Below are 135,275 nucleotides of genomic sequence, written 5' to 3'. Positions count from 1 at the left end.
CTTTTTATTAATACTTTTTCTTGATCCCTTTATGTTTTCCCTTCGAATGAAATTTTGGGTTCTATCAGTGATGGACTAATTAATGGTTTGTAATTTCATTCGCCAAAAGATAAGTTGAAAAAATTTATTTACAATTTCGAATGAATAACTCTGACATTAATTTAAAGTGATTATATATCTTTGATTAGGAATTAAAAATCGACCCAATTTAGTCACCCATAAAATACGATTCTTCGGAAATGATCTACCTTGACTACCAGAAGTAGTCCATTTCTATTAACGTATTTTTGAAACACTTTTTCATATTTCCTCACTCTTTGATTTGGGTCAAGTCCGCGAGGGAGTTTTGACCGCAGGTGGCCGCAATCAAACACTCGAACATTCGACGCTGGAACCCTGCAACGGGGTGGGAAGCAGCCCTGTTTCGTTACGCGTGTGACTCTTCCTCCCCCCTCTCTTTAATTTTTTCTCCGATTTCCTAAATAAAGAAAAAAACAATTGTTTCCATCGACGTATATTGGGAGGGCTTTGTGCTAAGAGGCAGGTCGGAGTCGAAAGCGATCTCGTCGAAGGTTCTACTTTAAAAAAAGTGTAATCGGGCTCCAGAATTGAATTCGATAGCAGCTGACCATCCGGAACGACGATCAGATTGCTCCGGATTTATCAATCGTTTTTGCAGGCACGAGTACCCTCCAACGAAATTTCGAGCCCCCCTATCAATTGTTTGTAATACTTTTCGGATTTTTCCACCAGCCACATCCTCTTTCTCCCTCATACGAATTGTTTCTCGAGACACTACACTAAAACAGGATTTAAATTCTCTGTAGCAGCTTACCATACATACATTTATATTACCGCTCGAGTTTCGTGAGCCGACGAAGACTCAACGTAACCGGGTGATTGCCTACTAAAACTATTGGCACAAACACGCTTCCATGGTAATGATTGCCCGATGCGGGAACGCAGGTAAGTGCGATGCCACGGACCCGCGGAACGTCTATGAAGGGACAGGCAAAAGGATCAAGGGGAGGAAGAAACAGAAGAAGAACGGGGGAGGGTGGAATGGATTTGGTTGAAATAGAAGAGGGGAAATGGATGCGTGCTGCACGCAAGAGAGATTTTGCGCCTCGCCATATGTTATCTTCACTCTACCTTTGCGTTTATCGCAGCTTTTATGTCATAGCATATATTGACTAAAAGTGACAGAGAAAGAGAGAGAGAGAGGGGAGGAGGGAAGTGGGGAGGTTTCGGGAGTGATCGTTCTTTCAGTGCACAAGGCTTGACATCCCTTCGGATTGATCATTATTACTTTATATCTGGATCATGACATCACACGTGCGGTCATACTGACCTGAAATAGAACACACGCACCCACACTCGTGCATGCTAATACAGGTGTGCGAGCTCATATTCTGAGAATATCAGTGGTCGGTCAGCTGTTGGTTATCGTAGCGACAAAATTGCATCGACGTTTCTCGCTCGTAATATTAATATAATATCGTATCCTATATTATGTCGAGAATGATTATCATTAAACTATTATCGTCATTAGTGTATTTTTAGAAAAGAGAAGAATGTACTGGCCGAGGAGATTCATCAATGTTATATTGTTCATTGGGTTATACGTGTTCCCATAATGACTGTCAACGAGGATAAAAATCGCGGTTTCAAAATAGATTTTAATTGGGATTGAAATTCAAAAAATGTTCTCTTCCGTGAATTCGTGAAAAATAGAACAATTGAACATTTCTTTTTTACTCTAATTTTGCTACTGCTGCTGCTGCTGCTGCTGCTGACTCAAGCATCTTTTTCAACACAAGACATGCTGCTCTCATAATTATGAGTTATAATGACGATTTCGCTCTCTCAATACTATTCACAGTTGACTCTCTCGACCATATTCGCGTCGGAATTTTCTACTGACATATTTCACACGAGTGCGTGCCCAGTTGAACACACCGGGATGAATGCTCTCGTCGTCGAGGGCTCACGTCAACAAGCCATTAGCATCTATTGAATGTCACATGTTTTTGAATATTACTCTCCGTTATAGCTTAACGCGATGAAAGCGACGAATGGCTTGCCGTTAAATTCAAGGTTTTTTTTGACGTACTCGCTGATGACGAATCAATAATATCCTCCAACGTTATCGACGCTTTAGTTTTAATTGAAAACGTCTTTGCACGTGATGGAACGTCATTTTTCCATTATTTCTATTTTATTTTATCTCAATAGATATTTATCCCATTTCATTCTTCGTTATAAACCAAGATTTATTTATACGAAGTGTTTTTAAAATAATGTTTTTAAATTGTTCGGAAAGAATCGAAGGACTGCACGGAGAAAACGAGACCGAAAATTCTAGAGGAAATTGCAGCATTAATTCGAAGAACAGTATTAAGAATTGTTTTATCCATCATAGTAAAAAGACCATACCTTTTATTCAAAAGACTCAAGAGTCTTTTTTTCTATAAGCATAGTAAAAAATGTCCGTGTATTTATCATAGAATTTACTATGCTGTCAGTGAAAATTTGTGATTTACAATACATTTCCACTTATCAGTAAGTGCTAGTCTGACGTGAAGAATGACACTCGAAAACAAAACGAAATTCTCACGTGCAATACTTTTTGCTATCCACATGAAGCTGTTTAGAATTGAAGGGACGAAAAATTGGAAAATTCAAAAAATACTATGTTGCTTGTACTAACCGGTGCCTAAATATTTTTAAAATTCTTGAAAAATAATATATTCCTCACTATACAAAGAAGCTTCGTTGGTTGATGTACTAGTTCAAAGAATTTTTTCAGCGTTTAGTGTGATTTTTAATATCTTGTATTTTTTAAATATTTTTATATTGGTTGAATCGCCCTTGGGTTGTGGTCGGTTGTGACAATTTCCCTTCTTTTTCTAACTCGCTCATAACCATTTTATATTTAGGGACATAATTGTATTTTTTATAAGTATCAATGTACAAATTACATCCAATAAAACTTTTCGTTAAGCTTACTAGCATTTTGACAGAACTATGGACAATCAAACTAACATCGTCATAACCGTATCCAGTCTCCCCTATTGATATCAGATCGAGTTTTATTATCTTCGAATTTGCTGCAACATAAGACTGGTCTGACTGATTGAACTTCCTGATATTCCACCCTACTCAGTTACGTCATCAGCCCATAATTTGTCGAATTTGAATAATCAATATAGAGTCTGGATGAGATCGGATGAAAAAAACAAAAACAACAGTGTAGAATGTTTCAACTTGGAATTCGATTCACAATTCGATTTTATAGTTTTGACAGTCTCTGCTCTAGACACTCCTATATATAGAGATATATTGGAAAACATTCTCGAGACTCATTACTCGGACGCCATTCATTACGTTCCCCAACAGTAATTGCTGTTGCGTTGTATTTCTAGCTTTATCTTACTCATGTTTTTACGCTCTTAAGGATATGGGCACGGCGTAAATCTTCGTTGATAAAGTCCATAAGACTATCGTTGATGGAGCACGATAAAGAGTTTTTCTTGGATAGAAACGCGACAAAATGTTTTTGTTGGAATGCGAAAAATTCATTTGCAATTAAATGTTTTCGCAATATATAATCTGTCATTGAAAATAACTAGCAACAAAAATGTCTGCTTTGATAAACCTGCCCGCTAATCTCTCATACCAACATTTCTGTTTGTCATTCATTATAGCATCGGTAAATAACTACTTTGCTCGTGGACTTTACTGCGTCTTAGTCTTTGAATTTCATGTACTTCTCTGCTGCCACTTGTGATATTTAGAAACTACTGCGCTTTAAATATTTCACAAAATCCTGGGGATTGGAGTTCATGGGGATACAATCGTGCATATAGGAACGGATGGGCAGAAAAGAAATATAAGAAAAGGAAGGAAGGAAGTATAAAGAACAGAAGCAAGAATGTGGAATGATCATTTTACCATTGTTTGAAGAAAGTGAACGTAGTTGCCAAATTTAGATTGGCAATATTGGAAAAAACAAAAGAAAATTGGAATAAGTTTTTTTTTAGTAAGTTTTTCGTTCTTGCTGATTATGTGTGTGCTTTGTTATCCTCGAAGTTTCTAAGTTATAATTGATTAAATTTTATCAAGATCAGTAATTGGTCATTAGGATCGATTGTATCCAGGTAAGCCTGTCCACAGGATTACATATTTATATAGCTACAGATATGAACACATTTTGGCATGATGATTGTATGTCGAGTCTTAAGGAAGTTGAAGCGATATATATAGGACATCATACGAAAAATACATTAGATTTTATTATTCCAAAATAATTAATTGAAATTTTACGTTTATCTTCTTGAATAGCGCTTAATTATGTGTGAAAAATTTGAAGAGGTTTCACCGCCTAGTAATCGAGATATTCATTGTCGAAAATGACAAGGTTAAACATGGGCTCTTGTGGAAGTTTTCAAAAAATTGCAAACTTCAACAATAAATATCTCAATTTCACGACGGTGAACCATCGGCATATCACGCCAGAAGTTTAATACTGTCTTAAGCTTTCTGTTTAAAAAATTTTAATGTGCAAAATTGGAAAATAGTTTTAACATAAGATACGCTTCAACCTCCTTAAGGAGAGTCTGTTTCGCTCATCAGACCTATCATTGAAATTCAACTGAGTCAACTGAATCTTTTCGTTCAAAGGCTTACGTGAGGATTTGTTCGCTAATGGATTGACTAATTCCGAGTTCTGTTGCATCTGAGACTAGTGCATTTCTTTCGTTACTCAAGTAGTCTGGGTAATTTGTGCTCATAAATTTCTATTGAGACTTTTTTCATTTGTGAGCCAACTACTCGAATTGACAAAAACTGAGTTGAAAATTCGATCCGAATTAATGGGAAAATTGCTTTACACAAGCCTCTTAAGAGGTTATATTCGCTTGTGTAAACACTTGATAATTCAACACTTCCAATGAATCTTTTATTAATTTCTTATTCTACTCGTGATTAAGATTTTTGTTAATTCTGTTTGTTTTACCAAACCAGGTGAAAGAGAACTCTCTAACAACCATGAAGCTCATAAAACTTTTAATACTTGGCGTTCTTATTTGCTGATACTGATTGTAATACTGATTGTAAATCAATATGAAAAGTTATTTTTTCGTTGGATTTCCATGGCAATGAAGAAACAAGTCATGGCTACGAATGCAAGTTTCAAGTTCGGATACATTGAAATATCTGAAAAAGCTCGAATGTCGAATTACGTTACTGACGACCCTCGTATTTTAACGCAATCCACTCCTGACCAGATTCACTTAATTTTTCATGCTGGGAAAAGATAATCCATTTATTTTAGAAGAAAAAATAATGACCGGAGCCCATATTCTTGTGAGCTCAAAGGACCAGAGGAAGAAAAAACCAGTGCGTTTAGGAGAGACCAAGGGTTCCAATTACTCGGAGATTAAGTGGAAAATAGCGGCGAAGGTAATACGAAGGAGAAAACAACGAATCGACGAACCATTGAGTTTGCGGTAATGAGGTATTGTTGGTTGTGGCGTTTGGGTATTCCGAGTTTGTAACTCGTATGCGGGTATTAAGGAGTGAAAGGCTGGAAGGGCAGACGAAAGGGATTGCGGTGACCAGGATAACTGAAACATGTGGGAAATGCGTGCATGGGTTTGTGTGGCTGTGCATCCACGTATATGACGAAGGGAGTTTGTTTGTCGGGTCTGTTTGCTTTTGGGAAGGAACAGTGCTCTTTAACGCCAGGATGCGGTTCCCTTTGTCGAAAGGCGCTGGAGGGTCGTGAGGTATCGAGTGGTGGCAGTTGTAACGGCGCGTTCATCGTCGATTGCACGTCCAATCGTGCGGAGCGTGAGTCTTTATTGTTCTCAGCTGATGAACACACTGTCTGGAGCACTTGCACACCGATCAGTCAGTTTTGTTCGTAAGAGCTTTTGAATTTGTTGCTTTCACCAATGCGCTTTTACGACGTTGACAACATGAACCGGAAAGCCTGCCAGAGCAAGAGGAGGGGGAAAGTATGAAAAAAGGAGGTTAAGGTAGACCGGTCTTGTATCGATCGACGAAATCTTTCCAAGTCTTTGTTCCTTTTATTTTTTCCTTTTACTCCGTTACTTCCAATGTATATACATATTTAAATGGGAAAACCTGTTTCGGACGTCGCTCTTTTTGCTCTGTTGCTCTCGCTTCTGGTCTCCTAGAATTCAATGTTTGCACAGAGGGTAAGTGAATTCGGGGTCGTACATCAGGCTCTCGTCGTGAATGGGGGAGGAGCGCTGGGCTACGGAACGCTCGAGTTTCATGACTATCATTTCCACATTACTCGATAATTTCCATATTCATATTCCTCTGACTCCTCCCTTTTCCTCTCCTCTCTTTCTCTCCCCTCCTCCTCCATTTCGCTTGCTCTCTCGCTGCTCTCACGAATAGCCAAGCCAGCAGCGTCAGGCTCGTTTAACTTATACATTATATTCATCGTAAATTATTTCGAACAGCGATTCATGCGAATTATTTCGTCACGCATATTTATCGATTATTCCACATTATTTGGTTAAATCTGCTGATTTCAATCGGTAAGTACCATCGTTAAAGTTAAGGTCTCATATTGTGACACAATTATGTCAACGCATCAAGGCATTTAAGGCGGTGTACGTGCGCGTCGGACTCGTCAGTTGACAGTCTTCCCATATTTCTTTGAAAAAGTTACCTCGGTCATTCGTATAATAGCAGAATATCAGTGAAATATCGTTATCTTAATTTTTCAATCGTGAATTATATTAAAGTTGAGTTCATTCCAGAACATATTTCATTCAAAGTCTTTCACATGATTCGATAGTACATTGCGAAAAGGCAACGTTTGACAACGTCGAACGTAGTCATAGTTGGCAGATTATATCAGAGATCACCATTAGATTAGATTCTGCGCGATTCAATTCGTATAAATGATAGTTTTAATTTTTGACATTTCGTTTAGAAATATATAGAATTTTGAGTTGAAGATGGTTGAAGGAGCCAGTAAGCCATTGCGCTGGCCATAAGCGACATGTTAATTTCTGTACTTCTCGACTGTTAATATTTCAACCAAACAGTCGATAAGGGGTCTTGAAATTTCACAGGCATAGAAAAGAAATCTTGGATTGTAAGACATTAAAAAATTAGAGTGCTATCTAAAAACAGCCCGCGTGCTTGTACATCCTTGACGTCTCAACAGATTCGTACGTGGCTCTCGAGTCTCACTTCATCCGATGAAAGTTTGCCCAATTTCTTTAATTAAATAAATCTTTTTTTCTCAAATTCATGGTTAAATAGCTTTGGCAAATACAATTATTCGATTAAACAATCAGCAGGGTACTCTCATCGCAATAGTTTACGTTATTCCATGCAATAATATCTTTCAACCAATAGCTATCAGAAAAATATTTTGATATGCTGAGCACTATTCGCTCGATGCTTCACTCTTCTCTTGTTCTAAGTTCTCAGCCCTCGGTAACTCACCCAAAGACCACGGTAGATTCAATCGTGTACATCGAATTCAAAACAGCATGATCAGTTTCCAGGGAGCAGCAAATTCCGGTCAAGTTACAACGGATTCAATACAGCAGCCTTTCAGGCAATTCCAACTAAACGCTCTCTCATTGCATATTAAATTTTGTACATAAGACTTGTATCTTCACCAACAATGGCTGCAGCAACATTTGAACATGATTCTCGCTTCCTATTCGAAGAAAATTAACTCACGTGTACGAAGAGGAGTCCATTATGTAATTTGATGATTTTTAATGCTTTGTTATTAATAATTGTATTAAATTCCCAAAACGCTACGAGGGTGATTTCGTGGAACGAAATAATGAAGTGTTCCACACACAGCCGAGGGCTCATTACCGAGGTTCGATTGTTTCATTCCGAGCCGTATGGCAGGACATTCGAGAAAGGTATTTGCAGTATTTTCAGTATTTCAAATAAGTTATTCACGTTGGTATTTAAAATTTATTCGAAATGTGAAAAAATGCGAGAGTTATTTTGCTTGAAGATATGAGTCTGAGTCAGTGAAAAAAGAGATTAAAGACTTTGGAGAGAGTGCTCCTTAAGTGGGAGCCGCGTCCGTCGAGTCTGAAAGCTCGTTTTGCGGAGTATGGAATAGTGCATATAAGAAAACTCAGATATGGAAATCGACGAAAGGCATAGGAAGCAGGGTGGAAGAATATATGAAAAGGGATGAAGATATGGACGGAATGGAAAGGGGGAAGGAGCGGGTGGGGAGGGAGAGCAGGAAAGAGAATGGGACTGGGGACTGCTTGCACGTTTTGCTAAATTCGAATTCCTATATTCCGGCCTCCACACCCCCGGCGCAGTTGTCCTTATGTACGATACTCACTTTTAGACTGTTCTCCGTATCCGTGTGTGGCGCGCGTTCACTCGGTGAAGAGCACTTTGGCTCGCTGTGTGTCCAATAAAATGGAAATGTCCTGCGCTGTGACAGGCCTTCCACCCTGCCTTCCTTTATTGTCCTATAAGAGTAAACAGCTTGCGAGTACGATCCTGGACCGTTGACTGAGTTGGCTCAACTTATACGTAGCTAACCACGCATAAAACACTCCCCACCGCATATCGCTCTTGTATACAGTGCTGGATAACAAGTCGAACGGACTTGAAATAAAACACGAAACGCTTCAAAAACACTTGTAACACTCTTCGCGTCCTTTGGAAGCGACCAATTTCTCAATCGGATCTTCAATCACGAATGTTCCTTCGTCCAGAAAAATAGCCACCTTCCGCGCTCAACGAATCTATCAAACAACGGTTAATAAGTTTACTGTACGCGCGATCGATAAACAGAAAAAATTAACGCCGTTGTGACCGTTGAAGTACAACCAGCTGGTGATGTCACTTTTTGCGATAATCGAGTCATGTTTTAAGCAAGGTCGATGGAATTTAATGCGGTGCGAGTACCCGCCGAACTGGCACTCGATAAGGAGTCTACGATTAAATATACACGGATGATTAAACACATTCGTGACTACTCTGTCGATCAGACCTAGCGAGAGGATACACCTGATTCATGCAGATAGCTCGATGCACAGACGGACGCAGGGTGGATGACTGGATGGTGGATCACATTGTTTAGCAGAGAGGAGAGATAGGTTATCAGGATGATGTGCTGGTGGCGCTGGCCGATATGATGCAGCGGAGAATATCGCTGGAGCTTGAAATGTAACTAGTTGAAGTAGAAGGAGCCATTTGATGTCGATGAGGAGACCTCATCGTGACTGAATTCTCTTCGTGTATTCCGGTATATTCTCAGCTTCGATATATCGAAATGTGCGAAGCCTCCAGTCGTTGCCATGGTTTTGTTTATTCGTTATCGCATGGCTCGTTACCAAGCATCGTTATTAGTTAGTTTTTTGGCGCTAAAAACTAAATAGTTAAAGTACAATTGGAGTTTATTTGATGAAATATGATCAAGAGTGCGCTCGCCCAGGGAGTTAATAAACTTCCATTTTCCTCGAACGTTAAGGAGCACTTGTTGTTTCGAGTATGGCTATAGAATCACAAAAATTCGAAGAATTTTCATCTATGGGAGTATAATTTCGAGGGAGCGGCTTTATTCCAAGAATTCGTTCATTTCATAATTAAATCTATGAAGCATTTTGCTACGGAGTGGTGATTCAATGTCAGAGATCCTTTGACAGGTTTCGAGTTTCCAATATCTGCTGTACCGGCCTGAATTAAATTTCAAGTGCGTTTTACAATTGTAGGCTTTCATGCAGGTTTATTGGAGAACTCGCATAGACGAACATGAGCAGAACGTGGATCACGAAATTGACCTTTTTCACTCTTCATCCTTTCCCACGAGGCTGCGCGAGCCGCTTTTTCTCGCTTGTCTTCCGCTACTCCACTACCGTGTACACTCAACCACTCCCGCCCAGTTAAACTGAGAATACACCGGAACCCACAAAAACTTTCGCAACTGGGTTTCATCCACATGTTGTTGGAGCAAGGAACTATTATGAAACTCAATGTAACAGAGGAAACCCCGTGTTTCAAGACTCCGCATACTCTTACCCAACGTTTTACTTCAACGCTGCACACGGTTCACTGCTAGCGACTGTCAGTTAAAAATCTACTTTTTAAGGGGGGCCTTGCTTTAAAAAGTCAAAAAATCTACTTTTTAAGGGGGGCCTTGCTTTAAAAAGTCAAAAAAATCGATTGTTTTCGGGAATGTTTTTAGGATAAACGTTGAAGGGATGTTTTCCTTCTTTAGAAGCGTTTTTGTTTCAACCTCGCTGAAGATACAGACCTTCGCAATTTTTTCGGATTTTTATAGGTTCATGTGGAAGGAAAATACATGAAAATGGAAAAAAATTTGGAATTTTTGTTGCAGACAATAATTACGATCTCCAGATTGTACGCAGCTGAGAACCTTTGACAATCAGATTTAGCGCATGTACAAATTCGTACTTCTCACATTAAAACAATGTTTTTGTACTCTTGAAATATCCTAAAAACATTCCCGAAAACAATCGATTTTTTATTTCTAAAGCAGGACCCCCCTTGACGTAAAATTCCATTAAGAAACCAAGTTTTCGTTGATGAAAAGCAATCGTTCGAATCCAAACAAGAATCGAACAGACCGATAGAAATATCATCAGAGAGGAATGCCGCAAAAGGTGGAATTCAAATTGTATATAACACAACGAGAATACCGAACTGGAATAGTTCACGAATGCTCTGGAAGTTGTCTGACGAAAACAAACAACAAAGAAGCTTAACAAAGCATGTTAAACATGTAGGATTCATATCACTCAAATTCTCCTCCATTCATCCAGGTTCACAGATTTCTCAGAAATTCCGAGATCTGTGTAGATTAGCTGCTGCAAAGAGTGAAGGAGTGGGCTGAGGAAACGTTTTGCTAAAAGCTCTGTTAATTTTTTTTACTGCCCATTACGTGGCAGCAGTTCTAATATAAACGTTGCATAATTGTCTTTTGTTTTTACAGAATCTTCGATTCGATCGAACGTTTGTTTCTTGTGGTCAATAAAGAAATATCAAGCGGGCATCGGGATTGATTGGAGAGTCATTAAGATTCGAACCATTGCTCGTTCGCAGTCAGTCTTCACTCCTGAGACGATTGCAATAGCAAAATAGCAACTGCAAGTAAACTGACAACTGAAACAACGAGTGAGCACAATTTGATGAAAAAAAAAAAACAAACTATCCCTTTGGCCGAATTCCAATTTTTACTTTGTACGTGGCGGGCATGTTTACTAGTGTTGTGGGAATGAAATAAACGTGTAATTGATGACGACGAGAATATCAAACGAGTTGCTCGGTATTCTGTGGATCTTAAAAACCTACGGTTTGTACATTTTTATGATTCTACAATTAAATGCACAGGTACAGGGAAAAGGGAAAAGGACCAGCAGCAGTAAAATCGATTACGTCGAAGTAGTACGAATGTGTGTATAAGAGACGACCGAGAGAGACGAGGTTGCTGGATGGCAAGTGTACAAACTCGATGAGGATGGGAGAAGCTTCGTAACGTGCCAAGCTCCTAATTTGTTCACTGAAAACTACCTCCTCCCTTTTCAACCTCTATTTCATACGTAGTCTCGCATAAATATAAATATATATATAAGCTAGGAAGATGCAAACGCTATCCGTGTCTTTATCGCGTCTAAGGTACGTGCCTCTTGTATCGAGATGTTCGAAACTAAGGTTATATATGTGTAGTGAAGTGAGAAGGAAAATGATGTGGAATAGAAGACGAGAGAGCACCAATGTCTTCGCTAAAACGCCAGAGGGTGATCCGAGAGCTGCGCCGAGGTGAGGCAAATTCTATGCAGCCAGAATTCTCTCTTTCTCTCTCTCTAGCTAGTATACCAATTGAGATAACGAAATGTAAATCAGTCGTTGTAGATAGCAGACGTTTCGACTGATTCTTCTCTGAGCTGAGAAACGCATCGAGGTAGATGAGGAGCTTTAACGCTGAAAACATTGGGATACTGAAGTAGGAAGTTATTGCACACGTTGCAACTCTGAGTTATCATTTAATGCTACGTGTTTACGAATTCAAATAACTTTGTGATTTAAACATGAAATGATAGATTTCATGTTTGAATTTAGTCGGCGTTGAAATCACAGCAACTTCGTTCCAATTAAGGACTATGAACTTTTCAAGTGGAAGAGGACTCTAATGTAAATGGAATAGCAGGCTGAAGTTTCGCGAATAAATAAATCAAATTTATTGCCCTCCTAACAGATCCCTACGGCACATTTATCTAAAGGACTTTCGAACGACACTTTCTCAAAGGTTGGCCTTCGATCGTGCGCTCGCCATTCGAGAAATTGAACCGGCGTCACAGTCCGCGACGACTCGTATTTAGAGAATTTATCGTCATGATATTTTTCCTCGAATGTACAACGCGTCGTCGCATCTTCTTTGAACGATGAAAAGAAAAGCTAGCAAGCGTATGTAATAAATATGCCGTCGCCTCTTTTTTCATTTTAAGAGCCAACCGGCATTATCCGATCCCACAAGTATACTCTGCCGCGCACTCACCACACTTGCCACGTATGTACGCGCGCGGGCGGACTGAAAGGAAAAAATTTTGGGGCTCTCTCGCCCGCGTGGCGTGTGTCGTCGCGGCGTGTACATGCGCTCCATGTAACTGGGTAGCACAGCGAAGTAGAGCAGAGACTGGAGACGAAGGAAATGGAATTTCCACACCTGCACACCCATCTTCCCACTTTTCTACCGACGATGTTTTCATTCCCGTGTCGTGTTCCTCCTCTCACCCACTCCCTCAAAATCCAACCTATGTAGGCTCCCATATCAGCACACTCGCGACGTGTATATCTAAAAGGCCTAGTCACGTTCTCGCCTCGACCATCGATCAGTTGCGTTCAAATTCTTCTCCGTGAATTCTTGCCATCTCACGTTTTTCCGTCGCGAGGACGTATCGACTTTTCTCGCCTTTTTCCGTCAGATATCACGAAAACCTATTTATCGTTTTCACCACTCCCATTATTATCATGATTTCTCGTAACTTGTCAAGGATCCATGCTGCTTGAATTTCTCTCTCGAATTCTTGCCTTTCGCCTTGTCAAAATGTTTTTACGCTCAAGAGAATTATGAGCTTCTGATATTTTAGCTTCGGTTGGCGAAAAAAATATTAATAAAAGAACGGTGTACGACGCAGCTTATCCGTCCCAATGTAAAATGAATTTCCCTATCTCTCTCTTCTCTGTCCTTTTTCATGAAGAATTTTATCGTCCTAGGAGAGTCTGCCGGTACAAATCCCTTATCCCGAGGGCCTGTCACGTTCATGATTTGTCGTCGTTCTGCAATTGTGTTTTGCTTATACGAGAAAACGTATATCTAGCCTCCGTTTTATACAGCATGGAGCATTTTACTGCAGACACAATATGCTCGCAGGAGTGAAACTGCTTCGAGATGTGTTTTCGGTCTGTCACATTTCCTTTGCGTTTTTCCAATGTTTAACTGTAACCTTTAACAGTGCAAATGTGTCTTTCGGTATTTCGCGAAAAATCCATTCTCTCATCTCAAATCTCATAACTTTGAAGATTATCCAGCGCACCTCTAGAAATTTCACTGAAACCCGAGTTTTCACAATTGGGAAATTGGGAATTTTTAGGAATTCAATTTAGTTTTTATAATTCAACTGTTTTTCAAAACTACCTGCGAGTCGAGCTTCTCAACAATTTGCAAAGATACTCGTGGTCCTCGGATATCATAGCTCCCTTTCCGGAGGTGAAGCCCGCAACGGGAGATCGCTGTATAACGATGAGCTTGCACTCAACGAATTAGCATTGCAAACCACAGTGAAACGTCGTCACACGACACAGTAGCGCGGTATGCTTCGTTGTTTCGTGTATATATGTACGCATAAAGGATTGATCCAAATGGGATTCCATTGGCCTCGCCCTTTCGGCCTAATGGTTATATAATTGATGTTTCTCTTTCATTTCGTCGTGCCACCACAACGGATTTGCACTCATTCATAAATCATGCCATTTATATGTCCATATAGTATTATAACGCGAGAACCAATCGTCGGACGAATGTCACGTCGTGTATTTAATCGCCGATCGTATCGTTCGCTCCCATTAATCTTTAATATAAATGGAACTACCAAATACAAGTATATTGCCAATACGACGATTTGGATGGTGCCTGAACAATGATCACTAATCGTTAAGTTGATCTGTAGAAACATATTCGAAATCGATGCTCAATAAGTTTTTTTTTGTGTTGTCATTTTTAATCGCAGCAGTAGATTTTTCATTAGTGCGTGAATTTAGTTCGATTGGAAACTGAGTCTGATTTGATTGTTGATGCATTATTTTAGTATCGATTGCAGTGTAATTGTTACTGTCAGGTTGTCAATGGGCAAGCAGTCAACTCGAGCTACGAGAGTTCGAAATCAACTGATGCTGAAAAAGTAAATGAGAAAATTCATGCAGAAATTTAGCCGAAAACTGCGTGACTTTTTTTTTAATTTTGCGGAGATTCTTCTAGATACAAAAAACACCGAGATATTTTGATGGATATCTCATCGAAGCTGTTCAAGATTTTTGTCAAATTTTTTTTGGGAGTGTCGCAAAGACACTTTTCAGAGTTTTTTACAACTACTTTGGGCAGTCACGTCCAGGCGTTTTAAGATTCCTTGAAATTTTATTTCAGCATCTCGATGAAGAACAATTTTCACAATATTGCAAGGCCTTTTTCTTTATTTCTGGAATCCAATATGAGATTCTTATCTCGAGCGCGTGGACGAGTTGAAATTAAATTACGCATTGGATTAATGTGGAAGCGTAAAATCGACTGAATGTTTCTGAAGAATGGATATATTCGTATTTTATTCAATTTCTTATTTAAAATTGCTCGAAATTTATTTAAAAACGAAGAATTGTCTTCGTTCCTGAATAAGTAACAGTGAAGTTATTTCACGAGAGCTCTTATCATCACAGGATCGAAAAGCTTCTTGATAAAAAAAATTACAGACGGTGCCCGAAATAGAAATGTTTTTATAAAATATCAAGAAATCACCACGAAACTTCTGAGATTGACGTATATATCCAGACAGCTTATCTTATGTCGGCTTCATTAATTGTCTTGGTTATAGCGACAGCAGCAGGTGCAAATCGCGTGACAGCGTTGTTACTTCTAAATTAAAAGGATTAACGAGGATGCTGCAAATCCGACGTTGCCCCTCCATTTGTTCCCATTCTTGTGGAGCCCAACACAAACCATCTGGATCCTTTTTTGAATCAGAGAAAATTCCCATGTACATATATAAAGTATTTTCTCCAATAATAGGTCTCAGGAGCTCAATAAACGTCTGGAAAGGGTCGTTTTCATGTTGGTCAACGAGCGTACTATAAATATATATTTATTCATGCTCTCGACTGTTTTTCTTCTGCCAGAGTTGGAAATACTGCTCTAGGACTTTGTCTGGGACATTATCGATTGGATAGTAAATGTGGTCAAAGGGACTTTAGATTTTTCTAATTATACGTTACACGAGTGTCTGCTGCAACACACACTGTGGAGTGGTAAATTCTTCTGAAAACATTATTTTATGGTGAATATCTATTTTCAGCCCAATTACGTAGATTTCAAAATAGTTTTTTATTTCATTTTTATTTATTCATTTATTCAATCATTTGTTTATTTATTTATTTAAAAAATATTTTTTATTTGGACTTTCAAATCGCATACATTGGCGCACAATTAAAATTGTGGAGAAACTTTATAAAGAATCACCTTCTTTCAAATGAATTTTTATTTCGCCAATTAAACATCGATAGTCAATTTTACTTACCACCGTGTGATTGGGCAGGAGATTTTACCCCGAAATCATGTGCTTGTGTCTCTACTTTGACTTACACTTTCACCTGGAAAAGGTTTGTTGATGTTACGAAATTCCAATTCGCCTCTGTGCACCGTTTGAAGGTGCTCGTACGAGTTTAAGGGTTTAATAAAGTTTACATTTCTATCGTTCGACGACACGGTGACGAGTATTTTTTTTGTCATAATAATTGAATGTAGAGCTCGGATGATCGATAGGAAAATGAATTTGGGCTGTTTACCTCGCACACTGAGCCAATTATCCTGCAATCCACTTCACAGCTTTTTCAATATTTTCTCTTGTTGAACCATCATTCACTTTGAGAAATTAATTGTGGCAGGACGATTTCAATAGTTTGGTTGCACGTGCTTCGAGCGACGAGGAGCTGACTCGACCGAATATACTATCGATGGCGTTCGACTGCTTTGGCATGCCTTCGAGCGCGATTCGTTGGTGTTTTCGATCGTTTTCATCACGAGTTAATACTCACATCTATATCAACGATTTCCGTTATCGGAAAACGCTCGAAATATATTTCAAATAAAAATGATATGATGTCGTACGCTTTAGCTCTATCTGTTCCCCTGCTTCTCAGTCGTTCGGTAGATGGTTGGATAAATTCTGCAAGTTCAAATGTAAAGGATTGTGAAGTAGGAATGAGGAAAAATCTATGTCGGAGTCGATAGCACCTGCGCTTTCTTCTCCAACGATAACAGTAAAATTCTGTAAAGCCCAGAACTCATGTGAAAGAGTTTATTATCTCAAAATTGTTCATCGGCTTGCCAGAGGGAATGTTTGTCAACGTTTTTATTCCTCGCTGATGGATGAATATTCTTTCATGGAAGACAAACCTCCGAGCCCAGTGCTCCGGCATTATATTTGAAAACGTAACGCGTAAAGTGTGAAAGTGCATTATCAATTTTCATCGTGTTTCCGATAAGAAAACAAATTTGGTATGCAAATGAAGACTCGAAATTCCGGATCGGGGAGTTTAGGCTAATCGCGAGGTGTTGGAATATGCTTGGCAATCGTGAGGGAGCGGTGTTTTGATAGGCGTTTAAACAAGCGAATGCATATAAGGGCGCTACCGAAGCGGAAGCGTTCTTAGGATTCGATGCTATCAAAGGGCTCTCACAAGAGAATGTTAGTTCTCACAGTTTTGTGATTCTTCACAAAGCCTCGTACCTACGATGCGCGTACGCCTACGAGCCTGTGTGAGTAAGCCACACAGTCGCACACACACGGTTTCTCGAACCAAGGAAGCCTGCGGAGCAATTCGCAAGGGTGATGCTTCCGCGGCGAAGACGAAGAGTGTGCAATCTACTGCTCTTCGTTGACTTACCTCTACGGCATAATCCTTCATCCTCCTTGACGGGCCTTAGGGCCGCAACCTTCCGGATCGTTATTGGCATCATCGATGTATTATTCTCCCTTTCTTTCTCTCTCTCTCTCTCTCTCTTCAGCGGATATATTCTATGAGATAGGAAACCCTCGGAATGGTAAGAGGAAGGGAAAGGTGGTTAGCTCCATAATCCTCGTTGCCTTGGAAAATCCGGGAAGCCCAGATCAAATGTTTCATATAGGATTAATATGAAGCCTTGGTGATGACGAAAACGAGGATGTAGGAGCCCGAGACGCGGCCAGTGTGCCGCGGGCTCCTTCTTCCTTCCTCCTCACGGCTGAGGATTACAGAGAGAATATGGGGAGGTTAGTTCCGTTTGGTTTATATGCAGTATCCATATTTCTGATCGCGTCTGTATATCTGCAAGACATTCCGAGCCAGTTGAACACATCATGGAATTTCTATCTCTTGCGAACATTTTTCCGATACTTTATTATAATCAAGGGATGGTCCAGGGATGGGGAAGGAAAGAATAAGAAAGATTTAAATGCATGATTAAACGAGCCGTAGAAAATCTGGTGTAAGCTTGGCGAGCGAGGGTGGCGCCAAATATTTTCTACTGCAGAGACCGCCAGCGGAGGCCAAACGAGGAAGCGGCTGCGGCCCTGTCGAAGCTGCGCTATTGAACGGCATTGATGGATGGAGCTTCGGAGCATTGGCTCGTTGAGCCATTTTCGATCGGCCGAATTTTCTCCAAAAAAGTCTTTTTTTGCTCATGAAAAAGCGAGGGAACGAGCAGCTCGAAATTTTTCGTCTCCGAAACTACGGTCGGTTTCATTATTCCTATTTTTTCTGGCATCCGACAAAAACAAGAACAAACCGATCCCAGATTATTCGGATTCTTGGAGCTGCGCGCGGAGCAGCATTTTTTTCTGCAAAGCCAGCAGCTCGTGGGCTGTGAAACGCATGAAAACCGTTCGATCTTTGTTATATTTCTCATAATCTTTTACTTTTTTGGCCACTCTGCGTAAGCTAGCCGGATGAACGCAAACGGTTCTTCGGATCCTTGGGCGTCGGCGATTTTTCGAAAATGTCGATCCAACACTTACCTTTGGATTATCAGGCCGTCGAATAAGGATTAAAAAGGATTTTGCGTAAGGAAGTCGTGAACGACGAGCAGTACATTTAGTCGAGCGACAACCCAAAGCGCTGAGTATTTATTGAAAACGGATTTTCCACTATGTACAAACGTATTAAATAGATTGTGAACATTTATACAGGGTGTGAGTTATTTAATAATAAATATAATCGTAGTACATCGTATATATTTCATACATGATGATACGCCATTGATAACAATATTATAACTCCCTAATACTATATAGAACTGCGCGACGAGTCGATCAGTGCAGTGCCCTCGTACATTAGGATATATCTATTTACAATTTCGATATATAATTTGCCTTAAAACGAGTTTTTCTCTCGTCAGAATGATCGCATTATGACGTCTAAAATAATCGCACGCTCGATTATTCGTAACGGATATTTGAATGATTAACGTGGCATTATCGGCGATGAATTTTCCCCACTTTTACCATGACAGGATAGGCGTGTATCAATGAAACAACGAGGTCCCAAGAGCATTTAAATTTTCATGTCTTTAAATCCTTCCTTTTTACAAGCTATCCATTTGCCTCTCTCACTCTTTATTTTCTCCAATTTTAAAATGTATAACGAGGATAGAGCATGTGACGTCCTTCAACGACTAAAAATCATTTGCACATCGATCCCTCTTTATATTTCTTATTGTTCGTCAGCATTTTCAATAACTTTTCCCACTGTTACTTCTCTCTTTATCTCTCTTTTATCCCCTCATATTTAATAGACAAATAAACGACTGGATATGTGCGCTTTCAATGTTCTTTTCTCAAATTATCCTCTTTTAGTTAGCACATCCATTCATTATCACATACGTATAGGTACATTCTTTACCAAGAGCTCGATACTACATTATTTATGTACGTATTATACCCATATATTTATATTCTTTAAAATATACATATGAATGTGTCAAACAAAATGGTTGCTTTCTTCGAAAATTCGACCTTGACGAAACGACAAATTCTATAATATTCCATTGTGAATTGCGGTGGATTACACTTGGACGAATATACAAGGTGGAAGTCTCGAAAACAATGCAATTTTTCACAAGATTTCTAGAGATCTTCTCTCTCGATTTTTATTTATAAAAACGTATAACAGGCAGAAAAAACATGAGATCGATGACAATAAAGATGAAGAACTTAATATTTCATCCTCATTTCGCTTGTGATGCACGCATTGATGAGGGAATACAAAGATCCTGGATATGTTGAAATTCCTCTATAAATTATTAGGTTTCTGTATACCGTGATACATTTCTAGCTCCGGATTAGCAGCGTTTCAACGTCAGTTAATATCGATGGCTGAATTTGCTTACCTTAGTCTCTCTGCTTGTTTTTACCTCTTGAATTTCTCGAGGTAAGTGTATATACATTTATATTTAAATCCGAGATAAATATATCAACTTGAGTGATTCGTAACGATTCATTTCCGTATTCTAAGAGGTCTTACGACATCCGCACGCGTTTCACTATTTGTTGATAATTTGCAGGGAGTGCTTAATTGCGAGAACGAAAAAGGGGAGAGATTCGAGCGAAGTAATAACTGCTGGTGTTTAAAGTCGCATGTGTTAGTATGTACAGAAGGGAAGAGGGTAAGAAAAAATAATAAAAGCGGTAAGTGCGCAGGCATATAATCGAAGAATGTATAATTTCGCTTGAGAGGCAGAAAAATACGTTTTTTTTAGGTTTTATTCTCTCCAAAAGGCCGAAACAAACGAATTGAAAACACGAGAGAAATGGAAGAAAAAAAATTAATTGCCTCGAACTAACAATGAACTATTTTTTCCTCTTTTTTGCGCCAACGATCGTATCTGCTAATTGCTTCGTGCCCCACGAGCGGTAATAAGCTTTTCGTTTTTTATAAGCTAAAGTCACATCCTGCTGTTTTTTTTAGAAGCCTCTATTTATCGATATTACAGCTTTGGCAAATTTCCTCGAGCTCTTTAAGTGCAACCCTCTCATTTCGTTGCTTCTCCCAGCATATTCATTTTCACCAGAATTTATTCGCACTACAACTGTACAACGCAATACAATATCAGCTTGAAATGGAAAAATAAAAGTTTTCTCAAGTCTCTGACGGAGGATCGCGATGGATGAGAGTGTCATGTACAAAGCCCTTGCATACCGTCTCGTCTTTTTACATCGTAGCTATATAATTTAGTCATACAGAGTTTAGTTTTATATTCTCATGCTCGTAAACACTTTACTTCTGTATTTTTTATGCTCCCTCTCTCGTTTTCCTCTTCCTTCATGTACCTATTTTTTAATATGATATATTTGCAGAACGTTTCAGTTCGGCTGGTCGCAATACCACGCACTCGGATGCAGAGTTTGAATCAAAGTCGAAAAGCCTCATGTACTTTTTCGACTCCTTCCTTCCTCGGACCTGTTTCATCGGTTTTTCCCTCAATTTATCAGAAAATACCAACAGACTTTGGACTTGGAATCTCCTACACTGAACTTAAGTTTACTGTATCGAACCACGAGGCTGGAACGTTCGAGTATTTATTTATATAGGCATTGGGTAAATACGTGTGTATACTTTAAGAAATCAATTGGAGCACTTGGCATTTCAATGATTTTCGAGAACCTAAAGTCATCGACTTTTATCATGAGTAGAATATCCTCAATAAGGTAGCAACAACGTAAAAATCTAAAGTCAAATCCTGGAGCCTCGGTTCGAAATCCTGCCCCCAAATAATCAGATGCCAATGACCGTTTTTTTTTTTTATAAATTAATCGATTTATTTACTTGGATAAAGGCGTAGAAAAACTGATGGTCGAAAAGTCTAATGAAAATGTTAAAAACGATGCACTTTAATATGTGTATACGTGTACGTACATAAAAAATTTACCCAAAACCTCTATTCGTATTGTCAAACATTCGTGCACTTTGGCTAAGCGCATTTGAAGCTTACAAGTAGTTTGCCAAAAGACCAATCTAAGTTTACCCACAAATCTCGTTCTTACGTGTATTCGTCTGAATTTTCGAACGTCGTCGCACTTCAACGGCATCGTTCAACGGTGTAGTATACAATCCTCTTCGGATCGACCGCACTTTAGTATATATGTATAACACTGGTTAACATTTGCATACCATTTATTTGACGTAAAAAAGATTCGGTAGTTTTTTCGCGAGTGTAACAATTTTTTTTGTAATAATTCATTTCTATTGTTTCTGTTAATCTTTCGTAGATTCTTCCTGATATTCTTACAGCGTGAGTTGATTGAATTGTGCACATCTCCAGGAATCTCATCGCTTCGTATCCACGGCTCGTATTCTTTAGCTACTAAAGTTCTCTAAATTTTCAACATTTATTCAACCGATTCATCCTCAAGGTAGTCTAATGCCCCGTATAAAAAGTTTTCCTTCCATTTAGGATTTTTCACTCGTTCGTGCATCTGCAGATCTTCGAGTTCTCAGGAATCTGAGGACAGTGCTTGACCTGTAGAACGATTTTAGCAGTTATGGGATTCTGTGCGAAGTATTTGTTAGGAACAACAATGGAAGTTCGTGTTTCAATGTTCATGTCAATGGCGATGCCCTCATTTTTCTTCTTTAACGTGCCAATCTCATTGTCAACTGCATTATGAGAAATTGTGGTCTTTCGAGTGTATCCGGAGTGCTGGCATAAAAAATGTGATGTGAACAGTTCGAGATCGAAATTGGCTTTCCTCAAATGAGTTGCTTTTTCTTTGAAATATTTAAATTCTATTTTTATTCTAGAAAAAATCAGCAGCCAAGCGAACGTTCAAGTTATTGCTGCCCCGACACTTTTTGCCTTTTGTGAGCATCTGACATCGTTCAATGGCTACAAAAAAAATGTCATATTCCATGGCGATTGAACAAAGATTAAAAATATTTTGAAAAATGTGGGAATAAGTGAGTCTGGCTCGAACGTCAAATAACTCAATTGGTGGAGTATTTACAACGGAAATCATTGAATGATCGTCGAAAAGTGGGAGGATCGACATATTGAAATAGATCAATTCGACACTTGGCTACGATTGAATTTCTCCGTCTATTGAACGTCATCGCATCCGATGAGTCATGAAAAGCTGGAATAACAGTATCGAACGTTGAAGAGTGATTCTCAGCTTTGCTGGTTGCCACCAGAAAATGCGAAAACGCCGCCAGAGAGACAGAGGAACATGTCTTGCCCGTACATACGAAGGTGAAATGAATGATTTCTAGCTTGGCAGAGCCCAAGGATTCCGAATGTGTGGCATCGGTAATGTAGAATTCGAGACAACGATGAAATTCAGACGATTTTTTTATTGGACCCACATATATCCTCGACGACGTGAGGACGTTGAACGGTGAAAGGAGAAGCAGGTAACGCTATCCTCCAGTCAGCAGCACACGCTGCTATCAACCATCGATTCTCCAGCCTCCGGCATCCTATCAAATCCTTGTTTGCTGACAGTATCAATTCCGGAATAACATACGCTTGATTCATAGAACGTATATTTCACCAACGGTACATCCAGCCCCCGACCACTTTTCTTCGATCTCCGCCGAGCACAAACGCACTCTCGCAAAGGATTCCGTGTCAAGTATTCCGCTGTTATGTGCACGCGATTATTCGATGCTTTTGTTCCACCTGGTTCCACTGATGTTTCTATCCAAACATGATTTTCTTTGTTCTATTAGTTTAATTAGTTTCAATCCCCCGGCGTCTCGTTCAGCGTTCAAATATGCTGTAAAAATCGTTGACGAAATCGTTCTTTTTTGAAGCAGTGATTGAGCAGATTATTTAAGAAGTTTTTCAGCTCGGTTTCGAGGATTTTTGTCTCGGAACACACTATCCTCGGGGGTCATGGTTTTTATCGTTTTATCCACGTTATGTCTTCCACAGTGACATAACATTTGAATAGTTCATTTTCAGAGAAGGAATTTCAAAGGTTAACGACACTTCCGATCGTAGTCTGCTCAACAGATTCCATTTGCTAATTTAGACTGCCAACTCTAATAGTATTCTACAAAGTATTAAAGTTCATTGGGCTGGATTTTTCGGCAGTTTTATATTCCAGTATTAAACGCAAATGTAAAACGTACGAAAATTATTCGGAGCTTGATATTGTGTTGTAAATATATGCAGGAAAATGAATGACGTGATATCGTGCCATTTTCACTCGCCCATTGCGGTTATGTGGTTTCATGATGCTGATATCCCACCTGGGACCAGCCTGCGTTGAGCGTAAACTTTCATTATCCGAAAACCATTTCATCGTACGAGGAAATGTATCAATTCATTCGTATTTGCTGGTTCGCTGTTTCAGGTTATGAACAATGATTCCGAGTGCGTTTTTCAAATGAAATTGCTCGCGATACACTTTGGTCGAAAGTCCTCGATGAGGATCTTGTTTAAGTATTTTTTCTCGGATTTCAGTTTTTTCTCTCTGTTGATCGCATGATTTTTTGATAAAATAATTAGACTCGGCTTTTTTCCTTTGCACGTTTCTTCCAAGATGAGTTCTATGAATAATGTGATATTAACAATGTTTACGCAGTGATGGTTAATGCGACGTTTTATTGTCGTTTCATTTCGATACAAACGTGTACGGTTTCGCTCATTTTCGTTTACTTTACACTAGACGCAATCGCAAAAGCTTTTTTCCATTTTTTTGTGTGTGTTTTTTTTTCTCCATTTTCCAATTTGTGTCTCGAGTTGAGATTCGCACTCGTGGTTTTCCTGTTCGAATGAATAAATCACACTTTCTTCTTTTATTTGGTCGTTGATGAAGGACAACTCCACCAATTGCCATTCAATTCGCCAATCATAGAAAGCCGGATTAAATTCCAGCCTTCCAGTTCTCTGTATCAAGTGTCGTTCGACGAATTTGGCTTGTAGCCAAGATTCTTACGCTGGAGGAACAGGTGGATCTCTTGGAATGTCGGACGATCAACCTCGTTACGTTGCCAGCATTCGCGCATCAAATCGTACATCTCTTTTGGACAATTCTTCGGCAATGGCAGTATCATCTGGGAAAAACGCGAGATTGTATCGATCTTTTTTCTTCTATTTTGGCTGAATGTACAAACTCTTTTCAGAGAGCGAATTAAATATCGCTCGGCAAATAAAAAACAGAGTTTCTTGATCGTCGATTTCGCGAAAAACTTTTGAACGAGTTGAGACTTTTTAAAGAATCTGAATAGTCTGATTCTCTGTTTTCCGAAAAGAAAAAAAGATTTTTTTGATGCTATAACGAAATATTATTTTTCGCACTTACCCTCCTCTCGTCCTCTTGGTAAAAGAACGTCGCGTTTTCAACAATCCGATGATCTGGCAGCTCTTCGAATGGTTGCTCCCGAGCAAATGTTAGGATTTCCCAAAACGTTACGGCGAACGACCATACGTCACTTTTCGAGGTGTTTTTACCCTGAATTGATAAGTAACAATTGTTACGGAATAATTAGTAACGATATGAATTTCTGGATGAACTTTGTAGTTTTTTTTCGACCAGATAATTCCAGCAACTACGAAACCCCACTGTGACGGATGCTAATTAGTAAATATTGGACGAGGCTAATGCGAGCCAATCAGTATAAAACAAACGATTTTGTTCCTTTTTTCAGTGAAATGCTCTTATAAGTGTGATAATTAAGATTTTCTTAAGAAAGTCTTGAAATTTACTTAGAGTTGAAATGAGCAGTCGACTGACACGCATATCAAATTTCAAAGGGTTCGTGTCTTATTGGTTGTTGAGATAAACGTGTTTCAATACAAAAAAAAATACACAGGGGTAAATCGTTTATCTTTTCATGTAACGAATGAACACTTCTTACGAAATTTATGAAAAAATACACAAGAACAATGAAATATATAATGAAGGTTTGGGAAAATTTTTAAGACGATTGTTTTACTAATAAATAGAAATATATTACGTTAAAGATTGAACGAAATTGTTAATGAGCACTCGTATAACCTCGCATTTGCTTATTTCAGCATTTTGCTTCTTCTTAACTTGAGCCTTCTTTCATTTATTAATGCTTTTTTATTGATCCATTTCTCTCTGTGTTTAGCCTTTGCCCTCTCTAATGCGATTTTTTGCATAAAAAACTATGGTATTTCAGCCAGGGACGAATGAAATTTCGGGTCGAGTCAGTGATAATCATTGAGGCTTGTAATTTCATTTACCAAAAATAAGTCGAAAAAATTTATTTGCAATATCGAATTATAACTCTGGCATTACTTTAAAGTGATAATATCTTCAATTAGGAAGTAAAAATGAACTCGATTTAGAAACCCATAAAATACGATCCTTCGGGCATGATCGACCTTAAATATATTCGTAAAATCTTCACAATATTTGATGAACATTTGAAAAAAAATCTCGCTCTGGCTATTCGAGTACATTCGTTGTCGGGGTCACGATTTCTTTCGCGGTGTCTAAAACAAAAGCTCACACATGTTTATTCACTCAAAGCTTCAGTAGACAAAGGCGGAGGTTCGACCGTTATTTTCAATGAACTTTTCATTTAAAAAATGAACAAAGAACGCTGGTTCGGCTCGAAAAGGTGTTTTGGAATTTCACTTGTTCGAAGAATCAATGGAAAGACAAGCTCAAATTGAAAATTCCTGTGCTATTACATGAGCAAACAATGGATTTATTACATTTCGACGATATTGGGATAATTCAGCTATTTCACAAAGGTTGGAAGCAATACACTCAATTCATGTATTCAGCGAGGAGGGTTAAGGAATCGAAAATATGGCTCCTGAATTTCCCTGTAGAAAGCTCACACTATTCATTCGATTGCAACGCGATCCGGGATGCATGCCCCGATTCGATTTTTCATCGCTTTCTGTCAACAACAAACAAGCTCATGATCTCACGTGGTTAATTTTCACGTTTCGATCTGCGTCTACATCAGTGGGATGTTCACACGAAAATGGCAATAAAACGATAGGGAAAAAAATATGGATTCGATCTCGATGCGTAACTCGTGGAACGCGAATGAAAGCGTGACAGAGTCGTTTTAATAAATAAACACGCGCAGTATACTATTTGACGGGTGGATAAAAAAAATGTGCTGACACTAACGACGCAATGGTTTTTATTTTTTAATTTCTTTCAATGTCGGTCCATTCATCAGTTAACATGTGACACGTCACGTCACGTGATTATCGGATTTCCAATTAAGAATCGAACGTGTATTTTGACTCCGGTCTAGCTCCCGCGTGTGCATGTGTCGACTCTTCTTTTTAGAGAGTCAAATAAAAACAAACTGGATATTTTTTCACCATGTCGCAGCGGAAAACTGACGGGGAATTCTCTTTCACTTCATCCAACACGAGACTCAATGAATATATTTTTAGGGGGAAAAAAACGTCGCAGTGGTCTCTCACTGGAAGCTTCATCCTCTAGTGCAATCGAGGCTTTTGATACAGAAGTATTCAGGGGCTCGTTATTCATTTGCACTTCTGCTACAAATAAGTCCGGTGATTTCCATGTTTCAGTGTAAGGCCGTTCATGTGTACCCCGAAAAGTATCGTTTTGATTGGTCACTCATTACTTTTGATTTTTAGCTTTTGGGCCAATGCTCGATAGGACTGAAATCTGTTCCGAAGTTCAAACACAGAAGGTTCGTTTCCCTTAATTTTCTATTCAAAATTTGTATCATTTCGCACTTTTTATTTAGTCTTCCTGACAAGAGTATCAAAGGAAAAGTCGCGCAACCTTTGTCGTTCGAATTGATTTCTTTTGTGGAAATTCTCGTTGCACAATAGAACGGTTGGATTGATGACTCTGATCTTATGACGCGTTATCATTATGCTTGAAACTCTCTAAACTCACCAGCAGCATCGATTCCCACGCCATCCATCGGATAGGCAACGGCGGTCGTCCCTCCACTTTGAAATAGTCCGCAACATAAGCGGCTCTTCCGGGACCCAAGTCGGAAACTTTAACCGTGTAGTTTCGATGCACCAGACAATTTCTGAAACACATTCGTCACGATCCCGACGTCGTTCAATTATTCCGAGCCATTTCCGCATTCCTCGTCGAGTTTATTCGTTAGCATCACAAAAATAGTAGGATAGGAAGACGAATTATTCTATCGCTCAGAAGCTTTGCTGTCCTGATTAAATGAGATGTAAAATGAAACTCCGAAAATGTTATTTTTTTCGTAATCGTACTGCATGATTGTTTTTAACAGGAATTCTAACCACGACCTTAAAACTATTTTATTCAACTTGAAAGGAAAATCAGCACAATTTCTGAAGCATCACTTTTCAGATTCGAAGGCAATTTATTCAAAAAATTATGAAAATTCAATGAATTTAATGATGATTCATCAAAAGAGCCTGAAAAAACATTTCAATGAAACTTGAGGTATTCATCCTTTCACGAACCCGAATATTCTACAAATAACTGATTTTAAATAACAGTAAAGTAAAAGTGGATGCGAATAGATTGGCGAAGTTTCAGGTCAGGTTATCGAGCATTTAATAAAGAATTACAATTTCAAAAATAGTTAAATTTATACAGGAGCTTATGAAGATTCCATTATCACCACATTTCTATTCAATAATTCATATACTAAATAATTCTAAATTCCTGATACAAAATATCTCTCTGATAGATAAAAAAATGTAGGAAACCCATAGCGACGAAAAAAAAGGGTTACCGAATATTTAATAGAGATATTAACGATAGAAATTGGAAAAATGGCAGAAGCAGAAGCTTTTCCTATATAACTGCAATTTCTCAGGGGTTCGGAATTAGTCTAAATTTCGATTGCTCTAATTTGAGCCACCATTCGGTCATGGGAAAGGAATGCTTTAAAAAATCGCTAGATTCTCTTAGAATCGACCGATACCTACGATTTCTGAAACCTTTTTAAATTTATTGATTTTCTCCGCGCCAGGACACAAGAAGAAAAAAGTTGGTGCTAACTTTTGAATCAAATTTCTGTGAGTTCCAATATTTTTATCTCATTAAAGATAAATAAATGATGTATCAACCGAGAAGTAATTATCTCATGAAAGTTGGTGTTAAATAAACAACATTGTTTGAAAATCGACGACTGTCGATATGATTCTGTAACAACAAAGGTCGATGTTAGGAAAAAGTGTGAAGCTCTTCATTTTTTCCCTGTTTAATTGCTTAGTGTGCACAAGGGGTGTACTGAACAAATATACATTTGGAGCAACGTTAATGAGGCTTTTCATACAAGTTCGGTGCATTAGGGAGGAAGAAAGTGAAATTTGTTAGCTTGAGTTGACCGAAACTTTTAATTTTCATGGGAAAAACTTCGTCTCTCATTTTTAAAATCTTTTCTCTCTTTCCTTCTTTCCTTCTTTCCTTTTTTGTCTGCCCCTCGACTAGCTCTCATTATTCGTCATTTAATTTAAAATTTATTAAGATCCATTAACCTCCGCTTCCTCTTTCTAGCCCGCAGTATTTCATTCTGTGTTCGTCCATGATGGACATCATTTTATGGTTAACAGATGAGCCAAAGATAAAAAAACAACGGAAGAAGGAATTGAATCTCGTGGTAGTTTTCAGTTACTCAACGAAATCCAGTTATCAATATATTTTTTTGAATCTCCTACCGGAAATTCAAACCTTCTGCTGACACAAGCTCAAACCATGTGATTCGTTCCTTCCAAATATTTGCTGGCCGGTTCTGCTCGGTACGTCGTGTCACGAAATCTGGGTTAATAACCAGGGCAACGAGTTCATGTGGCAAAATAGGAAAAGACGTATTTGTTTTGTCAGTATTTGCGTATTCAGTACACTCGCTTCCCACGAGCACATATCCTTGGAAACTGTAAATATGTTTTTGACAATATTAATAGGTCGTTTGAAGTCGCATGTGAATTTTTCATTTGCTTACAGTTTGGCAGTGTTGCATTTCTGCATGTTGTTCTAACATAGTTCGAGCATGCTCTTGCTGAAATGTACTTTCACTAATTTCTGAGCTTTCAAGATGTTTTTTTTTTACAAAAGTTTGGGGCTTGCGGATGGATGGCGTGTAGTGTTTCAAGGCATAGTTGATGTTTCGCGAACGTTACAGTTTGCATCATCAGAAGCTCTCCGATACTGTGTTCATTTTCGTACGATTAAGTAGAATGCACGAAATGAAAGTTCCATGTCTCAAGTATGCTTTCGAGCGAAACCGTCCGAAGGTGTTTACCATTTTTTTCCGTCATAATTCTCGTGTGCATTTGAAGGATCAGTAAATACGAGTGCGCTGTTTCTGTCGATCGATCCCGAATTTCTTTCGAATAATCCCATTCGAAAGGAGTTTGAGCATTTTGAGCATCAACTGACAAAGTGTGTCAAAAAAAGTTAATAATTATTATCGCAGCTGAAATGAATTGATTGCAAAGAAGAAATCCGAGCATTCTCTCTCGAAAGGAATGGAAGGGGCACGAGGCTATATTTAGTACGAGCACGAGAGTCCGTGTTTGGTCCAATATTGTGTTAACGAGTCATGGCGCATAGTTCCCCAAAATTGCTCCTTTCGCTGATGCTTCAACTTACGAAAACGGAAATGAATCGTTGATGAGGGTGTGCTAAATGGAATTGTAATTAAGTTTTATGATTGACGTTAATAACTCGAATACTTAAGCAGAATTCCGTCCTATTTACGAAGTTCAAACTTCAAATATACCCCCACTAATCATGGTGATACACAATGCTCGAGTTCTCGAAAAAAAAAATGCAAAAGAAAATATTATCAAAGCCGTTCATTGGATTAATTCAGATAAACAATTCCCATCAAAAACGCTAATTAAATTCATAGTAAATATCACTTGTTTCCAATCGAGATAAAATCCCTGGTAATTATCTCGAGTGAAAGATCCAAGATAAAAAAAAAAATTGATTTTTCAATGGTACGATTCCATACGTAACAATGAGAATGAGGATAAATTGATATGATTGTTTATCGAATCAGTTTCATCAAATTGAATATATGGCTACAAACATTTTTTTTTTGTAAAGAAAAAAGAAAAAAGTTCTTACCTCGTGGCAAGATCCTGATGTACGAAGTCCATTTCTTCGAGATACTTCATGCCCGATGCTATCTGCGTCGCCATGTATATGAGAGTGCCGAAGCTGAAAGAAAAATCGCTTTTTCCGGCATATATACTTTTTGCACGAGTGCATTTTCCAATGCATCCGATGCTCTATCGATATTCTCGTTTTTCCTGTTATTTTTTTTTTTTTATTTTTTTACTTTTTTACTTTTTTCATCTCTTTACGTTCTCATCGATTTTCTCGGTTCCTACATTTACGAAAGTCGACGGGGATCCCCTCGAAACGCGAAATCGTCAAAGTGGTCCAGAATAAATCGAAGCAAAAGGTAAAAGCCAAACGGTTACGTTGAAATCGGACCAGACACACGTATACTTTTCAGCACGTAGCGTGTATCTAATATTGAGAAGATATTTCGGAACGCGTGTTTGTATGCGTAGAATTTCCTTTCTATATATAGCTTAGATTTCCTCCAAAGTCTCGCCTTTAAGCCTTTTCCGTTCACTTTGAATCTTCTCTGTATGTCTATTCCCCAATCCTATGTATTCGTTCACATGTTATCTATACAGGGTGTCGCGCGATGTTCAATGCCGACGAATGATGACTGGAATTCAGGACTTGAAAAGTCTTTTAATTAATGATGATTTAAGCTCAGGCTCTTTTTCGATGAGTTGTTAACGCTCAACGCGGAGCATTCTTTTGGGGCAAATAGAACCGAAACCGTTATGAAAAGCCTAAGAGAGCATAGGATCAATTTTTTAGAGCACCGAATTTCCTAAAAAAAAGTTCCGAACAGTAGTTTTCCATTTTCAGGAGTTCAGCTTAGAAAGCTGATCGAAAAGTCTGCTTTTCAAGGCCCGTAGAGCGAACGTTTTTCCAGGTTCTTTTTTCAGACAGCTCTCGGGATCAAACTACTGAAGATAGGTGAGAGTTTTGGGCAACTTTTTCGTTGGAAATTTGATGCTCTTCAAGATTGGTCTCTTGGACTTTTACGCTACTTCTAACCGTTTCGATGTTATGCACGGATAAAGAAGACGGTCCTCGAAATCCTTTAGAGTCACAGCTCATCGAAAGACAGTCCGACAAAAAACAGCACCAGGCACTTTTCCAAATGGATTTTAATCCTGAACTCAAGATCGGACCTAGGACCATTGAACGTTGGGACACCCTGTGCATCTGGTTGTCCTATCTAGGCTCTGTTTAATTTCATAAAAAAGTATTGCAAACTCTCTTGAATATTCATGAAAAATACGTAACGAAAAATGATAGATTTATGTCAATAGTAGATTTAATCAGATTAGTATTGCAAAACCGTCCGTTTTTATTTGCTCTCCGATATGCTGAATTTTTGTACCAGTTATTTTTCATAAAAATACGAGACAGCGGGCTATCACTTTTCATCTATATTCGAACGATTCACTGGTCACGTAGGGAAATGAAAAAAAAAAAAAAATGAAAAAAAGAGCTGGTCGTTGTTATGTAATTAGTTCCACATTGACTGTAATAACGACCCCGGCAATTTTAACCTCTCGTGAGAGTTTTCAATGAGTATATATGACCACCTATATGTGCTTCACGAGTTTCTGCTATTTGCACAGTGTAATTTCCACTGATGCCTAATGGGGATATGGAGGAAAGCCTAGGGCCAGTTTGGTAATTTTGTCGGAGTTGCGAGCCGAGGTAACTCCTCGTCGTATCTTATTCTCTATGTAATAACGTTGCACACGTACAACTGGAGTATTTCATACGGAAAGAAGCAACATATTTTGGCTAACGATCATGAATTCTGTCAGACGTCAATGGAATACCGAATTTCTTATTTGTTCCTCACTTCCTTCCCCGTTGAAATATCGTTGCCTAATGGTAGGTGTCAGGATTTGAAAAACAACGTCAAAAAAATATTCATTCGAAAATATTATTCCAAATGATGTCCACGGATGAGTTTAAAAGAACGGAAAACAAAAAATCAAAGATGGAAAACACTTTTTTATCCGAAATTCGAACATAGCAAATTTCATAATTCTCATTGAACTGACTAAGCACTTATCAAAATTGAAGTACACTATGAAGATCCGATGATTGACAAAAAAATGAATGAATTTAAATGTACGGCATTGTTGAAGTTCATTTTCGAATAAAAGTAGGAAAAATAAAGATAAGGAGTGAAAGAAAAATTATGGAACGTTGTTAGATATTACCTTAGGGTTTTGGCTGTGTGTACCGTAGAAGTCTCAGCTATGTGGCTCTGTAGGTATTGATTCAGATCACCGTACTCTCCGTTTTCCGATACAATGCACATGGGATCATCCTCGAGACTGGCACCGAGTAAACGGGCAACGTTCCGATCGGCTACCCGCGCCAACCTCTTCGCTTCTTGTTGAAATTCTATCCTAAAATACATGAGAGGGAGGATAGACATATAAGAGAGCATTCAGAAGTAATATTTTTATGACCATTCAATACTGCCATAAAGCTCGCACACACACGCACATAAAATGTGTTGGATCGATTCTCTCTCACGGAGCGCATTCATTCGTGAATACGAGGAATTCCACGCGGTTTTAACTGCCTCGAAATATCATATTTTTCACGAAAGCATTACGAAAAAATTGGCTTCAAATTGAAAAGATACCTAAAACGTTCACATATTATAAAAAAAAGAAATGGTTAAAACATCGAACCGGAAAAAGCATTGCGGAGCACAAATATATAAAAAACGTACATGTGTTCTTTTTATATGAATTGTTACAGAGAATGAAAAAGATGGATGGGAAGTTTTTTTTTTCACGAATCATTACAAAATGGGTTTTTGAATCGTCGGAGTTTTAGTAACCACTTCTGTGCGATTGGATTTGCAACGAATGCCCCGTATATATTTGTATATCGAACTCTTTCGCTGTTGCTACTTTTCCTCGATCTATTGTAAAGAGAAACACGAACACTTCCCTGGGGTTTGTCTCGCCCCCAACCCTTTCTCCCAACATCCTTTATGCCCTTCTGTATGTACATGTATATTTTAGTGCCACTGGGTACGAGACAGATAAAGCTCGGTATAGTGTGACGCAGAGTATTGATAACACGCACACTGCATCAGATAGGTATAATAGAAGTGTGTTGTGGTCCACCGAATCGAGAACTGGGAGGAGAACTCGAGCTGTGCGAGTTAAAGAAGAGAGGCTGCTTTCACGTTCTGAACTTTTTTGATGACTTTTACATGATCGTCAAATAAGAATTTCAGTTTTATTCTCGATCATAAAATTTTTCTTCTCTTGACCTTAATCCGAGACAATTTCTTACGTTTTTTTACAGTCGATGCAGAACAAAAGAAATCTTTTGGAAAAAGGTACTTTACGAGACGTATAATGAAGAAAATTCTCGTGGACGGGAATCGAATGGATTGAACATCTGATCGATACCACAGAATGGAAAGTTTTGCTTGTTTTGGTAAAAGTTGTACGGTAGGAAGCGTTCCAAAATAACACTATCAAACATATGATAGCATATATTGTAACGGCCTCATCCCCTGGTACGATTTCTCGTTTCACGGGAATCCGGCAGAGGGCTGCGGATAAAGGGCTATCGCGTTAGCGCAGCATCACCGTACGCTTATAAGGCTCCCAACCTTTCTTTCCTCCTGGTCCTTATTCCTATCAAGATCGTAATATAACAAAAGCAATAATGGAGCATTACCCATACCCATCGTCTATACGAGGTTAAGCACTTCAGTCATTAAGGCGTGACACTTCGCCTAGCGGCGTCCCCCGATAGATCATTTTCGAGAACCGATGCTCTTTACTCGTTCCTGGCAAAATCTGTTGGTTAGTGCACGAACCTGCACATTGACACCTATCCTACAAGAGAGATAAGAGAATCTAAAAAATCCTGAGTTCCGATATTTCGAAAATAACCACCTCCCGAATATCGAAACCTTTCAACAGAAACTTTTCTTTTAGTTACGAGAAAAAATATAGGAATTCAGTTCGCATCGAGATGTCATTCGTTGCTCACGCAACGTTTTCAAGTTAAGAAAAAGTTAAAAAATTCTTATTAATGTTCGAATATAATTAATTCTACACACATCAATTCTAATATTATTACAAATCAAACAAGAATTTCAAAACGAAAATTGTATTCCAGCCGATCCGAAGCCTGAGGTCTGACCCTCGATAAATGTTACTTCAAAAGTCAATAGGAGTGGAAAATCGTTTCCTCCTCATTGTCAACAAAGGAGTCGATACTAAATTCTTCCTCATCTACATTAAATATTTTTCACCCCTGCACTTTTCAATTTGTTAATTTCTCGTTACATTTAAATTGGTTCAAATAAATTCGGTTTTTCATGCCTTTTAAAGATTTTTCCCCAAACCTTGTCGTTATTATTGAATTTAATTAAATTTACAAAAAAACAACTTCACGAAGGAAAAAAAGTTGTTGGGAGTTGAATAAAAAATCGATTACGTATGCCTTGGAAATCATGAAATTCGAAATGATTCTACTTGTTATCTTATTTGCTTGTTATCTTATTTTTACCGATATATAGAGGAGTAAGTATTTGGAACGGCAGAGAACAATCTGGTGAGCCCTTCGAGTCCCGATCTCTATGATGTTAGTTGAGGAAGCTTGGCTCAGGGTTTCTTACATTACGATGCCCATCAAGCGTTCAATTGCATCGATATAAACGTGGACGCTCCCTTCGACTGTAGTTTTTGTGACGGTAATCGAATAAAGTGGTGGGTGCGCAACCCTTTCAGAAGAAGGAAGAACGGAAGAGTTTATCCGAAGGTTTGCCTCTCTTGTTTCGCTGCTTCTTGGCTTTTTATTTATCTCTGTTGCTCTTGAAACGCCCACAGAGTCCGTGGAAAGACAAGCAATCGCGGTAAACGAAGGAAAAGTCGATTTAGCCGATCCGAAAACACCGATTTTCTCGCGTCTTCTTACGTACTGACTCATACTATGAAAATAGCTCAGTGTAAGATCGATGGTTTTAGGTGTGTATCTCTCCGCACACAGAAAAGTATACAATGAAAAGTAGTAAGAAGTAGTCGTGCGAGGGTACGAAATTCCGAGTAGGTGAATCGAGTGGAAAGTGAAACGATCTTCTTCGCCTTCCCATCTGGGACTTGGCACAGCTGGTGCAGAATACTTGTGCAGTTTATATATAAAACACACTGAAGAGTACGAGGACGAAAGGGTTTTCGTCGATAGGAAGAGGAGCCGAGCCCCTTAAAAGGACCACCTGTGTGCGTGTGTGTGTGTGTGTTTCTTTCATGAAATTTCCTTCAACAATAATTCATGGCTTCCCCCCTTTATCCGATGCAACAACACTTTCCTTCTAACTTAACTTCGAAATCGAAAATCCAGCTATGAGTAATGAAGATATTAACACTTAAGGAAGTGAAGATGCCACGAAACATTATTTGCAAAAAAGCATCCTATAGGAAAGCCTGCTCCCTGAGAGCTCTCATATTAAGGCAGATTCTCTCTGAATTCACCTCACCTTATACGACCACCCAACCTTCCTCTTTCTGTCTCCCTCACCCTTGTCGTCTTCCTAGCTTACTCGAGGTTAATGGATTCACCGCATCAGAAACTCCGCTGGGTTCTCATCCGATCCGTATCGTACGACAAAGTCTGTAAATCCCCTAGGACTTATATCACACGATGTTTAGTTCACCATTCTCACCCCAAATTCCACTGCTCTTCTTGTGATTATTTAAACGTATTGGGCTCATGTATGCATGTATTTGTGTCATGAAATATTCTTGTAGGAAGACTCGACGAAGCTGAACGTTAGAATTCTATGTTAAGATAACTTGGCTCGTCGCTTAAGAAATATCCAGTGGAGTCACTGGATTGGGACAGACACTACGGTGGCATGACTACCTTCCCCTTTCCTGTTACATTATTCGTGCTCTCTGTGCGCAGAATTCTGGCTCTAGATCAAACAATACTTATGCAATATCCAGAAAAGGGTTTTATCGCTATGAAAGTATAGTGAAAAAGTGTAGAAAAGGACGAGAGAGTGTGAAAAAATTCAAGCAAAAGGTGAACAGTTGAGGAAAAATAAATGCTCGACTACATCATTGTTTAAGCATGTCTTAAAGGCGAAGTTCCGTGATCGTATGATTCACTTAATCGCAGCCCAATTCCCAGCACGATATCAATAATAAATTTGGTATCACTGATCCGGGTAATGTCAGATCGGAAATCGAACGTACCTTAAGGTATCCGAGGAGCCTGGTCGCAGTGATTTGACGACAACGAGGTCGCTGCCGGTGCCTCTGAATATGTCTTCATACCCGGGGAACCTGTCGACTTCGCACAAGTGAATATCCCCATAGTAACCGCAGCCAAGGCTCTCGACGATGTTGAGTCTTTCCCTGGGGAAGTTGAAGATGCAGCATCCTGATGGTGCAGCAGGGCCGACGGTGCTGCCTCCGAGGCTGCCACCGATACCGAGATCCTCGTCTTCCTCGTCCTCGGTGAGCATGTCCTCGGGGCTGTAACTGGCCAGACTGCCAGACGGCTTTGCGCTCAAGCTTGTTGGTGCTGGTGGCGTGTTTGGACTCGGTGGCGACGGTGGAAGTGGTGGCAAGTCCGGACTCTGCGATAATGATCGATATAGTGATCTCACCTTGGTTAGGATTGTCCTCGCAGAGACACGAGCGTGATTGCTACTTCACGTGGATCATCATACCACGCACATACCAATATACACAGACACTCGCGATCGTATGGCCTACTAAACCTACGGTCGAACGTCATCTACCACAGAACCCTTCCCCCGCCGAGCATCCTGTCTCACCAAGTCCGATCAAGCACTTATCCCTGGAGGATCATCCACAATAGCACGCTCCAACTATCTCATTGCTCTTGTGGCCTTCCTCTTACAATTAATAATCTCGGCGATACAAACAGCCCTTCAATCAATATCTCTACGTCTGATTGGACAAACAGACGTTCCTCGTTTCCAGAAGCAGTGTATTCGCAGAAGGCGAACAACTCGACGTCGAATAATATTATTGATGGTACACGGATAAATCCTGAGTGCTGGGAATTCCTTGTTCAACCGAGTACACTGTTGAGTCGGAGTATCAAGCTGATTCGATATTTCCATAATCATTGTGGGTCATCTAATTATTGCAAAACCTGTTAGCCTATGACTTGCACGATTTTTCTACAAGACCTCCGATGCGGTTGCTAAGCGTGCTTGGGCGTTCTGGGGCGAAGGGGAATTAATTATAATGTGAATAAATTGCTCCGAAGGTATCGCCTGCCTTGCGCAATACTTGGGCTAAACTTACCTTGCATATTTCCGTACTGGCGTAATATTTTTCCGGCGGAGGTGGTATGGGCGGTGGATTACATGGATATTCTTGAACCGGCGGAATAGGTCTGGCAAGATTGATTGCTGTGTTAAGCAGCAGTGGAACGATTGGCTGCGGTTGAGCTGTTCCTTCCGGAGTTCCTGTAGGTTGTTTTTGTGTTATTATTTTTTGTTTAATTCTTTTCTTTAGAGTGGTTTTTTTTCTCACTATTGAGGTACATGGACCACCCTCGAACAATGGGGAAAACCATGAAAATAATCACAATAACACCTGCGTGTTGTTCTTCGGAACTCGACGTTTCTCATAGACATAAAAAAATAAATAAATAAAATAAATGAAACAACGCGCTAAAAATGTATCTTTTGTTCAGACAATCCTAGGAAATAGCTGCAAAAGTAGCCTTCTTTTCACTTCAAATATTCCATCATGTTTTTTACCATTATAAACCATAAAACGTGATGCGAATTCCGCTTCCCTTTTATTTGGATCTACCATGCCGAGAGGATAAATTCACAATACACGCGCAGTGTACTCCAGTAGATTTATGTACACATTGTACAAATTTGTATATAATATTATTCGCATCGTTCATTTGCGAATGTGTAGAAAAATAGGGAAAAACGCTGCTCGTCTCTTGTTCCATTCGGTTGAAAGCCTCCGCCGTGATATTATTCTATATAACAGTGTGGCAATCCGGTAATTGGGATGATATATAATGACTGGCTAATACGAAAGAATGAACGAAACAAAAAGCAATTCAATTAATTCCAACAAATCTTCTTTTGCGTATGATGGAATGAATTTAAAACTCATCAGCATCATTGGATTTGAGCACATTAAGATTAGTCAGGGCTTTTGTGACGACGTATTAGTTGATTGTTAACGAAAAATTTATCTACTGTTGATAAAAAAAAATTCAAATAATTGTCAATGCAGAGGCGAACATTTTTGAGGAATAATCGTTGATGAATTAGAATAACTTCTGAGTTTAATAATGTCTAGTCAACGTGTCACGTTGACTCTAGCGAGTCCAGCTTAAAAACCGATGAATCGGTCAGCAACGTTGAGAGAGGATTGAACATTTAAGAGCTAAACAGAATGAGAGAAATCGAGCAAGGGCTAAAAAACTCTGTGGAACAAACGAACGAGCTCGATTCGTAAAAACCTCCAATTCTCGCTGTCTTTCTCCCTCGTGAGATTTATTTTAACAAAGTGCAAAAGTGTGCTCAGTCCCCAGGCTGGTCACTCCGAACTCTGGTTATCAACGCATGTTGTGCGTTATACGATGGATGTACACTGCATCCGAGTGCCGTGAATCGACTCCAAAACATTCGTATATAAACCGAGGGTGTTTGCTGCTCAAGAGTAGGACATCGATGCTTTGATGGACTATCCGTTGTGTTCGAGTTACACACCGTTCAACATCAAATTGATCGCCCAATCAATGGAATGTTTTATCTCAATCAATCGAGTCGTTCCATTTTCGAAATCAGAATTCGTACGAATGCATGATTTTTTTTCCATGTTTGTCACCGGAACCATGGTGTGAGTGAAACAAAAAATTCGAGCAAAATGGAAGATTCTCATGGGGATTCAAAAAAGTTGTTTTTCGATCGCTCTCAAATATGTCAGATTTCTGTATTAAAAATACAACAAAATATTTAAACGCATTGTCAAACATTTTCTCTTCCAATCATTCAAAGTTGGAAAAAATAATGATGAAGCTTGAGAAATTTGACAATTTCAGTTGAAACGCCTCATGCATCGATCGAAAGGTTTAGGTCCACGATGACCGTTGCGCTAATCGCCAGCCAAGAATAATTTACCAGGGGGAACGTAATATACAGTGAGTAAAAGCGCGACGTTGGTAGTGGCGGATTCAACACCCTCTAGCAGATTACCATTTACCCCGCAGCTATATATAACGTTATATAACATGTATATATGAGTTCTAGTTGATCGTGATTCTAACCAATCGTTGACCGAAAGAGAAAGGGTGTGTTTTCCCTCGACTGCAGGCAGCCCGTTGGGGTCACTCTAGCCTAGCATCCCCCTGACTATTTGCCAGCAGCAGGTAGCAATGGGGAAAGGAGAGGATGGTCGAAAGCCCTTTTCGACCCTTCAAACTTGAACGCGGATTTCCATCGGAGCAGCTATAATTGTTGGTGATAATTTGAACCAGTGCGATATGCGTTCCGTGGATCTTCACGGATTTTAAATGAAAAAAAAACACTAAAAAAAAAAAAGAAATAAACAAATCATGAGTGGACTCGGGGCTAGATTTTTCTTCGGAAATTCACTCCCCAAAAGGAGGAACCATCAGCTTGACGTAAAGTGAGGTAATGTAAATACGAATTTGATTGTTTTTATCTAAGTTATCTTGGTTATGTAAACCCTGTTTGTTTTGTTTATATGGGATTAACCCCCAAAAATACGTCAGCTTTGGGTCGAATTTATGTGAAATATTAAAAAATCGGAGAATCAAACGACCTCCCATTTTGCAAACGTGTTCTTTAGAGTTCAAACTGTGGAATAATACTCTTTTTTTTCTCTAATCTGTCATTATTTTTTATTTGGTATTTCTTATGTGTTAAATATTCGAAGATTGGAAATTGGTTACTATAAAATGGCTGAAGGAAGTGGATTAAAAATTGGAGAGTCTATAGAAAATGCATCGAAAATATATTCCGAAAGTTTCATTAAGCTATCGTCATTTTTCTCAAGCTGATGTTCCTCCTTAATCTTTTTCGATAGTTCAAGTTGGAGGGGTGGGCATATCGGAGAGAATAATTGAATGATAGTCTTGACTCGACGAAAAAAAACTTCGACATACGACCAGTTAAATGTTGGTAGAATTTTCAGTCTACAAAACTTTCTCACTGCCATTTGCACACGTTCATGCGAGTGAGTTCCACGTCAGATTACACAAAAAGGAAGTAATCTAAATTTAGCATCCTGTTCAAATTTGCACCAACTTTGTATTGTATAACTCGAGCACTGTGCCCGGAGGTGGTGGGTTTACCGTGACGAAATAGTTTACCGGACTATTTAAACTGCTCAAGCGGGGAGCATGGGTGAGAAGGTTTGTCGCGGCTAGTGGTCGATGCCGGGGGAGCTGAGGACGTTGTTTGCGAGGTAATATCTCTTCACGGGTGTTCGACTATGACGCTCCGTCGTTCGGAGGCTTTCTCTTGTTTTGACCGATCCTATACAACCATTTCGACTTCCTCTGCTTGTTTCTATTTCGCTTTCTCAGCCGGTCATTTCCCACTGCAATCCCAACAATTCTCCATCGCGTCTATAATAACAGTCATAATAATAACCGCTCAAAAGTTTTCACCGGACGAAACTATCTCGCTTGATTTTCAGGACCAACTATTAACGTGGTTTCCATTGAACAGGCACAATATCTCAAGCGAACCAACGCGCATTTCTACCTTATTCAGCAATGCGATAGGATTGTTATTATATCGAGAGAAATATTGTTTTCGAAACTTTGAAACTATTCTCTTGCCACCTCTGCACTTCTGTTCTTCCCAGGAACAATTAAACCTTCGGAGCTTCCAACGAAAAGTACCAATTAATTTTCACATCGATTAAAATACTTAAGCAGCGCACGGTTAAAACGATCATCAAGAAGGAAACACAGCAAAATTATAAAATAATCAAAAAATCTTTGAAGGGTCATCCCGTGTGGCAGCCGGATTTTTTGGAGTTTCTTCACGATTTTTTTGCGGCGAGGAAAAAAAATACAGACTTTTGAAATTCGAAGGATTTATTTATTGATATTTCAACTCCATGATAGAATTTTTGAACTCTGATATTTTGGGTAGGTCCGGTGTAAAACTACTCTCCAGGAACTCAAAGTTTTTTTTTATGGTTGCCACGATTCCAGAGGATTGGTTGATCTGAGATCGAAAAACTAAAGAGCGTTTTAATTTGTAAAGCAGTGGCTATCGCCTGAGCTAAAATCAAACAGAATTTTTTTAAATTGAAGGATTTTCGCGCTTTGAAACATTTTTAAGAATTGAAATTTTGTGTTTCAGAGCACGGAAATCCTTTAATTTTTAATATTCCTGTATGATTTTAGTTCACGCGACAGCCGCTGCTTTAAAAATCAAAACGCTCTTTGCTTTTTTCATCTCAGATCAGCCAATCCTTCGGAATCATGGAAACCATAAAAAAACATACGGGTTCCTGTGGAGTATTTTTACACCGAATCTACCCGAGATATCAGAGTTAAAACGTTCTATCATAGACTTAAAATACCAATAAACAAACCCTTCAAATTTCAAAAGTCCAAGTTTTATCCTCGCCATAAAAAAGTCACGAAAAAACTCCAAAAAATTCAGCTGCCACACGGGGCGACCCCCTAAAATCGTGTGTTTTTCATCATTATAATTCGTCAACAATATTATCGAAGGTTCTGATAACATACTTTAAGCTATAATGCTTAATGTGACATTGAAACTAAGACTAATACTGACCGGTATATTCGGTGCTGGTTTTGTGAAGCTGGGGCGTGGTAATGGTCGAATTGGTGATGTTGTAGGCTCCTGGCTGGTACTGAGCAGGAAGAGGCGGGCAGATCGGACCCTTGTCCTCGTTCTCATCCACCGCGGAGACCTGCCGAATACACATATATGCATGAAGCTGGGGAGATTTGATGCGGTTCGCGTTATCGTAAATGGGTGTGACATTTATGCGCATCATTGACTGCCACCGGGATTCTTGTTGAGGTATTGTCATGCGTACGTACATAGAGCGCATCGGTTATGTGCTGGGTCGAATAGTCGAGGTACGTAAGCAATCGGCGTATGTATGTATTATGAGTAACGCGTTTGAGATTGAGGCGTGAAACAGTTGAAACGAAAAGCTTTGGCTTCCGCGTTCTTCATAGCCGATGAAAACGTATTCCAAAACCACAACATTGAATTGATAGAGTTGTTATTACTCTTGTCAGCTACTCTATGAACGAGCCTACGAACGGACGACTCTGTTCATAGCTCTTTCTCCCTGGCCTTTTACCCGCTTATTTCCTTCTCACTCATCGCCCTGTCTGCCTATCGAGTTTTCTCTTTCATCAACGTACATAAGTTTACATAATGTGCCCTACTTGCTCTATTTGCGTTCAAACTGTGCACAACTCCATTCCTCTCGCTTTAACTCCGTCCACCAATCGGTAACTCTCGCAGTCAGCTCGCGTCACGTACTTTCCAAGTTGGATCGTTTCATCGAATATACTCTATGAGGGGTGGATAGTGTTCCAGGTACGTTCGCGGCACTGCTAGCGCAGTTTTTGCTTCATTCGTATGGATAATTGCTAGCTTCGCAATGGCTTGTTGGAGTTTTTCGTTTGTCGAGAGCTGTTGCTTCGTACAAGCGATTGTCAAAATTGGGCTGAGTTTGACGCTCCAGCCACGGTCGGTTGCGTTCCTTCTGGTCGATTTTTTTATTGGGCCGACGAGGATCCAACGAATGCATCAACATACTTTGTATCCATTGAAACCCCGGAGTGTTGCAATGAAACCTCCGAGAATCTGGAGGCTCGTTGAAAATTTGATGAAAGAAGAGCAGCGCGTGATCTCGCAGGGAAGGCAATAACGCTTGCGTCATCTGCGTCAGAGCTAATGCCAATTTCAATGATCACAGGGTTATAACGTGATGGATCAAAGGTCACAGGCATTGACGATTCTGCATATCTTGGTGCGACGATTCGCCACCCCTAGGAGAATGCGTACGATGAGAGAAAGAGCGAGAGAGACAGGGAGGATAATGCGTCTACAAATTGCTAATGAACAAAAGGACAGGAACGATGTTGCTTCAGCCCTTGAATCCTGCCCACAGAAGCCTTTTGTTTCCAAGACCTCGATGTGCGTACTTGCAAGGTATAAGGGCGGCGCGCAGTTGAATATCGGTAGGCTCATGGAGCATGTGGTGGTGTATCGGTGAGGATGATGCGATGTGGACGAAGGAATTGATAGACACTGGTCACTGCGTGTACGGAGCTGGGCATTTATTACCATACGTATCGAATGAGCTCTGGAGATATCTCGTTTACTGGTACAGTGATGGTGTTACCAATGGCAAATAGTATGGTGGCAGCGAAACTCTGCAAGGCAACTTCGCTAGGTATAGGTAGTGACGAAGTAAGAGGAGGAGGTGGAGGAGGAAACCCGATGCGATCGTATATGCTGAACACACGACAGAAATCCACTCGACGTTGAAATACGTCCCCGATGTGTCCAACAGCCAGGTCATCTCGTCGTATTTCTACCTTCTCGTATGGTCACACATAACCTACAGGTTTACAATGCCTACTATATACACCGGCCGTTCCATCGACTCAACTCCCATTTGCCTCCTTCTTCTCCCCCAGCCCTTTCTACTGTTCCTTGCCACAAGCCCCTTCCTCTCGGTTCTTGTGTCCTCGCGCGTACATCTAATCTATCACGGAGATTATATTGAACATAACGTATACTGGTGCGGATATCGTGTTTGCGGTAATTTCGACCTTCTCCCAGCACAATTCGTTGCTACACGCTCAACCTACGCGAACAATATCTGCGCCTGTATAGACGGACGTTTGCTCTCGTGGTACGCATATCGTCCATCCCCAATGCGCATTCCTCCAATGGATAGACGGATGTTGGCAATCTCTTTCTCGCGGTTTCGCTATCGAGAGGTCTCTGGCACTTGATGTCGTACGGGGTTCTTTCCTACGCGCTCATACAGCAATGGGATGCTACTTCGGACGATTGTTACTTCATTTGGTTCTGAGACTCATGTGGCTTGCGGATATACATTTAGAAACAGTGGATACCACTTGGAATTTTTGAAGTCGAAATTCTTTGACGCAGCTTGGTCAAAGAATTTCAAGTCAAACTGTCTCAAGGGGTTTCGGTTTCGAAATTTGCAGCTATTTGTTTTACACTCACGCTTGCGATATATAGCGACTGATGCATCCTCTTAATGTGTAATCGTGAGCGATAACGCGGGGAGACATTTTTGGACTCACGCAGCCACCTTACAGACCGTTATAGAGTTTCATTTGCTAGTTTGACAGGGGAATTCATTATTCGACGTACAAGCGGTGAAATATATCGCGCTCTTTCCCCTTCACTCGTTTTCTCATGCTTTTTTTTGTGTGTGCATTTTTTCACGTTTGCCAATGGAATTAGCGAAACGTGCCTTGACAAATTGGCCTCGTTTATGCGTTCATTGAGTTTGCTCGGTCTCCATTCTCTTTTCCACTTTCAATTCGTACAGTTGTTTTCATCATTCGTTATTTATCGGAAATAAAATTTCAGCCTCATCCGATCAATCGATATCCAAAACACTTTGTTATTATCCTGCTAATTATTTTCATATTTACTGTAATAAAATTTCACTCACTTTGTCTCCACGCAGTCGAGGGTTTTGTAATTTTTATGATTTTTCATATCTGCAAGAGATCTCGTCATTAAAATCTCGCTCATCATTAAAATATACGTTACTAAAAGGAGAAACTGCGTTTACTTTATTACAAAATTTGGTCCTCCGCCTCCATTTTACAACTGTCATGTCAACTTCAGAAGCCAGCAAGCTTTTAATTAACTTCCTCACTGAACCACGTCGAGCTTTAATTACTAGTTGAAAAGTAATAAAAAATGATAAAGAAAACGGCGGATGTTGAGAGTTTAATAAAAATGCTATTTCAAAATATATAAGCACGCGAAAAAGAGACATTAAGCATTTACTGAGATCTCTCCTTGTACAGCGTTCTACGAAATTGCCACGTTTATGATATTTCAACATTTCATAAATCAAATTTTAATAACGTAGCAAATCAGGGGACCGGGATTGCTTCTATGAAGTTCAGTAACGTTCAGAGGAAGTTTCTCGACAATTTTTTTTTTTTTTAATTTGAAATAAAATGACTGGCCCCTTCGTTCAGATTGGCTCGAACACTTCGGGTGCAGTTTTACGTAAATAAATATCAGTGTGCACGTGCCTGATCTGTCAAAATAATTATTCGAGCGGATTGTGTTGATAGTGTTGAACAAAACATGGAGCGACACGTTCTACATCGAACAGCAGTAAAAATCGAGTTTTTTTTCCGTCGTGTGAAAATTGGTGTACATTTTTTGTCGACGCAACGTGCTATCGCTTGTTTGAATACTTTCTCGTTCTCACGGCACACTATCTGCATCTCTTTTGCTGCCATACCCTCGGTGTAATCCTCATCCATGCGTAGATCGGCGTCGCTAACGAATCGTCGCATCACCCTAAATAGAAACATTCGGCAATCGCGATATCCGAGATTCTTTCGTATCATAGAACGTTTGAATGAAACGGGGTTGGAGCCGGATGTTTGCCGCTGGCAAATTCGGCGTTATTTTTAAACACGGAGCCGCTTGCAATGAGAATTGAGAGAGCGCGTGCTGCTGCAACGGAACTGCAAATTGGCCAATTTTTCAAAGAAGCTTCATCAAAAAACGTGAATTTACAGAAACAAAATTTGTTACAAATGCACATACATTTTTGTTCTGTGTCTCTGTATTTTTTTACTTTTTGCACTTCTGGCGCTCTCATTCGTCAGTGAAAAAATGGAAGCAATAAATAATCCCCTGACTGCTCTCGTTTATGGGACGTGCCCGTTAATTTTTCATTCGAAAGAATGTGTGTCGTTAAATGGGCCATTGTTTAAAAGCTCCCTTCGACTCTTAATCTTTTTTTCTCCTCTCCTCTCCCACTCCGTACTCTCCGTCGGCCACCCTTACCGCCCTCATTTCAATTACTGCACAATAGCTATTGTTTATCAGTTCAGTGACAATGATATCCTCGTCCTTCAGCCCCTCAGTATTCTGGACGTGCGTGTTGTTCCAACGGTGTGAACACCGCTCCGATTATTATGCAAAGCACAACGAGCAACGTTTCACCAAACGCCAACGATTAGTCAACCCAATGAACGTTAAAATACGTGCCGTGGAATTCTAACCAGTTGTGCTTTCCTGCTCCCCGATGCCAATAGTCCTATCACCGGGAGGCCACATGTACCAATGTACGAACATTCGAATATATATAAATATATGTTTATCAATGTTCAACACACGAGTTTATATAAATTTATATAACCCCACGTCCATTTATTTATATACGTGCATACTCGAATGTTATATTCGTACGTTTATATATGTGTTGTCCCTACATGTCGTACCGAGGCAAGTCGAACAGGCAAAACGACGATCTATTACGAAGGTCAATGAACACCGCACACGAGATTCGCGATGGTGGGTACAGCGGCAAATGTTTGACATCGAATTGAGTCCCCTTTCGATAAATGCCGAGCAGGAACCGCAATTAGTTCGTATACACTCATTAACAGCTCGCTCCCCCCACCTCTCTCTCTTACTCCGATGGTCTTTCTCTTTCACTCATTTGCCACAAAATAGGTTTGCAGTATGGTAAAACCTTGACACGCCAAATAATTTGGTATGTAAAAGTATTTCGGTTGAAAAAACCTCGAAATTAGCAAGCTTTTTTGGAATTTCAAACATTTTTTCAAGTGCTGAGCTAGCGTCGAAATATTCGTTGTGCAGTGCGCAATGGGAACTTGGTAATATTTTTTCTTAAGGTACGTCTTGAAATTTACACAGAGTTTAGATGGGTAGTCAACTGACAAGCAATCCAAATTTTAAAGGGGTCGTCTTATTGGTTATTGAGATAAACGCGGTTAAATATGAAGAAAAATACACAGGGTTATATGCGTAAAAAATCGGTTATCTTTCCATATAAGGAATGAATGCTTCTTATAAAGTTTATGCAAAAGTACACAATAATAATGAAGTTTATAATGAAGGCTGGGAAAAAATTCGAGACGATTGTCTAACTAGCAATAAAGATATATTACGTTAAAGATTGAACGAAATTGGTAATGAGCACTCGTGCAACCTTCCATTTGCTTATTTCAGCATTTTGTTTCTCTTGGTTTGGGCCATTCTTGTCGTAGTCTTCTGTCTTTTTATTAACACTTTTATCTTGATCCATTTCCCTTTCTGTTTACCCTTTGCCCTCTCTAATGCGATGTTTTGCATAAAAAAACTGTGGTATTTTAGCCAGGGGCGAATGAAATTATGGGTTTGGTCAGTGATGGATTCCCGTTGAAAAAATTTATTTAGAATTTTGAATTAATAACTCTGACATTAATTTAGAGTGGTAATATCTTTAATTAGGAAGTAAAAATCAACCCAATTTAGGCATCCATAAAATACGATCCTTCGAGCATGATCTACTTTAAGGCTCCAAATGAATAGATTTTTTTCATAAACTTCCATGAAGCAGAAATAAATGTTGGAGACGATAAGAAACCTTCAAAAGTCCGTGCTACTGGAAATTGGAGAGCAATTGTCGTTTTTGCATGCGAGAAAAAGTTTTACAACTCTACTACTGACGGCTGAATGTCCATTTTCGTTTTTTAGCTTCACATTTGTTTGAGAAAATACAGCGAAGCCAAAACTTGTGTGAAAGTTTTTGCTGCATTTATATTCGCAACCTGAACATTCATTGGGTTCGCTTTCATTCAGGTTGTTTGTACATAAATTGTTGTTTTGGATGCTGTAGGTCAAGCATTGAAAAATAATTTCATTCGATCTCAAATATTTTGTCGTTCATAGAAAATTCTTGGTTTTTCGTTGATTGAACTTCGCGTCAAACGTGAGTTGGTAATGTCGCACGGTCCCTATAGTCCGGAGTAAAATGTCACAAGAATTTTACGAAAGCAACGACGTACATTTCAATTAGGCAAAACACGGCTGTGAACGAAAGATATTGGAAGAACTTGAGGAGCAGAGTAAAAATTTTACATAAACTTTTCATCGCAGCTTCGGAGAAAGAGGGTTCTAAGACGCGTTGAGTAATTTTAGTTTTTACAACCGTTCCAGCTTGTACCTCGAAAGATTTCGAATTTCTCTCAGCTCTGGCAAAGAGGCTTTTGATCCTTGAAAATGAGTTATTTCTCCACTGATCCTTTCTTCTCCTTGAATTCGTCTCCTTCGACCCAGAGTTATTGAATTCGTTAGGCTAAGAATTCGTCGCCTCGGTCCTAATGCGGCATAAAGTGCAATGTCCCTTTCCCCATAAAATACCTTAATGTACACAGTCATAGATTCCGCAATTCTCGTTTTTTTTCTTCCATTCTACAATAAAAGCCTGGTTTATTGTCTCGCGACGAGGACACGTTGCTAAGAATGTCTCCGAAGGTGAGGATTAAGGCGTTATTCACGCATAGGAATCGTACCTTCGGTTCTCATAGCCCTTATCTTAGGAAGCTCGAAGGACACTGATGTTTCACGGTGCAATATGGAAATGCAGCATGGCGTTTATAAACCTTTGCCATCTGGTGTTTATTTTGGGCCACAGGTCGTTGAGAAGCGACCGGAGGAAATCATAGCTTTTGAGTTACGATACGCGTCCGCGTGTCTCTTTGGGAGCATTCTCTCGAGGCAAACATCTTCTCGTATGCGAGTTATTCAGCCAGGAAATTAACGTTTTTATGGCAAACAATTCGTATGCCATTAAAAAAAGGCGAGCCAATGATAAGGAGGAGTGTGTACGCTTGGATGGCAGTGAAGGGAGTTAAAGTGCATGGAAGGTGGCTTGGAAAAAGGCGAGGAATGAGGTGTCTCGAGGGAAAAATGTCTGTAAGAAAAGGAGCGAGATTGTCTGTCTGGGCGACGTGGAAGAAAACGAGCATAACGTTATTAAGCAGCCTTCCTTCTTTGCCTCTCTTTCCTTGGAGCCTTCTGACGCAATATCCATTGATTCGTTTTTCCCTTCTTCCCAACACCGTAAAATAGAAGCACGTATAAATGTACTCGTTCATATCGCGTCGTCGGAGCTTTCTTGTGAGAAAAAGCACGTGGTCGGGGCCGAAGCAACAACGGCGCAAGCACACCAAGGCCAAATAGTGTACATAGACACCCCTCCTTAAAAGGGGTGGTGTTAATTTCCGTTTAGGGTGCGTTAGGGAACGTCGTCGTGATGCTTCTTCTCCATCGTTAAGATAAGATAACCGGTCCTGGCACACCGACCGAACAACAACCCGTCGCTGTAATTTTGCCGCGCTCGTCGGAGAAACCTCCGCTTTCACGAACCCTCTATTCTTCTTCTTTTTTCCTTTGATTAGACACTCAAACACCGCGACAGGCTACACGTCTGTCCTCATCTCTACTCCTGACAACTAACTTTTTTTTTTCGTTGATACACTCTTTATTTTCAGGCAAATTTCTCTAGGCAGCCGACCGAGCAGCCGACAGATAGGACGTAAATTATTTTTTCTGGAATTTCGAGACTTTGAAACGTAGTTAAATTGATGAACTGCGATTGGACAATTCGTTTGCTCGTCAAAAAGACTGATTTTACGAGAAAATTTTTCATCCGCGGATCGACATTTTTTATCTTAACTCCCCGGCTAAGAAGAGTTTGGTGAGATAGCGAAAAGTGATTATTCGATGATTCAATTTTTGCTCACGTCATATTTGGATGAGGGGAAAAGGGAATTGAGTTTTTGGAGGGATTGAGAGACACCGCTGATTAGGCGGTGACGAAGCTGCAGGTCCCTGTTCCCGAGCCAAAGCATCGAAGCGAAGTTGCAAATTAGTAACGGCGAGCAGTCACGTTGGGGGTGGACCGTATCGTCGGTTAAGTTGTCGAAACTTCGTCGGAGGCAATTTCGGTTAATGATAATTGAGATTGGCTTTTCGTTGTTCTCGTCGTTTGAGCTGAAAAGTCTTTGGGCTCCTTAACGAGTGGCGTAACCTTGGTTTCAAGACGCTTCGACCTTGAGAACGTGGTCGAAATGACAGTTGATTCGAGTCGCAATTTCTTGGTTGAATTTTTTGCGAAGAAAGGAAAACAGCTAAATAAATATTTGCTTGCATACGCGATTCTACAATTTTCCAGCAACTCTCGTTACTCAATTGAAGAGAGGAAAAATAATTATAAAATAACGAGAAGCAGAGAGCGGGCGAGTGCCAGAAACACGAGCGCACCAGGCATTTCGGTAACGAGGCACATTAAAGGTGCGCGATAATAAGTTGGAAAGAGGTGAAAAAGAAAAAAACGAAAAAACAACGAGAGAGGAATAAATAGCGAAGGGAGCAAAAGTAAACGGCGCCCGTTATTAAATATTTCATTCATGGTCTCGTTTCTCTTTCTTCGTCTTTCTCTCTCTTTGGCACAGCCACGCAGCAGCGCATGCACAAGAATTCGTTGCGCGGAAGTAGCCGTGTATTCACATTTATCCCATGAATGCACGAAACTATTTTTTCCCCTAGTTACCTCTTTGCCTCGGTGAATGAACCCGTTCATATAGACTTCAAGTTTATCTTTCCCTGCTGTTGTTTTTCTTTTTTCACTCCTACGCCGGGGATTTTTATTTATACACGAAGAGGTCTCGGAGCGAACCACCGAAGAAATACAAGTAATATAGAAACGTAGCGAGCAAGAGAAAAATGATAAAAAGACATCCTCGAACGCGGGGATTCTCGCGAACGTTGAAGAGTCGCTCAATGTGTGTGCAGCATTTGCCATAATTTCCCCGAGGTGGGATATGATTGGAAAGTCTGAGGATGTATGTACATATAAAACTACATTAAAGTAGTCTCATCCGAGTTTGTATGAGGTTATTTGAAAGGCACAGACGAGAATCCGCCTCGAGTTCTTTGGATAAATATTTCACATTTTTTCGCTTTTACTCGATTGAAATTTTAAATACCCGAAACCTGTAAATTTGAATAAATCGAAGCGACTCTTATAAAATTCATTAATTTTTTTCTGCTATCACTCTGCATCTAGGATTTTGTGTGTTCAAACTGAAGCAGCTTCCCAATATTTTATGGAGTACTATTCAGTGATATGAACTGATGGAAAAAAATTGAAGCTCTTTCACAGATTTCTGCCTGGTTTAAAAGCTTCATCTCGAAAGTACAAAAATATGTTCGATTATCAGTCGGCATATGGCAACCGTGAGTGTGAAAGAGATGGCTGCAAATTTTTAAAGTGAATTTTTTCATACAACTTTTGCCTGGTCGAAATAATAAAAATTTTAGCCCATTTTTGCCATCGTCCTGCGTGAGCTGGCAGAGCCTTTTCTTAATCGGTCAAACTGTGTCGAAGAATTTCGATTTCGGAGAGTAGTTGTTTTATAGACAGACCAGAATATAGAGCAGCAAAAAATCGAAAGTGAATTTTTCGAGCCTATAAAACTTAGATATGCGGAATAGCGATGGCTCGAAAAAGCGAAAGTCAAAATGGCGGTGGTTGAAATTGGAGATCACTAGCCTGAGTGAGTGAGAAGCGTGTTTTTCTATTTCGATCGGTCAACTTTCTAGCGTTTTGCCATTTTGACAAAATTCAGTATTTCAACCCATGTAATATTTATTCTTTCGTTACTATATTTTCGAAATTGTGAATATTTACAGTATTGCTGATTATAGTAATTTATGAATCGAAAGAGATATTCGAATTTTCGAAAAATCGATATTTTAGTCGTCGTTCTACGGGCGATTGTTACATTCTATTTTCGATGTAAACGTCCTTCGAACTTCGAAGTTTCTACTTTATTTATTTTCTACATTCAAAGCTCTAGCCGAATTGATCTGTCTCCATATTATCATTCGAAGTACATAAACTCGAGGTTTTAGTTCGAATTTTTAGTCATTCTAACATTTTATCCCCAACCTCGATTTCGAGAATTCCAAGTGAGATTAGGTAACTGGTTCATACTCTTAACGCTCGGAAACATTTGTATGACTAATGGGATTCTCTATTCGTATGGATTTTTAAATTTGAGCTAACAGCGTAGTCGTTTAAAATGTTATCAGTAAGTTAAATAGCTCCAGGAGAATCTGGGGAAATGCTACTTCGAGGGTAAAATACAAAACCATCAAATACTGCGGCCAGAATCGCTGAGGAAGGGAGAATAAGTTCAGACGAGAGTAGAATCGACATGAGCGCCGTTTGTATTAATTTTTAAAAAAGTCGAAAAATTAATGAATATTTAAAAAATGACTTATTAATGATAAAAATAAGAACGTAAGCGAAGTTTGCGGTCGGGAAGAGTTTCTATAATACTGTATCGTAATGCTCGTGGCCGATATCATTATTACAATTGTACCCACATTGGCAGCAAAAGCGGATTTAATTTCTCAATGATAAATCCATTTTCCGTAATCACAAACCTCATTAGTTCGGGCTCCGGTGTACAAACACGCATCGTTAAATTCATAACATTAATTATCAATGCCAAAACCGATGGAGATTTGCCAACAAATTTCATAATGCTTAAATTGCCACAAAGCTTTTCCTCCCTCACAAATTTACATTAGTTTGTAAACATACAATTGTCAATATCATTAAAATGCTGGTCAAATTTTCGGTCGGGAATGACGTCTGGTGTTTATGGTTACGGGTGAATACAAAATTATTTACTGTTCATTCAACTGGTAACCGGTGGTAAATTTTTGTTAATTATTCATTGAGGATGCAGTGATCGAAGGTAAAAAATTTTTGATCTACGAAGCTTTCACCTGCTTTCATAGCAAATTATTGCAATCGAAGGCACACAGAAACGATAAGAATTCTTCGCTCGTCTCTCTCCGTACTCTGCCATGCTTTTTCAATTTTCCAACGTCCAGCGGCCAAAGTCGATAATCGCATCAACTCATTTTACGCACATCGTGTTCGCATGAAGAACGAGGGAGAGTCTTATGTTCTGTACAGTGTGGGACGAGGGTTAATAGCGACGGAGCTCGAGGTGGAAAGAGCAGGGCCTGGCATCATATTCTCTCTCTCTCTCTCTCTCTCTCTCTCTCTCTCTCTCTCTCTCTCTCTCTCTCTCACGCTTCACGTAACTAACGATAGCGTAATAATTATTTAGATTTCGGAGAAGGGCTGATGCTCTTCGACACCTTGGCAATCGAAGGAGCTACTGAAGCGGGATCGTTGTCAACGTTGAATCAGAATTCTGGGGGTGACTTTAGTGCAAGGTTTTCGACGGTGGATCCTGAGGGTGAATTTGGGATAACGAAGCTTCAGCACGGAGTGGGCGGGGCCTGAGAATTCTATTTATCTTTATTAAGCTTCCTTGTACACCTTTTTCATTTTTAATGGAAAAATCTCTTCCCTCATTGGCGTGAAAGCGGAGGAAAGTTCGGTTGGAATCCTGGCTGATTCCGGTGGCTAAATTTCATCGAGTTTCAAGCGCTGGTCGAGAAGTTAGAAGCCGAAAAACTGCTCGGGCGCTCAACGATCAATGCGCGATGCATCGCTATAAGTGATGGACGATCCCAATATTCGCAGCGTCCGGAGAGCCGCTTGATTTTCCAAATCAACAAAGTCGCGTATCGCAACTCTTTTTCCTATCGCTATCCACTCCCAGAAGTCACGTGGTTCATTAAAAACTTACGGTCAAATTGAACTTTTTCCCTCGATGCATTGCGGAACGATTGATCAAAATTAGAAATTTTTTCGATCTTCCTGACGCGAACCGGAATACCGTCAAAGTTTTTGTCGGCGCTTCATATTTTTGTGAAAAACTGAATAAAAGCGGGAACAAAGCTTTTGCTTTTTCAATCCTGAAGTTCATGCACGCGCGATGAATAATGAGATTGCGAAATCAACGTACCTTAATCAGCAATCAAGAAACTTGGGATTCTTGTAATTACTGCCGAGAAAATGCTAATTCTTACTAAAGAAAAATCGATTTTCCTGAATTACAAGAACGACCAGAGAGCCAAAGAAGCACATTTCTATTCTTCTCAGTTAAACGTTCCAAGCAAGGCGAAATTTACGCCTTGATTTCAATTGAAAACAACGTTTATATTTTCCTGACATATTCTTCTCCGTCAGATAAAAAGCTCCCGAGGTCTCGGTCGACTGAAGAGTTCCCACGAATAGTCTCGAAATCGACAAAACGTTAACAATCCCGCCGTCGCGATTACGTTTGGCCCCAAATTCGAGAGCATATTCACAGCTCTATAAACTACTCGACGAATAATCTCGACGTTTTCTTCCAATTATGAAAATTGTTCATATGACCGTGTCCATGTGTGTGCGCGCCCATGTGTGTTTGTGTAAACGCTACTGAATGTGAATTTATCGTACGTCGTCGTGTTTCCAATTACACACATACGAATATTACATGTCCTGGCGTCACGTTCCTCACGGGAGGCTCGATTATATGGAGATGTACAGAGGCAGAAAAAAGCTACGAGATCTGGAGCATCGGAGCATGATGCCGTGGCAACGGAACCAATCGATACAACAGATGTGTGCATTCACGTGCATGTGCGAATATGCGTACGTACGAACCTCGGCGTTGAGAATTATCCCACAATTTTTTCGTATCTGAACGCGAAAGCGGGCTAGGTCGACAGAGACGAATATGTGGAGAAGCATTCGGTGTGCATTCCGGCAAAACGAGAACGAATCCCATCCAACTGTCTCCTGTCACGGAGTTAATATTGAATATTTTACATATTCTAGCTCTGGATCAATACTTTACATGCCCATAATTCGCAACAATTTCCTACGGGATTCATCGTGTGCGTGTAGAGTCTCCACCGGTACGGAGGTTCATACGCACACTCGTGGACGAACGTTGTAAACAATGTAAGAACAGACGTGTGTGCATACGTCAACGAAATTATTCGAGGTTGAGGTTCAGGCGAATCAAGAAATTCAGGTTTCGAATCTTGAACAGTTTCCAATTGAGGACCAAATTGTCGCTGTATTTTTTTTCATTTTTCCGATCGTTTTCGTCATGTTCTTGACTTTTTGATATAAGTGAATTATTTTCTCAACACTTATTGAGAATATGGTTAAACTTGTGAAAATAATAACTGATTTTTAACGGCAAGAATCAAATCGATGATTCTGATACTCTTTTAAGGAGAATTCTTAAGAAAAATGGGGGAGAAGACAGGTCAAAAAAGATGCGCTGTTGATAAAATCTCTGGAATGGATGATCGGAGAAAAAAATAAAAATGGTTTTAGGCTCAGTAGGCAAATGGCTGCAAACGTCGCTCAAAAGTACACTTGGACTACTCAGGTCTTTATGAAGTTTTATTATGATACTTTTAAATTGTATACTTTCGAAAAATGCAATAAAAAATCGATTCTTTGAAAATTCTAATTAGCAGGCTAGACCCCTTAAAAACGCGATGAACTTCGTCAAATCTGAAACGCGTTCAATATTTGAATTCCTGGCATATTGAGCGCGGTTTTTCCATTTTTCAAATGTATTTCACTGCTTACCGAATCTCCGGTTTTTACATGATCGATGCGTACTTGACGTCACGCGAATTTTCGGTTGTCAGCGGTTGTTACGCTGATATGTCAGCTGATAAATACACGTCGAGTTAAAATGAATGACGTCCGGATGGAACGTACGATGAGGAATAAACAAATTCATGTTTGCGATAAGGTAGTTGTCCTAAGTGACATTTTCCAGGATTTATCTTGATAATTCAGTAGCAGACTTTATATTAGTCATTAGAATAAATAATTCAACTGCTCTTTTAACAAATTTATTTCCGAGAGCTGAAAGTAAATGCACGAATGAATTGCACTCTATGATTGGCAGCTGTGAAGTGCCTCAAAGCCAAACGACGGAAACGTATCAAAGCGGTGGAATGAAAAGTCTGGAAAATTACCCGAATATACAACCTCCTGCAATATTTTCAAACAAAAATAAACGACAAGTTGGAGGTACACAAGAACTCTGCCAAACGTTATTTCAATAAATATTACCTTCGGTGCATATAAGAGTTTGCTTCCGTTTCTCGATTTTCTCTACTCACAGCATATTTCTTGAAAAAGCTGTTGAGAGAATTTTTAAACAATATAAATTTACATTGAAAAACACTAAAGCTTCGTTCGCTATCGATTGCTGTTGCCTTTTCAGCAATCGAATCGTTTCACTATTGAATATATGAAGTTGCTCTTCGATCGATTTACTACTCAAATGAAATATTACGAACCAACAAAAATCTGCTGAAAAGTACCCTTAAATATGGGGATAAATTCGAAGATTCATTTATCTTGATTGATGAAACATATTTTTATGATTCTTTCATCTGAAAAGGGTGAACTCGGTGAACTCCGGCTAGAATTTTGTGAGACGACTAACAAGAGCAAACGTAATAATCGTGGTTACCTTTTTTTGCATGGATATATTGCTAATGCAATAGAGAATTAAATCAGACACGATTACCTTGGATCTGATCAAATGAATACGTGAAGTTGTTTCACCATGAAATATCTAATTACATTGAAACCAATGATAAACGAATTTGATCTTGAAAGCAACGGTTGAATGGGTTGATGTCGTGGTTTTATTTAGTTAAGGTGGTTCCTCCACGAGACAGTTAAATTAGGAAATTATTTAAATTTGGCATACGTATTGTTTAACATATGAACATCACCTCTATAAAATTTTAACAAGTTTCACCATCCCGAACCCGAGATATATGTAATTGAAGTTGACTCAATTAACACGTAACATATGGACCATGCATAGGCAAACAGCACATTATTAATTCTACCGCTGGTACTAAAATTAGGAAGTTTATAAAAAACGAGGAGGAGCTAGAGCAGGATATCACAGATATTGTGAAAAAAAAATCAAGGTGATTGACCATCTAGTTTGACAGATATAGTCTCGAGAAGTACGAAGGTTTAGGCTGCGTACGATATATTTTGCAAGCGAACAAGCGAATGTCGTCTGTATAGGCAATCTTTTCTGTGTGTTGAAGCGCAACCCGGATAGTTCCGTCAAAAAATTTACTCGCGATCTCAGATCAAAAATACTTTTAGAATAAATTTTACGAAAGCAAATGATATTTGTACTATATCTATTGGCACCGAGTACATTTATAGGGTCTTTACAAAGTTATTGATTGCGATCCGAACGAATTATCAACCCTTTTAATATGCAGACGGTACATAACTTTTGGTTGGGGCTGTCGCAGAGGATCAACCTTAAGATTTTTTTATGGAATCAATATTGGGCAACAGAACGAAAAAAAGCATCAAACTCTTTTTCACTTATTTCTAGTTTCTTATGTTTTATTAAAGCATCAATTACGAACTGGCAATGTTCACACTAGATAACAAACGTCAAATCACGTGAACATTTAAACATTTTGAACAAGTAAATTAGTTCGAAATATTTATTCGCTTGAATATAATCGAAACAATTTGAAAAGGGTCGTTTCTGCGAGAGAAACAAAGTCATTTGTTCATGGAACTTAATGCCCCATGACTGAAAATTTTAATCGTGTTCGATCCCAGAGTTTGTGTTTTCTATTCCGAAGCAATCGATCTCATTCCGTCCATAGATAGACAGATCGTTCGATAGATAAAACGACGTCGATGAAGGGTCACTTCAATGAAGAAGATTGTTCGAATTGACGACACATTCGTTCATGAACCCTTGTACGAGGCCTGTGACGAGTAGAGGGTGGCTAATGCGAGAGATGTTGAGCTCACGACGTTGAACGAAGTGGAGATACCGAGACAGAAAGTCGACGTTGAGGTATTTCGATCCATTGCAACACGAAAAAGAGAGAGAGACTCAACCATTCAAGGATTTCGGATCGTTATCCTGGTGCGGAAATCATGAAAACTTTCTGTTAGCATTCGCAAAGTTCAGGTTATAAAAGCTTTCAGTACAAGCTTCAAAAATAAGCTTCGACATGGTGGTCCTGTCATGTGCATCGTGCTTGAAAACCACCATTTTTCTTGACACAACGTATTTTTTTAAAAATAATTGAAAAAAAAATCTCAATTCAATAGTACGATGGAAAAAGATTGCTTATTAAACCCGATTTCTCGTTGCACCCAGAATAGAGCGGATTGGGCAATTTTTAGTTCAGTGCTGAACGATTCTGTCCGCACAACTACACTGTTATAAAAAAATTCTTTTTCCAAGTAATTCAAATTATTTGAGGGAAATTCATTGGCTACTAAAATATTTTCATTTGGGTTGGATAAAAAAATATTTTACGTCCAATAAATCATTTTTTTGGCAGTTATTGATTAGTCGTTATAATAAAGGTTCTTGAAACTAAATACCGTTATTTAAATTAAATACAGAATTGCTGCCAATAGCAAATAATAAATTTTCGTGGTAAATAAATAATATTTTTGGTGGCAATATTTTATTTTGATGACATACATGGAAATTACTCATGAGAAATATGCAATATTTTCCATTGGAAACACGCAACGTACTTGAAACAAGTAATTGACTTTTATTCCAGCAATCACATTACTCTTCGGTATAAAAATAAAAAACTTTAATCGAAAAAATTTGTATTCCAGGAAGAAGAAAGAAATTACTTTCTAAATTAAGATTGTACATTTTTTTCATTTCGAACAAAACATACTTTGGCTGCAAAAATTCGAAAGCTCTGTCGAAATTTTTATTTAGTCAGCCGAATTAAATTGACGCATTGTTTGTAGTGAACGTGCAATCTCGTCTATTAACGGTCCATTATTTTTAAGAAATTTATATTTGTTTTCATAAAAATATTAATTTAATGTCAAAAACATATTTACATGGAAACAATAATGAATTACTAGATAATATACAAGTAATTCATTTATTTGCATTAAAAAAAAGTTACTTGTTTGAAAAAAATTTTTTTAACAGTGTAGTTCAAGAGAGTTTCTTATTCACGAAAACTGTCGAAACACCAAATTATCCTGTTCGAAGAACCGTTTGGTTTCAATGAAGAATTATCAAATTGACCAATCGCCAATAATAACATCTGGATAAAATGACAAACAGTTTTTGAATTTTTTCCAAAATGTTTTTTTTTTTTTCTATTCAAAAATATAATCCCATGCAATACAGAGAAGAATCCCTTCAAACGTGACATGCAAAAATGAGTTTACTTTTTGCATCAAAAAGTCTTCCCAACACGAATTCAGCATCGACAGACTCTTTTGCAAAGACCAGTGATGCGAGCCCTCGTTTCACCCGGAACTATGCAGCTTCACATACATCAGAGAGATTGTCGTGAATCTCGTAAAGATCGCAGTGAATTCTACCTTACGAGGCGATAGCCCTCTCGTAGTTTTCTCACTTCCTTGCCTGTTTGCGCCTGATGAATGATGATGATAGCGCACGTCTTGTCGTGAAACTTAGAAGCTCACACCCCATTTCATATCGTGCTCTTATCATTGATGTATATGCAGTTTGTGTGTGTGAATGTGTGCCCGCATATTTTGTTTGCTAATAAATATAATGGCGTAACTCGTGTACCCTCGAGGTTTACGACGCCCAACAGGAGGTTATTGTGTTAGGCAGCTTTTTACATGGACACGAAAATTTATATGGAGCTTTGCCAGGCTGTTAAGACTTAACAAACCACCATGAGACTCTAATTAAGTGGAGTTTGTGAAGAGACACACCAGTCCGGGGGTTCCATCAGATTGGGCAATCCCCCGAGAGTCGTTGACGAGTGAGACACATTAGCACTCGTAGATTTCATCATTAGTGATGAGCATATCCGAAATGTTTAACTTCAGGATGGCGAGGGAATAGAAATTCTATGAGTAAACTTGGAATTTCTTCGTTGGTCTTGAAGCAAAATGATGTTCGTCACGATTGTTTTTTTGAGTCAAAACGAGTGTAGTAAAATATCGATTTTTCGGCAATGATTTCGGTCCTGGCATTTCAAATGGACTTTTGTCCAATCAAGAAAATCTTGATGACATTTTATCGTCCAAAAATTCGTGTAGAATCATCGAAACAGAAAATAACCGCGCGTTTTTTTGACGTTTTGAAATAACTTTTTGGGAGAGCTGATGAAAAAACTGAAGAACTGGAAAAAGAGCCTGCAACATCTCATATCGAATTTGCTGGGAAGCTTTCTATTTGAACAGTTTTTTCAACTGCTCATTCTCGTCTGGTTTGATAAAAAATCATAGACAATATTTATTGGATTTTTCCTTTTGAAATATCTGGATGGAAAAATAAAAAGAAAACCACGTTTGAGGATACTTTTTCAATTTTTTCGTATTGAGCGTTGTCGGCCATTTCGTTACTGTTGATATAGAACATTGGATGTGACCAAGTGTGAGATACACTTGTGCCGAGCGAAAAAGCAGTGAGCGAAGAGGACCGGAAACATCAGGATCTCGAGCGCTCGTTTCTCTCGCAGAGTTTTTCGTCTGGCGATTTTTATTTTCTGTTTTACGGACGGAAAGTTCACCCATTCACCATTTCTTCCTCTGTGTCTCTCCCTCGGTTCGATATTTGTCTTTTTTCCTTTGCCTGCTCTTCTGCTGCGAAGCCTCGTAGTTTTTTCTCACAGTCGTCCTTCTTTCTATTCCACTTTATCCGCGATAACACGTCAACAGTATATACACGAGATCAGGTTAACTCGTCCGAAATCTCCTGGTAACGGTTCCTGCTCTCATTGGACCGAGCCAACTTTTCTCTTTCGGGCTCGCTCCAATGCTCTTTTCATTCTTATCACTTCGCTCTCTACTAGCTCGCCACGGCGCGTTTGTTCATTCATTTTTTGCAATCGAGGTTATCCGTAATGGTATTTGAAGAAAAAGAAACGAAAAAAAATATCATAATAACTGGAAAAAACAAAACTTTATCTCACCTTGAAATCCCCTTGACGGTCGTAGAACGCAGCTGGTGTTAGAGCAGCTTTCAGTCTTCTGTTTCTGTAGAAGATGAAAAGTATTGCAGCGAGTAGCATCACGATTACTGTTGTGAGGATGCCGATTACGAGTCCGATCAGCTGTTTAGATTCCGCAGGTTCTTTACTCTTATCTGGAACTTGCCAACAAGGAGAAAACGATTCCTTATAAAAAACCGATTGCGATATGCCTCGATAGGATGTCGAATGCCGAGATCAACCTGCTGCTCACATTCGCCAGGTTTTTATCCACTAACGCTTACCAAAAGTTCCGGAATCAAATAAGCGTCGAGGACGAAATATACAATGAATAGAAAACTCCTGATAATGCAGATACGGTAATGAACGAACGTGGGAATTTGCAGGGCAACGAGAAGAGCAGAATTCGAATGAACATTTTTTCGGTTAAAAACAATTGAGCGATCGATTAATTTGGAACGGAAGAACTCCTATGTGCGTTCTCCAACTTACATTAGTATCCTACGTGACTTCAGCTCGAGCGAACCGTATATATATTCTATATTCACTGTACCAGACATGAGAAAATGCCCGTATTTGCTGTAATGTACACTTCTCGACGTACTACGTATAGCTCGGAGGCACTTCAGTGCCTCGGAGTCTATGCATGCATAAATCCATGTGTGAGAAATGCGTTAGCGAACGTACGTAATGTATACCGTAAAATGGAGACTTGTTAACGACGTACGCGAACCCGGATGAAGCGAAGCTTTCACTCCGAATCCAAATGGTAGGATGGAAACGAATACACGAAAATAAATCATGTTTGAATATGCTTACCCACGCTTGAAGATATTGGAATTTAGAATTTTTGTACTTTGACCTTATTTTTTGAAAAGAGAGTCTGGAGCACGGTAAAAATGGATGAATACCGAATTTATGGACTCAACTGTTCCGAGGTAACTCAGTTTCCCTAGAAACGTCAATAAACCTTAAGAGAAAACAATAATGAGAGCTTCCGCACTGTGTTTTTGACACTCGCTACTTCACAGGCAGCGTTTCCGGCGTTCGCGACTGTAGTACTTTCGACCTGACGGCCAGAGGGTTTTCTCACAACAAATGTAAAAATGTATACATCCCATGGACTTACAGATGCTGTTAACGTGCCCCTCGTCCTTGTTGAACGTTGCCTTGACTTCGTCTCGTTGCAACGGGCCCTCGTTATTCTGATACGGGCTGCCTGTTGCTGCGGCTATTGCAGTGCGGTTCTTGGCCTCATCGTCCTCGGTATTGTTCCATTCGGATATCACTGTCGATCAATGGATATCATTAAATTTTTTATGGCTCGTCGGATACTTTTTTTTTTAATATATCATTGAACATGAGACTCGGAGAATCGACGCTTTTTTTTCATCGATACAATTTGCGGCCTTCCGAGAGGGGGCTCGCGGTTGGGGCGATGTGACACGAAAAATAAGAGCGTATAAACCTGCGCGTTACGTACGGAACCTTGGGAGCGTGTTAAACGAAAAGTTTTCTTTCATTCTTGCCCATATTATCCGTCGCTTAAAAACCCGCAAACATTCGCTTTGCGAAGGATATTTTAGTTAGAAGAGCAATGAAACAAAGAGTGAGGAAAGAAAAATGATGAGGGGAGAGAAAAAGGAAGTTGGCAAACAGAACGGGAGCGGGGCGGTGCTTTATCTTTCGTAAAATGTACGACACGTGTAAACAAATGTTGGATTGCGAAATGAGCAGGTTTTACAGGGGAACGAGTCTGAAACGAGTAAATATGCTGGGGAGATATACCACGGAGTTGGGTTGTCTATAGAGCTTGGTAGAATTCCCAGGGCGTGTACATGAGACCGGAAAATGACCTGATATAGTATTCGAGGCCAGTAGTTGCATATGCCAAAATTGAAATAGACGTTACGATTTAGCTTCTCGGTCGTTCCTGCGCACGTTGTAATGCACGTGTGTATTTGTAACGCCGTATATTCTGGCCTCGACTCTCTTGGATTCGTATGTTTTCGCCCCCACGTATTCATCGGACTACAGCAAACATCAAGTTTTTAGTTTACTTCGAAGCAGCATGCCCAGTGGATTCATACGCACCCGTGGAATAACGTACACGACCAAAAATAATACATCGTCGGCTGTACACTCGTGATATATGAACATCTGTTCCATTAGCTATCCTTCCGGAGTCTCATTTCCGGAGAACAACTTTAATGAAGTCCAAGCGCTCTGCGAGCGTTGATTCAAGCTCAAGAGCTATTAAAATTCAAATGAATCATCATTTTTATCAGTAGCTCCTTCGTTGTTGATGCTGGTTACAAAATTACCAATTTCCGGCCCCAATTTATTCATGGGTCATTGAGGGATCAACTTGATTGCGGAATCCTCCGATATTGGGGTGGAAAAATAATAACGCTTCTTTCGAGGAATTTGGCAGCTTGTGGATCATGAAAAATTCTATCAATATTTGGCCGATTGTTGATCTTCGTCCAGGGAATTATTGAGATCCAAATCTTTGGCAGTGGCTAAGTTCGTCGGAAAAATATGTGCCTTGACAGGGTACGCGGTATCCGAGAAGCATTTTGGAAAGTGTCGAAAAATTATTCTCAAGCTCGCTCTCCTTTATAACTCAAGAAATTTAAAAATGAGGATTTTTTTTTTTTAATTTTAACGGTTTTCGTTTGAAACAATTTCTCTTCGTCATACGCTCATTCGCATGATACATCCACGTGTGTTTATATCTTTGTGTTTAAAGGACTCTGACGCTGTCACTCAAAGAGTTGTGCAAGAACGTCGTAATGCTCGTACTCGTCCCTCCGCTCTCACTCATTCCTACCTTTTCTCGTTTCTCCTCTCTGTACGTGTACTTGTTTCGCAACTAATGGACTGGTGGCCGAGTTCGTCGTCGGTGTTGCTACTTCTGCTCGAGGGAAGGGCAAGGAAGAGAGGTTATAGAAGCGTCGAGACGGGGTAGAATCTGTGAAACGCGAGTAAGCTTGGAACGGAAGTGGAAGAGGGTTTTCAAAGAGAACCAGGCCAAACGCAAGAGAAGCTAAATGAGACAACTGGCGAGCGAGCCAGATGCTTCTACTGCCACCTCTTCTTTTCTCTCCCTCTTTACGATACGTTTCTCTTTACGGAAAACCTTTCAGTAGCAGCGTGCCAACGGCTGGTGAGCTATGAGCTTTCTAGAGCAATATACGAGACGCGTACCTTCGTGTGCATAATCCGTTAGTCCGATATTCTATTCATTTATTCGTAAAATGATTATTTCTCCTTTTCTTTTTCACTCGTACTTTTTTTCCAAGAGGGTTCCACTATTGGGAGCTTTGATTGAGAGCTCGCTGAATTCCATAAAAATAATTTGTTTATCATTCATCATTTATGGAATGAGAAGTAAATATCTGTCGCTTGATAAAGTTTGATAAAGCAATGATAACATGAAAACTTGTCGTTGGCCAGAAATCAAAGCTTTTCCTCAGCCCCGTCAGCTACGAAACTTAAGGTGGAACGGTAACATACATCGAAAAAGAGGGATTTTGATGCAAATTGGTAGATACGTTCGAAAGTGTGTAAACTATTTGCTCGCGAAATTTTAACGGGTTCGACCATACCGATTCTAAGAAAATTGAATTAGCTTTTTACATTCGATCTCATGGAAAAGCATAAAAAACGCAAATGAACATTGTAAAACTACTGTTAAAGATGCCACTTTTTTATGAAACGAACACTATTATATGAAGCAACTGTCGAGATAACTCTCGCAAAATTATCAGTGATTTCACTGTACCGTTTATCTGTAATGTGCAAAAGAAAATTAATAAACGAAGTTTGTCTCTCGCTTCTGGCGAACACAGCTTCAAACGCTGCAACAACGTCGCACCGATCAACGCACTCTCATCAACAACAGTCGAAAACTGAAGCCATAACCCTGCATTGCTGCTGTCAGAGCAAATTTTGATATTTTGAAATATAAAGAAGCTTTTTTTTCGCCAAAATTAGAAGCATTATGGTTGAAATAGTTATTTTTTCATCTAAAAGTACACAATTATCATTTTTTCATGTTAATTGAAAACCAGAAACTAAATTCACGTCAAGCCGAGAATTAACTTCCATGTTAAAGCATAGGAGTACCCTTCTCACCGCCTGCCCCGCAAAAGAGGTACCGTTCTACCTTAAATTCATTTCTCTAGCGTAAAAATCGACTTAAAAAGTGAGAAATAAGCTTTTTGTCATTCGTCAAAATATTGTCACATAAAGCGAGCAACTATGGATCAATGGATCGTCAATGAAAAAAGAGGAAGGTGACAGTTGATTTTTCGTCGATCAAAACTCTCGAATCTCTCGGAAAATGTTCTTTCTACATGTCGTACGCAGTAGAACGTACAGTGTGTGGTCAGACCCAGTGGAAATATATCGTCGGATATCGGCTAGGGATCGAAAACCCAACGTCATCTCTCGTTCTCTGTGCCCGCTCGTTTTCTCTACCCGCCTTTGATCCCTATATAACTTTCCCTCTGTCCCTCTGTTCTCTCCTCCCAGCCCCGGGTTCGCTCTCGCACCATTGCCGAATAGCTCTCTCGGGTCGAAGTCGCTGGGCTTCTGCTACTGACAAAATATGTTGTCGCTGGTGTGCTAACCTCTGATTTATGGTGTACGCTCTACTGAATTCATATATATAGAGAAAAAAAAACGAATCGAATCTCGTGCGCCATTTTTTTTTCGTCATCGTTGAATTTACGACGGAATATTCACTTGCGCAGATACGTAAAAAATTTTTTGCTTTTTTTTTTCTTCTATGTCGACGAAATTATTGTCGTGAATGCGCTCGAAAACACGCCTGACTGCAATCCAATTGTTTCATTGATAATCAGTCGCGAGTGACTGGAATATGAACGAAGCTTTATCGTAATTGCTCTGAGAATGTGTCGGATCGTTCACATGTTTCGATAAATTAACGGAACTCACTGTACAAGTTATTTGCAGTTTTTAATTTCGATGCGGAATGAAATAATGAATTATGTGCAAACGAGAAAACGTATATAATGAGCAAATGATACGTCGGGTAATGAGCAGAGAGTGCCAAAAATGAAATATACAGAATGATGGAAAACGTAGCCAACTGGAAAAAAGTGAAACGTCGTTGTGGCAACTCTCGGAAGTTTCGCTTAAAAATATGAACAAATAACGAGGCAAGTGGATGAAGAACAGAGTCGATTTGTCGATGGGAACTCCGTTCGAACGAACACCATTCAGGTTTTTCCTGGGTTTTCAAGATCGATATCAGTCGCGAAAAAAATAGGAATAACGACGTTCCAAAGATTCCGGTTAAGGACAAAGCATAATTTGATCCCCACACAAGATACAGAGGAACGCGAGTACTTTCGAGTGCCGGATATACTACTTTGCTTTGTGTCGTCGCCAGATATAGAGGATTTTCTGTGCCAGTGGAAAAAGTACGACGAAATGAGGCGAGCACGAGTGATGGCTCGACCCCGATACGCGGATGATTAATGGCGCTCCCTCCGCCGCGCTCCATTCTCTTTTTCCTCTCGCTTCTTTCGAGTTGTGTTTTTCCACTGTCTCTTCATTCTTTCCACTTCATCGTATTCCATTATTTCGCCGTCTTTTTCCCTGTTTCTGAGGTTTTCCTCTCCCCTTAACATCCACCCTTCTCGACACTCGCTCCGCCCGCGCTTCCGACAATCAACAAGTTGACTTTTTCTCAACGACAAACTTTTCCAGATGAATGCGCGTTCGAGCCGCGCCGAGCCGCGCCACTCTAACTCGTTATATCTCTTCCCTTTCCCTGCTCTCATCCATGTATTTACTTTTCATTTCGTTTCCTGCTTCGTTGTTAAACTTATACCAACTTAAAGGCAACGACCTAACGACATTTGCACCGAACTTTCTGTGTTGTGCATTTCAAGAATAAAGCTTATTTCCTTAAGAAAGCTTCAAAGCCTCAGAATTACTCGTTTATTATTTTGCCTCTTGCTTGTCCGTGACTTTTTTCTACGACCAATGCATGTTAAAACGAACCCCTTTCGCTTCAAGAAAATCTATGATTTCTGAAAGGTAACAGAAATTTGATTAGGATTCAGTGATTAGGAGGAAAAATATTATGATAATCGATGCGAAGCAAGACTAATCAAGTTTTAGTAGATTACCAGTCGAAATCTTGATTGGCTGTAATTCAAGTGAAAGAAAAAGTGTAATCCATTAATTCATCTTCATCACTCGTTCTTTTGATTACACAGAGGTAAATTTCGTCACGTTAAGAAGTCTTCTTGTTCTTTGGCAACTCAAATACAATTTTAATAGTGAAGACGTAATTATAAAACAAAATATCGATATTAGATAAACTGATTGGATATTTGAAAAAAAAACTGTCTCCAAGTAAACAATCTTCGTTTGATCCTATTTTTACTCTTTTATATCCATATTCAACTGTATATCCGAACTAGTCAAAGACAATGTAACCGTCTTCACTGTCAACACCAATCGATGATATTAATACCCAATTCATAAAGTGAACCATTGATCAAACAACAAGATTCTTTATTTCATAACATCTTTTAAACATTGCGACTGGGGAACATTTTTGTTTTCCTATGCGATCTCTCTTTAAAGTCGCACAAGTGAGGAAATATACGGAACAAAAAACGTCGATTTTTTATGGCTTATTGTTTTTCTGCTGCCATCACCGACCCAGAAAATGCTACGAGGAGAAACGTGACCACGATCGTGGGGCGAGCCCAGCGGGCGATGTGCAAGCAATGCGTTTTTCTAGGGACTACTTTTTACGTCATTCTACGCTATAAATCGGCGAGGTTTCTGTTGTTATCATACTTTTTTCAAGTTTTTAGGATCCCTCTTTCTACAGACTGTCTGAAAATATTTCATGTTTTTTACAAAGTTTTTTTCATAATGCATTTTAGAGTGCGATCTAACGTTACGTGCAATTTGAATATACGCCGCGCGTTGGAAAACGAAAAATGAAAACATCGGGTCAGCAGATTGCTCGAGAAAATTCGAGTTTTTGAAAATTCGTTGCGTTCCTGGAAATTAATCGCATGTCGGAGATGAAGATTCTTTTTTTCGCCGAAGAATCGATCGATTAGGTGGGATTTCGTGTTCGGTTGATCCGAAAATTACTGACGTTTTTGGGCGCTGGGTGCACGTCAACTCACCATTTTTCCTGACAGCTGTAAAAATGTAAATAAGTGCGTGGGCGTGCTTAATTACAGAGATTTTTTTACCTGATTCGAATACGACTTCGCTGAGCATAATCCATCGTGCAGCAAAATACAGCTGAAGCTTGAGATAACGGCCAGCCCGGGAGTGCAACTTTATTGTGACCTCTCGCGCTTGTTCAAGCACCAGGTCCGGCATATACGAGAAATGTACAGGCTCACCGTTGAACTGGTTATCACCGGGACTCAGATATACCTTTGCATGGGAGAATACCTGCGGTGAAATAAGCGGAAAAATATTACTTTGCGAAGAGGAAAGCCCAGTTTTTATGTGTTATCATTTGCGAGCGAATAGCAAGTTTACAATAATCATTTTTCTTATTTTTTTCGCTTAAGAATCCTGAATTCAAATGACTTTTTCCTATTTTCATTCGGAATGCAAGGACTGCAAATTGTGGAATCAAAATCGTATAATTGCTGACTAGTATTTACGAATTTTTATTATTTTGTCCAATTTTTTCTTGTTCACACAGAGGAAATAACGTTGAAATTGGTTACATCGAAGTCATAATTTACTGCAATATTTTGCCTCTTTCCAGGAGAAAAAAGTTAATTTTACTTTCAATCACAAAAATCTAATGTGTCCAGACTGCCGATTCAATTACAAATCAATGTTCTTCTGTTGTTCTGAGGAGAGTGCTGTTCAATCAACAAGTTTCATTTTGCTCGTCCGGATTTATATGTTGATTCATCAAAAATTTTGTTCGGTCTAATTATTTTTCGCATAATATTTTCGCCATGTGACCCTTTGACAGGATTTAAATGCGAATACTTGGAGGGTGAAAAGAACGAATTGGACAAAATGAATCGGAATGACGAAGCCAGGAGGTGGAACGATCGTTTGAAAATCGAGAACTTTTTATCGAACTTGGTAAGCCAGATGCATAAGCCATATACAACGCGTAGGAATAAAATTTTTCGAGTTCACTTACCTGCACATCTTTTGAAAAATAGTTATTCGTATGTAGATGCATCGCGGTGAAGTTTCTTAAATAATCGAACTCGAAGATGATCTCGACTGGATGTCCAATCATACTGGGGGTGTCGTTTCTCCAGCCAACCCATTCGTAGCCTTAGAGAAATAAAGAGAATAAATTGAGTGTGAAGTGACTCGGTTTCCTTTGTTTTAAACGATTCATAAAAATTCGTATGTATTAGAATTTTCGATGACTTTCGTTGCTATCATTGGATCATTCGATTCTTACGAAAATATGCCGATAATTTACATTCGGAAAGTAATGGAATTTGCTTCTTCTCTCTACGGCAGTTCAGAGAGTTTTCCAATACTTAGAAACCTCTGACAAGATTAAATTTAAGTGACTTGGGTAGAAATTTACGCAGTATTCGTGGGAGCCGGAATTGGGAAATTTATTATCATTGCAAAATCGGCTCAAAGCTTTTATTCCCCGGGCTGCTATCTCCTTTGGAATTCCAAAAGTGAAAACTTGGCAATTTTACGAGTGGTTAACGCCTCGCGCGGATTAGAACAAGCACGAGGGGTTTGTGCAGGTTTGTAGAATCAAGCAATAACAAATACAAAGGGCCAGGCGTTAACGACCCCACACGAACCTAAGAACGCTCTCGACTTTCTTGTGATTCCCCTGTACCTTTTCGACTCTCCCTTCCTCTCTCTTTCTCCGCCATCCCTTCTGTAGCTCCACTCTCGTCGAAAGGCTCCAAGAAATTCTCAAGATGTCGTGAATGAGAGAATCGTGAAACTCTCGGACTTATGGGAAGCCGTAGAAACTCGTTAAGCGGTCTCTCATTCATCGGGAAATACCGCTTATCGCCGAAGAGATATTACGGATATATATGACGGGAAATAGACGTGCTCTACGAACTAGTACAAAGTTATCGTTCGCGTGGAAGCTCTGTGAAAGAGGTTATCAAAGTCGAGCAAACGTGGTAGCTTTTCCTGTTTCCTGCTTTAGGGAGGATTTAATTATGAATAAAAAGTGCACGAAGCATTCGGATGCTTTCGGTTCATTCACTGAAAATTTGAGGCGACAAAAGTGGATACGAAGTAGATTCGATGATAAATAACCTCGTGATCAATATCATTTCTCGTTCGTTAAAAATTTCAGTTATTTCCGTCCCCACTGTTATTTATAATTAATGCCATAACTCTTCAGTTTTTCAATTTAAATTCAATTTAATAAAATGTTCAGTAAATTTTACGAAAGTGAAAAGAAAATTGAAAATTTCTTATAATTTTGCATATGCCTTATGAAAAGGAACACACTTTCACCAGAATTTCCTTTTCTATTTCCTACTTCCATGCACGCCAACCATAGGAACAGAAGAGTCGGTTCGAGTGGGTGAGCGCGTCTCGGTTTCCCGTGAGGGGTAGCTTGAAAAGGTTGTGAAAGAGTGAGAGAACGAACAGAGAGAGAGAGAGAGGGAGAGAGAAGTGTTCGAGCCGCAGCAGTATGAGCATCAGCCAGCAGCAGTCTTGCGGTCCAATATAAATGTAAATTGAAACAGATTCGAGTGTATAGCTCGAGTGTACGAGGTATGGCGTTTTCGTCGACCGTTCGCCATATCTGAGCAATCGGGACACAACTCGCGCCTGTTTGCTTTTCCCGAGTTTTGAGCCTTCCGCGAATTCTCCTTATGCGTTTTTCATACCCCCCTTCCCCTTCTCTGTCTGGCTCTCTAGACGTAAGCCTGTCTATGATGCACGGAATTGACAAAAATTTCATTTTCAGCTAGAGAATTTCCATGCCGAACGAGTTTGCTCAAACCCCGAAGCTCCCTTCGCTCGGCACGAATGCAGTATTGAAGTTAGTAAATAAGACACTTTCCTATTTGTTCCAATATGCGTTCCTGGATATTTCTTACTCATGAGTCATGCAGAGTACCACTGACGTTCCCAATCTTCCGCTCATGCCACGCGAAAAGAAAATTCGTTGGAGCCACTCGCTCGAGTCTCTCATCGAAGAATATTCGAAAACCCCATTTTGTCAAACAAAAGGTTTCATTTCGAGGCTTTAACAAGAGCTAAAAAAAATGAGATTGCCTCGAACGAAAATCAATTATTTTTGAAATGTAAACCAACCTCTGCCGTTGCCATTCACGTCCAGCCTGAAGTTGTCCGGTCCTTTTTGACCATCGACCAATTGGCCCATCCCACCTGACAGGTACCCTTCATCCTCGTGTCCATCATACGTTCTGTCGGTGAGATCGATCTCAGAACCACGTTGGATGCCCTGGGGCATCGAGTAGGATATCAGTCCTTCTGAGGAGAACGAACATTATTTTGAATGCGCGTGGCTGATTAATGAAGCGACTGGATAACTAGTCGAGTTACGTTGTTAAATTTTTTGGGAATTTTCATAAGACAAACAATATCGAAAATGGAACTGAGCTTGAGCCGAGTTGTTACAATTAGTCAGCTGCAAAGAAACGATTTTTATTCGGTTCATTTTTTACCTCATTCCAGTAGCCTTCCAGGGCATGAATAAACGACTAATTCCCAGAGGATCAAAGCTGAGAGCCTCGAAAATTTCAAAATCTTAGCTTGAAGATCGTGAAAGGCTTCTTTGAAAAAATGATTCATTGCGCACACTTATTATAAGGCTTGAAGGAAGACGTTCCCCTGAGGCTTGTCTATCAACAATAGCAGGAACAGTGTCTTTTGTTCTTCTTTCTTGAGTACACACATATTTCAAATTTAAACGCAGAAAGAGCAGCGACGGAACATAAAGGAATTACGGTACGGGGCTGGCTCTTGAGGAATGGATAATTCTGCAGGAGTCTCAAAGCAGCTGGATTAAAGGATTGTAAAAGGAAGAAAAAAACGTTTTGTACTTGTAGTAATAAAACAATGAATGAACGTGACGGTGTAAAAAAAATAAGGAGAAAAAATAGCCGTTCCATCGGTTAATACAGGGAATCCCGTCTGCCAAAGGCGATCTAAGAACGTTGGGTAATCGATCAAACGTCGGAGTTTCTGTTGCACCTGAGCCCTTACCGATAAAACTTTCTTTTTATTAGTCAATGTTTTTTTCCCCTTTATTTTTTGCTTTTCCCTAACCCATCTTATCCACCTCGGCGTCTGGGTTGCCCGTACTATTATTTTCCTGCGCACTGAGGAGGCGAAATTATTCAGGAACACGCGTCTCCCGCATTTTCATATCGTTGGGATAAGTTCGGATAAAAGTTATCTCGTGTTTGAACGTGGGAGTGGGTGGAAAAATGTTGTATTTTGAAGGTCGGGGGGGGGGGGGGGGGGGTTCAGTGATCGGAACGATTAAAACATTTGATTGACGGTCGATTTACAATGATTTGATTAACGATCCAGGCCCCATTGTTTTCACCTTCGAATAGGCTGGGAAAAAAATTATTAAATATTCGAGCCGAGCTTCCTCGAGCCGCTGAACCCATTCGGATATCATTTTAATCGATCATCCGATCGGATTTTGACCCGAATGCATTCACCACGACAAAATTGAAAGCTAAAGTGACCGGCTTATGAAATTTACGCTCCAGGCTCTCGACAACCTCAAATATCAATTAGGTTCACTCTCCCGTTCCGTCACATGGATTTTGCCAATTTTATTTCCCTTTCATACTTTCGCACCCCTTCGTTCACTGAAATATAGTGCGCTCGAGGCTGCCTCGTCTCTTTTATCGCTTCTGGCGCAACTGTATATATTTCGAGAGCCAGGACTTTTTACGGACCAATGAAGGGCCGAATATCGCCTGCGCCACTCAAATCTACGGATGGTTAACCATCCACTTGGTCAAATTGTTGGGCGTTGTAGGCTAGTACCGGCTAACCCGAGGTTGCGCGCTCGTTGCATATCCATTCGCCGGATCATTTCGGTCTGGATTAATGCAGACACAGCTGCGTACCATACGCTTCCAAGCCACATCGAATTTCTTCCCTGCCCACTTCTCCCACGCCATTCCGCCCACTCCCTCTTGCCCCGCACCTACTCTTCGGATACTCTCCCCTTCGTAAATCTAAGTTAATCTCAGATAACCGCACCCGGAACCGTAATGTGATGCAATTTAGGCTCTCTCAACGTTCAAGTGTACTCCGAACGCACTAGTCAAGCAAAAATAAGAACATCAACCACCTGACTTTCAAATGGCTCTACTCCAAATGGAATAAAACAGTTATTACTCAATGTACAGCCAGCGGCATTAAGCCGACCGCTGGAGACCGATAAATCAACCCCAAATGCCTCACGCAGTTGGCATTTTTTGCCTGGATTTTACGTCACGCTAATAGTTTTCTCTTTTTAAGCTGCTTGCCATGCATTTTTTAATGAATTCCTAATTATTATTATCATAAAATCATGATGAAATAGAGATCCAAGTATCCTTTCTTAATTTCATGCGAATAATCATGAATTAAAGAAAAAAAAGCGTGAAAATTAACTGGCAAAATAAGAACTCGAGATGAGCGATCGTTGGTGAAAACAATTTGTGGAATGATTCGTCGGTTTATTCTCTCGGCCATTAACGATTTATAACCGGTCGTTTGAACCGTTAGCACATTTTGTCGAGTATTCAGATTATGCTATAAAGGCTTATACTCTGCAAGATTTTATCGACATGATTTTAACGTGCATTACCATCGGAACTTTCCATTAGCTCGTTAAACGATTTTCACGCATACCCAACAGTTATAAAATATCGTAGAATCGTTTCACCGTCGACATGTTTGCATCAACGGTTTTCTAGACAATGTCATCACGAATAATAGAAACCGAGAGAAAACAAAATAGTTGCTCATTAGGGGGGATTCAACTGGCAAGTTTTTATCGCACGACTGGCGAAGTGGTACTCACCGTTCCACAGACATCCGTAGAGCTCAACTCTCATACAAACGATCCTCATGTGTGATGCGTACGGAATGAAACGAATCCGAGTCGCAATTATAGGCGGGTCGAAAATCTGTTCCCTTTCCGTGTAAGGATTGTTGTTCCCTGCAAGCAGCTGAAACGTTAAATAATGTTTTATTACTTTGTAAAATCCGCTTTAAACGAAGGCTAACAAAAAGTAACATCTTCCCTGATTGATATCTCACTCATTAATCACAATGAGCATGCGAATTCGAGTGGAAAATTACCTCCAACGAAGGAGAATCTGATTTACAAAGAGGCCGGACAGTTTCTGTCCTCCTGTCCTAGTGATCGAGATTTTAGAAGTTTTTGTTCGAGCTCATTTCTACCTGTTTTTTGTCTGCGTAGGGAGACGATATCCAGGGGATAAAATAATGCGTGTGTCTTCACTCGCGATACTTTATAACTCTGAAAAAGGGGAAAGAGCGACACGGGGGAGTGAGAAAGAGAGAGAGAGGAAGCAGGGAATTTGGTAGGGTCAATGGAGCGTGTTTACAGCACGTACGGAAAAACGAATTTCACGCGACTAGTTCTCGGAGCATCATGAAGGCAGTGGGAACTTCCATTTTCTCGGGGATTCGCATTCGCCGGATCCGATTAGTATACAACAGGAGCAACGTGCAGCGAGAGGTGCTCGTGTCATCGTATCCACTCTCTCTCTCTCTCTCTCTCTCTCTCTCTTCCTGAGTTTCACTCTTGGAAGCTTCTCTAAATGTAAATTCATGCCTTAACTCTTTGCCGTGGAGAGAGAACTCCGGGAACGTCAGTGTGGAAGAAGTAGGCATGTATCGCAGTGTACGTAGGTTGCGATGGTGGGCAAGTTTCGGCTCGCGATAGTGAGGCAAACATCACAGTCTGCGCATCAGTATAGGAAATGTGTGCTGAAATGCACTCTCTCTCTATATATATGCCAAAGAGTTAAATCTGCGAGGAGCAGTTATCCAACACAACGTTTGCGCTCCTCGACAGATACATATGCATATACAATACCAATAGAACACAGTTTGAAGAAAATGCATCCCCTGCTCCAGCAGATTCTCACAGCCCAGCCTCTCAGCTCTTCTTCTCTACTCATTTTATTTCCATCCACCATACTCAATTCTCTGTCATAGTAGCTTTTCGTCACCTGACATTCTACGTGTGACCACTGACCTATCATTATGCAAATTTATTTCGTCACCATTTTGTTACTTCTATATGTATCAATTGACCCAGAAGATTCTAGGCGTAAATCACTTTGAATATTTGTGCTACACTGGCCTACGAGCAGAAAAGATTTACTAGTTTTAACCCTAGAACGCATGACTGGGGTGTGAGCACACCCCACGCGAACTTCAAACTACGCTCCCGTCCTAACAAGCGACATTATCGACTGATTATCGACGGATTTTTTTATATATAGATTCAATTGAAATTAGTTTTATCGTACATCATTCTTTTCGTTATAAAAAAACGAAGAAAATGGTGTAGGATAAAGTCAGTTTAGCACCGTAGGACCGGATTTATAAGCAGAAAAAGAGTGGGGTGCGTTCAAACCCCGGTCATGAGGTTGAGGGTATGAAAAAAGGCACATGAGGTGTAGGGTTAATAATCTCAGTGATTTTTAGTGGACTTGACCCCGAGTCCCGAGTCGAACTCCATCCTGGATATGGAATATTTCGTTGTTTTACAGATTTGCAAACTCAGTTAGTTATGCATCTCGGTACTTCGAATATCGATCCATTTCGAGGCCAACAATGTTAATGAGCCAAAATGTTCAGAATTAAAATTGTACTGACAACGTTCGTTTTTGGCGGTAATTGCGTTTATTTTTGTACGATGTATTGATGAAGGAAAGAAGAATGAAAAATTTGTAGAAAAATTGAATTCGTTCGTATCCATTTGTTCGAAGTAAAAAATAATAATTTTTTTAGTGTAACTCTGCGCCCACATTCATCGCGAACAAGCCTTCGTTTGGTGTATTTCATGCTGTATACCCTGTCGCTATACACGAGCCCATCGCTCGGTACACATTTTTTGAAAAAAAGGTTTCGCGATGTGTTGAAAAATGAAAAAGAAGTTTTAGCTCAATGGAAAAAGAATTAACAGGGTATTCAGCTTTACAATGCAAATCGCTATTCAAGATTCTTTTTTTCGTGAATAAAAAATATTTCGAGATCTGCTGGTGTATGAACACATATTCGTTACTGCGGAACAAAAATGAAGATAAAATATAAAAACAAATACGAAGCAGAGCGTGAAACTCTCCAGATATTTTACCGTTCCCATGAGCATTACTCTTTTTTAGAATAATACTCTCCTGTTTTCATTTTACATTTTAATTTTTGCTTCGAAAGCTTTTTTCCACATCGAATGTTTGCCCTAGTTTCGTTCGAATTATTAGCTTTATTATCGGGCTTTTTTTTGCGCAGAGGTGTTGGATATGCTTTGATCAAAAAGTTCATCGGTTCAGAAATTAAATGTAACATTTGATCATTTCTCCATCCACGCTCTTTGTTAAATTCAGTTTAATCTTACCGCGGAATGAGAAATCTCAATTATCGGATATTGGATTGTAGAATTTATTGGAAAGTTAGTTTTTCATGGAACTGTCTAGTAATATTCGTTCAGACTCGGAGGAATCAGTTTGATAGTCGATTGTTTTCATGGTTTTTAGAAAACTCGATCAAGCTTGAGGTACAGGCTGCCGTAACGACAGCCTTATTCCCTGGTACAAGGCTCCCAACCTTTCCTTCCTCCTCGTCCTTATTCCTACCAAAATTGTACTAAAACAAAAGCAGTAATGGAGCATTGCCCGTCGCCTATACGAGGTTAAGCACGTGAGTCATTAAGGCATTGAACTCTGTCCGGTCAGATGTTGACAAAACGTCTATCCTTACAACAAAAGAACGGTGACACACTTCCAAGGCATTGCACTTCGCCTGGCGACGTCACGATAGACCGTTTTCGAGCATCGGTGCTTTTTACCCGCACCTGGCAAAATCCGTGGGTCAATGTATTTGGAAAATTCCCGAATATCGAAACGCTTTCACTACAGACTCGATCGCCAAACTAGGTTACACCGATAATGTCCTGACACATTAAAAAAATAAAATAAAAACTCACTTCGAAAAAGCCATCTAACCATTTCGTTAGCTACGTTTAGAGCTTTTATCTCATCTGTCTCCAAAGTGACGTCCCTTTCATTGATTTGACCCATATCGTTTTGAATTATAAATCTTTCAATTTGACTATTTTTTTGATAGAATTGTGAGTAACCGACGAAAAAGCAGTATCGTATGTATGAGTAACTGTAATGGCGAATAGAGGTTTCTGAATTTGGAGGCGACCTCTTAACGTATTCATGTGACATCAAGCCCAAACTTATTTTTATCCGACTTCATTTAGTGCACCAGAAGAATGACAGTTTTCAGTATCTCGTGAGAATTGGAGAGACATGCGGATTGCGGAGAACTCATAAAAAACATTAGCTCCAGACGAATCAGCATATGCGAGCTCATTCTCGGTATTAATTTGCAACGAGTCGGTCGTTGTGAGATTCATGGATATTGGATAGATGATAAAAGTGATCTTGTCATTTTGAATTTATTATAAGAGAGTCCGTCCTAACTGAGGAAAGCCATGACATATTTTATACGGGACTTTGAGTGTGTGTTCGACGCTGATAGGACTTTAGTAATGTGAATAAAGGTGCAGAGTGCGCCCGAAAGGTTCCACGTCGAGGGTGCTGTCCTGGTTGGAGGACGATCGGACTCGATCGTCATATCTCGAGGCGGTGCACACACCTCCGGTCCGCAGTAGCGTTTTCTCGATCGAAGGTCCCCGATATTGAGGTATGTTGAACGGTTCCACTAAGTCTTCGTGTTACGCGTACATCAACCTCTAAATACCATTACCACATGGGGCAATTTGCGTTCACGCCCGATCCTTCGGACTGGGAAGTGGCTCTCGAAGCATCCGATCCTACGAGAATCGAGAACACCTCGGTTATATCGTTGTCTCCTCGAGTATCTCATACATCGGATACGCCAAAACGACCATCGATTCATCCCCACAGAATCACCTCTCGAAGCTGCTTCCAACGGAGGGAACTGGATGGGAACACGAGCGATGTCTCACACGAGAGAAACGTCGAGTGTGCTCTTAAGAGCTATACTAGCACATTTCACTTGGTTACGCGATACGAATAATTAATACAGCCATAAACAAGAGCAAGGCTTTCACTATACCCGATGCCACGCTGCTCTACCGTATCAGGTTTATATTACGACACTGCTCCGCGTTAAATCGATGAGAATTCATAGGATAGGTGTGTTTGGAAGTGAGTGTGAGAGAAACTCTTGAGGATCGGGCTTACGTACGAGGCGTATACCGATTTATGGCGATCTAAACAGGCTCCGGATCTGAGGTTTATCCCCTTGTTCCATTCACTTTATACTGGCTTGTCTCGATATAATGGCTACACGACGTTCAGACTCCGATGCTGTCCACGATCTTCACTTCGTAGCAGATCTTCATTTTCGATCATGTTGTTTTTCCGTTTCTCGTATCCGTAAAGCTTTCAATTTAGGAACGTTGGTATTCGAAGCACCATTTTATTAATAAATTTAGTAGTAATTCAATTCACTGCGAAGCTGTTTCGAAGTTTGTGGAGTTCATTATCGAGCTTGCCTGGTAAAGCGAGCATCTCGAACAGGTGAAGAGGGACGAAGAGCGAATCGAAGTTGTGCCGATACAATGTCCTTCCTCGTTATCTTCAACGACGCTTTCGAAGTCTTCGATCTAGTTCTTGTTACTACGAGTGGAGCTTTCACGAGAGAATTCCCCGGTGACCATTGGTCGGAACGGTACACGTTCGATTACAATCGATAACTGAACATGAAAAGGCATCAAAATAATTGTTGAAGGAGTTGGTTTTTACCCAAATTTCAAAACAACACCCTGACCGTTCTTCCAGATCGCGATGTCATACACACGTTCCGCACACTCGGAATCTTTCTCATTGCATTTTGCTTCGCTCATCTTTCATTTCTAATTAAATAATAGTTCAAACTCACGGAAAACTCATTGTAGCGATTGGTCCAAGCGGGGACAACTTGCATAAGCTAAAAATAGGGCATCCTCATTTTGTTAAACTCATCTCACCTCGTGGTCGTGTAGAAACCACGTGGACCGGCTTTGCATGACAACATTGTATCGACTTTACCGAAACTTCTTAACTGTGATTTGAAAACAAATATGACAAGTGTTTTCTGTGTTCGCCTTTACTACGTCTTAGCTTATACTTTATTTCCCATCTTTCTCGCTATCCCCAGCACCCTGGCATTCATCGTACATTTCTCAAACATTTGGTCGCACCGTTACACAATATTGCTTGTATTTCGATGTCAAATAAATCCTATAATCAAATATTTCAAGGGTGACTCGAGGACGAACTGTTGGCTGTGTAACCCTGAGAAAATAAAACTGATTAAATTTAATGCAGAATTTTTCTTATGTTTGAAACGGATCCTGAGGACTGTCTTTTTCGAGAAGCGTTGATCTATGTCTAGCGTCGCGAAGGAGAGCTGCAAAACACAACGATGTTGGAAAAGGTTTCCTGGGTTACTGGGTCGAGCGTAATTGTCTTTTCGCGAGGTAAACTCGAATCTTAGTCGTCGCCCGGAAGAAATTTTACCAAGAATTCTACTGTGGGAGAAAAGCTCTTCGGGCACTGGGGTAGAAAAAGAGGACGAAAGGGAGTGGTAAAGCTGGAGAAAGATGACAAGATCTTATGGCAGAAGAACAAGAAGAGTGGAGAGGGGGAGAGAAAAGAGAGAACCCAAACATCGTTGGTTTCGTTCACGTTTCATTTCCGGTGATGATCCGGGATCTTTCCGCAATTACTTGGAGCCACTCTGCAGGTTTAAACGAGGACGAGTCTTAGGGCTGTACTCGTCGTACTGTCCCTTCTGACTTCACTTTACCGGATAATTAATTTGTTTGTCACCGAAATTGTTATTGCTCTTTGCGATCTGATGCGAATTATGATTTCAATTTGAGAACGTTGATGCTCAGCTTCTTCTTTCGTAGTTTTGAACGCAGCTAAAATGAACTCTCGTTATAGAAGCTTAAGGGAAAAGAAATGCAGAGAAAAACCAACGAGAATTAAGCGCAGAAGTGACCTCTGCAACTCGGTTATGACGTTCGTGGATTTTTTGCACTTGTGGTTTTCGTGAGATTTTCTCATAAACGATGCCTGGTCTGATATTTCTGGATGCTCATCCATCTTGCTCTGCACTGTTCGAACAGTCACTTTTGCAAAGATAATTGTGAACTGGACTCATTGCGGCACGATGCACCGTGACAACCTCATTTGGGATAGTCACGTTGCACGATAATGTTGTTCCTACGTAAAGCAACTTCTCGGAGCTCTGGAAGGAAGGAGATTCAGTGAATGAGGAGTTTTCGTATGAGAATACTTGACGTACAATATCTTCGCAGCGTCTACTTCTTCTCCGTCTTCTACATCGACGTCGCCGTTGTTGTCGTTGTCATTTCGGACGTAAAATAAATCGAGAATCCTTCCATCCTCGAAACAATCAGGGTGCAGCAGGTGAACTATACATCTCTCTATTTATATGAAGCACCCGGAAACAGCCCTTTCCTTTCACCACCCAGTTTTCAACGATTGTTAAAGTTTCCTCGAGACTCGCAAAGTTTAAATTGACGTTGGGGGCACTTTTGTTATCCTTCCTTTTATACTGCTTCTGATGATTCTGACGACTATTTCGTTCGACAAGAGAATGAAAGTTTCATTGAAAAAGAGAATTTCAACAACTTTTCACGACTCCCTCCACGCAATAGCACAACGTACGCTTTTCATTTTCTGCCCCTGAACGTCAATTTAAGAAAAAAATATGGGAAACGAGAAATTTTTTACATTTTTTACCGACTTCAAGATCAAGTACACTGAATCTCTGACGATACGACAAAAAGATACTGTTCAATTGTAATTACATGATTTACATTCTCAAATAAAGCGAATGGAAACAATTTATTCGATTCCAATTTAATTCGATGCATTTGCTAATGATGTTTGCTGTCTACTACATAATTTTCTAATTATTTGAACTAGCAAGGTTTTGTATTACTTGAGTAAATTTCACTTCACTTATTCAGTCGCTGCATGTAATTTTCTCTTAATGATACATTATCACATTAATAAAATTAATCGAAGTCGATAAAGTCCGGAACTTCAATGGCCACAAAGTGCGGAATCTAGCGGTAACGAAGCTGAGGATTGCAAAATACGTAGAGTGATGAGCAAGCGACGATGAAAAAGAAAGTAGAGGTAGGAAAATTGCTTCCGGACCGTGAGGGTAATCCGCTAATAGCATGTCCACGTTCGTCGCCCATAATCCTTAATCCGTCGATACATGCCAAAGGCTTTTGAGAGGTTTGATGGCGATGGCACCCGGAAGTGCATCACAGAAATCTTTTAGCTTATGGAGGAATTTATGGGATATTTATCAGCGGATAAATCAATCGATGGCTAGGGAAGTCATCGTCATTCACTGCGATCTTCTGGATTATCCAATCGATGATGATAAAACCACCGTACTAAAACACATCCGGCTGATGGATTATATTTATGTCGTTGACTCCCTCGTTCTCAATTCAAGGATCTTTTATACAAAATCTAAAAACTCTACGATCATTGAACGGGACAATGGAGTATCGAAAAACTTCCATAATTCCGGATAAATTTTTCGATCGTTCTTATAACAGAAAATGACAACTAACCCCTTAAAGCAACAACAATGCAAGTCTTTATGATCCCCAAAAAAGCTGTTCCTCAACTTTTGTAAAATACTGCTACAGGTCGCCGTTGCACTATCAGTGGTCGTAATCAAAGTGCAGAAAACGATGTAACGCCAAGAGGTGGTGATGAACATAAATCCTGTCGTCGATTATCTCTGATATCTCATCATATAACTGAGATCCTGACTCTGTGCATGATTTCGAATTGAGCTGAAAGTGGAAAAGGCGTTCTAGCGCCGGGAATCCAGCCCATTTCAACGTCCCACCGGAATGAATATGTTAATTGAGTTTGAAATTGGCTGTCCCTATGGGTGATTGATTAAAATTCGATACGCTCGGCTCTGGCTTGCCTACGATCATGCTACTCCTATGGAAACTACTATTTTCCTCCACCCTCCACCTGCGCTGGCAACCCGCGCGGTCATTTCTGGCAATTGACTGGATGTTCAGTGATCTATCAGAGAGTTATCAGACGATAAAAGAACATCGCTACGGAGGGATTATCACGATGGACCCTTGGGAAATTTCGCGAGTTAAATTAGAAATGTGAGCTATACGCGAATTACTCGATTTATGAAGTTTTTCATTCGTCATATTCACTTTTGCGGTCATCGCATAAAGTTATTTCCGTAGATTCAAGTTAATCTGCATTCCGAAATGCAAAGAGTAAAAATTACTATTCCCGGTAATGCTTTAGAACCGACGAGTCCAGAAGGTAGAATTTATACCGATTCTTGTGTGATTGGAGATTTTGGCAGCGTAAATACTTGTTCCAGCTTTGACTCAATATTTTCCATAATAGAAATTCCGCACCCGGAGGAGCCCAATCCGCAACCCGCTCGGTCCGCCTCCGGCTCTGTCTCGAACTTTTACTCTTGGGATTTATCGTTGCCTTGGCGTGTTGATTGTTATAATGCACAGAGGCAAGGATTTCGGTGGATCTCGAGTTCCAGGCCACGCCTGCCGTCCTTCCCTACAATAATAACAATGCAAATCCCCTTTAATTTCTTGAGTTGGATGCTTAGATGATCCCCGAGTGGTTTTCGTGAGCTGCGAAATGAGGAACGTCGCGCATCGCGAAATATATGCTTTTGTTGGTATTCAGTGCATCAGAACAGTTCATGCACGGCGAATGATTGGCTCTTTTGACGTGGGAGTCACACCTGGAGGCTGAAATTGAAGTGAACTGCCGCACACACTAATCGACGAGGTGAATAACTAATCAGTTTCTTTTCACAGTTTCTACGCAGCTATTCAGTCACATCTGTCAACCGTCAGGCCATGTCGCCATCTGTACAAGTCAGGAAGCTGTGCACAAAATAACTGAACTTTACCCTAATGAACGACGAACCACCAGGCGAATTAAATGACAGCATCAAAACCCCGAAGTTCGATAGTGCGCCCAACACACTTTTCAGTTATGATGTACAAAAAAAAGTACGAATTCCTCATCTGATTACCTGAAATTCTGCGTCATCTCTCGATGCGAACGAAACAACAATAGTAAGTTTTATGAAAAATTAAGAACCTCCGGTATTATTTTTGTCCAATCAATGAGAACTCGTTCTTTTCTTAACTTCGATTGCGATCCTCATAGGGCTATGCGAATGGTCTCAAGCTTACAACGAAGTAGCCTCCAGAAGAATCGGCGCGTTCAAAACTATTAACAGGCAGCTGAGAAAGAAGCGTTGGACCGTAAGCCATAGAGAAATGGCTGCCCTTTTTTAGCGTAATTTGACGATCGGATTTGTACAACCAACAGGTAACTCAGCTCGACTAACTTTGTAGATTCTCGGATCATTAATCTGTAGTCTTGTACGAAACAGACGTTGGAGAAAACGGATGATGAGGAAGGTTAGGGAGTGGGTGGGGGTAGTTATTCATCTAATTCTGAAACGTCTACAAGCCTGCATGGGCCATCGAGTCTTATCGTGGAGTATTGCCAGAGTTTTGGTACAACATAACGGACCGACCGACAGTTTGTCTCATTGGAATTCACAGGGGGATGGATGGAAGAGGTGTGTATGGGCGAGAAGGTGAGAGAGAAAGATGGGCAAGTTGCATCACCACCGCGGCTTGACGGATACACAGAATGGAATTTCTGGAGTCACACACTAGGACGGAGTAAGAAGACTGGTGAGAGGAGATTGTGCCCGTCGTTCTAGCTCCGGAGAACGAGGGACTACGAACTCCGGTAAGCAGAAGCTGGTTGGATATAGATGCGGCGCAGAAGGATAGAAAAGGGATGCTGCAATGGAACGGGGTGGCGAGAAGGAAGAAGGGTGCTGCTGCTCTCCCGTCCGTCTGCGGTGGGACAATTGCCAACGTTGGACGTGTTTCATTAACGCGGACACAGCACGACGCTTTGTGTACGAAATATACAACAGCCGTGGAGCATAGCCGGTGTATCAGTAGTAAAGGTAAAGGAGGGTGAGAAGCTGCGAAGGGAAAAGCAACATATATTTCTACGATCGTATATATCTGTACGCGTTTAGATATCTTATGCGGGGAGTCGCTAGCGCGTCGTCTCGTCTATTCGCGTGTCTCTTCGTAATTCAGTCGTTCCTGCTATTGTATACATAGAACGTAACGCCTCCGTTGGGTATTACAACAACATAGTGAAGGCAAACAACATCCATGGCGCTTATACACTAGATTATTTCGCTCGGGTCAGTCTTCCTTCCTATTTTTAGCCACGGATCGCTTCGGACACCTAGACAATAATTCTTAACTGCACGAAGCAATTCTCTAGGCTCTCTGGTTTTTTAAAAACAACTTAATGGAGTTCTGCTGGGTGGTACAGTTCGCTGAAGAAACTTCGAATCGTGAGGGGAATTTCCTTGGTATGGACTCTCGAAAAGGGCTCTCTTCCGATTCGTTCATTAGCGGACTTTGATGAGGGATTTATGGACAGGTGGCCTCAACCATTATCGTGTCAATGTCAGTTAGTATTATTATGAGAAAATGATGTCCAGTCTCATAAGTGAAAGTGACGTGTAACGAAGTTGGCTTTTGGAGCGTAACAGAGACGGAATAAAAGTTGGCGATTCCGTGCCATACGTTAGGTCGTTGAGAAAGTGTGTAATTTTTGACACGATGAAACTTTAATTGCAGCTCTGTACGAACGTTGCACGAAAAGAACGAGAAGGGAAGAATAATCTTTTTTCCGCGGCGCAATCGTCGGGAATGAAAAAAAAATGGACATTTTTTTAATGCTATTTCTTCCTCGCTCTTTTATCGCTTGCTCCGTTTTGTCTCGTTTTGCTCGTTCGTCCTTGTTCTCGGTTCGTTTGTGCTCGGGTTTCTCTCATATTCTCTCGGCGAGTCTCTTTCTCTGAGGCAACACAGCAAAATTGCTCGACAGCCGGGTAAAATGCTGGTATAGAGCTTGAGTCACGTACGGCACGCGATAACGGGACGCCGCACCGGTGTACCGTATTCAAAGTAAGCTCGCCTCGTTGCTGTGGGTGAGGAAAAGGGTTGAAAAAATGCTGCGAAGAGGGAAAGAGGGAAGAGAGCAGCGAAGGAAAGGAGAGCGCGAAAGACGGAGAGAGGGGGAGGAAGAAGGAGAGAGAAAATAAAGGAGGATCTAGTTTGGGGGCTCCTGCTATTTCTGCTGGTAGTGCGAAGTTAGCACGAGGATATAGAGCTCGGAAGATCACATGCCGTGCCAGATTGAGGCTAGGTAAACCGTTCTACATCCACCGACGCGTATCTACAGTCCAATCCCCTTTTTCCATTCTGCGTTTCGCACAACCCCCTTAACACGCTCCCCCCGGAGCTTTTACGTCCTCCTCGTCGTCCCTTTTTCCCTACCCACCGCTGACTGCACTCCCGTATGCGTGTACGGATTCCAGGGTTTCGCACTTTGTGCAAATCTCCGTGACAATGGGGTGCTCTCCACCGAATGGCGCTCGACTGGGGTGTAAAGAGTATACGAAGATCGTAAATGTACGGAGAAAAAGATACGAGGCAACTCGTATCTTTACTCTCGATGTTTGAATACCTCTGCTTAAATCCGATTGCTACGAAGGCTTCTCTCGCTAGCTTCAGCCGGATGGGAAGTTCCGTCGGTAGGTCGCAACACTTTTATTGCTCAATTCTTCTCACTATTCTCGCATCGCTATGTGCGGATACAAATATAGCTAAAATGTGCCACCATTTTTCGCTCCGCCTCGATCAAATTCATTCGCTCTGATCTCACTTCGAAATACAATTTTTTTTCGATATTCATCCAATTTTTCATCTTTTTTTCATCTTTTCAGGTACTATTTTAGCTTCAAATGAGCCACGAATAAGCGTAAAACGAATCTATCCCTATCGCGAGAGAGAATTTAGCATAGTTCAAAATAGCTGACACATGATAAAAGAGAACTTACATGCATACCCCGTCGATCTTTCCACCGCACCCACTTGTTGAAACCCGGCCTCCAGTATTCGATGAAGTACTCCTCGGTATACTCGACACCGTGGCCATTCCCGAATCTACCCTGCGTCTGGGTTGACGTGATAATTCGAGGATTGTGCAGATTCACTTCCAGGTATTCTTTGCCTTCCTTCGTGACCATATTTTTCGGACACCAAGCACCGCCACCTTTGTCTATGTGCAGTCTGAAATGGCAGTATGAAAAAGTGGCTTTAACGAAAAGTGTAATTAGTCAGAAAGCTTAAAAACATTATGAAAAATTATGACAAAAATTTTATTAATTAGAACATCGTTCGTTTAGACACGGACGAGCATTAATATTTCCAACGAAATATCATTCGCGGATTCGAGACTGGCAAAGGTTTTGTAATATTCAGTAGCACAAAGCCTTTTCACGACGGAATATACGCGCATGAATACATAAAATCCTGACAATCGCTAATCCCACAAATTCCATGATTTAACAACGTTCCCGTACAGATTTGAGAAAATCTTAATCAGCCTGCGAATAAAACATGGTACGAGTTGAACCACCGCACTTCGTAAATTAATCCTTCCGTCTCCGTGTTTTGCGTTATTTAAAGGTAGAAACCGAGCCACGTATGAGTGTAATGTATAAATGTATAAACAGTGACGTGCAGTTATGGGAGGAGTGCACTTTGTGGTTATACGGTCATTTCTATGCGGAAATATCGTAACCGCTGTCAAGGCATTAACTCGTTGAGCACATCGGTGTAAACGGGACGTTGGCAAAACCGAGTATATTTGTTGGTAAAAATTCTCGTATCGTTAACATGCTACGAAAGGTTAAGGGAAAGAGAGCATGAGAGGGAAAAGGTCATTTGTGCCTTGTCGGTAATGGACAATAGACGGACGCAAAGCACACAAAGAGGGTGGTTGGTTAATTAGGCATTAAACCTGTGTCTACGCAATGTTCGAGCCTTTAGAATATCGTCGTGTTCACGTGAATCGATCTTCTTTTCAAATAATGTATTTATTGGTAGGTCTGAGCAATAGAGACAGAGAGAGAGAGAGAGAGAGAGAGAGAGAGAGAGAGAGAGAGAGAGAAAGAGAGTTCCGAAGACTTTTTTAAACGTTAGAGTGAGATAATTGGAACGGTGTATTGAAGTTATGATTGGTCTGGTCGGGTCTTTGTTCACGATCAGGAAATAACGATACTATGAAACAAGCCAATTAATAAAAAGATTCGTTGTTCAATCGTTTAATAATTGTTCTCCTAGCAATTCGATTCACTAATATACACCATAATAACAAAAGTTATAATAGTTAAAATGATAAGAGTAATAATTAATGATAATGGTTACAAACTAGGTACGAGGCTCGCGCTTTCACCTCGATCTTGTTCCACAATTTACGATAACGACTATTACCTGTGTACAGGAAGCGTTCCGGTAGTGTATTATTATGCTGTGGCTTGTTCGCGTACATATGTATGTACACGTATATCGGAGTCCGTGTGTCCGAACACGGTGTGAGAGAACGTTGTCGAGAAATGCATCGTGCGGAAGCTGCAAGGATGACGTACAGCGCGAGAGAGAAAGAGGCTCCGAGAGAGAGGAAGAGAAAATGGGCGAGAGAGGAGGATCGGGATGGCGAACGGAGGGGCCATGGTGAGATAGCGAAGGAGCGTAGATAGAGACTAGACGTAGTGCGAGGAGATACAGTGGCGGTGTATCAATGGGTGAGGAGGTAAAGGGCGTAGCAGCTTTGTGTGTTCCACTTAATCTGCAGCTTTTTGACATTTAGCTAATTATTCATAGAGGCTTAAATATATACATGTATACGTTGGACGAAATGCTTTCAATCAGAAGGTCGTAACGAGCATGCTTTTCCATGCTGCTTCTCGCGGGTTTCCTTCCCTTACGATTCGGCCCGGCACGTACTCAGGCCTGTAGAAAGGTATGGAGGATTGTGAAAGGGCAAGGGACGCAGACCCGAGGAAACCATATTAGAGGCTTCACCCCTGTGCTCGACCATCAGGTATCTCCGGGCGAAAATGTATATACGTATCTAAACAAGGAGAGCCAGCGACAGAGAGAACGCATTAAACCGCGCCTCATCAGAGACGAAAGATGCATTAGCATTGCTAATGACGACGATCGTTACTACCACATGCCGTGTACTGGGAGCTCGAGTGTCACGAGATGAACGTCATGACATACGCCTCGTGCGCGCGTTTTGGCACCGTGACTCCCAAAGCCACACATATTTCACTGCTGCGCGATATGCCATCTTCGTACCGTATTTACGATCGGAAATCTTGACATCTCGTTATAATGACGCTATTAAATATTTTTTCACGTTAAGACGCTTTGAGGCTCGGCATGGAGCTTGCAAGCTCAATTTCTCGAGGTCCTCGGAACTTACACATCCCTGAGCTCCACTTTCGCGAGGCTCTTCGGTCTTTTCAATAATGATCGTGCAATTTCCTAATGCACCTATCGTCCTGAGTCTCAAATGGCTTGAAAAATTTCATCACTTTGCCACCCAAACTGTTGGCAACGTTTCATTTAACAGCCTCGACAATTTAACCAACTCTAACTATTCAATCACCCGAATAATTCAGGAGGATTGTAGAAATTAGTTGGAGCTGGAGAGGGCTAATGTGGTTCGTTTGCACTTTCGCAACAAAGGCTCCCCACGAACATTCCAGAAAACCGGCTGACCACAGAGCGGAAAACTACTTGCGTCAAGAGCACACACTGTATAGCTCCAAACGAAATACAGACATGGGGAAACAGTGTGTGCATCCCATTTGTTGTACTAGCTTGTTTAGTTTCACGCTTTTTGCTGAAAGTTTATCCAAAAACAAAAAGCAATTAAAAGAGCGAGTCTCAATTAGATTATTTTCAGATTAAACCAGCATCAGCCTCGATTCTTATCTACATTTTGTTATATCCTTCGCAATTTCAAACTTCAACTCGTCCGCTCGGATGTGAAGACTTTTCCATTTCTCTTTGTTTGTCTACGTTTCTCAGTTATTTTAGAAACGCACGTATTTTCATTTGAAGGCAACCCGAGGAAAATCTCGGACCGAGGCGCAATCGTGGTGAAAAGGAAATTGCATATAGAAAGGGAGCAAGGGACACGTAGAACAGAAAGAGACGTATCCAGTGTACATGTACTTCATGCTGGGTGTACAATGAGCAAGGAAAATCTACACGGTTAAGGAAGAGAGAGAGAGAGAGAGAGAGAGAGAGAAAGAGAGAAAGAGCTTCGAAGACGCCGCTCTATACGTACATGTTTTTATGTATTTTCAATGTTATATATCTTGTGTTACCGTCCTCATGGTCCCATGAAAGTTGTGCAACAGCGAACTAGGAGTTGCGCTCGCGAGATCACGCGCGTTCGAGGATGCTTACGATTTCCAATCCGGATGAAAGCTCGGGGTGCGCGATGGAAGCTATATGACAATGGGGTATACAAGCAGAAGAGACGAGGGAAACGAGAGAATGGGATATGCCGGCTGGGAGACTGGGCCGAGGGGGACAGGGAATAAGGAATGGATAGAAAATGTTGGACGAATAGTAAAAGGTACGAGGTAGGGACAATAGCGATTGTATGTACCGAAGACTAAGCTCGAATTGGCGAAGTCAAGTCCGAATCGATATACAAACTCGTACGAGATAACCCCGTTCAGTTTTAGTAAGATATAGCCGTGTAAATTGTTTCACCTGTGTATTCTATATCTTTCTATCAGTCTGGCTATTGTTCGAATGGTTAAGATTAATGGAATTGGAGGAAACTTCCTATCGGTAGTTTCAACAATTAGAGATTCCTACGTGCATGGGATCTTGGATCGCTTCATTTGCAAGTCATCGAAATAGCTCTGAGCTCCTAAAATGGCTTATAGTTTTTATCAAATCTTTCATTATTCGTATGAGAAGCTATTTCGTGTGTCAGAGAAGTAATAAAAATGAAAAATTTATCTATTCCACAGAGTTATGAGCCCATTGAGATGTCTTGGAAGGGGGGGCAATGTTATCCCGGATCTCGAATCGATGGGACTTCGTTGTACGGATCAAGGACAAAGATTGTCTGAACTAGAATGAATTGATGATAAAATTTATTTATAATCTTGTTTATTTTCCTTTAATTCGAATCAGTCGCCTTTCTATTTGAACTTTCAGGGCCATTGAACGAATCTTTCTTTACCGGTGCTGGTATTAGTGATTTCAGTTTTGAAATTTTTCAACAAAAATAGAGTGATTGAAATAGCAATTCTAAAAACGAACGTTTTTCACACTCGTACCTTCATAACTGACGGAACTTTCCATCTGGATATTTTCGCTCATTCACTCATTCAGACATGTGAGTATTGAAATATCTTTTATTTACGGCTGTGAAGGGAAACGGTTGATGGAAAAATAATGTATAGAAACCGCTTAATACAGTATACATCCCATGCAAGGATTTATTTCAAGCGATTGAATAAACGTTGACGTCACCGAACCTCGAAGTTTCATATCGTTGTGAAATCGTTGTGAAATGTCATCGAACGCTGTCCTGCCTCAATGCTTCCATTCATATAGCCAAGGGCATATTTTCATATACATCCGAAATCACGTGAGGTGGAGATAAAGCTCTACAACACGTACCAGAATCAAATGTGCTTCGTGAATATATGTGTGTGTGTGTGTGTGTGTGTGTGTGTGTGTGTGTGTGTGTGTGTGTGTGTGTGTGTGTGTGTGTGTGTGTGTGTGTGTGTGTATTTTTACATGGATTTTGTCTATGTATGCTTGTGAATTTCGGCGATGTGCTATGTGCATTGACACACACAGCTGATTGGTGCATTTCTCTATGGACTCTCTCTCCGCCACCTGTGCCATGTTCGGTCATTTTCCACAACTGAGCTGCATTGTTTCGGATGGCATCCGTTCGTGTTTCGAAACAATGCGAAGCACCCCCCGGAATTCCGAACTTTATCTTTTTCACTCTGGTAAAGAATCATATATTTGTACGGATCACAGTCCCAGGCTTCATCCAAATCTATCCAAAATATTTTTCAACCCAGATATTGAATCTAACGGCCTGAAATTTTTGGGTTGGGTAAGTCAGTTCAGGGAAAATAATCTGTACCGATTGGACACTTTGATGGGAAGCTATTCTTTTAAAATACAATGGCTCCATCGCTTTTATTGTTGTGACACATTAACTTCTTTTGGTTTCATCAAAATCTGGCTCATGGAACAACCATTGTGCAGAACAGATTTTTTCTATTGCCATGATATGAAGAATATATTACGAAGTATTTGTGACAAAACAGGAATCCAGAACTGCGTCAGAGATCATGAAGAAATATTAGGAAAAATGCCACTTAAGGAGGGTCCTGCTTTAGAAAGTCAAAAAATCGATTGTTTTCGGGAATGTTTTTAGTATAGACGGAAATAAAATTCACTATACCGATAAAAATCCGAAATAATTGCGAAATTCTATATTTACAGCACATTGAAGTGATATTCTTCTTTCGAAGCTTTTTTTTTCAAACTCGCTAAAAATATAGAATTTCACTATTTTTTCGGGTTTTTATATGTTCATATAGAAGGAAAATATATGAAAATGAAAAACAAATTACGAAAATTACAATAAGTACGCAGCTGAGAAACTTCGACAATTAGACTTTGCGCATAAACCATGTACATATTAGTATTTCTCGCATTAAAAAATGTTTTTGTACTCTTGAAACTATACCGAAAAGTTAGGTATTTTGAGTTATTTTCGTCTAACCGAAAACATTCCCGAAAACAATCGATTTTTTTTACTTTCTAAAGCAGGACCTTCCCTTAATAAGTTACTCGGGACTGTGTGAGAACTCAGTGAGTCTACACACTCCATAAGAGTCAAAAGTTGTCCGAAGTTCATCTCTGTCGATCACTTAAGAAACGATGCATGTTTTCTGTCAAACTTACATACTCTTTGATTCATCGTTTTCTATTTTTTGAACGAATTTTCATTAGATCCGAAGCAAACCTAAACGGAGGAATGAACTTCTAATATCGCACAAGAATTCACCGTCAAATTCTTCAATGTGATTGCGACGAATCATAATAATTAATCAAATTATTGAATTCACATTTGTGGAATACTCAAATGCACTTACAACTAACGAGCACAAGGCTCTTGACGTTGTGATCTGCTACGACGAAACTTCATTATAAATTAGCGATAATTGGTGACAAATTCAGGAATATGAGATTCGTCAATGTTGAAGAAGAAATTGTAAGGAGAAATTTAGCTGCACGAGTTATATATTTAGATCACGAGATCCTGTGAATGTGTTATTTTCCATGAAACCAATTTATATTCAAATGATAAAAATCGAATGGCAAGCTAGAATTTGGGTCTTTGTTTTCTGTTGAGCAGTTTTGCCAAGAGTATAAAAGAGCCAGAAGCATATTCATATTCAACGTGAACTTCGTACACCTAGCACGCATCCCCCTCCTGCGTAATCCTCCGCCAACGTTCGCTTCTATTATCTTTCACAGGTACGTGCACCACGAAGCAGAGGCAAGAAGCTAATTAATTTTTTACCATAATACGGTAATTCCGATGTTAAAGACGATTACAAAAGGGAGAAATGGCGGATATAAAAGATGGAAGAAAAACATGCGAGATGATCGAGCGTTTGTGAGACTTATCCTTGCTGTTAACGCTGGTAGTTTTGAGACTCAACTTTAATCTTACAGACGAGCTAACAAGCATGAGTATTGACTCAATTTAATTTTTAACCGACGTTAGAAGACCTAGAATTTCCGTGAGTGCCAATTTAAAGATATCTATTAAAACATCTAATTACAGATAAGTTTATTACGTTGATCTCACAACCTTTCGATAATTAACTGAGGAATATAATTTTGTCAGGACGATAGATTTGTTGTCGAAAATTTCCATTTTAATAATTGCTTTTTATACATATCTTCTGGATTTCCTGGAATATTTCATTTCAAATCAAGTTACCATGGCATGTGGACGTACGTAATCGACTTTATTTCCCCTCTAGAACAGAAATAAAGAATTTTCTTCGGAGAATATTTTAAATATGGATTTGTCCGAAATTGTACATTAACTGAACTTTAAAATTCGAGTGATTATGGAAAAAGTTGTTCTCAAAATACTCTTCGTATCGGGGCGAAAATACTTTGGTACTTGCACTAAAAATAGTCTTATAAGATCGTCGAAAAATCGATACAGTTACACGTACGAAAAATTCTTTTCCACTCAACTATTTCTGTGCGATCTGTAAGAAAGTGCGTTTCGAAGTCACAAGGCATAAACAGCATTACGCTGGCCTCGTCTCGTTGTCACCATACGTACAAACATGATTCTGTTCCGTTGGAATCTAGAATAAAAGCATCCAGAGCACTAGTGAAAGAAAAACTGTGAGAATCCTCGCACGAGTAAATCGTATGACATTCTTCCATAAGAAAAAACCAAAAATCCTGCAAATTGTTAAAAATTCGACCTTCTCATGATGAAGAAACAATAAAAAATCCAAATAATTATCCCTATAATTGCATACATTATTGCAAGTGGTTATTTCTCAAACCGCAGTCTTTCAACATGAACGTCAAAAAATGCGTTTTCTGTCACTTTTCTAAATTTCTTGGTATTCGGATAAATTTTTCAGTAACTCTTCCTGCACAAAGATAAACTTATCACACGTATCATTCGATTGGTTCTTAAAGAATTAAAAAATTCACGTGGTAGGAAGTGTTTTAATCCTCTCAGAAAGGATTTCGCGTCGAAAAACAGAATGAAGAAGAAACGAACTCGGTCACGTGCTAGAAGTTAGGGAAATAGCTCCGATCTCTGATCAGTCAGGAAAATAGCTCAGAACGAACGATTTCAAAGCAAATCTCTGCTACGAGAGCTCTGCCGCCCTCTCGTAACGCGAATATGCCGATTTATGATGTCCTAGCGTTTTTAATATATAACAATTGAGAAAACAATTTTTTCTCAGGGGCTTTCCTACACATAATCGAAAGACTTACAGCCCAACAGTATAACAAAAAATTAGCAGGTTTGACGAATGCTGAAAATCTACGTGGGTTTCGAGGTGAGATGTCAAGGTTCCCACAGCAGCTTATTTCCGAAGCTGTTGGGGAAGCTTGGTTATGGAATCGGAGATATCGGAAGAGTCTGGGGACGATATCTAACTCCATTATATAGCAGTATCTACCCCCGTGCTCGAGGGTTCTTCCATTACTATCCCGAGCTTCCTTTTTTCTTTGCGAGTTTCCATGCCCCTTCAGCTGTCTCATACTTCGTCTCTCTCTCTCGCTCTCTTTCGTTGATGCGACTCTCCCTCGTTTTATCATATACTTCCGCATTCTCGAATCTCATACAAGCCAGCAACCGAGAATTCGGAGTGTCACGTTTTCCACGAATCGAATCGACTAGCAGAAGCATTCACACGGTTGACTTGGTCTGGTCGGCGTCCACCCACCCCGTCTCGTCGGCTCGAACCAGTGGACGAAGCAACGAAATAGATTTTCGTTATCACCCACCAACCTGCGGATGTGCTCGCGTCTATCTGTGCTGGTCAAAAGGTCGTAACCGTTGTTGCTTTTCTCCTCAAAGTTCACTCCACTAAGGCCTTTTCTTTGTCACCTGCCTGTGCACGTTGACACGTGTAGTCGGGTATTCTGTCGATACGTATTCATCCGGCGTATATGTGTCGCATCTATCAATGGGCTGGGGGCCTTAGAAATCCTCGGTGTATGTATAGCCATATCGTATATCCGGTATACAGTCTCGAAAAACGATCTCGTATAGAATGTGATAGCAAAGGATGTCCGCTCTTATATGCTCCTATCTCTATTATACGTACGTAACAGTGCACATGCGAACATGAATTTTCGATAAAATAATATCCGAAAAGTACAGTTATATGGACGAAGTCATCGAATGGGGCTGCCGAGCTGGTTAGGTGTGTATTATTTACCGCGGGCGATATCCGTCACATTGATGTGGCGATGTTTCATTGAATTTATTGAAAATAAATGGGAGAATACTCGGTGAATTTTCGGTGTTCCAGTTCTTTGTGCTCCCGGATCATCGTGGCTATGAGGAATTACAATATTTCTTCGAGGTTTGATTTTCATGACATATGAACGGATTGGCATCAAATATGGGAGCTCTCATTTTAGGTTTGCGAGATAAGAATGACGTTTCTCTCATGAGTATGAAAGGATACAAGTTTTGGTGCCAAAGACTTCGTTTCCTGTGGCCAGATTCCCTGTACTGACGTCGTCAATATTTTTCGAGCGATCGCAAGTGACACAGATTGTCAGACTTGCCAACGCAATTGGAAAAATTGTCACAGCCACTACTCAAAGCTCTTTTCACGGCTATGTAAGCCTTTCTATGAGTTTATTCAGAGGCATGTGCTTATAGATATGCTTGTGTGCAGTGACCCAGATAAAGCCTAACGACGATGTTAATTTAACGAAGGTAAAACGTCTTAAGCCAACGTCGTTGTCGTGTCGTCGTGCAAAAGTGGATAGTCGCAAAAGCAGTAGACACACGAGCACTTTATCGCGTCTCGGTGGGTGGTCTCTCGTCGTTGCCACATCGTTGATTATTATTATGTACACTTTGAATTATTCGCACATTACTGTAATGCTTCATTTCGTTTTAAATATGTATGAGTCTCATAACTCCATAGTCGCGGTTGGAAGCCTTTACTTAAAAAATGAGTCTCATCTGAATAAGTGATTGCTAAATTTCTGAATTTACTTCAAGATTTTACATATTCGAAGCTTCTACTGGAGTGATTGGAATGTTAATTGAAAATTGAAGTATATTCTGCGATTGGAAAATTGAATGAAAATGAAGTAAAAATAAATGAAATGAAAATAAGCTTTCAGAGAAACTGGGAACTGAGTGATTTCAGCTAAAAAGAGGGGGGAATATTTGCGAGCTTTACTTTGATTATCTCGGCTCAGGAAAATAACAATCGTACTCGAATAATGTGAGGGCGACTATTTGCAAGCGAAAAAGTCACGGAGTTAAAGCGAGGAAGGCAAAGAGAGGAAGAATTACAAAAAAAAGTGAACGGAGGTTCGCACCATTAACACAAGAGATTTTACTGTGAAATTAATATTCCCGGAATAAAATTAATTGGCGGTAGGGCCAGGGAAAAAGGTGACAAGATAAGGGCTCATCTCGAGCATACGGTGACCGGAAGTGAGCGGGGCCACACGTGTTTGTACAGAGATAAAATCTCAACGTGAACAAGTCAATGACGAGAGAGGGGACAATAGAGTTAATGGTGTGATTCTTCGTTGCGTCTGAGTGGAGTGTAGAACTTCTACTGATTTTTCGAGTGTTCTACGTGAAACTGGGGGCAGAAAGCCGGCAAGTAAGAAAAAAGGAAGAATAAGGGCAAGGGGAGGGAGGTTAGTCTACGCCAGAAAATAGCGTCGAGGCCATTACCTTAAACGACCTAGTAACACACGCGAGCCCAGTAGTGGCCCATTTTCTTTTATATCAAATCGCTGCCACACTATATGCGGAGATCTAATCGTGGATATGGGTTGTTCCATTCGGAATAAACTTTTTTGTAGCCCAGTTGGCAACTAGCCTTAAGGGACTTTGATCACCGGATGAGGAACTTCAAACGCGATCTTCAATTTTACAGCTGGTATTATTTTAACTATCGATCTAGCCGGAGACGAGGTGGCGTCTTGAGGCCACGTATTAAAAAGAGACTTTACAAACGGTGAAGACAAGACGTACTTGAAATTGAGTTTTTTATACTCGAGATCAAACTGCCTCGGACCAATGTCTTCAAACTCTATTTCGATTACATTTACTTCTTTAGGATTATAAATGAGTAATAATTTCTGAACAGAATCAACAGGATGAGCGATGGAAAGAATTGTCAGGACGATCGGTAACTCAAATGGTATTTCTCAGTTCTCGTGAGAAAACCCATGTATTGGTAAGTACACAATTTACGCTTCAGCCCGAGCTCTCCGGGTTTAATGGAAACAAATTTTTTTTCTTCTATTCCACCATCCCCATGAGATTCGTGAGGCGAGAGTATTGCAATGGCCGAAACATAGATAGACTCGAGCCGCGTGTGGTAAAAAAAGGGAACAGGAGGGTGGATTACACGAGGGTGAGATCGCTCGGCCGAAATTAAACGCGTTAAAATTTTATTTTCCAAGCGATTGAACCTCCCTTTGAATCGCTCGGAATGCCTTAACACCATCAATTGACCGCTGACTTTGTGCAGGTCACTTGTTTGACCGAACGATAAAAATTCGTGAATGCTCTTCTAGGATCAGCCGTTTGAATATTCTTCAGCGTCGTATTTGCTTCCGAAAATAAATACTGCAAAGTAGGAAAAATACTTGGCGGAATATTTCATTTCTCTTTCTCATTCGAAAATATATATTTTTCCGAATTTGAAAACAATGTGAAATCCACTATCCTGAAGATGAATGTAAATAATCTTTCACCTTGCACTCTCACGCTCCGAGGCCTTCGTGGCCTTCCAAGAACAAAGAAAATATTTCGTCGTCCTTTGAAATGTTTAGATACTTTTTTTTTCCTACCAACTTTTTCTCATGTCAATGTAAAACCCGTTGCAAAAAATCAGTGTTACAAGAAACAGGACACATACATACGTTGACCCATGCGAAACTGGCGCACTGTTTCATCACGGCATCAGGACACAACCTCAGCTCATGATTTCAGTTTTTCTCTTTGTTTTTTATTTTTTATTTTTTTCCACGCAATCTTTCGCCCCGTATTATGAATAAAATGTGTACTCCGTTCCTTTCTTCTTCCATTTGTCGTGTTTCATCGCAAAGTATGAGCCATGCAGAGGAGAAAAACTTTCATGGTCTCAGCGACAGGATTGTAACGAAAAAAGGAGGACCACTGGGCGTACCGTTACAAAGAAGTACACGTGTAATACCTGCCTCTTTAATGCACCTCTTCATGCACGAGCATAAGGGCGCGTATTATGTTCGAGGTACATTATTTTTTGAGAAGAACGAAAACAGTCGACGAGGGGAGAGGCTCTTGAGTACGACGGAAAAGCAAATGCAGCTTGTAGAGAAGAACGAGGGAAAAAAAATTAGAGCAAAATAAACGAGGAAAGTATGAGAGTGTGGACAGCACGAAATGCACCTCAGCTTCCTTAAATTTCACATACGTGTATCATGTGCGTGAGTAAATATGAAAAATACGAGTGTTTTGTGTATTTTTGCCGCCTACAGGGCGTTTGTTTTTTCAAGTTTTACTTTTCGTTTTACACTTTTCCATCCAAAGTGATGACAAACATAAGAAAAGAACGACGAGAACGTGTTTTTTTTATTCGCTGTTTCTCTTGGCTGTTGTACCAGGGAAACGAAAAACGCTACGTGACATTGAGTATACTGTAAATTTTTTTGTGAAATTACAAAAGTTACAACCTCCATGGTTTTTGCTCCCTAGCAGAAAATAGAAAACTTCAATCTAATTATTGTATGTTGAGTGGCATGAAAGTTTTCAAATTTTTCTTCAAGGTTTTATAATTCATTCTAGACATTTTGACTTGACTACTGACATATTTTCATTATGTTAAAAGAAACCTACAAAAATTAAAATTCTTCTTCCTTCAGCCACCGTTTGACACACATTTTTATGAAAAAAAAAGAAAAAAACAATAAAAAGCTGAACAAGTTGAAATAATGGATCGAAGGCGAAAGCTTTCTACAATATTTACGTGTCGACCCGATGCATGAAGCACTTTTCAATAAATTTTACCTTTTGGTATCATAAACCTTCGTTTTTTTAATAACTCCATTTTCTAGATAAAAATTTATGTTTCAAGCGTTATCCATCAACATATTATTTGTAATGGGCCATTAAATAGCGGAGAGGAAAAATATTGCATACCCATTTGGTAGTCGATTTTTGCTGTCCGTTGACGATGCAAAATGTTATAACTCAAGCTTGACACAGATGCCGGTCGCGCGTCCTATATTGTTGCCGGATTTTGGGTCAATAGATGTGTGCACACGAGCCGAGGAAATATGCACGTGCCTCATGCAAATTTAGGGTGGACAACGTACGGGAATGACGGGATACAACACCGATCGTCCAATTGCCGGATAAATGTATGAATAAAATTACGCGGCATGAATTCATAAAAGGAGTAACGAGAATGATACAACAACCAACAGCGACCAAAAAAACAAACAAACAAACAAACAAGCAAACAAATATGAAGCACAGAGAACAGAGATGACATGAACGGCTCGATCTGTGGATGTAGCCAGGGAAAAGTAATTTGACACAAGCAATCGATTTTTGGCTCTCCAGTTGGCCAAATATTTTTCCCAATGATGCAAGGACTAAAAACTTTTTTTTTCACTATAAACAATAAATTTTTAGACAAAGCAAAATTCTGGCATTCATCTACACTTTTCTATTTTTATATGTTGTGCTTATTCACTTTTGTGACTGAGCACTTTGTACAGTAAAGTTGGACGGGAAGTGCTCGATGCACGAAGCTTGTTAAGGTAGTTCATGCACGAAACGATTTTCTCAAGAAAGTGTCGAAATTTACACAGAGTTTTAAATAATTTCAGTTATTTAGATGAACGTGTTTAAATATGAAGAAAAATACACAGGGTTATAGGGACTATGGGTAAAAATTCGTTTATCTTCCCATATAAGGAATGAACGCTTTTTACGAAGTTCATGAAAGAGTACACGATAACAATAAGTATATAATGGAGGTCTGGAAAAAATCCGAGACGATTGTCTTACTAGTAATACAGAAATATTACGTTAAAGATTGAACGAAATTGATAAAATGAGCACTCGTAACTTCACATTTGCTTATTTCGGCATTTTGTTTCTTCCTGGCTTGGGCCTGTCATAGCCTTCTGTCTTTTTATTAATACTTTTTTCTTGATCCATTTCCCTTTGTGTTTTCCCTTAGCGATCTCTAAAGCGATTTTTTACATTAAAAAACTATAGTATTCTAGCTAGGGACGAATGAAATTTCGGGTTCAGTCAGTGATGGATCCCTGATTAATTAGTGGCTTGTAATTTCTTCACCAAAAAATAAGTTAAAATAGTGTATATACAATTTTGATCTAATAACTAACATTAAAGTGATAACATCTTCAATTAGAAAGTAGATATCAATCCAATTTAGACATCCATAAAATACGATCCCATGAACGTGATCTACCTTAAATACCTCCGTTTTTTTATACTTTTGTTTATCGGTTTTCGTCACTTTTTTTGATAACGGTTCACATTAATCCCGTTCTAGCAGCGAGTCCTCCTAACGCCCGCACTCAATACCCATGTCTATTCCAATTTGAAACATCCGAAAAAATAATAATATTCAACAAGAAATGTTGTCTTTATAAAAAGTAATTTATTTATATTTCTATGTGAGGATTAAAGTGAATAATTTAATAAGTATATTAAATTATTCGAATGTAACTGGAGTGCGTTGACCCACGCGAATCAAGCGCTCCATCTCTGTGAAGCGACAGAAAATGTCAGGAATAAAAGCATCGCGAGGCCGATGCCGGAAGTTCTGTTTCAATTCAGTACCATATCAAAATCAGGCTAACAATAGTCATTTTAATTCGATCCTGAACATTTAATGGATTTTCACTCATGTAGATATTTTTGTAGCGACCGAAAACCGGATATTCTGATGTCATTTCTCGAGATTTGTCACAAAGTGCTCCTACTTTTAATGATTTTTCATCTCATTCTAGCGAGATCAATGAATAATATATAAAGAATGGTATAAAATTGTATTATGCGAATCACATGATCCGAGTTATCAAAACCTTTATCAAAGGGACGAATATAAATTTCTACTGTTTTCAAAAATACCTGGACTTGCATCAGATTTGTTTGATTACAATTCCATTTACGTTATTATCTATAATTTGCAAGTAGCTCCGTTGGTGAAACGTTTTCCTGCCAAATGCGCTGAGACTGCATTGAAAAATTTGAACCAGTAGATTTTCCAGAAGCACTTTACCAATGAGTCTTGTTCCTCGTCGTCTTTTCCCTCTTCTATGTACATGGTCTAATACAGATTTATCGCGGGCTATTTCTCCGGCTTCCTCGGAAGAAGGATACAGCGATATATAGCCAAGTGTATACTCCTGATACAGGTATTATACCGTGAAAAGTTCAGGAAGCCAAGGTGAAGAGAAATACCCGTGAAATTGGCGGTAATTTGTCGGGTCGTCGTAACCCTCGGTTTGAAACGTTCGTTCGCTAGCAAACCTGAGACCCTTGATGTCGCGCGTGAATTACGGTGTTTGACACAATGAGAGGAAAAATCGTGAAATTTTCTTAGCAACGTTTCATGTAATTGTTTGTGTGTAGATCGTTTGATGAAATTCATTGATGAAGACAGAGATTAATACAGCCGTGGAGCAAGCTTACCTGGCACGCATAGGCCCGAGACTTGGATCGTACATGGAACTGGCGGTGATGTCTTCATTCGGGATTTCACCGTTTTCCATACCCAGTGGTGCGTTGCATTGTGCTAAAACAAACAAATAAGTATCAGCCACAAAATTGGGGTTGCAGGCCTTCGTGCAAAAGCTTGGTTAGTGCGCGACTTTGGCAAGTGTTTGTTGGCCTGCTTTTCACGGCGCTAAACAGAATACATAATAACTGAATTGAATGGAGAGCCACAAGTTCCCAATGAAAACAAACTCCTAGTTGTCGCCGTGGATCCGTTTCCCATACATGACTAACTATTATAGATAACGTCAAACCGTTTGCACATTGTATAAATTAGCTGGAAGCTACGCTGCAATTGACAGCAGATGTTGAAGTCTAGTCTTTCCACAACTACGTATCTTCTGGGTCCTGCAGGACTATCTCTGCGACTGTATGCTTCACCAATTTCACGAATTCTCTATCAACAGAGGACGTGGAGCATCGAGTGGAGAGAAGGCAGAACTGACTGTTGGTTTTCAGTTTGATTCTCTCTCGAGTGAATCATTCGATGGATGTATACACAGTGATCCTTTATCGTCTGTTGGGAGTTTGTTCCTATAGAAAGTTTGTGCTTGGCTAAGCCAGTAAAGAAATAAAAATTGTTCAAATACGTGTGCATCGAACAATAGGATAATTTGACTACAGAAATTTTGACGGAGTGCAAGAATCCAAAGCAAAAGTTGTTGGGGTAATTGACGACGTTAGCGACCAGCGCTGCATCATCCGCATTTTCATTCTCTGAACAAAGATGTGGCCGAGGAGACCTGACAGCTTGACGAATCTGCATTTTTATCTATGGGCCAGATCAATCTTTCTGTCTAACGTTAGACTCGAGGATCATCCATCATCTCATTAACGTCGATATCTGAGCGCAAACTGGACAATATTATAATAAAACATCCATCAACGTTGGCAAATTGGAAGTTTCTTGTCCGGATAACGAATAACGATTCATCAATTGCAAGGCACCTCTGTACCTGCTTAAAAAAAGTTTCTTCCGCTTGCATGCCATCCGATTGAAAACGGTAAGAAGAAGTCGTAAAAGATTTCCACATTGTCTGATTACAATGGCGAGATTTCTCAACCGCACAAAAAAGAGATGGAAGATCAAAGGACCAGATTAGTAACTTAGAATCGAGCTGAGGAAGTGATTGATAGTTTCAAAATTACATCCAGGATGCATCGCTCTCGAAACGTTGGCCGAATAACTTTCTTCATTTGAATAGCTTTACCCTCGTAGTTACGCCTTCCTATGGTTCTCCGTAAACGTGAACAGGAACACGTGGATGTTTGAACTTTGTGCTGTACGCGATCTACGAGATAAGTATAGTGATCTACTAAGATCACAGATTGTGTTATCTACTCAATTAAAATCATGATGAACGTGAAATCCGTTTTCTATTCTTATTACAGCATGTGAGAGTCAGCCCATCTGGTAATTAGTCACTGCGAATCATGTGAAGTCCATGAATCGAAGGCTACAAATATACAAATAATAAGTCGAAGAAACTTGAAAATTATATTAGGAACGAGTCGAAGATCCTGATTTGTCACTTTTTCCAATTATACATACACGGACTCTGAAATTGGGGTGTGAAAGTTGAGGATCCGAGTAAGAGCTAAAACAACGTCATCCACATACTGTTTTAGTAGACGTCCTAGAATCTCTCGTCCAAAGGAAAGGTGAGGGTCACTGGATGGTATACCTAGCGAGCCTGGGGATGGTTTCCAGTGAAAATGTTGGACGTAGGCCATGATAAATTGCCGAGTTCACACAGAAGCGTTGTTTAGTCCAGACTAAGTCTTGGTCCTAGTCGTGGCACTTAAACTACACATCGCGGGTGGCAACGGTTACGGCTTGGTTCGTCGGGCGTTTCGGTGAATACATACGGTACTCGAGAGGTCAGAACACAAGCACGGTACGTATATAACACGACTACACACACACACACACACACACACACACACACACCGGTTGAAGTGGGTGCAGGTTCGCATGCAGGAGAAATGACTCAGGAGCGGTACTGGAGGAGTGGACCTATAGGAAAGTTTCAAAACTGCAGAATGCAACGGACGTGAGATTAGCCGTGAAAGCCTGAGGCCTGCGAAAAAGCGAACCCGAGCATCTACTTCCAACTCAGTGTGGTCCCGTCTCTGTTAGATTTTCTGTATCTCGCTCGCTTGTATCTACACGAGCATACAATTTTCCGCACAACTGACTTACTCGTTTTCCATCCTTAGTCATTTCGGCTCACACCGGGATATTACTGCGAGGAGCTAACTTTGAACGGGTTTGCAGTCACCCTTCACAACGTCAGTATCCTCATTGTACTCTGCTGCAGCAAGGTTGGCTCAAAGGGGAGCCCCTCAGGCGTCCGGGTTAGCTTCAATTATTTTTCCACATTTTTCGAGACTCCGATCAAATGAGTATGGAGTGAACCGAAAGACATTGGATTCATGAAAGTTACATGTAGCTTGAGAAAAAAATCTAATAAAACAGAGAAAGAGGGAGATGGATTAAAGGTTAATTAACTATCATACATCAGTGCATGTATGAAGTAAATGAAATATTATATATCCAGCTTCGTTGCTAAACCTGCAGGAGCAGTGCAAGGACGGAATTAATTACACCTGCCTCCTCAACGATTCGTATGCATTTCCATTTCATTGCACACCCACATATGACCATACCAGGGTACGTACTAGATGCTTATAAACGCAAGATACTGTAGCATGCAGCTCTGAACCGCAGTCTGAACTCTTGCTCACAGCTCTCGCGCAGAGCTTGCAGATTATCCTGCGGGAACGTGGAGCCTGGGGTTTCGTACATACGAGCATTGGTCCACTCACTCGTGCTAACTCATGTTGCAGTATCAGAGGCTAACAGCAGCCATGTCTCAGTGGATATAACGAGAAATCGTCTACTCAACGGAGGCAACTTTTGTTCCGTGCAAAAGGGTGCGACGAGTCTTGAACACTGTGCTAACGATTTGTTATCATATGCAACTTCGTTTGACACCCCCACATCTTCTGGTTATTGGCTCACGTACGAAGGTATTTTAAAGTACTCTCGGTTCATTCAGAGCCGAATGGATACATTCGTTTATAGCTTTTTTAGTGAATCATACAAATGAAAATAATATAAAGCACCATCTGGTATATGATCGTCGAAAAACAAAACGTGCCTGGGTCCTTTAGAATAGTGGAAAAGCACGTTATCACCGAAGCCTAGCAAGAACATCACAAGTCTTTCTTGACTCGCCTCGCCTATAACGAATTAGCATAAGAAAAAGAACAGCAGCTTCAGTCCGGGGATAGCCTTGGAATAATTGAACGTGGAAGGCTAGTCACGAGTCAACGAAGCAACACAATACTCCATAATATTCCGACTGACGAGATGCATTCTCATTTCGTTAGTCGTTTTCCGTTTTCACTGCATGCACCACGCATATTCAACTTAGCCACTGGAATATCTGCGTCTGAATAGGAGCTATTAGATAGTATTGTTAATTCATCGCGCCACTCTGACATTTCATTTGCTTTGGTACAATGGAACCCTAGCAGTCCAGCAAGTGTGATGAAGGACCTGCATTTATTACGACGTTCGGGGACCTTGGACTTCCTGGGTAGACTGTTCTCGGCTAATTCATCGTCGACAAGAAACTGCGTGTTCAGGACCATTATTATGGAATACAACGCTGGTGAAACCCTTCGAAGAGAGGACGTTAAAACGGTGCTAGTGTCTGAAGTATCATTGCTTTTTTTCCAATGTTTGTACAAGCTCTGTTATCGTTAATCGATCTCCTGAGTACCGGATGCCTTAGAAAATTACCAACTGTCATAACATTCAATAAATCTACTACGAGTAACTCTACTAAGCTGGAAAGAATTGGAAGTGCAATGAACCAAGCAAATACGGATAATTTTGTTCCGACAGCTTACAAGCCATTTATAATAGTAGTCAGAAATATCTATTTCTCGAGGATCCATCTTAAAGTTACAAATAGTAATACGTAGAAACTTGCCTCGGAGTGACAGAACTGGAAAAACTCCTGTACTATTTCTGCGGTACTACATTCGTTCATCTACCAAAAATAAAGGAAAGAACTGTCACTCCCTTTCTAATACGAAGTTATTGTCGGTTCGTGGAGCTGGATCGCCAAGAGCGAAATAGCTCTAGATGAAGTATGGCTTCGACGACAGCGTACTATATATTTCCAGCACATATCCGCCGACCTTCTTCGTTGCGCTCACTCGATTTTCCTACCCTTTTCTCACATTTTCGTTCTCTCCCGGATAAAGTACACGTAGGAAGAGCAGTTGACGCGGCAAGCTATCTCGACAAGATTCTTTTCCTTGCTTCCTTTTATTTTCTATTTTCTACCTCGTTCTTGAAGTTTTACGTTATAGATGCCTGCGTTCTCGAGATATTGAGGATTTAAAAATAGATGGATGATTCTGCATACGTATTGTTCATGTATCAATGTTTTATGCACCGAAATACATGTCACTGGGGGAATGAACGGGTCAAAACACCTCTGGCTTCTTTTTACTAAACCGGAAGAGTAAACAAAATTTGTATCCGACGGGAAAAAGTACGCTGCTGGCACAGTGATTTGGAGTTCCAAGATTTCAGAGGTCAATCTACGTAACGACCATATTTTATGACTAAATTTCCAACGATGAGAAATCTTCGTAATTTTCAAAATTTTCCGAAATTTTGGGGTACATTTATTTTAAGCAACTGAACCCTTCGACGAAGCAAATGGCACTGGACCGAGGATAAAAAATAATTTGATTACTGCATATTGGAACTCAAAATAATAAAATTTTGGATTGAACCACAGCGATAAAACGTTGAGGGCCAAAACTCGAATGGCTAACTCCAAAATTCCTCTGCTAAGTTTTTCGAATAAAGCGCTTGCCGAGACGATATAGCGCAAAACATGGGCATGCAGACTATCTCGTAGTTAGAAAACAAATGCAGGAACACTAGATAAGTACATATAATTGATCAAAAAGTTAGTGCAGGTAAATGGTGCGGGTAATAAATTCGATGTTAGAACCCTGCAAAAGGAGAAAGAGGAGAAATAAAAGTCTACCGGAGTAAGGTCGAAGGTAAAGTTGCGTGGATAAAAGTTTGTGAGAAAGATAGGGGCTCTAGTTAGAATACAAGTGAGTGAAACGAACTTACCCAGCTCGAAACCATGGATTGAACCCAATTGGTAAAATAGAAGGAGTGCAAAAAGCGGTAGACGGCGTAGGCCACTTCGGGAGATTCTGACATTCTGGCCATGCTGCTGTAGCGTCAGCCTCAGGACGGGCATGTTATTCCGTTCCACCGGTATTATTGGAACCACTTCGATTCGCTTTGCATCGCACGATCGATCGCATCTATGTATCCTCGCAGATCGTATTATCAATAGTCAGTCCTTCTGATCGCCTTGAGCGATGAAGTATCGAGTTCAATTAGTCGTCTTTTCATCGTGGACATTCAGCCCCTTCGAGAACTCTTGAGGGTCGGATATAACTTGTTGCGCTGATCCACGATGAATCTGCAAAACTAACAATGTGACACAACCCATTAGAGATTGATTGGAATAACTCTTCGTTCCGATAGCTCTAAGTGAACAGAGCATTGTAGATTCTCTTTAACTTGCCGAGTTTTTCAACGAAAAATCAATGAATAATGCTTCGAACGTTAACCCTCTCAGACCGAGACCTATTTCGCGTTGACGTAAAATGATTCCCTTCATAATTTTATCTCAAAATACTTTCTAGTTTCCGAATTGATTGTGACATTTCGATTTTTTTGTTGGGAAATATGAATTTTTTAATGTTCGCTGCGCGCTGCTCCTTGGGGAGCAAAATCAGGAAAATTTACGAATGAATCTAGCACCGAATACCTTAAATACATCATATTAGCTTCCCTTTGAAAGGAAATAACGTTTGGGGTACGAAAAAAAAATGTGTACACATTTTTCTCTTGCGATAACTAAAGCACCTTTTCACACAACGCCAACTCAACATGAAACGCCGACTTCATATTGATATTTCGATGGGTTAAAGCAGTTTATCTCTTGGTTTAGGAGTATCTAAGGTGCAATCTAACCTTGCTTGATGGAAATAGGCAGTTAGAACCCCGACCTTACTGACCGATGCAGTTTTATCGGGCCTGGAAGCGCGTGTTGCGTAGAAGCAACATACGGTCCGAGAGGGTTAATTTTGTCTTTGGCATCCCCGCTCGCAATTCTGGCCTGATTGTTTGGTATTTTTCAACTGCCTAGCCCGACCGTTTATCTAAAGAGGATAAGGAACGAGTATTTGTCATCTGCCTCTGTTCCGTTAGCTCACCGCGTTCAGAGTAAGGTCCCAGAGAGACGTTGTTGAAATCTGTAAGAAGGACGCTCGTATACTAAAGCAACTGGGCGTACTACAAGGAAATGGACGCGTTGGTCCTCACGCTGATAAGTACACAAGTAGACAAGAAGAGAGATAGAGAGAGAGAGAGAGAGAGAGAGAGAGAGAGAGAGAGAGAGAGAGAGAGAGAGAGAGAGAGAGAAAGGAGGGAAACGAGGTGGTTGTGCGACGAAGCCATGAGGGTTGGTCGTCTGATGCATCATTCACACCTCCGGGACGCGCGCAAGAACACCTAGCGAGAGATAGGATAGACTGTATTTTATTTGGCGAGTGGAGTCGCAGTCGCAGCACATGGTGGAATGGATGCAGCCGTTAGTCGTGTGCTATATACGCCAGCGTTTATCCGTTCCACTCGTGCTTACTATCGTTCGTCCTTCTTTTTTTTGTTCTGAAGAGCTTGCCATCCTCCTCGGACCACCCCCATGGCCCACGGCGTGACAGGAGTATACTGTGCTCGAACTTGGAGTTATTCAACTCGCGTCTATCCTCCCTGTGTGTGTGTGTACACACACGGACAGATATCAGTACGAGAGATACTCACGTAGGCTCAAATGGGAGATTGGAACGTATAAAATGTTTATGTGTGCGTACGTGGTACTGTACGACGCAGATACTGCGGGGCATGACAGTCCACATCGTAGGTGTTTCTTGGGCCATAAAATTCTCCGCTTTTGCTTGTATGCCGTAAACTATATATTAGGATCCCCTAGTGTTTTAACTCATCGTATACACACATTTTCATTTCATGTGTTATCTGGAGTGAAGAGCTTCTTAACAAAGTTTATCGGTGAAATGGTGTATTTTTCTTGTATTTTCCTTAGTGAGCTTAACTAATGGGTAATTTGTATCGTGAATTGGAATTTGGACCTTCGAACGGGGCACAAAAGGTTGTTGGGATTCTCCATTTCGTGTGTAACGAAATGGTCAGCAAATGTGACATTTGAAATGTCGCAATTTCGCGCGTCAGGAGATCCCTCTCCAAAATCTCTGAGGTTAGTCTCTCGCGCATGATCGATTGATCCACGTTAGCGGTCCTCGCCAATTATCGTGTGAACTCGCTCTCTCTCGTTCCGAGGCCGTCGACATAACAACACCTCCGATATCGCTCGTCTGTATTCCAAAAACTACAAGGACGTCCTGAATAACTAGCATCTTTGGTGTGGCCACCCGAGCCATTGACTTCATAAATCTGAGAGCTGTGAGGAAACCCCCACAGAGAAAAAAAGTCATTGGAACAACGAAATGTGGCATTACGGGGTGCCGATGGAGGATACGATCATCACGAGGTTAAAAATATATGATTAAACGAATAAAATAGTTTTAGATCGAACTGCAGATTCATTATCCCCGAAAACATTGCAGTTGAATGAAGAAAACTCTTCCAATAACATCATAACATCAACTGCTATTGAATCAACAATTTTTTTTTTCTCAGTGCCGGAACGTATGAAAGAGCCAACGGGGAATGCACCGCTAATTATTAAGATAAGCCATTCATTACTTTTGTTCTCGATGCATTTATAAAACGTGGCCTCTAAAACTTTTGAATCTGTGAGTGTGTGCATGAGTGTGCGTTGTAACATCGATGATGAGATGGACCAGATGAATGGTTTACATGTGAAAAAGAATTCATCTATTTACATTTATGATAAAATATCAATATTCAAATATATGGTCCTCAAAAGAAAAAATCAACTGTTACAGATGACACGGCTGGTCATTTCTATCCCTAGACTTAGTGCGGTCATTCCCGAGTTTCTTATCGATGCTTCTTTGATTGACGATTATCATAATTAGGAAACGATGCGAAAAAAATTTTAAAGTTATCGAAAGCTGAGCACGTTCATGCTTCACGTAAGGAAGCATGAAAAGCGCATACGTTGGTACGTCACATGACAATGGCTGAGTGGACAGCCAACAAGTAACACTCGAAACACACCTCGCTCCACAAAGTCTGCAAATCTTGCCAGCCTGTTGAAACTTACTTCTGGTATGTTGTGACGGCTCTTGGTAACAGTGGGTATTATATATAAACACTTCCAAGAGCCTGACACAGAGGGAGTGGAATGTCTGGACGACCTCGACACCGGGGATACGTCGACTGCGGACGGATACAGCTTGAGAATAATGTGACAGTTATTTGGCCAGCTTAACGAAGTCGCAGCAGGATAAAATGACAAAAATATTCTGCGGATCGAAAATATTCACGCTAAGTGACGAACAGACATGAGTGGCATGTGGACATCTGGCAACTGAGTATAGAAACCACTGTCAGTCTTCTACTCCTCATTATTTTACCGAAGTTAACAGTATTATCATGATCACATTTGGTTGGCATTGGACATTGGGTGAAGATAATAATCGGGTTCCCGTTTGTTTTACTGTGAGTCTTTCAGTACTGCAGACTGCGAAAGACAAAAGTTGAGATGTGCCGTTTACGAAAAAATTCGAAGTCGAATATTTGAAAAAAACGTCGAACATTTTCGCAAAGTCTTATATCGGCAGAGTTACTGAAGAAATCGAAATAATAGCACTTTCAAGAGATTTTAAAATAATAATGGTTATATGCAAGATAATAAAAATATCGATAGCGAATTATCGCTTTTCCAATACGGTTATTCCACGCGGGCCTCGTTGCCACAGAAATAGTCTAATCCGTAGGCACACAGTTTACTTCTAATTGCTTTGCATTTTTTTCAACTGCGAATAACGTCTTCATCCGGCAGGGGCTTATGCGAGCTCGCGAACCAACATCATATCATTATTCTTCATTGTATGCATGCGTAAGCCTCGACTGTGTACTCGCACTCACCGCTGTATAAGCCGGTACGGATTTTACCATTCAAATGTCATTCTGCTTCTTTTAAAGTTGGATTTTACGTGTCGTTTCGTCTTCTACGACCATGTTCGGTCGTAGTCGACGAGACTTCCAACGACAACTTCTCGTGTCAGCGTGTTTATTTGTCGCTATAAAAAGTCAAGCGTATTTGCCGAACCGAAAACTCTCGGGGAATCGCACTATTTATTTACTCGAATCACTTCTCAATATCTCTTTTAAGTTTATCTTTTTTTTCAAATGCAGACCGCTGGTTTTGTGCACGAGTTTTATTGCTAACCTTATTATTTTAATCAGAAAAATATGAAGTTGAATAAGCTTCCCAAGAACGACATAATTATAGTGAACCAAAAGCATCCAAACGAAAATTGAGAAATCCAAACATCTCTACCCTGCTATGTAAAAATATGACATTTCAAAATAAATCTACTGCAAGATATCGCCCATAAGACAGTCAGCAAGACACTCGACACTAGACATTTCGGGTCAAATTCTAACGAAAATAAAAGCCTAGCGTTTTCGAGACTCTAACGTCGTAATTCTGAAAATACCACGATTCAACGTTGCGCTGGTTATGGAATTTCGAAATTGAAGCGAACAGGAATAGGAGAGCACAATAGGAAAAGACGTTGAAGGGTTCGCACGCTATTTGCAACGTACACATTGTGCATTGTGTATATAAATAGCATATATACATTGTACTTGAAGTATATACATATTATTGGCCAGGCCACATGCTTTATGAATACAGCGATAAGTGTGACGAGGCTTTTGTTGCGCTCGAAATACCTCTTGAGCTTCAATTCTATTCTCTCTATCGTATATTCTTTTATTTTTTGCCTTTTCCTTCTCTTTCATCCTGAACGCGTTCGTTTACCCACCGGTTCTTTTGCGACGGGTATTTCAAGTATTCTCAGCTCGTACTAGACAACGTCGAAAGATGTATTGACGTATGTACATGTTCATACGCGAGTGAAAACAAATATACATAGGACAATACCCAAGCAGCGAGTTACTCGAAAAAAAAACCAGTAAATATTCATATTCGACGATAAAGTCACAAGCGAAACTTCTACGGCTTGTCAGCTTTCACACTTTAGTAGCGTTTAAAACTCTTTCAAGTACTGCTATCAACTTGGTACCATGGCTGCACCCACATTTCTTAAAATCAATTCCCATTTTTCACAGCCCCAAATGAACACCTCGAAAAAATCAATCAACAGTTTTACATATCGTGTTTCTGGAATGATCACCCTGCCGTGGTCAGCAATTTTCTCAAAATACATTTTTCTTGAAACTGCTTTGCACCGGATTCAGTACGAAGACTCCAAGAGATTTGATGTTTTCGTGCTCATTGCACCTGAGCTTCAACGTCAAGAAAATTCTTCAGTCTTTAGTCTCTCACAATTTTATTGATATTTTGTTAAACATTTTTTGTTTAACTGACAGTTACTACAATCCCACATTAACATTTATTGTTCCAAATAAAACGATGATTTTGAAGACTCATCTCTTGGCAGCACTGCATGACAAGGATCGTTTTTAATTTCTTAAATTCTTTCTCAAAAGCCCAATATTATATCACGAGGACTGCGAGGATCTTAACTGTCGCAGTACACGGAAAATCATACTGCAAGTGACGTCGAAAGAACCGGAAATAAATATTTTCGAATACATGCACTTTAAGAATTCATCCATGACATCCGTCCACGACACGAAATTTCGTTGCATTTTTCGAAATAAATTTCAACCACAAAATCCTGGAAAACTCCATTTCATTCGAAATCCGAGGAAGCGTGAGTCCTAAAAGTCTGATACCTTTATGAAATAAATATAGAGAATTGAATGGTTCAAGTACATATTTTACTTCTTCTGATCCCATCATTCCCTCAACTTTTCTTCTTGTTATTTGTATTGTGTTCTTCGTCCATTATCGACTCTATTGAAAGTGAACGTATAACTATAGACAGTAAGAACAACTTCGAAACCGGAGTGTCAATATTAATGAAACATTATTTATGTATACAAGCAAGGTGTTTCGAAGTTCTTAGGGTTGGAAATCCCAAGGGTAGGGAAGAGTGACGTATGTTAAAAAAGGTCGAGGGGCACAAGGGAGTGGGTTAAATGATGAGGGGTGAAATAGACGACGAAATAGGCAATGGCGCAAGCACAGATTCGTGACTATAACTGGCTATAACTGTATGTGTAAATGGTAGCATGCAAATGGAATAGTAAAGTTATAGAGACAAGCTTGGCAGGAACATTGCGGCGAGTGGGACTCAAAAGTTAGAAGGCCTTAAATAGCGAACAGGCATTCTGTATATCTATAAATATAGATATACGCGTATATAAATATACAGAGTGCCTGTTCGCTATTTTAGGCCTTCTAACTTTTGAGTCCCACCCCATTGCGGCTTGTAAACTCGAGGTAACGTTGACGCGATGATGTCGCTAATCCGTATGAAGAAAAATTGAGTTTTAATGGGGTATCGTAGTAGTAAGAGGATGAACAAGTGGTGGCGACGGAGAGTGACATGTATAACGAGCATGTATGTTCTGTTTCAACTTTCAACTATTTCGAAGCTGAAACAAGTACGAATTAGAAAGGCACATCGAATCAACTGTTTCTCGTTGCACGAATCTCTGATCAACTTTATGTGAATCAGAAACAAAATGGAAAACTTTCAGTCCAAGGAGAATTGGACTCGTTAGAAGGGTATCATTAGACGGATAAAGCTGTGGCAATTCGTAAAAGCTCATGGATCGATATTTTATACAAATCTGTAGATAAACGAATTTCAGTAATCGTTAAGGTATTCCCTTCACAAACCCGAATATTTTACAAATAACTGATTTCAAATAACAATAAAGTAAGTGTATGCGAATAGATTGGCGAAATTTCAGGTCAGGTTATCGAACATTTAATGAAGAATTAAAATTTCAAAAATCAAAATTTTTACGGGAGCTTATGGAGATTCCATCATCACTATATTTCTATTCAATTACTCAATACTAAATAATTCTGAATTCCTGATACAAACTGCCTCACAGACAGAAATAAATTTAAGAAATCCATAGCGACGGTAAAAATAAAGGGTTACCGAACGCTTAAAAAAGATATTAACGATAAAAGTTGAAAAAATGGCAGAAGCAGAAGCTTTTTCTACACGCAACCGCGACTTCTGATCACTACAAATTTCGAGTGCCTCAATTTACGCCACCAAAAAATATGGTCCTGCGAAAAGAATACCTTAAATCGTTGGATTTGAAGTTTTGCTTAACCAATCTCTGACGTTACGATACAGGAAGAAGAATGAAATCGAAAATAATCGAGCTCTGATAATCGACTTTGACGAATTTCAATATTGTGTGTACACAAGTTTGCAAATATGAAAATCTTTGATTTGAGTATCTCTGAAATAAACGAAACATGCTTTAACGCCTTAATTTTCATTTCCACTCGGTCGTACGATATATTATCGATCTTCTACACAAATCACTAAATTAAGGTATTCTGGATAATCGTTAAAATAATTGGATGGTTTTGAAATTCCTGTCACGTCTGTTATTTCCAGGTTGATTGAAGTAAAAGGGCACGAGGTGCATTCCTGTTCGAGTTGTGGAAATTCGGCGAATGGTTAGTAGTTAGTATTTTATATACGCGTATACATAAATCTATATGCCTGTATATAGATATAAATGTATTATGCTTACTCTACGATTCGGACACGTTAATGAGCGGCATTCAAGTTTGCGATCGAATGCAATGTCTGTGGAATGAGGAAGAGACAGAATGGAATGGAGGGAGAGGGAGTGAGAATGAGAAGCAGTGGCGATAGTACTCGATCAGAGTAACTCGCTCACAGAGTTCGCCAGGCCACGTGGTAGCACAAATCGTTGGATTTCCGCCAATCGGAGCTGCAATTAGCAGAATTCATCGGATGCGCGAGAAGGGCACTGGGATCGTGTGTGAGTGGTGGCGAAAGCGAACGGGCACGAGCTTTCGTTCGCGTTAAACTCGCTTACTCAGCGAATTCTGAAAAACGATCCGCAGACTGCGGTTCAGACTGACAGAGTACAACTTCTGTGCAGTTCTGCCACCACGCACGTGTGTTTTTTTTACAGAGAAATGGGCCACCTCGAAACTTTGCTAATTTCTTTTTCAAATGTCCCTTTGTATTTGTTCCAACACTTGATCATGGGCCAATGCTACAATTTTCATACTGGAGCCAGCATTTGGTTGATTTTTAAAAAAAATAACTCGCTGCTGGAGAAAAAATCAACGATCTTTAACACCTCATACGCGAAGAAAAAATTAAATGAAACGTTTCTTTGGAAGAACAGTTTCCACTGGAAACGGAAATTCTTTATTTGGAATGGGGGCAAAATTTAGGGTATTTTAAAAATTTTACGCTTTCTAAATATAAAATTTTTGTCTTGATGCTAACTGCTGGTACTGATCATCTTGCAAAAAAAGTGACCTGCGTTTAGGTGAATTTACTAAAGCTTCATAGAATACGTCGAGTGACATATTTCGTTCATTCGAAAAACCTGTCAGTCGCATGAATAATTCATTTCATTCTGTTGAACAAAAACACTCATTGAATAAGCTAAATGAATTTTGTTGTCTTCGACTTCGTTCGATCAAAAACAAAATATCTTCCATTATTTTGTAAAATAAATATTTAACTGGTGAATATCGAAGTCCTGTCAGCCGGTTGAGTTATTTCTGACCACTCAGCTCAACTGACGAAAATCGATGAATAAATAATGATGAAAAGTGTTCCTATGACGGATTTAAAAGAGCAAAGGAACGAGTGAAAATAAATCGGCGAGTTTTGTCGAAATTAATACAAAATTAGACATTTCGTTCAGCTGTCATGGAACTGACGTTCTTTCATTAGCTTTTATTATACTTTTGACTTTTCAAATATGTTGGATTTTTTATAACAGACTTTAGATTTCATGGTATGTCAAATACTCCTTACTTAGGAGTTTCGTAAATCTGGTCGTTCGAATAGAGCTATTTTACACTTTTTTTGAAGACAACCTTTTATGCGAAATTATATTTCTATCTTCTTTTTATCGCTGAGTACATCATTTACAATCAACGCTGGAGACTTTAGCTGGTATGAACTTTACGAAACTTGTCATTTCGGATTATAAAAGCTGGAAATTTCAGGCCTTCGGAGTGTTGAAATTTCGGAATTTCAACCCCGCCCCATTAGACTAATGCAAAGTGTTTTTTTTTTTTTTAATTTTTTACCATTTGATTGTCAAGGAAATTTCTGAAATCCAGAGTGATCAAGTTTCAACGAAACGACGTGCTTTCAGTTTATTTATTTAACCATCACTCTATGACAAAACTAACAAAACTTACTATCCGAGAGAGTGCAAAAGACAACTAATGAAGCAATTTTAGGCCGTTAGAAACGTGCCGAAATTCCAACTTGTTAATTGTACAATGCAATACACAGACAAAAAAAAATTTACCACAACTGAAAAAAATTGAGAAAAATGGACTCAACGATAGATTACGCTCGCTAGGGTTGAAGGAGCGAACGTTTCGAAATTATTTAAGCAAGCTGTTCGACATTGCATTTGGCGGAGTCAACAGAAATTGCGAAGAGTGAACACGCGAATTTTTGAATCCGTTACAAAGAGAGAGTCCAAGCGGTGAATCGTTTTTTCAAATTTCTCAAAAGCTTTGAGAACGAGAATATAGGACTAAAAATACTTCGACATAAAATTACTCGTGATGAGCTTGTCGAGGAGTATTAGTTTAAGGCAGCATGCCGTAGAATTTCTAGTGTCGCGTGTACAGGAACGATCTAAACGTTTCATTTTCTCAAAACCCACCGACTAAGAGCAATTTCCGTTTAATTTTAAGTTAAATTATTAGACAATGGAGAACTGTTAACGTCTATTCAAGGCTCAACCGTCATGAGTCAGCTTACGATTTTAGAAGGAATCAATTTCAATAAAACGTTCACGTTTTTTGTCATATTATTACCATCAGCGAGCTCACCGATCAATTTGTTCTTCCGCGTAAATGTTACCGCTGTAATGTTTCCCATGATTTGTTAATATACGAAACGCGAATTCTGTCGAAGAAAACGAGAGCGGTATTACAGCGTCCGGGAAGAGAGGGTGTTCGAATGGAAGGGCATTAACGTCCGAAGGTCCGAAAATATATGAGTTTTGGAGTGGATGTTGGCCCACTTTTTCCCTTTTCGCGCTGTGTGAAATAGAAAAAGAGTAGACAAGAGAGCAAGATATAGAAAAGTGAAGCATGCAACGCTCTGTATACCGAGATTCCCCGAGTGTGCGCACCGCATAAAATACAACAAGCCCTTGCGAATGATTTACGTATACGAGAGAGCGTGCGCTTCTCGTTTTTGCCCCAACCCTTTGCACCCGTCCCCCAACGCTCGTACCTCGTTACACCCGCATAGTTTTCTGGCGACGATATTATTTCATTAGAGTGTATGTATTTCTATGCTGTATACGTGTATATTCATATTTCTTTTATTCAATGCATTCCAATAGAGTTTACGTGTACCTAGAGGAGGAGAAATTCTAGCGAGCCTTGCCATGAATATGAAGTGAATATTTCGTTTGTTTATACCTCCGAGAAAATGACTGTAGATGCTTTTTCCTCGCCTCTGTAATACATAAATTCAACAATAAACAAAAGTGTAAAGAACTTCCTGGTTCGATGATTCGGTTTTAAAATTCCAAATGGCCAAAGAAAAAGTACCTTTTTTCGAAAAAAAGCCTTGGGGCTACGAATGCACACGATGAGTTGTGTGTATTCATTGCAAATGACCAAAGTGCGAGAGTGCTCCTGAATGTTCTTTTCCAAATTGTCATATTTGTCTCAACGAAAGAGCGATATCAGTATTTTCTATTCCTCCAAATGGAGCAATCTTTCGACTGAAACGTGCTTTATGAGAAACATACTTTTTTATGATACTTTTTTCGTCGAGATGAAGATAACTAATGGGAACGTGCATACCATTGCGTGTGAAGAGATTCGAACGATTGAAAGTTAGCATGATGAGACGTTTATATTGAGCTGTAAAATGAAAAAGAGTGTGACGGCGAATTGGTGAAACGAGCAGGCGTTTATGTACCTAAATGGACCTAAAGAAGCCGAGACCTTTAAACGAGTCCAGGTTGCTAGCTCATAAACCGACAACGTTTACGAGCTCAGTTCTTGCCTATAACTTATGACAGTGCTAGTGAGCCACCGTGGCTCTTGTCTGTAGGTTGGCAACCAATAGACTATGTACATATTTGTGTATTCATGATCATATTTGTATCTGGTGCATGTTCTCTACAATTCTACAGGATTTCTCAGATTAAATAGTCCATAATGCAAACTCGAGTTTAGGACTGAATTTTCAATGCAACACCCTAACACCGGTTATTGATTCCTCTGCCCACGTTGATTATTAAAGTTGATGAGCATGCACAGTGTGCACACAGCAGAGTGGCTGGAATCAGAACTCAAATTTTGTTGATTGAAACAAATTCCGATTTTCTTAACCGCAAAGTATATTCAGTTCGATAGGGCAACAAAATATTTCTGAGCTATGACAAAATAATTTCAATGCTGCACGTCACTTTGTGACACGACAGCTGACACTTCTTTTTCATGGAATATTTGTTCGAATTGGAACCAGCAAAACGATTTTCTCCCACACACGAAACACTCCCGAAATTTTAATTTTTCATTTTGATTTTTTCTTCGCGCAATTGTGTTTGTTTTTTTGGAAACGACTTGTAAATATTCTGAACTGACGAAACTGGCGAAAAATGTCGCGAGTGTCGCCGACGAAGACGAGCGGTGACGAAAGCGGGAACTAAAAATTCTTATTGACAAAAGTACAAATTGTTGTGGTATCTGAAATTTCGGCGACCGGAGATTACGGTCATTGTATTTGAAATCGTTATGATCAGACAGACAATCAGGAAAATTATGTAGATCGAGGACTTTCATCGAGGAATAAAACTTTTGGTGCACCTCAAAAAATTCATGTTGCGGCAACGAAATGTCAACAAAAAAACTGATCGGTTGATCAGCAACTATTTCTGTTTAGCCAGATTGATAATTGAGTTTTAAAAAAATATTTGACGAAGCGACTAAAAAGCATGTAAAGTCAAGTGAATAGTCCCAATTGTTCAAGCAAGATTGTTTAGTTTCGGTGATCCGTAATATTAATTGATCTATACAAGAGATTTTCGTAATTTGACTGAACAAACCCAAGCATCGACCAAATCATCGTGCACCTAAATGTGCTCAGTCCAATGAACAATTTTTTTTCAGTGCGAGGACAGAATATAAATGCATCGAATCACTTTTGCAGAATGAACCGTTTTCTACAAAAATGTTATTAAAGTGTTTTTGCCACGCTTCGTATCCTGAGGTTGATTCCTGAGGGTCAACCTGGTATAAACTTTCCTCGCAAATGAAAGTGCCTCAGCAGCCATGAAGGAATCTCTTCAACGACGAGATATAGCGATTCTATTTGAGTCCATAAAGTGTCCGTAAAAACTGAATAAACGCTTTGAATAACTTTGAACCGGATGACGGAAATAGCGTGCTGGATTTGCGTACGGAAGAAAGATTCGAAGCGTCACAGAGTTAAACTCGAATTTAACTTGTGACGATGAAGCTCAACAGTTTCGGTACAACGTTATGTTGAATCAAAAAAGAGGCTGACCGAATTGAAATATAGAAAGGAATTTCGGGTCATCCCAGTGGAAGCTGATTTCACGAGGGCGTGTATTGTAGCCGGTGCTTGTGCTGGGTAAGCCAAATTTTAGAGGGTTAATTTCCGTTCAAGTTGGAGAAGCGCAGGGCAACGAGTGCTTCTGACCAGCACGTTTCCGTATGCGGGGCTTTCTCTTCTCTCCAGCTTTGCCAAGCAATGTGTACGCTACCTTCGCTTAGCAGTAGGTCTCTCGTAGTTTCCAGTGACAAAATTCGCCACAGCAGCAATGCTAACATACGCGATCTATGTGTGCTGCAGCACGTTATGTATGTTTCGTGTATACGCTGCCTATATGAGTACGAAGTATCCTCATTTCCCATCCAGAGCTGTGTGTGTACGAGACTATATCGAACACACTCCTTAATACTCGTTCCGCGCTGGCCGCCTTCCATTCCACCGTATATCCATGTATTATTCTCGTTGTATCTGGTATACACACCGCACCCACATCGATGTTATATTCCTGAACACGATCCTGGCTCGACTCGGAGGCTGCTCCGATTTGCTGGTTTATCGTTTCAGGTGCACAATGATTTGCTAGCCGTTGCTAGAGCGCTTCGAATTTTCCGAAAATCTTTTAAAAATATAACGTGAGTTTCTCGAATGAAATTCTTCCTGGCTTCGGGTCGTATATTTTCCAAAAAGTCTCGATTGAAATGTAGATGCACAGCTGTTTTTCGAATTCAAGGAGAAAGTTTCGTCGAGTTTTTCTCCTTGCAGGACCCGAGCGCACTCCGGGGAACAATGAAACTTCAACATACTACTGGAACTTCTTCGAGAAGGGTGAAAAACGAAATAATTCTCGTCGTTTACGAATCACTTCAGGGAATAAGCTCGAAAGAACAGATTTTCTGAATAACCACAACGAGAACGCGCCTCCCAATTACATAAAACTCGGGGTCTCAAGTTTTTTCAGGTCATAACGTCGACATACTGCAAACGATAATTATCCAAATGAATTATTTTCCATTTTTCGGTCCCCTCAAGAAAGACGCCGTTTTTCTCCAACTTCCATCGCGTCCTGATGAACATTGTTAGCGGTACAGATTATTCGGTAATTTCTGTTATGCGAAAAGATTTATTACTCCTACTTTGGGTTGCCGGAATGGGGCCATAAATGTGTGCGATCGTGCATACAGCGCTGGTAATGATGGTAGAAGCAGAAGCCACACCGTATCATGAGAATATATACGTATGGAGGCAGCATTGGAGGAAGAAGGTCAAAGTACGAGGATGAGGTGCTGAAGAGGATGGCTAAACGACACTTCATGCAGGAACGCTGTTATCGCGTCTGCTGCTTGCTGATACCACACCGCTGTGCCTCGACTCAACCCCCTTTTCTTCCCCTACGCGGAAACCACGAAATCTCCTCTCTTTCTCACTTCTTCTTCTGCGCTCCCTTTCTCCATGACCCTCGCTCATCATTTTCCACGTCGTCTCGTTCCTCTTGCTGGGCACGTGTAACGCTGCGAACTACTGCTACGACGATATAAGTACTTCACCGTCATAGTCCTCTGGCCTCTCTCGTATACACTCAAGTCATACGTTACACTTTGAGAATCCTCTTTTTGCTCATCTCGGGCACGCAGATTTAAACTACATATTTATGTGAAACTATAGTTTTCTATTTTGGATTATCATTCATGTAGATTTCCAAATGCTTGGTTTCCTAATTTAGAAGCAAGTTTTTGAGAATGATTGTTTAATTTTATTCAAAGTTTTCAATTACATTTTGTATTCAAAGTTTTTTTTACGTCTGTAAGCTCAGCTGACGGATTCGGATAATTAATTCTCTGAGACTTACATCATTGGAAAGTTTGTTACGTGCAAAATGTTCGCTGAGTTCCCAGGGCCGAGGGATGAGAAAATATAGACAAAGTTCCAGTAAACCAGATTATTTTTTTCGGTCCGAGGAGAAATGGCCCGAATCCAGCGTGGAAAGAAATCTTCGAGATCTATGTTAGCACTGCTTTTCGGTGAGATTTTTCTGCTCATACGTCATGCTGAATGCAGCGCCGGGGGAAGGTCAGCTCCGTATCTGCTCGATGGGGTCGAAGATGTGGAATATGCGTTGAACTTTGAATTGAGATTTCAAGTTTCAAGAAAAGAACAGGCTGATATGCACTTATATGTCAGATGAATGAGATTTTTCAAAGCTTGGGGCTAGAGCATTTTTTCTCACGAACAGAGAAGAATGACTGGCTGAGTCATAATTTTGAAGAAGCTACATTGCTGTTTGCCAATTAATTCGATCCTTCTTAGGTAAGTAGGGGGAAGTAATTTATGCCAAGTTCATGTTCACAAGAGTGAAACGCAAGCTTTGAAGACTCGAACCTTTTCCATTGGGTCGTATTTTCCTCACAGTGACGTTAACTGATAGAAATTTATTTTGCGATACCTTCCAGTTTGAAATTATTCGACAGGAATGTAGTAAGGAAAAGCAAGGGAATTTTCAAAATTATAAACTGTAAATAATTTTTTCTTAACGAAATGTAAAGAAGGAAAATTCCTCGAGAACTACGTAACCGAGGTACGACGAATAAGTGCACGAGAAAGTATGACATAAAAATTATGAAAAAGAGCAACGGTTCGAGTTCATTAAAAGTGACGCACCAACTTTAAATACGTAAGTTCACGAAGAGAAAATATATTAGAGCATAACATGACGAATTTGTCATTTGATTTTGAGATTCCATTCACTTTTATCCTCCGGACAAAAAGAACGATGCGCATGGAGGTTGAAAAAGCGTTTTCATCACTGCCTAGTTCACAGATATAAAACTAGGCGTATGAGGGCAATAGTATGGTCCAGAGACCGGGAAAATGGGTGAGTGCCTTCAGAGCTTTGGTGTCCAGGAGATTGGTGTGAGAATGAAGCAGAATTCGAGGGGATGGAGAGCATCAGCCGATAGTAGGATGCATAGAGGAGGAATAGAAGTAAATGTAAAGGGGGTGAGAGATTCGGTGGCGATAAACGTGGAGTGAGAAGGGAGAGGGCAGAAATGTTGAAGAGAGGTTGAAAAGAGAGAGATCTGTATTCCCGACAGGAGCTCGAACACTCAATAGTGTGCTTTGGAAAAATTTCGTGACAGAAATACGAACGGCGTTGGTGCACAATTTACGTTATTAAATCGGCAACACGCGAGAGAATTCGCTCTCGAAAGCCGCCTCTCTGGCCGCTCCACATCTATGCCAACGACGAGTGTCGCCTATTCAATACGATTTTACGTTAAAGCTTCTATGCTCCCGTTTTTTCTGTCCCAAACACACAGCCTATCCACCCATTGATGCTGATCTTCTGTATGGGTAACGACATTTTACGAAAAAACTACACTCGAACAAAGAATGCGATGCGTTCACTGTATTTTACCGACACAATTCCCAATATTCAAGATCCCGCACCGAAAATGAAGTTACCATCGAACGGACGGAATTGAAATAGCGAGCCGACGATCTCACGCTTTAAGAATCAGACGAATAATCATTTGCGATTGAAATTTTGGACTCCTCGTACTCACTCGGATATCTACGACTGTCGAGCGTTTAAACATTCATAAATCCTTCCAATTTCGACGCACATGACCGAGAATGATTACAAGAGCCGAGTGAAACAGGTCATGGCAGTACAATCGAGCGCGTGTCCGAGCGAATTCGAAGATTGGACACATATATCAACGTACAGATATATATTCGCCGCAGACGTATTTGCCAATGAGGAGCGGTGGATGGACAGAGTTAAAAAAGTCGGTCAAACGTGGAACTGCGCGTAAAATACGAAATGGCTTCTACTCAAACGGACGAGAAATGAAATGGCGAGTGTGCCCACCTCACTCTATGTTTGTAAGTTTTTATGTGTGCGTTGCCGCGCATGAACGGGAATGGAGACGAAGAGAAAAAGAGTGAGAAAAAGAGTCGTGGTTTGTAACGACCGTAAAGCCGTAAATATGCAGTGACCAAATGGTCAACTGGCTATTTCTCCTCCCCAGGATAGAAAGGAACACTGCTGCGAGGAAACATACACGTGCATCTGAAGCGAGGGCTCAACGAACTATTTTATTTAGCACAAAACCTGCGGGATGCTAATTTATACGAAGGACGACGAGCAAAATACTTTTCGAAATAAAAAAAACACCATATATATTCGTATACGTCGTAAAACATGAAAGTGATAATGAATAATCAGAGGTGAAAATATGCGAGCACATAGAACAGAGAAAGTTGTGTGTGCGATGTGCTTGAAAACAAATAATAAATCAAGCATCTGTTGAGAGCTTCGTGAACGAAAAGTTTTATCGAGTAGTTTTTGAATAGTTAGGCTCTGGATATAATTAAAATCTATGATTATTGAAATGAGTATCGATTTTGTAACTTTTAATTAGGTTTACATTTCCTACGATATATCCATTTGTTATAAAGTTAGACAAAGTTCATAAAAGTTGCCCCTTCTAATGATCATTACCATTGAATTGATCATACAAAATTCATGTTGCAAATGATATGGAACTTGAAAAATAAAACGTAAATGAGTTAATCTCTCCACGAGCCATTTAAATGATGAAAAAATAATTCGATTCTTAGAATCTCTATGGGAATATGAGTCAGCTGAAAAGATGAGATAATCCGTTCTCTAATCCATCCGAACTTTTCACGTCTTTGTCATTTGGTCTAATTCAATTAGTCAAATATTTCAATGGGATTGAATATTTCATCTCATCAGCGAGAAAGTTGATTCGGAATAACACGTTTTTTCTAGCTGACATAACCAGTTTTGTATGGTATTAATAAAATGTATAAGATATTTTCTTCCATTCGTTATTCTTCGATCGAGAAAATGTATCGTCACTTTTTTATCCGCGATTCCAGTTTTACCATTCTTATATCGTCGTTGTGAAAGACGATTTTTCTCTCGAGAAACGAAGTTATACTCGCCATCGTCGGCGATACGTCACGAATCGAATTCGCCAGAGTAAGGTGGGCAGCGAATTGAAATCAGAGTCACGATTCGCTCCGTAGGCAGTTATATATCACCTCCGATCTTGCTCGCGTGTGAAACAACCAAATCTGAAATAGAGACCCACACTACAAACGTGTGTGCGACTATGAATCAATCGGAAGCGCGACTGACCATCATAATACGTTTTATACTTTTGTCGATGCTAGCACTGTCGCTGAATTTCGGTCAAATATCAATTAGAATCCAATTATTTAGACACGTTAGAGGCTTCTCTTTTACCTGATTTGGTAAAACGAACACAATTATTAAAAACCTTAATCACGAGATGAATAAGATATCAATAAATGATTCATTGGAAGTGTTGAATTATCAAGTGTTTACACAAGCGAATGTAACCTCTTAAGAGGCTTGTGTAAAGCAATTTTCCCATTATTTCGGATCGAATTTTCAACTCAGTTTTTGTCACTTCGAGTAGTTGGCTCATAAATGAAAAAAGTCTCAATAGAGATTTATGAGCACAAGTTACCCAGACTACTTGAGTAACGAAAGAAATGCACTAGTCTCAGATGCAACAGAACTCGGAATAAGTCAGTCCATTAGCGAACAAATCCTCACGTAAGCCTTTGGACGAAAAGATTCAGTTGACTCAGTTGAATTTCAATGAAATGGCTGATGAGCGAAACAAACTCTGCTTGAGGCTCGACATATAATCATCATGCTAGAATATGTTCATGTCTACAGCTATACAAATATGTAATCATGTAAACAAGGGTACCTGGATTATTAGAGAGGAGTTAAATAGCTCTGACAATCGATACTGATGACAAATTAGTGATTGTGATTACATTTAATCAAGTAAAACTTCGAAACTTAACAACTTTTATTTTATTTTCTCGATTCATTACAACTGATAAAAATAGTTATTTTCCTGAGAATAACAAAATACACCCAAAATCAACAAGAGCAGAAAACTTATTAAAACAAACTCATTTAAATTTTCTTTTGTTTTTCTCTAATATTGCCAAACTAAATTTGCGTAACTACACTCTTTTTCTTCAAAAAAGACAAAAACGAAAATATGTGATTTCACCATATGACTCAGCCATAAGCTGCTCTACACTATTCAACGTATCTAATATTCTGAATTTAACTAAACTATGATTATATGAAGCTGATTTTTATACATCGACAAATACCCAACTATTTCTGAGCTCGAAAATCTTATTTTTCCTAGAAACAATGATCGTTTTTTGCTTTATTTCGTAATAGCAGACCATGTCAGTTCATATCATGCAGTTTTTATTGGCGTAATGAAATCCGTCTTTACAACCCTGCGAAGAAAATGCATGGAAAAGGCACTGCGTATGTATATCATTTGAAGATAGAAGATGATTCAGAAGTAGTGAATTTTGGTGGTGTGAGTTCGTCGGAAAGTTAATAGGATTCGTAAGAAAAATCAGCTAATCGAATACGATATCGATTAAGAATATTGGCAAAATAGAAAAGCAAAATTTTGTTGTTTACAATTACGTTCAGTTGTTAATCGAGTTGCTTTGTTTTTAAAGCACATTTTAATCATTGATTTTTAAAAAATATGAAAGAAATATTTGGAAGCAGATTGAAGTCTTCTGATTTAAGGCCTATCGAAAACTGGTTGCAATGAATGGACGAGCTATTATGGATGATCCTATACGTGACAACGAGTATAACGTAGGAATGCGATTTCGTGAATGCTCTCGGGTTTTTCATCTCGAGATTCCGGATCGTTTTCCAATAGCGGTGTGCCGATTTCGCATTCCCTGCCGAGTATTTTATTCGGAATATAACTGGATATAATCGTCGTCCCGACACGATCGAAGGCGGTAAATAAAAATTGAAGCCAATGCGAAGAGCTGCATGTGAGAAGAAGAGGATAAGCAAGAAAGAAGGAAGGACCCAGAAAATCAAATGAAAAATGGCAGTGCTATTTTGAAGTATAAAAAACATTAATCTGAAGAAAGCAGCAAATTTCAAACAAATGATATTAACGAAAGGAGATAATGGAATGTTAAAATGGCGATCCTCCTTCAATATAAATTGATTTTTCGGAATCGATATGTCAGCGAAAATTGAACTACTTTTGGAATCATCGCAGATTCAATAAATTATCAGGTAATTAGCAGAAATTAGGACGACTCACGAAGGTGAATTGGAATCAGAGTGGAATTCCACATCATTAATGTTTAATATAGTTATTGGAAGACAGAATCACTTTGTCTCGTCATTCGAAATTCGAATAAATATTGAATTTTGATTCAGTATTGTAGGGGAGACCAGGGCTGCTTGGCCAACTTTTCAAAGTATTGCCTGTGAAAAAGAAACTAAAGATGATTTCAAAAACCAAACGATTGTTTCGAATAGAAGCAACCTTTCCTCTATCTCAGATGAAAATTTGAATTTTAAAACTTCAAACGACACGAGTCATTGAATCGCTTTTTTGACGAACCATTTTTGTGTCAATCGGCCCCACGGTTGGGCAAGTTGACATAAGCATTGGAGCAAGTTGACTATGGTACTATTTTTACCTGATAATCAACTACGTGTGTATTAATGAAAATAATAAAAACGGATAATTATCAATATTATTTATTTGATGATTGGAACAACATCAAAAACAGAATTGCAGTTTTTACACACAAAGAATATTATATTTTTACTGGTACAGCTTGAGTGGGCCCATTTAGAGCACTCATGTACATCGACATATGTGTTAGCCAACCCCGCACCACTGTTGGCCTACTTACCCCCCACACTGCTTTTTTTAGCAATAAAACTCTCTACCAGCAAATTATAGCGATAATTGAGAAAAATACTACGCACAATTATAGTTTAATATATAAAAATTCACGTAGAAAATTATTCTAATAATTGGAAAAAAAATTCGAGACAGCACGAGGTAGATAAGATTGACGTAAAAATTTGGCTTTGTACCTGTATGAAAATTCTTCACTGTTTCTAAACGACGTGTCGTTTCGATACGTTGGGACACGCGAATGAGAAAGAAGTTAAAATGAGCAATTATATCAACCGGGCGTATGTTTACATTCCGTAGTTTTGATGTAATTGTTTATTAGTCAACTTGCCCCGTTGGCCAACTAGTCCCGGTCTCCACCACTGATTTTTTTCTTTCGCCGTGATTTATTATCGGAGAATGTAGTAAAAATTTAATAAAACGTGTGCTCATCATAATTTCATGATTGTATCAATGATGTGTGTAGACAGTCGAAAAATTGATTTGCTCTTTGGCTATAAGTCTTTTACAAAAGATATGGCGACTCTTCGTCCCTACTGATGTATTACGTGACGTCGAGTACACATTACGACCATTTTTTTACAAATGGTGACCATTTCAATTTCACAAATCAGAGGAAATTGACGAATCACGAGTGAAGATACATGACCCGTCTTGACTCGCTCTGTCTAAATTTTTCTTTTTAATACTCGGCGTCAAGGCGCTGCCGCGTCTTCAGATAATATAAGGAATTTTATTTTAGAAGCAATAAAACGTTTTGATTGAACACGAGCTAAAGAACGATTCTCAGTTTTCGTCGATCGTGCTTCCTTCTTCCATCTACGCTTCTTCCTCCTCGTCATCGTAGGATTCGAGGGAAAGCTACTTTTTGAAATCATATTTTTACAGTATGTAGAATAATAGTTTGTCTCATTCAAATGTTCTTAACTATTTGAGACTAGTAAGAGTTGTTTACATGGAAAGTTAATTTATTTTATTAGAATAAAAACTTAAGAGAAGGTTGCACGTCCGCTCTGTTGAGCACTCTGACTAACTCCAACTTATTTTTTAGCATAACATTCTGAACACATTACGTGACATCTACTTTACACCATCCGTACACTCATTCCTTCATCCTTCCTTATTTTATGACTTTATACTGTCGACGAGGGACTTGAGCCATCGCGACGGGAAAATCGTAGGTCAACCATTTTTTTCTAATCACACAATCTCTAATTTACGGTATAAAGTACTTCACTCTTCATCATGTGAAGAGTGAAGCATTCATTCACTTATTCATTCCATTAATGGATTCTAAAGAAAAAGAAACTTTGTCTCGATATTAAAATTGTTCGACGGATTTTGCTAATGAAATATTCATCAGGAAGTAAAGTCCCACAAATAAATGTTTCATCCCCCCTCTAAAATTCTTCACCCGTGAAGCTACGTATTAAAAAAAAATTAACATTTTTAACTGTGGCCCAGAACGAACAATTTCATGATATTTTCAGTATTTTTTTTTTTTTTTTTTTTTCTTTTTCATTCGCGAAACATACGTTACAAGTTGAGAAATTGAGACAGATGTATAACGCGCATTGTAAAAAAGATAATGGAGCAGGATGTACTTCTACTGCACAAATGGATGCACGTTCACATATTGTCCGGCGATGCAGAAAATTAAGAGATTGGCTTCGCAGCTTTCACCCGCTCTCTCGAATCACGAGAATGAATTAGATATTCTCTCTCTCTCTCTCTCTTTCTCTCTCTCTCTCTCTCTCCCGCACTCTGATCACGATGAACGCGTGCAGTGGCATCGTTATATGTGTACATCCATAGATCGAGAGAACGCAGCGGTGCAACTCGTGGAGTCAAGTCTCGAGACTCTCCGGAATTCAATTATCTTTCGGTTCGTCCGGGACCAAATTAAATACTCAATCTCGTCGACTCTTTGTTGTGATGCTTCCGAGTGTGTATTCAGTGTATGAGAGACGGATCGCGCGTATGAATTGCGATATATAAATATATAGATGAACGAGATTGTATAAATAAAAGTTTTGAGCAGCGAGAGTGACGATAATCCTCAACATTTTTTATATTAACGAATCTCAAAAGAATTTTTTCAAATATTTCACAATCCTTTGGCATAAATACTGTACAATGACAATCAGCTCTGCCATTCGATTTTGACAAAGCTCAATCGAGATTGTCCGATGCTTCAGCAGCGTTCCCAGGGACTAAGAAGAGCGAGATTTTTCTTTCAAATTTTGGGAAATTCAAGGAAGATCACGCGAATCTATAATGGATATCGAAAATTCCAACTTAGAGACTTGAAATTTGGAAATATGCTAGAAATATACAGCCTGCATCTATTCCCGGAATTATTACAGGATCTACCGTTTAATTATCGAGAAAACAATTAACGAAAATCACATTTTTTCAAGGGTTGTACACAGGCTCTTATGGCAAACACACTTATTCCCATGCGACCATTTGGATTCAATGAAATAGGATCCTCCCAACTTTGAAGAGCCGAAAACGAGAATAAAAAAATAAATGTTTTTAGTTATCAATGATGTCTCGAGAAAGCCTTGTTACCGGTGAAAATCACTTGGGAATGGAAAAAAAAAAACACTTATTTGAGGTTAACGAGTAATGACGACACAAACGGTGGAAGGTTTGACAACACCATGAGCCAGCTGGTTTAAAATACGGATATGCATACGCATATAAATAGAAAATGGCTCTTGTCACAGTTTGCTAGACGATTTAACTACGACAGTATTTTAACCGCTATCATTACATTAAAAAATGCTCAATCTCGAAAAACAAATCACACATAATTTTAGTAATTGTGAGAATAAATTTTAATCCTTTCTTTGATCACGAAAAGAGTAAAAAAGTTCAATTGCTTTTTTGAATAACAAGTAACGCATCATCTTCCTTAACTCACAGTTCTGTTAAAAATGGAGGACAAGAAGTCAAACATAACTGAGCCTTACGGTTGCAGCATACACGCTTTCTGTCTACACAAGTAAAAGGGCCCATTTTATTGAGGAACATGAGCATCACGTTTCTATCGCTACTCGAGATAGTCGCTCGTTGATGGTAGCGCGCGATTCCGCTTTACGTGCGTGCAATTTTCGTGCTTTCGTCCTCGCCCGCCGACCGCCCACCTCTCGATAAAACGACAACGTGATGCCCACGCCTGCACACACACGCGCGCGTGTACACACAGGCGGATACTCGAAAACGAAAAGTGGTGTACCGCGCACAGCACCCTCGCATTACCACCTCGATCGAAGAGAAACAGACACGTATAGAGGGCGCTCCAGAAGGAATTTGGTCCTACTGAATTATCATCATTATTTACTCTCATTTTTGAAGGATTATTGATAAACATGGAAGTAAAAACTGTTTTCATTTCTGTTCATACTAATGAAAGGAATCCGCATCTAATTTCGATCGTTTGAACTAACAAAGAACAGAAAATAGTACTTTTGATGATGTTTTTAAGATGTCATGAATAAAATTAAAAAATTTATTTTTTCGATCTACATAATGGTTTAATAAATATAACGTTTTTTTATTGTAAATCTCGCAATTTTTCACTTTTTCGTTATCATGCTCCGAAAATTATACAGCATGAGGAATTCCAAAATGAATTTCATATTATTTTTAATGAGAAATTCCCAGGAAAGTACACAGGATTTCCTGCGTGATTTTTTATTTTATTTTTTTTTTTATTTTTTAATATGTTATGGGATGAAGCTGATTCTGTAAACAAAAAATTCGAGAATAATGCATGGATTGAATTTCTAGACGGAGAGCTGCCTGTACACGTGAATATATGCGGGGAACCCGTCTGATTCCCAGCGGCTTTTTCTGTTCATTTCCCTATTCCGTGAAAACCTCGAGCACAGAACATACGCGCGGTTGTAATAAAAGCTTGGAAGAATGTTCGACGTATAACTGTGTATGCTATGGAATTTGGTGTTTCATGCTCTAACCACCTCGTTTTGTCCTTGTGTTGGTATTCTCCTTGTGTTGTGAGCAAAGCCGCGTCCCGGGGAGACAACTTTTTCGATGCGTGCTCTGATTTTTCCAACCGCCTGATTTCCAGTTTTTGAAAAATATCGCAAACCTTCCAGTTTGCTTGCTTTTTTTCTCCTCGTTTTCACTAAATTCAAAACGCGTATGTCGCTATCGTATGCTAAACGGCAACGGAACATTCCTGCCATACTGGTTTTTGCCCATTGTTTCACTTTTTTGGACGCGATTCACTTTCCCGGAACGTCCCAAATGTCGATCTCACGTTTCTTGTCCTGTGTCTCTGGATGTTTCATCGCACGTAGAGTGCTTGATACACACACCCGCACACCGATTTACGTGACACGAAGACTCGATGCATCGTCTATTTCTGTGAATAACTATTTTTCGTATGAAAACGTTGAAAATTGAAAAAAAAAGAAAAAACGCATTGAAAATAGATGTGAAAAAAGTGGGTGATTGCTAGTGTTTAAAAAGAGGTACGTCGCCCCTTAAAACGTTTTGAAACTCTCTGCCACAGAATACCGAACATATAAAGTTTTCAACCAGAATAGAAAATTCCTGAGAAAAATTGTAGTAGGAATGAAGAGTATTTAAATTTTCGACACTCTTTAAGGGGGATCCTGCTTTAGAAAGTCGAAAAATCTATTGATTTAGGGAATGTTTTTAGGGTAGACGGTAATAACTCACCATAGTGAACTTTTGATTGTCCAAGTTTCTCAGCTGCGTACAAAAGCCCGAACAAAATGTGAAATTCTATATTTACAGCACGTTGAAGTGATATTCTTCTTCTTCAGAAGCCCTTTCTATTTCAAACTCGCTGAAAATATAATTTACCAATTTTTTCAGGTTTTTATGGGGTTCATATGGAAAGAAAATATATGAAAATGGAAAAAAAATTGGAATTTTTGTTGTAGACAATAATTGCGATCTCCACATTATTGTATGCAATTGAGAAACCGTGACAATCAGACTTTGCGCATAAACCATGTACAAATGAGTATTTCTCACATTAAACAAAATGTTTTTGTACTCTTAAAATATCCTTGAAACCATACCGAAAAGTTCGCTACAGTGAGGCATTTCCGCCTATCCAAAAACCTTCCTAAAAGTAATCGATTTTTTGACTTTCTAAAGCAGAACCCCCCCCCCCCCCCCCCTTAAAAAAATACTTTTCAATAAAGGCATTTTTCTTCATAAAAATAGGTCAATCCATATTCACATATAACTGCAGAACTGAAATAATAGTTATTCAATGGCTCGTACAAGTTCAACCAAGCCATTGAGTCGGCTATAAAGTGTCAAAAAAATGTCGATGCCAAGGCATCGTAAGCTCGATGCCGGAAGCCCTATTTTAACTCAGTATGACATAAAAACTGAGCTGACAGTCAGTTTTTATGTCGAGGTCATCGGATTGCTACAAGCTGGAGGTACACGAATCCCATTTCGACCAAATATCTTCCAGATTTTCATTGATGTAGATATATATTTTTGTAGCGACCGGAAATCGGAGAATCCATGTCACCCTGAAAACCCGTCACAAAGCTCCCACTTGCATGATTTTTTCGGCATTAAATTGAACAGCGTTTAAATGGCATTGAATTTTTCCATGCTGATTACCCCAAATGGCTCTAAAATTGCTAACTAAGCAAAAAAATGTGGACAAAATCATTGAATCCTTTGTCTAAAAAAAGTTGGCTTTTCATAGAATTCAGTAACAAAAAGAGGCGAATAATTGTTTGACATGGCTGTGGAATCGCATCGAGCATTCAGCTAAATTCATCGACAGCGAATGCTTAGTGAGAGTAGGATGGATGTAGCGAGAATTGTTCCACGCAAATACTCAAGTGCTGGGATCTATGTTCGCATTCGATAGTGATTTACACGAGAATCAAGAGCTTTTCTCTGCTTAATAGCTCTACGCAAGCGGTAATCCACCAACGATCGATAATTCCCACAAAATCCTTCCTGTGGCTTATTCCACGATGTATAGCCAGGGGCATAAAGAACTCTAATGATATATCGTTGATCGGATTCGTTTGATATTCATTATTTTTGCATTTTGCTGTTTATTTTAATTTAAGGTAGATCATCTCTGAAGGATCGTATTTTATGGGTGTATAAATTGGATCGATTTTTACTTCCTAATTAAATATATAATTACTTTAAATTAATGTCAGAATTATCAATTCGAAATTGTAATTAAATTTTTTCAACTTATCTTTTGGCGAATGAAATAACAAGCCATTCATTAATCGGAGATCCATCACTGACTGAGCCCAAAATTTCATTCGTTCCTGGCAAAAATACTGTAGGAACGGAACATTAAAGAGAAGACGTATTTGAAATGTGATATTGTAAAAAGCAATGGTAAAAAAACAACTCTTTTTTGAAAAATAATTGAAAGTTAAGAAAAAGAATATCAAGAAATTTTTGACAGTTTTGTTCGTGAACCTCGAAGAACGAAGTCGTGAAAAAAAAATATTGTAATTCGTTCGAAATTGAATTTGAAAATAAAGAAAATAGTCTTTATGTAAAAAATCGTATTAGAGAGCGCAAAGAGTAAACACAAAGGAAATGAATCGAGAAAAAAGTATTCATATAAAGACAAAAACTATAACAGCAATGGGCCAAGTCAAGAAGAAACAAAATGCCAAAATAAGCAAATGCGAGGTTACGAGTTCTTATCTTACCAATTTCGTTCAATCTTTAATATAATATATCTTTATTACTTGTAAGACAATCGTCTCGATTTTTTTCCCAAACCTTCATTATATACTTCATTATTGTTATTCCGTACTTTTTCATAAACTTCGTAAGAAACGTTCATTCGTTATATGAAAATGTAAACGATGTTTTACCCATAGTCCCTGTGTATTTTTCTTCAATAACCAATAAGACGAGCCCTTAAAATTTTGATATGCGTGTCAGTCGACTACCCATTTAAATTCTGTGTACATTTCAGGACATTTTTAAGAAAATCGTTTCGTGCCCGAACTACCTTAATAATAATCGCCATAGGATATTTGAAAAATGATGTATTTTGAGCCATGTCTTGTCAATGTATCGGTGTGGAACGCGGTCAAGTACCCATATCACGTTTATGCCAGTCTGATTCCGGGATCATAGAAACTACAAAGTTGTGAAAAAAGCTTATCCACCGGGCATTTCGTCACACAAATACATATTTTTATTATTCGGTAATAAAAAACGTTGAGTGTGTATAAAGCATCGT

General features: G+C 39.7%; 1 protein-coding gene and 1 long non-coding RNA gene across 3 annotated transcripts; one reads left to right on the top strand and one right to left on the bottom strand.

Annotated features, from left to right (window-relative positions):
• Window positions 1–18,397: 18,397 nt before the first annotated feature.
• Window positions 18,398–102,268, bottom strand: Ddr (discoidin domain-containing receptor 2). Of its 2 annotated transcripts, none has more exons than XM_043430382.1 (16): window positions 102,171–102,268; window positions 86,674–86,905; window positions 74,438–74,585; window positions 71,695–71,874; window positions 69,569–69,708; window positions 68,643–68,850; window positions 62,513–62,671; window positions 61,366–61,538; window positions 42,187–42,325; window positions 37,676–37,839; window positions 36,590–36,975; window positions 32,570–32,761; window positions 30,360–30,452; window positions 27,183–27,324; window positions 24,615–24,764; window positions 18,398–24,366 (listed from the first exon to the last, which is right to left on the bottom strand). In XM_043430382.1, exons 1-16 carry the CDS (start codon window positions 102,248–102,250, stop codon window positions 24,205–24,207), a joined length of 2,748 nt encoding a protein of 915 aa, XP_043286317.1. In that variant the 5' UTR covers window positions 102,251–102,268; the 3' UTR covers window positions 18,398–24,204. The 2 variants fall into 2 exon arrangements, with proteins under 2 accessions (XP_043286317.1, XP_043286316.1); XM_043430381.1 differs by having other exon boundaries at window positions 61,366–61,544; window positions 71,695–71,871.
• A 594-nt stretch (window positions 102,269–102,862) lies between these two features.
• Window positions 102,863–106,768, top strand: LOC122417341 (uncharacterized). The gene is made up of 2 exons (XR_006262274.1): window positions 102,863–104,152; window positions 104,475–106,768. It is a non-coding gene; the product is annotated as an uncharacterized lncRNA (long non-coding RNA).
• Window positions 106,769–135,275: the final 28,507 nt, after the last annotated feature.

Source organism: Venturia canescens, chromosome 10, assembly GCF_019457755.1.
Source record: "Venturia canescens isolate UGA chromosome 10, ASM1945775v1, whole genome shotgun sequence".
In the NCBI taxonomy this organism is placed as follows: domain Eukaryota; kingdom Metazoa; phylum Arthropoda; class Insecta; order Hymenoptera; family Ichneumonidae; genus Venturia; species Venturia canescens.
The sequence above is the reverse complement of the archived record's forward strand: the minus strand, read 5'-3'. Positions and strand labels throughout refer to the sequence as shown.

Bases quoted from the DNA above. Each gene is read 5' to 3' on its own strand.
- Ddr (XM_043430381.1), bottom strand. From the start codon at position 102,250: ATGGAAAACGGTGAAATCCCGAATGAAGACATCACCGCCAGTTCCATG. The intron at 62,672-68,642 runs GTAAAAAAATCT...ATTGATCGACAG, and splicing joins CGAAGTCGTATTCGAATCAG to TGATATCCGAATGGAACAAT. The intron at 32,762-36,589 runs GTACGTTCGATT...CATGTATTTTAG, and splicing joins GGCTCCTCGGATACCTTAAG to GATAGAATTTCAACAAGAAG.